Raw genomic sequence first — 144,179 nt, forward strand, 5'->3', positions numbered from 1 at the left:
AACTTAAATAATAATGTTGCTGGTATCCAGTATACATTCCAGTTCATGTGGATTTTGCCACTTTAAGCTTTTTAAAAAGATACAAATTGTTAAGTAGAACTTTAAAAAGACTGAGTGAACAGTTTTCACTTGCTCCTCAGGTGACTAATGCCCTTTTACCGGGTTTGCTGCAAGCCAGTTCTTATCTTGCAGTGTAGTGTGGGCGGGTGGGTGGCTGAGTGTTCGGCGGTGACGCTGGGAGCAGGGAACTACATTAGTCGGGAGCTCAGTAGAAGCAGCTTCACAAATTGTTGAAAGGGTTTTTTTTGCCGGAGAAAAAAAATGAAGACGTCAAATTTTAGTCTTAAGTTTCTTTTGGCCATGGGATTTCCTTTCGTCCTGTTGGTAAGTGTTGTTGAGATCATTGTATAAAATGTGGTCTTTAATCGAAAGCGATTAAACTCTAATGGGATGGGAAAGTGAAATCGCCACCTGAGCAGAGTGTAAACGGGGGAAAGTATTTAACGGTTTTGTTAAAAAAAATATATTGTTGTGTTGCCTTTATTATGAAGTTTCATTGCAAAAGGTCCGAAATTAAGAGGATTGGATTTAGTGCTGGGTTTAGTTCTGGCCCCAGAGGGTTATTCCGGAACCTATTCCTGCGGCTCCACGAGTATCGTGGAGTTAGTTCCCTTTGGTCAGTAGTTACCTGGATATTGCGATACCGATCTGGAATACACGAGAAATGTAGTTCACACGGACACATTTATTGATAGAGGCACACAGAGAGACACAGACATATAGATAGAGAGCGGCATACCGAAACAGCGAGAGACACAGACATATCGATAGAGAGCGGCATACCGAAACAGCGAGAGACACAGACATATCGATAGAGAGCGGCAGACAGGCAGGCACAGCGAGAGATAGAGACACATATAGCGAGAGAGACAGAGACACACCCATACAGATAGAGAGGCGCACACACACCGAATGCAATGAGTCCTGAGCTTAATTAGAATTAAAGACGGATGGGAAATGCTCGATTATCATCACATTGTAAATTTCTAATTCCTAGATTCCGCCTCCTTTTGTTACGACATTGTGCCATTCATAATGTTCAGAATATAACTGACAAGGAATACATCTTGCATTGATACTTTTAACTTTGATTTACTGCTGCGATATTCCGAGTTTTGCTTAGCTGTTACATATCACAGTGGGTGACCGCAGACTCTATTTTCATTAAATCATCCACCAGTGAATGTAACCTGGGCGAGACATAATTAGATGTCTCGCCTGGAGTATTAGATGTGACCCAAGTCTTATTCTGAATCGGACCCTCCTGTTGCCATAAAATGAGCTTGTAAAGGGAAGTCATACAAGTAGGATAAATTAAAGGATTAATCTTATTTTCAAAAGCAAAATACTGCGGATGCTGGAAATCTGAAACATGAACAGAAAATGCTGGTAACTCTCAGCAGGTCAGGCAGCATCTGTGGTGAGAGAGAGAGTTAACGTTTCAGGTCAATGACCTTTCGGAACGCTGTTCCTCTCTCCACAGATGCTGTCTGACCTGAATAGTCTTATTTTCATTTGTTGTTAATAAAATTCCTGAATGTTCCAGTAGCACTGGACGTTGTGTTAGAAATGAGGCAGTGATTGTATCACAGAAATATAAACTACTATTAAGTATACTCCACTTTGGCCATATCACCATTTCAAAAGCCAAATTTAATAAAGGAATCGTGTCAGTGAGCCCGAACGGTTAAGATGATGGGAATTGGCGCTACTTGCGTTCCTTAAAAAGTTAGGGATCTCTTAGTCCGAGTAACATTCATTAAAGTACTTTTTTGATTTCAAAATTTTGATGAATAATTTCCCCCTTTTAATTACTCTAGACTAACGGATCACACTACAATACTTAAAAGTTGTCACACTTGAGGACATCAAATGCAGTGATGTTTTCTGTGTGCGTGTCTTGTAAATTGAAGGGTGATTTCTTTTCATGACCTTCATGATCCTTGAAATAGAGAAAATTAATCTATATCTCTAGGTATTTTTGTCTACCTCTATCCCAAGTATCTTAATAGCTTGTTCGATGCACAATTTGTAAGACTGTTTAAAAGCTGCTGAAGAACTCTTGCATATACAGTATCTAGATTGGAAAGTTTGACTGTTTTAGATAAACAATTCTCAAAGTAGTCAGAACAGCAAGCTCAGGATGCTCTCATTCTTTTGTGGAATAATTATTATTCAAGGTGGGGAGAGAGCATCAGTCTAATTAATGCTTGTGCTGTACTGTGATTTTCACGATGGATTGTGTTGTGGTGGTGGAAACTTGGTACAAAAATGATCACTTCAAAAGTCAATCGCACGATGTTAGTTTCTCCTCCTCCTCCACAGTTAGATGGCCTGGTGCAGGAGTGATACCAGTGTAATGGTTAGAGTTGGCACACCCAGCTCCCAAGAAAGTCCAAAAGATCATTATAACTACAACAGCTACTTATAAACATGAGTCTAGCTTGTAGCCCATTGGCTTGGCACTAATGGAGGAGATATTGTGTGTGCAGGATGTGAAGTGGGCCATGCACACGAGTGCTGGTTTTCCTCAGCGTTGTGGACATTGATGTGCATGTATGGGCAATGACGGAGCTTGGTTTGGCTGACTAGGGGGTGGAGGGCGTCAAACTCAAGATTTGATGACTTGGCAGAAAGGGGACCTAGCTCGGAACTAGGGAATGCCAACATATCTGGTCTGAAGGCTGACCCTGGGGACTGAACAGACTTGAAGGCTGAACCTGGAGGCCGAAGACTGCTATGAGGAAAATGGAGGTGATTCTCCAAAGCCGCAATAGCCAGCCTCAAAGTGATTGCAGGGCTGGTGGTCATTCATCCCATTAGCTCTGCCACTGTGTATAGCTATGCCTGTGTAGCACACACTGCCATTCCCTGCTTACACATGCACAGGAGTACTGGACGTTCTGGAAGAAGCCAAAGTATTGTTTTGTGAAACCATGCAAGTGTAATGAGAGCGTACATGTCCTAACCACTCAAAAGTATACAAAGTTCAGGTGTGTCTTAATCTACAGAACGTTTTAATTTGTCTTGCAAACCTGCCAAATATTTTATTCTTGGATTATTATTTCCACTATTCTATTAAAGGAGCTATACCCCTTTTAAATTGGTATTTGGACAGTAACTATCACATTGGAGGATTGGAAGGTCCAATGGTTTAAAACACTGTCCTCCTCCCATCTCTGACTAATCCATCAAAATCTCTCTATTGCCTTATTTTCTGCTATGTGTAAGGATCATAAGCCATGAGCAACCCAAATCTAGTCGATAGGTTCAAGTATCAGTGTGAGCTAGCTATAGCTTATAATTAATTGGTACTAAATTGACAATCTATGAGAACCCAAAGATTAAACATGAGGAAAGTGGACATGAAGCAATTGGGGATGCTATTCTGTAGTTAAAGATTGTTTAAATGGATAGATGGTGTTTTACCTTTTTGTCTGACTGCAGAGTGTTCTGAAGCCTGACATCAGTTACCAAATGTAGAGAATTTTCTGTTTTTAGTTTCGATGTCCCATATCTTGGTAACCATTTTGTTTAATTGGTGGGTGGTTTAACAAACCTGCGCTGTCTGTTTATACTCAACTGGAGCCTGTTGAACAGCACATGTTGCAGTAACAATATTGTACCTTGAGGCCTGGGCATGGGGGGGGAGAAAGTGGGACTATCTGTTTTGAAGAATTGAATTCCTAGTACCTTCTACATAGGAACATATGAAAATACAGGCCCGGAAAAGACTTTGCATTCCATCTGCCCAATCCAAATTATAGTATCAGGAATATTGAGAAAATGTTAACCACCTTTTTTTCCAAGTAAATTTTGGCTTTCCTGCCCAAAGATACAATATGATTTAGTTCCCCAAATATGTCACAAATGTTTAACACTTTTTTTAATTAAAAAAAAAAGTAACTTTGCAAATAATGAGTGATTCAGAGTACACTTGCAATGCAAAGCAAAACCACTACTAACATTATAGTGTAAATTCCACCTAGGTCTGGACTCAGTTCCAGAAAGTGTGTTGCACCAACATTCAATCTGTAGTATAAATGCATACTACATCTGGTACTTAATAAACTGGGCGATATGAACTAGAAAGTTGTATGTACATCAAATTGATTGTATAAATATGGGGCAATTCCATCCCTTTTTTAAAGTTTAATGCTGTAATAAATTCATTGCCTAATACCACTGTGTCTCGGATCATAAATTTACACTATTCCCTGGGCAATGTTTGTTATTTTGTTGCTTGTTTCCATACTTTGTTTTTAAGGATGCCATTATCATTCTTGTAATATTCTGCTACTGTAGGGTTACCTTTACATGCGGTTGATTGTCATTAGCCAATTGATGTTTGTTATTGCCTGATCATTTTTCAACCACATCATTAAAACCAGTCCTATGAGGCCTGATGTCGCTGGCTGGGTGGCGGTGGGGTGGTGGGAGAATTGGCACGTGTAGCAGCTTTGAATTGGGTTGAAATTTTTTAGAGTTCAATTAGAAGTGAAGCAATAATCTGAAAGGAGGCTCTTATATGGTCTTAAGTTTGAGTACCTGTGAGAAAAAGACAAATTAATTTGTAAACCTACCACTAGGTGGCAGGCCTTTTGCTAAGGATCACATTATTGCATTATTTTCGAAGCTAGGGGTGCATGTGTGTGTGTGGAGGGAGAAGAGACCATTTTATCTCCCATTTTGGGCCTCAATACTTCCTGCTGCTTATTATTTTCAATGAAATTTGGCTTCTATCATCAAAGGAGGCTTGTGCATCAGAAAACTAAACACATCTTTTATGCAAAATTGCTCTTAATTCTCTCTCTTCCACTCCCTGGTAGATTTAATCAGTGGAGGCAGTGTAGAATAGTAGTTATAGTTAGCTGTTGCATCAAATGATGATCACAGTGTTGCACCCTCTCCTGGTGGAAAAGAAGATACATGCATAGATGAAGGGTTTAAAATTGCTGAGTCTGCTAATTCATTCAGCGTCATTAAAAAGTGAAACAATTTATGCTAACTGAATATTTATTAATGTCTGCATATGTATCAAACTGTTTCTTGTTAACGATTGCTGGAGGCAACTTCTACCCTTTCATACTTCAATCCTCTTTAAGGGTGTGGTATCTAATGTAGCGTTAAAACTCCTCTCCAATCGAATAAGTATTTATTTCATTGCTACTAGCAACATACAAGTCCAGATTAGTTGATTTAGCAAGATACCAGAATGATGAACTGAAAGGTAAATTGGATCAAAGAGAGACAAAAATGAGGCTAATCTAAGCTTGTCTCGGATCATTTAATTTTCATTAGCACGCTCCCATTCGAATGTGTCAGTATATACACTTGCCTGTTTAATACAAGTTTTATAAAAGGGATGCAATAGTTATGAATTGGAAGGTATAGAGGTATTTACCACGGTTCACCATGCAACACTGAATCCCTCTCTTACATACACTCCATGTTTTTTTCATAGTTTTTCTTAACAGTTGTAGAAAATGATGTAAAGGTGAAGTGTCTTACAATCACCAAGGTAAATTTTCCAAGTTAACACCCCTGGCACAGAGCCTTGCTTAAAAGGAGGACAGGTTTGATAATTCTCTGTTCTTCCCAATTTCCCCATACTTGACTCTAACTGGGTGTTTGGTACTTTTTGTTAAGGTTGCAAAAAATAATTAATTCCATAATGTAGGTTTTCTTTTTGATCACCCAGGTTTTTGACAATAGCCATGCACCCACGAGCCTCCAAAGCAAGCTACTGAGAAGTTCTCACGCAAGCAGATTTTCTGTTTGCCCCAATATGGAGCGTGTAGCCTCCATTTTGGGACACATCCCAATTACATGAGTCCCATGAGCTTAAGTGCAAGTTGGCAAGTGCTAAGGCTTTGGCACCCCCAAGTATGTGCAGGGGTGCTGCTGGATTTTGCCCAGTTTAAAAACTTGCTGCTTGCCAGCTCCCCACTACTTGCTCAGGACTATGCTACTGGTTATTACATTGGTTTGCAAGATTATCTAGAGCAGTGTGGGAAGGTCCTCAACTGTCTGATTCAGGACGACGCCTTACAAAGTCTTGAGCCAGGCTAGCTGGTCGACTATCCACTGTCTGGAGTTCTGTTCACTCGGCTATTTCAGGTATTTGATCACTGAATCTGCCACAGAAGATTAACTCGGTCCTAATTTTACATTGAGAAGTTTATCATCCTTGAGATACTCCACCCTCTAAGGGACCTTGCTTCTCTTTTATTTCCCCTTCCCCCAAGTCATTACATGCTGAATTGCATATTCTGAATTATGTTTCTTCACGTAGATAGAACATTAGAAATTCTTTTTAGCAAATTCTTGAGCAGTTGCATAAAACCTGCTAAGTTTAAGTAATGTTATCAGCCATGCTCATTAAAGCATAAAAGATTAAATACATTTAAGTAATCTAGTTCTTTCCACAGCCAGGATATAATTCACATTATTGTGGAGTCTATCCAATTTATTTCAAGGAGGTGAATAATTGCAGGTGAAATTCAGTGGAACTACTTCCTCCCTATGCCCACTCTTCCAAAAAAAAATCAAGCAAAATTCCAGCATATTATTAATGTGAAATTCTAAGCTATATTATTTAAACCTGACCAGATGAGATTCCCAATAGAGCAGGAACCATCAATTACCATAGGCTCTGTGGCAACTTCGGGCTTAATGGCGGAGTTGGATATTCATTAGTTTAGTCAGGGCTATTTGTATTTATAACCCACTCAGCAGTGTCTAATATTTGTGCAGCATTCAGTTCAATTTTCATACACCAACTTTTAAATTAAGTTTAGTCATATTTTTCCCCTGATGCGTCATCCCACCCCCCCCCCAACAGTACCGCTTTGGGTACTGTTGGGGTGGATGACTCAACAGGGGAGGGCAGCAGCAGCCAAGTTCATGGCACCGTGGGTGGCTCTGCTGCACAGGAGGGCAGGAAAAAGAGTGGGAGACCGATAGTGATAGGGGATTCAACTGTGAGGGGAATAAATAGACGTTTCTGTGGCCACAACCAAGATGGTATGTTCCCTCCCTGGTGCAAGGGTCAAGGATGTCTCGGAGCAGGTGCAGAACATTCTGAAAAGGGAGGATGAACAGCCAGTTGTCGTGGTGCATATAGGTACCAACGATGTAGGTAAAAAAACAGGATGGGGTCCTACGAGGCAAATTTAGGGAGCTAGGAGCTAAATTTTAAAAAGTAGGACCTTAAAAGTAGTAATCTCAGGATTTCTACCAGTGCTACTTTTGAGATCCTAGTCAGAGTATGAATCGCAGGATAGCTCAGATGAATACGTGGCTTGAGGAGTGGTGCAGAAGGGAGGGATTTAAATTCCTGGGACATTGGAACCGGTTCTGGGGGAAGTGGGACCAGTACAGACCGGACGGTCGACACCTGGGCAGGACTGGATCCAGTGTCCTAGGGGGAGTGTTTGCTAGTGCTGTTGGGGAGGAATTAAACTAATATGGCAGGGGGATGGGAACCTATGCAGGGAGGCAGAGGGAAGTAGCATGGGGGCAGAAGCAAAAGATAGAAAGAAGAAAAGTAAAAGTGGAGGGCAGAGAAACCCAAGGCAAAAAGCAAAAAGGGCTACATTACAGCAAAATTCTAAAGGGGCAAAGTGTGTTAGAAAAACAAGCCTGAAGGCTCTGTGCCTCAATGCGAGGAGCATTCACAATAAGGTGGACAAATTAATTGCGCAGATAGCAGTTAACAGTTATGATGTAATTGGCATCACGGAGACATGGCTCCAGGGTGACCAAGGCTGGGTATTCACTATTTAGGATGGATAGACAGAAAGGAAAAGGAGGGGGGTGGCATTGCTGGTTAAAGAGGAAATTAATGCAATAGTAAGAAAGGACATTAGCTTGGATGATGTGGAATCGGTATGGGTGGAGCTACGGAATACCAAAGGGCAGCAGACGCTAGTGGGAGTTGTGTACAGATCACCAAACAGTAGTAGAGAGGTTGGGGACAGCATCAAACAAGAAATTAGAGATGCATGCAATAAAGGTACAGTAGTTATCATGGGCGACTTTAATCTACATATTGATTGGGCTAACCAAACTGGTAGCAATGCGGTGGAGGAGGATTTCCTGGAGTGTATTAGGGATGGTTTTCTAGACCAATATGTCGAGGAACCAACTAGAGGGCTGGCCATCCTAGACTGGATGATGTGTAATGAGAAAGGACTAATTAGCAATCTTGTTGTGCGAGGCCCCTTGGGGAAGAGTGACCATAACATGGTAGAATTCTTTACTAAGATGGAGAGTGACACAGTTAATTCAGAAACTAGTGTCCTGAACTTAAGGAAAGGTAACTTCGATGGTTTGAGACGTGAATTGGCTAGAATAGACTGGCAAATGATACTTAAAGGATTGATGGTGGATAAGCAATGGCAAACATTTCAAGATCACATGGATGAATTTCAGCAATTATACATCCCTGTCTGGAGTAAAAATAAAATGGGAAAGGTGGCTCAACCGTGGCTAACAAGGGAAATTAAATAGTGTTAAATCCAAGGAAGAGGCATATAAATTGGCCAGAAAAAGCAGCAAACCTGAGGACTGGGAGAAATTTAGAATTCAGCAGAGGAGGACAAAGGGTTTAATTAAGAAGGGGAAAATAGAGTATGAGAAGGAGCTTGCCGGGAACATAAAAACTGACTGCAAAAGCTTATATAGATATGTGAAGAGAAAATGATTAGTGAAGACAAACGTAGGTCCCTTGCAGTCAGATTCAGGTGAACTTATAATGGGGAACAAAGAAATGGCAGACCAATTGAACAAATACTTTGGTTCTGTCTTCACGAAGGAAGACACAAATAATCTTCCGGAAGTACTAGGGGACTGAGGGTCTAGTGAGAAGGAAGAACTGAAGGATATCCTTATTAGGCAGGAAATGATGTTAGGGAAATTGAAGGCTGATAAATCCCCGGGGCCTGATATTCTGCATCCCAGAGTACTTAAGGAAGTGGCCCTAGAAGTAGTGGATGCATTGGTGGTCATTTTCCAACAGTCTATCGACTCTGGATCAGTTCCTATGGACTGGAGGGTAGCTAATGTACACCATTTTTTTAAAAAGGGAGGGAGAGGTAAAGCGGGTAATTATAGACAGTTAGCCTGACATCAGTAGTGGGAAAAATGTTGGAATCAATTATTAAAGATGAAATAGCAGTGCATTTGGAAAGCAATGACAGGATCGGTCCAAGTCAGCATGGATTTATGAAAGGGAAATCATGCTTGACAAATCTTCTGGAATTTTTTGAGGATGTAACTAGTAGAGTGGCCAAGGGCGAACCAGTGGATGTGGAGTATTTGGACTTTCAAAAGGCTTTTGACAAGGTCCCACACAAAAGATTGGTGTGCAAAATCAAAGCACATGGTATTGGGGTAATATACTGACGTGGATAGAGAATTGATTGGCAGACAGGAAGCAGTGAGTCGGGATAAACAGGTCCTTTTCAGAATGGCAGGCAGTGACTAGTGGAGTGCTTCAGGGCCCAGTGCTGTGACCCAAGCTCTTTACAATATACATCAATGATTTAGATGAAGGAATTGAGTGTAATATCTCCAAGTTTGCAGATGACACTAAATTGGGTGGCGGTGTGAGCTGTGAGGGGGATGCTAAGAGGCTGCAGGGTTATTTGGACAGGTTAGATGAGTGGACAAATGCATGGCAGATGCAGTATAATGTGGATAAATGAGGTTATCCACTTTGGGGGCAAAAACGCGAAGACAGAATATTATCTGAGTGGCGGCAGATTAGGAAACTGGGAGGTGCAATGACACCTGGGTGTCATGGTTCATCAGTCATTGAAAGTTGGCATGCAGGTACAGCAGGCGGTGAAGAAGGCAAATGGTATGTTGGCCTTCATAGCTAGGGGATTTGAGTTAGGAGCAGGGAGGACTTACTGCAGTTGTGCAGGGCCTTGGTGAGGCCTCACCTGGAATATTATGTTCAGTTTTGGTCTCCTAATCTGAGGAAGGATGTTCTTACTATTGAAGGAGTGCAGCGAAGGTTCACCAGACTGATTCCTGGGATGGCTGGACTGACATATGAGGAGAGACTGGATCAACTGGGCCTTTATACATTGGAGTTTAGAAGGATGAGAGGGGATCTCATAGAAACATATAAGATTCTGACAGCATAGGTTAGATGTGGGTAGAATGTTCCCGATGTTGGGAAAGTCTCGAACCAGGGGACACAGTCTTTGGGTAAGGGGTAGGCCATTTAGGACTAAGATGAGGAGAAAGTTCACTCGGAGAGTTATTAACCTGTGGAATTCCCTGCTGCAGAGAGTTGTTGATGCCAGTTCATTGGATATATTCAAGAGGGAGTTAGATATGGCCCTTGCGTCTAAGGGGATCAAGGAGTATGGAGAGAAAGCACGAAAAGGCTACTGAGGGAATGATCAGCCATGATCTTATTGAATGTTGGTGCAGACTTGAAGGGCTGAATGGCCTACTCCTGCACCTATTTTCTATGTTTCTATGTTTCAAGAAACAAGTAGACTTTGAGCCATTGGATCTAGGCTAATATGTGCAGCCTGCATCTGGTTCAAATACTAAACTTGAAGTGCAGATTTTATTGATAGATATCTGGAATAGTGTCTTAAATGTGTGTATAACTAAGCCAGAGAGGAAAGACAGCAAGTCCCTGTGTATTTGCTGATCTTTTGGACAACAAAGGGATATTTTCTCTGAGTGCTGACAGTAGATAGTGGAGCTGGGGCTTCTGCAATTTTAACTCTTAAGGAAAGACACTATTTCCTACATATTTCTCTTTGCTGGAGGTTGTATAATGAACTGCTGCTGGGTCGGTCTTCTGCATTTGCAAGGAAATGCACAGGTGATTAACGTGATGCCTTTTTTCAGTGATACTATGTATTCACACTGCAATGCCTACAGGGATACTATAGCACATTGGTACATGTGCAGTTATGTAAGTTTTGTGGGGTTTTGCCTGATGTAGATTTTTTTGGAAACTTCTTTTACATTAATGTTTCTAGTTCTTCATGAATATTGATTTAATAAAACCAACTGATCTAAAAGCAGCAGCATCTCATTCTGCCTCTAAGAATATCTTAATTGATTAACACTCTCCTGAATTGGTAATAATATAGTGAGACTGCAATGCAATTGAGAGCAATTTTACAAACATAATTGCTTCCAAAAGTGTAGTGTTTCTTTAAAAAGAAGCAATAGCTATAGGGGCTGCATAGTTGTCGCAGAGCACAGACAAATGCAGTTTTAAGTGTTCCTTCAGTTAGTTCCTGATCTGAATCATATTTCACCAAGTTTTGGTATCAATATATGGGTAGGGGGAATCAGAGGTGAGAGTTGTGGCTAGTTTCTTGTGCCTCCTGGGAGATGGCCAGAAAGTGCATTGGTGCCAGCCTGCCCTCTTGGTTGTAGATGAGAAAGGGATACAATTCTAATGGAGGGGAGTGGGAAACAAGAAATCGTGTACACAAATATTGCCATTTCAACAGAGCCCTGATTGTTTTAACTAATATAAAATATTAGGCCTTTGTTTCCTCGCAACTTTTCACTAAAGGATGGTTTTCCTAATCATTATTTACACTGCATGACTTAGATGCAGGTATTAGCTTTGAATCATCAACCACTGGCTCTTAAAGGATAAACTTTACACCTGCACATAAAGAAAGATTTGCAGTTATATAGCACCTTTCGCAACCACCGGATATCCCAAAGCGCTTTAAAGCCAATGAAGTGCTTTTTTGAAGTGTAGTCACTGTTGTAATGTAGGAAGCGCAGCAGATAATTTGTGCACAGCAAGCTCCCTCAAAGTCTAGAACTAGGGGGTCATAGTATTCAGATAAGAGGTCAGCCATTGAGATGAGGAATTTCTTCACTTGGAAAGTTGTGAATCTTTGGAATTCTCCCTCAAAGGGCTGTGGATGCTGATCCGTTGAGTTTATTCAAGGCTGAGATAGATAGATTTTTGGACTCTAAGGGAATCAAGGAATAGGGGATTGGGCGGGAACGTGGCGTTGAGGTTGAAGATCAGCCATGATCTTAATGAATGGCGGAGCAAACTCAAGAGGCAGAATAGCCTACTCCTGCTCCTGCTCCTAATTCTTATGTTCTTAGTACAGCACTCCCTCAGTACTGCACTGGAATGTCAACATAGATTTTTGTGCTCAAGTGACTGGAGTGGGACTTGATGCAACAACCTTTTGATCCTGAAGTGGGAGTGCCACTGAGCCACAGCTGGCATTATATAATTGATACACCCAGTCCTTCTTGACTTGCGTGAGTGGCTTTATATTAATAATTCTAAGGAACTTTTCGGGACCAATCTATACTACCAGTATATACTGACGGTGATTAAAAAATATTTTTTTATTTTGTGCCACCGAATGCATTGTGTCCTTTTTTTCAGTTTTCTCCCCTTTTTGTTTTCTGACTCTTTCTGGGCACAATTCTACCAACACTGCTCCCTGGTCTTGGTGAGTGTTAAATGTAGTGGGCATCACAACTCAGCACAAACCTGTTCCCTGCAAATGTATGCATGCACTTGCACTTCTCTGGTGGCCGGGAGCAGGAATCCTGCCTCTGTCGTGGCTGGGACACTGAGCCCAATTGTATCCCAAAATGAGGTCCAAGATCATAAACTAACTCTACACAAACCTGGAGTCAAAGCTGGGATCTTCAATGCCATGCAAGGAAGTTCATTCATCATAGAGACAATATGTATTTTTCTACTGTAAGAGAGAAGTTGATTGGACTAAATTGCCTCACAGTTCCTTAATGTTATAAAAATAGTACACTTTTATTTAAGGTCATTTTTTTAAAAATTCATTCATGGGATGTGGCCAACACCATTTAGATTCATTGAACTGTTATTTTGAGAGTTATAAAATTCCAACTAAAACTAGTTTACGTGTGTGCCACTTTTATAACAAAAGGTCATTGACCTGAAATGTTAACTCTATTTCTCTCTCCACAGATGCTGCTTGACTTGCTGAGTATTTCCAGCATTTTCTGTTTTTATTTCAGATTTCCAGCCTCTACAGTATTTTGCTTTTGTACACTTTTAGGCGCCGCTTCTTGCTGTCAAAACTGCTTAGAAGCAGTGCGAGAGTGGGCATTGTCTAAAGGACTATTTCCCTCCTCTCCTTTTCTCTTTCCCCCTGTACCAGAAACATATTTTAAAAAGAACAATTAAGATACTAGTAATAGATCCTCTTGTAGAGAAGCTACTCTCTGAACGTACAGCACAGAGACCTGCTTGTGTCTATGCCCAGTGTTATAAGACTATTGGCTAATTCATTAGAATGACCTCCTTCAAGTGGCACAGTGGGCAACATCTGGATATAAATAACTGGACAGATGTCTCCTACACTGAGAGCACATAAAGGGAGTAAGATTTGTTCTAGGATGCTAACAGCTAAGCCTAGAGCTGCCTAAACTGGTTCACTTTCTCCTTTTCCTCTCCCCGTGACTGTAGATGCATGATCCTTGTTCCACCATCCATTTAGTAGTTAGCCTCTTGGACTTTTTCTTGACACTACCCTCACTTCTGAAGATACTGAAGTATTCCCATTGAAAGTCAGTAATGCACAGTTTGTGTCGTCAAGCCATTAATCGTTCTTCTTAATCTATGAATTTCTACCAGACCAGGGAACAAAAAGCTTAGATCAACAGTGTGAATACTCAAACCACAAGTTTCTAAATTAAACTCCACCCCACGGCAAAAAAAAGTTTTAATACCAGGGCTAATAGGATTAAAATTAATATTCATAGTTCTTTGTTGCAAAAAGATACACTGCTGAGCAGCAGGCAGTTAAATTAACTGAGGAGGAATAGAAGCGCAAGAAACTTCTTACTGTGTACATGGGTATGGTAACACATCACTAGTTAAAGATATAGTCAAAACTTCTGAATATACAGGTGATAACTTGCTTTTACAAAGTAGTTTTTTTTTCTGTTGGGGGGAGGGAAGGAAAGATTATTGGGAACAGATCCCTCTGGTCAACTTTCCTTCTCTCCTAATGGGGACTGGTATTTTTGGAAAGGCAGGGAGTAATCTGTATTCTCTAATCCATTTCCACCCATTACTGAAATTGTGACACATACATAAACTAGTTTTAGTTGGAATTTTATAACTCAATATAAGACTAAAAAAGATGGAAATTACTTTCTTCTTAAATATTTTTCATTCATACTAAGGAGTCACCAGTCATTTGAACCAAAAGGCTTGATCTTGAGTGATGTAAGCATGTCACCATCCCAGTAAATGAGACAAATAAAAAAAAAAGAAAGACTTGTATTTATATACCGTCTTTCATGATCACTAGACGTCCCAAAGTACTTTTTGAAATGTAGTCACTTGTAATGTAGGAGTAAAGGCAGCCAATTTGCACACAACAAGCTCCCACAAACAGCAATGTGGTAATGACCAGATAATCTGGTTTAGTTATAATGAATGAGGAATAAATATTGGTCCGACCACTGAGGATAACACCCCTGCTCTTCTTTGAATAGTGCCATGGATCTTTTACGTCCACCTGAGAGAGCAGACGGGGTTTAACGTCTCATCCAAAAGACAGCACCTCCGACAGTGCAGCACTCCCTCAGTACTGCACTGGAGTGTCAGCCTAGATTTTTGTGCTCAAGTTTCTGTAGTGGGACTTGAACAATTATCCTTCAGTGAGATTTTAGTAGTTTAAAAGGATTTAATTAAACATTTCTTGTACTAGAAGTCATCAGAGGACCACATCTTGTATATGATGTTTGTTTAGTGTGTTTGTCGTGTGCTATTGCATTGTGATTTGTTCCACAGATTCACAGAGCAGATGCATTGTCACCTCAAAGGCTTGTAATGAAATTTTGCCTGTTGCACAATACCATTTATATTAATGTGCTGCATCAGCAGTTCTACAGGGCTGAAGTGAAACCCTGATCTTGCATATCATTTCCTAGACCAAGAAACAGACTTTTACAATCTTGCATTTACCAATCTTTGGCTGGAGCACATTGGAGCTCAAGCTGTTAACAGCCAACTGATTCATAATTCATATTGAGCTTTCTCCTTTTATCCCAACAGCAACAATTCAAAGCTACAATAAAGTACTTATGGTGTATAATATTCATATTTATCTAAACATTTGCTCATTGGTGCACATTTGAATTGTGAACCTTTAACCACTTTAACCATATTGTATACCAAAGTACTCAACTACACAAAATCTGAACCATAATGTTGAATATATATTATACTGGTCTTAACATCGTTTTAAAAAAAAAATCTCTCATTCTTCAAAATATTTTTATTTTCATAGCTATTGTTTTACTTCTAATTAAACCAAATATCATATGTTAGAAGCCAAATCCCCAGGCTTCCTTGTACACGGAGTAAGTAGAAATCGTTTCAGATTCACAATTGTACTTGTATTTATTCCCTATTGTACTGTGCAATATCTACTTGCAATCTGGATCCTAAAACAGTTAAATTACCTACATAAAATAGTATATGACACATATATAATAACATTGATGGAAAATATTTCAGTCTAGTTATGGAGGAACCTTGCAGTTTGGTTACTAATTGATACTGTCACTTATTCTGCACTATTGACTATTAATTTCTTATGTCCAGGTTCCTGAAATAGTGCCTCAGGAATGAAAGCAGGCTCCTTCACATAGTAATTAAATGACTCCGAAGAGGTAATTTCTGTCAGGGTAGTTAATGACCTAATTGAAATAACTTCTGGAAATCTGCCTACATTACTAGTTAGCACTCCTCCAATCCCCAGAGATCAGTTGCTGCAAATATCAATATGCATATAAAAAGATAATGGCCCAGAAAATTCCGATCGAGGTCTTCCCGTGGGCAAACTACTGAAAAAAGGAAAAAAAATGCGCACTTACCTGAAGGTGCTGCGCCCGCTCGAACTTCCGATCCCGAGGCCTTCACTCCCTACGCATCGGAGCGCGTGTACGTTGGTATGTCCGTATGCTGGAGTTGGAGTCACATGGCTCTGGGCAGCCAATCAAGGTACAGTATTTTCTCATTCATAATAATGGGAACTCTGTAAGTTGGAGTTCCCATTATTATGAATGAGAAACCCCCCCCCCCCCAACACACACAACACTAATTAAAAAAATAGAAAAATACACTACATATTTAAGATTCATTAAATTAAAGTTCTTATTTAAAAAAAAAATATTTACCTGACTTTTTAAAAAGTTTTTAAAATTATGCCTTAAAATAAACTTACCGGAGTGGGGAGGGTTTTTAAACAATAAAATATGTTTTCATATGTTCTTAATTGAATTTTAATGTTTATGTATGTTTTTAAACAATTGCGCCTGTAGGCTATACCGCTGTTTTTTCAGGCGCAAGATTTTTGAGGACATTTGCTGGGCAAGATATGGGTAAATATCGCAAATCTTGCCCCCCCCCCCCCCCCCCCAAGTGTCCTTGCTCCCGATATGCACGAGATCTGTCAAGCCAGAAACTTGACAGATCGGAAAAGCCGGTTTTCAGCGCATGCGTATTGCACGCTGAAAACCGGCTTTTCGGATGCCTTCCCAGATCCGTAGAAACTTCGTACGGACCCGGGACATCGGAATTTCAGGCACAATGTTCCAGTATTGATTATTGGGCCAGTCAACTCTACACGAGAAATTCAGAGAGCTGATGATGAACAAGCATTGTCAGGTACCTTCTGGAGATTGGTTTGAGTCCATTGGCAGAGAATTGGAGAAGCTCTTGAAATAGTGGCTGGCACAGTGGCATTTAGAAAGACAAGAATTTCATGTGGAAAAAAAATAGTAAATGCAGTTTGCTGCTCTGTTCTATCTTTGGCTACCCATCCATTCCAAAATCACAATTTTTTTTCTGTAAAATATAATTTTTTTTTAATTGTGTGCTGTACACCCCATAGGCATATGATGAACCAGGGCTGTCATTGACATCGCATGAGCTGCCAATACAGTTCTTGACATTAACTTTGATGTATCCCCCATGAAGTGTAACAGCTTTTGGGTAGTACAGTCGTCACTTTGTCAATACAGTGATTTTTGGAAACTTTAATCTCCACAAGAGCAGACGATGGAGCCGCCTTGAAGAAATCTTGCTCTACCCAAAATAGGATGGAGTCAGTGGAGTAATTCTGTTTCTTGAAATGGGAAAGCAGCAAGTTAGACTAAAGTTAGCTCGGCTGAACTGAATTGTTGGTTTGAATAAAAATAAAAACAGACTGTAGCCAATTATCTGATTTTCAGCGTTACTGGAAATGGGGTATATTCTTTAGGGACTAAAAATGTGACCCTGAGATGGGCCAGTTTCCTCCAGCTGAGGTAAGAACATAAGAAATAGGAGCAGGAGTAGGCTTCAATTTCGGGAGCAGGAAACTGGCGGTAGTACATTGGACGGGGTGTTTAATGGATGGCCATTCCAGTTTTTCACCCTTCTGAAATTGAAAATGACACCACACTTTTCTTTTTTGTTTAAACAGTGAATGCGTAGATGTTGTGTTCTGACTGGGCGTACCAGATTTCATTAATTGAGGAGACTCATTCCACTGATTCTTAACTTTCTTGTAATTAGTTAAAATTTCAGTTAATCCATTTAGTTACTTAGTAATTTGCATGGTGATCGTGTACTTCCATTTTAATGTATGTGCCACTCATGGAGTTCTAATATCTGCTGCCCACATGGGGGTTCAAGCCTGCTTGTCAAGTTTAGCAAAACACAATTGATTATACTGGGTTGAAGTGGTTCCAAAATGAGCTGCCTGATGATAGAAGTTGGGAACCAAGTCGTGCAGGTTTGCAGTGTTCCAGGGCATTATTAATCAGTGATCTTCCAGTCAAGTGGAACCGAGAGAGGTAGGGCCGTCACTGGATTCGCCATGCTGGCTCTTGGTTCCAGGCCAAAGACCTAATAGATGGGGTGTTTCTGTGGAAAATCTCCCCAGTAATCTGTTCTAACAAGCTCTGCAGTTTTAGCTGGCTATTGTCCAGCAGTACCCTTGTACCTTCTTGGAGATATTCAAGTCTGCTCTGCCAATCAGCAATGAGCTCTGTGGATCTGGGGAAACTGGGTTGTGTCGGTGAGGAGAGAATCTGCACTCCATATTGGACCAACAGAAACTCTGCATGTGGTGGGGCCTGGAATTTAGCGCCAAAAGATGGCATATTGCTAATTTCTGGTGCAAAAGGTTGGGGAAATTCAGGTGTAAGTCACTAGCATATATTATTGCGCTACGCCCAAATTTACTTATCTTTAATGCCAATTGTGTAGAAGCTCCACCGAAACCCTCTGCCACTCAGTGAACATAGCTTTACTCACCTCCCACACCCGATGCTAAAGTGCAGCTCACGAGAATTTCCTGAGTTTTTGACCATTCTGAAGGATTCAGAGTCATATTTCTAGTCTTTTATGATGCTTTTACTTATTTAAAAAAATCTCCTCCATGACCTAAAATGTATTTTTCTGTATCTTTTGAATGCATCCTTATGGCAATAGAATCACTTGCATTAAAAATGGAAAAACATCCACAATTGCATTTTCTGTACCTAATGTATATAACTGATGGCTTCAGACTTTAATTTTCATGAATAACGAGGGACTTGAAGAAGGAACATGGCATAAGTCTGGCGCTTTCCTCGGGCAATAATTGTTTACGCTGATTTCCACTTGATTTATGCCATTTTTTTACTAATACTAATGTCATTTTCATGATGTTTTGGCCTAACGCAGAGACTGGAATTTCGGCATGACATGCTGGTTATGTGGCTCAGGAAATTTGGAACCGTGGTTTAGGTTTCTCATTAGCTTGAATTGGAGGCTACATGCTATAAATGTGTTTCCACACGTCACCTAGCTGACCAAAAAGAAAGTGTCACAATGTCAAGAGTTCATTATACATAGGTATAATATATAGAAACCCTTTATAGAAATCTCCTTTAACCCACTTTGTCTCCATTTTTATTCAAGGAGTGAATCCTAGTACTTGAGAAATATTAAAACTACTCACAGCAGTGAATTGCCCTTCTTGAAATGATAACTTAAGTCAATTTTTGCCTCAATTTAAATTAAAGGAGAAAGACTCTGAATAGATTTTATGCTTTGTGCTTTGATATTGGAATGTGGTGCAGGCAAATGTAATGGATTTAAGGGCAGATGTATTTTTATGGAAATTAATTTTCATCTAAGGACATTAATCTTTTGAAATGACAGCACCCAAAGTTGCAGTGCTGGCAAAGCAACACTTTGATGTCATTATTTTCAGTTGAATTTTGTAATGGAGAGGGTTATTTGAATAGAATCATGAAATGTTACACAGAAACAAGCCATTTAGTCGATATGCCAGTGGTTTTCTCCTGTCTGTTAATTATCCTCTTTTTCAAGTAACTATCCAGTTGATTTTTAAAAGAATTTCTGAACTCTGCTTCCACAATGTGCAATTCTCTGCTATAAACCACTTTAACCACCCTCTGTGTAATGAATAATTTGAACAATGCGCCCCCCCACTTTTAATAGTCACCCCCAAAAAATAGGTAGCTTTGTGGTTTTAAAGATGCTGTCCATTTATAGAGTTAAGAACGCTGCTCTCTTATGACTGAAGTATGGGAGAGGAATTGGAAGAATATTGAAGCTTTTGCAAGTCAGAACATGAGTTTTCTAACGACTGGGTGGTGCCAGCTAAAGTGTTATTGTGAAACAGCATTAAGTCTTTGTGGGCTAGAAAGTGCTGTGACAACAATACACCCATCCCAATTGCATGAGTATCAGAATGTTAGTCAGAAGCGAGATTTCCATATTACTAAACTTGCCAAGCAACCTGAACAACAGAGGATATTGTAACAGGCCCTGGCTTGTGAATGTAGGTGTATTTGTGTTGTAAGGGCAGGTGCATTTAGGATACAATTGTGTTGCATTAGCAGGAGCATCAAGTAACCATTTGTAGGGCCTGACCCACTTGCAGCAGCATGCCCTGAATTTCTGTGGTAAACTGTGATTTGTACATATATGAAGTGTGGTTGTTTTTGGATTTTTGCAATATAATATACGTTTATATGACTCTTCAGCTACTGGGCTTGGCATCTTCATAAATCACCCTAGGACACTTGAAACTGTGTGTCTTGTGTGCTCTATAATTAGGCTAGCATAATGGTGCTTGGTGCAGTTCTGTTTTAGCTCTCTTATAAATATAATGTTGTTTTTACAACTGTCAGTGACAAGAGCTTCCATGTATTGTTTGTGTGTATTTTTAATTAAACTCAAATCCTGCTTGGAAACCTAGCTCACCAACTTGTAATGTGCTGCAACGAGAGAACTATTTTTGATTTTAAATGATCAAGAAATGACAATTAGCTTATACATGTACAGTCAGCTACTAAGTCAGGTTGTATTTTTTTTTTTAAAAAGTAAAATTATCCAAAAATTCCAACGAATCAATATAAATAATTTGGCAAAGCAGGAATTTGGAGCTTAAAAAATTGTATTTAAAAAAAAAAAAAAAAAATTCTCTGGATGTGGGCATCGCCGGCAATGCCAGAATTGATTGTCATCCCAAATTTCCCTTGAGAAGGTGGTGGTGAGCTGCTGTCTTGAACAGCTGCAGTCCATGTGGTGAACTTACTCCCACAGTGTTATTGGAGAGGGATTTCCAGGGTGGAATGGTCATGTATGTCCAAGTCAGGATGCTCTGTGACTTGGGAGGAGAACTTTGAAGTGGTGGTGTTCCCATGCATCTATTGTCCTTGTCCTTTTAGGTGGTGGAAGACATGGGTCTGGGAGATGCTGCTGAAGAAGCTTTGGCAAAATGCTGTAGTGCATCTTGCAGATAGTACACACTGTAGCCACGGTATGCCTCTTGAGTATTGTTAGAACTGCACTCCTCCAGGCATTAAGGAGGTGGCCTTGGAAATAGTGGATGCATTGACAGTCATTTTCCAACATTCCATTGACTCTGGATCAGTTCCTATGGAGTGGAGGGTAGCCAATGTTACCCCACTTTTTAAAAAAGGAGGGAGAGAGAAAACAGGGAATTACAGACCGGTCAGCCTGACATCGGTAGTGGGTAAAATGATGGAATCAATTATTAAGGATGTCATCGCAGTGCATTTGGAAAGAGGTAATATGATAGGTCCAAGTCAGCATGGATTTGTGAAAGGGAAATCATGCTTGACAAATCTTCTGGAATTTTTTGAGGATGTTTCCAGTAGAGTGGACAAGGGAGAACCAGTTGATGTGGTATATTTGGACTTTCAGAAGGCTTTCGACAAGGTCCCACACAAGAGATTAATGTGCAAAGTTAAAGCACATGGGATTGGGGGTAGTGTGCTGACATGGATTGAGAACTGGTTGTCAGACAGGAAGCAAAGAGTAGGAGTAAATGGGGACTTTTCAGAATGGCAGGCAGTGACTAGTGGGGTACCGCAAGGTTCTGTGCTGGGGCCCCAGCTGTTTACACTGTACATTAATGATTTAGACGAGGGGATTAAATGTAGTATCTCCAAATTTGCGGATGACACTAAGTTGGGTGGCAGTGTGAGCTGCAAGGAGGATTCTATGAGGCTGCAGAGCGACTTGGATAGGTTAGGTGAGTGGGCAAATGCATGGCAGATGAAGTATAATGTGGATAAATGTGAGGTTATCCACTTTGGTGGTAAAAACAGAGAGACAGACTATTATCTGAATGGTGACAGATTAGGAAAAGGGCAGGTGCAAAGAGATCTGGGTGTCATGGTACATCAGTCATTGAAGGTTGGCATGCAGGTACAGCAGGCGGTTAAGAAAGCAAATGGCATGTTGGCCTTCATAGCGAGGGATTTGAGTACAAGGGCAGGGAGGTGTTGCTACAATTGTACAGGGCCTTGGTGAGGCCACACCTGGAGTATTGTGTACAGTTTTGGTCTCCTAACCTGAGGAAGGACATTCTTGTTATTGAGGGAGTGCAGCGAAGGTTCACCAGACTGATTCCCGGGATGGTGGGACTGACCTATCAAGAAAGACTGGATCAACTGGGCTTGTATTCACTGGAGTTCAGAAGAATGAGAGGGGACCTCATAGAAACGTTTAAAATTCTGACGGGGTTAGACAGGTTAGATGCAGGAAGAATGTTCCCAATGTTGGGGAAGTCCAGAACCAGGGGACACAGTCTAAGGATAAGGGGGAAGCCATTTAGGACCGAGATGAGGAGGAATTTCTTCACCCAAGGAGTGGTGAACCTGTGGAATTCTCTACCACAGAAAGTTGTTGAGGCCAATTCACTAAATATATTCAAAAAGGAGTTAGATGAAGTCCTTACTACTAGGGGAATCAAGGGGTATTGTGAGAAAGCAGGAATGGGGTACTGAAGTTGCATGTTCAGCCATGAACTCATTGAATGGCGGTGCAGGCTAGAAGGGCCGAATGGCCTACTCCTGCACCTATTTTCTATGTTTCTATGTTTCTATACTCCTCACTTGTGTTTTGCAGGAGGTGGCGATGCTGTGGAGAGTCATAAGAACATAAGAAATAGGAGCAGGAGTAGGCCACCGGGCCCCTCGATCCTCCTCTGCCATTTAATAAGATCAGGGCTGATCTGATCATGGACTCAGCTCCACTTCCCTGCTCGATTCCCATAACCTTTTATTCCCTTATCGCTCAAAAATCTGTCTATCCCCGCCTTAAATATATCCAATGTCCCAGTCTCCACAGCTCTCTGGGGCAGAGAATTCCACAGATTTACAACCTTTTGAGAGAAGAAATTCCTCCTCATCTCAATTTTAAATGGGCGGCCCCTTATTCTGTTTTAGTTTCCCCTGAGTGGAAATATCCTCTCTGCATCCACCTTGTCGAGCTCCCTCATTATCTTTTATGTTTTAATATAAGATCACCTCTCATTCTTCTGAACTCCAATATGTGTAGGCTCAACCTATCTTCATAAGTCAACCCCCTCATCTCCAGAATGAACCTAGTGAACCTTTTCTGAACAGCATCCAATGCAAGTATATCCTTCCTTAAATACAGAGACCAAAACTATATGCAGTATTCTGTGTGACCTCACCAATACCCTGCACAGTTGTAGCAGGACTTCTCTGCTTTTATACTTTATCCCCCTTGCAATAAAGGCCAACATTCCATTTACCTTCCCGATTACTTGCTGCACCTGCATACGTACTTTTTGTATTTCATGCACAAGGACCCCCAGGTTCCTCTGTACTGCAGCACTTTGCAATTTTTCTCCATTTAAATTATAATTTATTCTATTTTTTTCTGCCAAAGTGGATAACCTCCCATTTCCCCACATTATACTCCGTTTGCCAAATTGTTGCCCACTCAATTATCCTGGCTATATCCCTTTGCAGATTTTTTGTGTCCTCCTCATAATTTGCTTTCCCACCCAACTTTGTATCATCAGCAAACTTGGCTACATTACACTCTGTCCCTTCATCCAAATCATTAATATAGATTGTAAATGGTTAAAGCCCCAGCACTGATCCCTGCAGCACCCCACTAGTTACTGTTTGCCAACCAGAGATTGAACCATTTATCCCTACTCTCTGTTTTCTGTTCGTTAGCCAATCCTCTATCCATGCTAATATATTACCCCCAACCCCGTGAACTTTTATCTTGTGCAGTAACCTATTATATGGCACCTTATTGAATGCCTTCTGGAAATCCAAATACACCACATCCACTGGTTCCCCCTTATCCACCCTGTTCGTTACATCCTCAAAGAACTCCAGAAAATTTGTGAAACATGATTTCTATTTCATAAAACCATGCTGACTCTGGTTAATTGAATTATGCTTTTCCAAATATCTCGCTACTGCTTCCTTAATAATGGACTCCAGCATTTTCCCAACGACAGATGTTAGGCTAACTGGTCTATAGTTTCCTGCTTTTTGTCTGTCTCCTTTTTTAAATAGGGACATTACATTTGCGGCTTTCCAATCCGCTGAGACCTCTCCAGAATCCAGGGAATTTTGGTAGTCAGGTAGTCAGGAGGTGTGCCGCTTGCTACAGAATACCCAAGCTATGGCCTGTTCTTTGATAATTTGATAATTAAGAGCAAACTAGATAAGTATATGAGAGAGAGAATATGTTGATATTGTGAGATGAAGTAAATAGAGTGGGAGGAGCCTTGTGTGGAGCATAAATACCAGCATGGACCAGTTGGGCCAAATAAACTGTTTCTGTGCTGTAAATTCTATGTAATTCAAATTACACTTTGGAGTAGACTAATGTTTTAATTAGGATGTAATATTCAGTGACAACTGCCTGCAATTATATGGTGCTTATAAAATAACGAATTGTCACAGGGCATTGCAGAGATGTGAACAATGGATACTGAGCCAGAGAGAGATAAGGAGACAAGATCAAAATGTTGGGTTTAGAGGTGGAGAGATTATGGAAGGGAATTCCAGAGATTGGAACCTCATGGCTAAAAGCACAGCTGCCAATGGTGGAGCAAAGTGCACAAGAGGCTTGAGTCAGACGATCTGAGAGTTTGGGAGGCCTGGACAATTATAAATTGGCATGGGCAAGGCCAAGAAAGTATTGATTTAGATATTAACTGGAAAAGATCTATTGAAAATGCATAATTATGTTCAAATTATTTTACATTTATTTGATTGAAGCTTTTCTATTGCTCAGATGTGTAAAATAAGTAATTTATAAAGTAATGTTTTAATTTGAACAACCTTTTTTTTGACACACAACAGACGAGTAGCTGTTAGCTCTGCTGTTCATTTTCCTCCCGATAGGGCTGATGTTTGATTCCAGCATTTGATTCTTCTGTGTAAGCAGACTGCTGGAAAAGAAGAATGCTAACATGACCAGTCCCACGCCATAGAATCTTTCTAATGTTTATCATCCTTCCAAAGAAACCTAACCATTGAGTGGCATTGGTTTAATGGTGATTGTGTGGAATTGCATGATCCATGGCCATCCTCTTCTCCTGGATGAAAAGAAAGTATGATGGTAATGAGGGGATGTGCTTTAAACCATATTTTGATTGGCGTATACAGACTTTTCATTACCCTTTTTAGCTACTTCTCAATGCAACTTACCTGAGTGTTATTCTATTGCACAATGTGTTGCACAGTCTCCTCCCTTTTGTAAATGAGCCTTAAAATTTGCAGGTCTCAAAAGAATCTGCAGGTACTCAACATGGCTGGCTTGTACTCCAGGATATGGGGGATGCCTGTCCGCTGAAAGTTCATTTACAGTATTGCTTGAATTGGATGTAGATGTGGGACTAGTGCAGTTTCTGCAACAGAACTGATTTAAATTGTTCTGAAATGTGACTTGTGCTTAAAAATTGTTCTTCGAATACAAAGCCAAAGCCCCTTTCAAGTAAAACTTGAGAATGTAGAGCAAGCTAAAGTTTTTGGGAGAGTGCTAAGTACTGCAAGCTTTGACTTCTTTTACATTTGGAAATGCTTTTAGGAATGTTGCAAGTGTGTGCTAAGTATGCTCCATCTTTAGTTGTATGAATAAATATGTTCAGGTTTTATGCAGTAAAGAAAACAATTCTGCAAATTCCTTGAATAATGCAGAAGAGTGAATTATTAATATTACACTGAGCATTTATTTTTAGTCATGGTAAATTTTGCAGACATTTAAATGAAATGTGATCAGGTATATTTATATGTCTGCTTTAAACAAATGTTTTTCTACCTTGGTGAGTAAGGTATCTTCTGTGGTCCCCGCATTTTTTGAATTCTTGGTCACGTGCTGTATTCTGTTAACAATGTTGCTGATTATTTATCCTCGCATTCAATCTGGTGACGAGTTCTTGGCAAAGGATATGAATTGCAATTAGTATTACTTTGTTTTTTTTTTAAGATGCAGGATTTATAAATGGCAAGCACCTGAAAAGCCTGTCTCTGTTTGTTCTGCCAACACATTTCAAATGCTAAGGTATTGATGTTTTCCACCATAACTCATTCATTCATTCATAGGCAGTCCCTCGAAATCGAGGAAGACTTGCTTCCACTCTAAAAGTGAGTTCTCAGGTGACTGAACAGTCCAATACAGGAATTACAGTCTCTGTCACAGGTGGGACAGACAGTGGTTGAAGGAAAGGGTGGGTGGTACTGGTTTTCCGCATGCTCCTTCCACTGCCTGCGCTTGTTTTCTGTGTGCTCTCGGTGACGAGACTCGAGGTGATCAGCGGATGTACTTCCTCCACTTAGGGCGGTCTTTGGTCAAGGACTATAGTGAAGTGTAGGGGAGTGGGCCATTAGAAGGTTGATGCATCCAGATGAGTGCATGATGAGGGGGTTGAATAACCAGATGGGGGAAATCAAATTTGGGATGGAGACTTCAGACCGAGTTTTAAATACAGTACATTTTGTTGGGTTTACCCCTACATTGCAGCAGCTGGTGAGGCAATCCCAAGGTAGTTTTTACTTTACTGTGGCCTGGAGAATCCAGCATGGTATTGAATTTCTTTGTATAGTTGGCCCCAGGAACACACAATTCAGTAACTTACATTGACAGTGCTCAGTTATGTTACAATCATTGTTTTATAATTGATTATTTATTTTTTTAAAGTGCATTGTGGGAATGGAAACAAACCCTTGCTGTGCTAAATCATAAATGAAAACTACATATGGCCTTGATACACATGGCCCATTTGCCATATTTACACTAATGGGCTATTTGTGCACACAGTATTAAAACAATCCCATCAAGTCTCAATCTTTGTGTAGACTTTGGAAACTATTAGTAAATTATTGAAATTTTTCATGTGTTTACTGTATGACACTAATTTAAAAATTATTCAGGGCTGAAGAAATCTCCATCAGCTACCAATTAGGGTGAGGTATGGTATTGTCTTTGTGTAAGTGGGTGACTTCTTGCATGCTAATTATATGATTGTAATGGCCATTTTGAAATGTTAAACTTTATAAGCCTAACATATTAAAATTTGACCACGTATTATTTTATTAGTGCATTTTATTTACAGCATATACACATGCAAGCGCTTCCTTTTCTACCATCCCATAGCCCCGTTCTGTCTGGGACAGACTTCTGGAGCCATAAGTTACCGGCTGTAACTGACCCTTGGCATTAACATGCTGCAACACACACCCGACCCTATAGGACGACGCATCGCACGTTAAAACAAGTTTCTTACGTGGGTCATATAGCGTTAACAGATTGTTAAAGCACGAAATTTGTTATGCTCCATCAAAAGCCCTTTCCTGGCTACCCCCCCCCCCCCCCCCAAGACCCATTCGCGACCTTTGCTTAGGAGCACATGTAGCGGCTCTAACAGCGTGCTCAATTTGGGAAGAAAGTTACCAAAATAGTTCAGGAGCCCCAGGAACGAACGCAGCTCCGTCGTGTTACGGGGTCTGGGTACTCTCTGGATTGCTTCTGTTTTGGACGCGGTAGGTCTGATCCCGTCTGCTGCTACCCTCATCCCCAGGAATTCTACCTCTGGAGCTAGAAAGACGCACTTTGCCTTTTTCAGTTGCAGACCTACCCGGTCCAGTCTGCGCAGCGCGTCTTCCAGGTTGTGGAGGTGTTCTTCAGTATCGTAACCCGTGATGAGGATGTCGTCTTGAAAAACCACTGTCCTTGGAATCGACTTGAGGAGGCTTTCCATGTTACGTTGAAAGATCGCGACGGCCGAACGAATCCCAAACGGACATCTGTTGTACTCAAACAACCCCTTGTGTGTCGTGATGGTGGTCAGCTTCTTCGACTCACTCGCCAGCTCCTGGGTCATGTAAGCTGAAGTTAGGTCCAATTTTGAAAAAAGTTTGCCACCGGATAGCGTCGCAAAGAGGTCCTCCGCTCTCGGTAGCGGGTACTGGTCTTGGAGTGACACCCGATTTAGGTGGCCTTGTAATCATCACATATCCTGACCGACCCATCAACCGGCACAATCGGGCTCGCCCAGACACTCAATTCGACTGGCGAGATGATGCCTTCCCTCAGCAGGCGGTCCAATTCGCCTTCTATCTTTTCCCGCATCATGTACGGCACCGCTCCGGCCTTGTGGTGTACTGGCCTGGCATCCGGGTTTATGTGAATCACTACCTTGATCCCCATGAAATTGCCAATGCCGGGCTGAAATAGTGAGTCAAATTTGTCTAGGACCTGTGAGCTCCACAGAAGAAATTGCATTGACATCGCCCCATTTCCAGTTCATGACAGCAAGCCAACTCCTCCCCAGTAGTGCGGGACCATCCCCAGGAGAATCCAGAGTGGCAACCTGTTCGCCGAATCTTTGTGGGTCACAACTACCGTGGCACTGCCTAGCACCGGAATGATCTCCTTTGTGTATGTCCATAACTGTGCGTCAATTGGCAATAATTTTGGCCTCCTGGCCTTGGATGTCCCCAACTTGTCGAACTGTTTGATACTCATCAGGGATTGGCTGGCCCCTGTGTCTAGCTCCATTGATACTGGGATGCCATTGAGGAGCACTTTCATCATTATCGGTGGCGCCCTGGTATATGAACTGTATATGTGCTCCACATGAACTCGCTGAACTTCAGCTATCAGCGTGTTCCCCCAGTGCCCATTTAGCCTCGTAGGGCTTACATCATCCCCATCCTCCTCGTACATCAACCTGGCCGCAGGCTTCCTGTACATACGCGCCAAGTGACCGCTGACGTTGCAGTTTCTGCAGGTATATTGTTGATACCTGCACACTCTGGCTGTGTGTTTGCCTCCACACCTCCAACATGAGCTGTTGTTTGAAACAAAAGGTCCATTACCAGTCGATCGTCTCTGACTGTTTATGTAACTGTTCTTAAGCGCACCATTAACAGGTTTTGATGGCCCCATTACTGGCCGCATTTTCCCTTGCGATGGCATGAATTGCCGTTCAGCTAGCCATTGTCACTGTTGAATTCTTCCTTTGGGTTCGACTACATGCTCGGGCATGTCCAATTGCCACTGTCTGCCTGGAGAACTGTGTGCCGTGTTAACAATGTTGACTCCCTGTCCATTTGCTGCATTTAAACTAAGATTTTTGTCAAACATCATTCTGGTCTCTTCCTCCCCTGAGATAAATGTCTGGGTCATCAAAGCCACCGTTTCCAGGGTCAAGTCTTTGGTCTCAATCAGTTTCCTGAAAACCCCAGCGTGCCCGATGCCCTCAATAAAAAAAGTATCGCAGCATATCCGCTCTGCATGCATCTGGGAACTTACATAGGCTCGCCAGTCGCCGGAGGTCTGCCACGAAGTCTGGAACGCTTTGCCCTTCTCACTGCCGGTGCATGTAAAACCAGTGTCTCGCCATGTGCATACTGCTCGCCCGTTTAAAGTGTTCCCCGATGAACTTACTGAGCTCTTCAAAAGTCTTGTCCACCAGCTTCTCTGGCGCTAGAAGGTCCTTCATCAGGGAGTACGTCCTGGACCCACAAGCCATCAGGAGATGAGCACTGCGTTTGTCGGCTGAATCTTCTCCCAGCCATTCCTTAGTGACGAAATTTTGCTGTAGTCTCTCAATAAAGTCGTCCCAATCATCAACACAGTACCTCTCATCTGTGCTGCTAGTGGTTTAAATCCCAGTTTCTCGTCGCCAATAATATGTCCTTACTATACAGTACAAATGCACATGAGGCCCATACTTGAGAGAAGGTCACTCTGTGACCAGTAACCTTTATTAGCCAGCACTGAAGTGAAGAAGGTGGGTGGAGCTTCCCCTTTTTTACCTGAAAGATCAGGTTAGGAGTGTCTCCCACAAGTTCACCATCTAGTGGTTAATGTACAAATTAGGTCAGTTTATACATGGGTTACAATGACAGTTAAATACATGACAGACTTGACATTAAGGCACAGTATAGGGACATTTGATCGTGTTATAGTTGATCTGCAAATACTGGATAAATGGGAAATGTGTTCATTACTCATCCTCCCCCATAATTAAAAAAACTGGAAAAACATAATGAATCCCTGTTTTAGAGAAGGAATCTCGGTCATGGGTATTGTGGAACAGTATTTACTATTTCTGCTTCCACTAAGAAGTCACACCAAATGGGCCAGAGGTCTGTTGCAGTTATGGGAAGAAAACTGCATTAAAAAAAAACATAGGCCTAGAAATTCACGTTGGGCAGTGGCTCAATGGAGTGGAATATCATGCACTGTGTATAATGGGTGGCTGATCCAATACCGCCCATTTTGCACCCAAGACGAATTTCTAGGCTAGAAGCTTTGTTCTATAAAGTATCTACAGCTGCTTCTGGGGACTGTGCACAACTGCACTCCATGACTGCACAGAGCTCTCTGGGAATAAATATCAGTGGCTACCTTTGCTGTTTGAATGTTGGATTTTAAAGCCTGATGGGTGGTTCAAGCTGGAACTGGACAAATGGCAGGAAATGTGGCCTAGGCTTTGTTTCTCTGATTTCAATGTTTTGCATTGCCTGCCCACATAGTATTGAGTATATGTTTTTGTTGCCAGGCACATCCTCCAGGAAAGTGAGATGAGGATTCAAGGAATGCATACCCGAGCAATTTTTTTATTAATTAATTAATTTATTCCCCCACCCTAGATCAACTGGAAAACCAGTGAATGGGGTCGGAAAGTCTGAGCCATTCCAAATCTCAAGTGAAGTCAAACTTTCACTAGCGGGTATAAAAAGTGATATTTATAAACGTAATCACTATGTATTGGAATCTGAGGTACTCTTGTTGCAATTATATTGGGCTTTTGCGAGACCACACCTGGACTATTGTGTACAGTGTTGGTCTCCTTACCTAAGGAAGGATGTACTTGTTTTAGAGCTGGTGCAACAAAGGTTCACTAGATTGATTCCTGGAATAAGAGAGTTGTCCTATGAGGAGCAATTAACTAGATTGGGCCTATACTCTCTGGAGTTTAGAAGAATAAGAGGTCATCTCGTTGAAACACAAGATTCTGAGAGCTTGATCGGGTAGATGCTGGGAGGCTGTTTCCCCCAGCTGGAACAAGGGGGCATAGTCTCAGGATAAGGGAACGGCCATTTAAGACCGAGAAGAGGAGAGAATTTTTCACTCGGAGCGTTGTGAATCTTTGCAATTCTCTACCCCAGAGGACTGTGGATGCTCAGTTGATGAGAATATTCAAGGCTGAGATCGATAGATTTTTGGGTACTAAGGGACTCGAAGGATAGGATGGGAAAAGCGGAGTTAATGTAAAAGTTCAGCCATGATCTTATTGAATGGCGGAGCAGGCTCGAGGGGCCATATGTTCTACTCCTCCTATTTCTTGCGTTCTTTCAGCTCCTTATATTACAAAGGAGCTGACAGTGTTAGTACAAAAGCAAATCATTCCATTTGGCTCTGAGGTAGTGCAGGTGGATAGTTCTGATTCAATAGTTGCATGCTATTGCAATTTGAACTAGTAGTGTTATGAAGTTCCAATATCGAGAGAACAAAATGCTGTTATTAAAGATGTGTGCCCATCACAGAACTGATGTGCACCTATCTTTCAGTAAGGCTGTACACCTTCTGCCATGCTGTCAATGATGCTGGCGTTTCTGCGGCTGCAAGCGAGACTCCAGGATGGTATGTTGCCTCCCTAGTGCAAGGGTCAAGGATGTCTCGGAGCGGCTGCAGCGCATTCTGGAGGGGGAGGGTGAACAGCCAGCTGTCGTGGTACATATAGGTACCAATGATATAGGTAAAAAATGGGATGAGGTCCTACAAGCTGAATTTAGGGAGCTAGGCGTTAAATTTAAAAAGTAGGACTTCAAAGGTAGTAATCTCAGGATTGCTGCCAGTGCCACGTGCTAGTCAGAGTAGAAATTGCAGGATAGCTCAGATGAATACGTGGCTTGAGGAATGGTGCAAGAGGGAGGGATTCAAATTCCTGGGATATTGGAACCGGTTCTGGGGGAGGTGGGACCAGTACAAACCGGACAGTCTGCACCTGGGCAGGACCGGAACTGATGACCCAGGCGGAGTGTTTGCTAGTGCTGTTGGGAAGGGTTTAAACTAAAATGGCAGGGGGATGGGAATTTATGCAGGGCAGCAGAAGGAAGTAAAAAGGGGGCAGAAGCAAAAGGTAGGAAGGAGAAAAGCAAGAGTGGAGGGCAGAGAAATCAAAGACAAAAATCAAAAAGGGACACATTTAAAAATTATTCTAAAAGGACAAAGAGTGTTTTTAAAAAAAAAGGAACCTGAAGGCGAGGAGCATTTGTAATAAGGAGGATGAATTGACTGCGTCAGATAGCTTTAATGGATATGATGTAATTGGGATTACGGAGACCTGGCTCCAAGGTAACCAAGGCTGGGAACTCAATTTCCAGGAGTATTCATTATTTAGGAAGGACAGACAGGCAGGAAAAGGAGGTGGGGTAGCGTTACTGGTTTAAGAGGAAAGAAAGCAATAGTAAGGAAGGACATTAGTGTGGATGATGTGGAATCTATATGGGTATGCCGAAACACCAAAGGGCAGAAAACTTTAGTGGGAGTTGTGTATAGACCACCAAACAGTTGTAGGGAGGTTCGGGATGGCATCAAACAGGAAATTATGGATGCGTGCAATAAAGGTACAGCAGTTATCACGGGTGACTTTAATCTACATATTGATTGGGCTAACAAAACTGGTAGCAATACTGTGGAGCAGGATTTCCTGGAGTGTATAAAGGATGGTTTTCTCGACCAATATGTTGAGCAGGCCATCCTAGACTGGGTCTTGTGTAATGAGCAATCTGGTCGTACGGTGCCCCTTGGGGAAGAGCGACCATAATATGGGAGAATTATTCACTGAGATGGAGAGTAACACAGTTAATTCAGAGACTAGGGTCCTGAACTTAAAGAAAGGTAACTTCGATGGTATGAGATGTGAATTGGCTAGGATAGACTGGAGAATGATACTTAAAGGGTTGACAGTGGATAGGCAATGGCAGACATTTAAATATCACATGGATGAACTATAACAATTGTACATCCCTGTGTGGCATAAGAATAAAAAAGGGAAGGTGGCTCAACCGTGGCTAACAAGGGAAATTAGGGAAAGTGTTAAATCCAAGGAAGAGGCATATAAATTGATCAGAAAAGGCAGCAAACCTGAGGACTGGGAGAAATTTAGAATTCAGCCGAGGAGGAAAAAGGGTTTAATTAGGAGGGGGAAAATAGAGTATGAGAGGAAGCATGCAGGGAACATAAGAACTGACTGCAAAGCTTCTATAGATATGTGAAGAGAAAAAGATTAGTGAAGACAAATGTAGGTCCCTTGCAGTAAGAATCAGGTGCATTCATAATGGGGAACAAGGAAATGTCAGACCAATTGAACAAATACTTTGGGTTCTGCCTTCACTAAGGAAGACACGAATAACCTCCCAAAAATACTAGGGGACCGAGGGTCTAGCGACCAAGGGGGAACTGAGGGAAAGCCTTATTAGTCAGGAAATGGTGTTAGGGAAATTGAAGGGACTGAAGGCTGAAAAATCCCCAGGGCCTGATAGTCTGCATCCCAGAGTACTTAAGGAAGTGGCCCTAGAAATAGTGGATGCATTGGTAGTTATTTTTCAACATTCCATGGACTCTGGTTCAGTTCCTATTGATTGGAGGGTAGCTAATGTAACCCTACTTTTTTAAAAAAAAAAAAAAAGGAGGGAAAGAGAAAACAGGGAATTATAGACAAGTAAGCCTGATATCGGTAGTGGGGAAAATGCTGGAATCAATTATTAAAGATGTAATAGCAGTGCATTTGGAAAGCTATGACAGGATCAGTCCAAGTCAGCATGGATTTATGAAAGGGAAATCATGCTTGACAAATCTAGAGTTTTTTGAGGATGTAGCTAGTAGAGTGGACAAGGGAGAGCCAGTGGATGTGGTGTATTTGGACTTTCAAAAGGCTTTAGACAAGGTCCCACACAAGAGATTGGTGTACAAAGTTAAGGCACATGGTATTGGGGGTAATGTATTGACGTGGATCGAGAACTGGTTGGCAGACAGGAAGCAAAGAGTGGGAATAAACAGGTCCTTTTCAGAATGGCAGGCAGTGACTAGTGGGGTGCCGCCAGGGTTCAGTGCTGGGACCCCAGCTATTTACAATATATATTAGTGATTTAGATGAAGAAATTGAATGTAATATCTCCAACTTTGCAGATGACACTAAGCTGCGTGACAGTGCGAGCTGCTAGGAGGCTGCAGGGAGACTTGGAAAGGTTAAGTGAATGAGCAAATGCATGGCAAATGCAGTATAATGTGGATAATTGTGAGGTTATCCACTTTGGTAGCAAAAACAGGAAGGCAGATTACTATCTGAATGGTGACAGATTAGTGAAAGGGGAGGTGCAACAAGACCTGGGTGTCATGGTACATCAGTCATTGAAGGTAGGCATGCAGGTACAGCAGGCAGTAAAGAAAGCAAATGGCATGCTGGCCTTCATAGTGAGGGGATTTGAATATAGAGCAGGGAGGTCTTAGTGCAGTTGTACAGAGCCTTGGTGAGACCACACCTTGAGTATTGTGCGCAGTTTTGGTCTCCTAATCTGAGGAAGGACATTCTTGTTGTTGGAGTGCAGCGAAGGTTCATCAGACTGATTCCCGGGATAGCAGGACTGACATGAAGGAAGACTGGATCGACTAGGCTTATATTCACTGGAATTTAGAAGAATGAGAGGGGATCTCATAGAAACATATAAAATTCTGACTGGATTGGACAGGTTAGATGCAGGAAGAATGTTCCCGATGTTGGGGAAGTCCAGAACCAGGGGTCACAATCTAAGAATAAGTGGTAAGCCATTTGGGACCGAAATGAGGAGAAACTTCTTCACTCAAAGTTGTGAACCTGTGGAATTCTCTACCACAGAAAGTTGTTAAGGCCAGTTCGTTAGATATATTCAAAAGGGAGTTAGATTTGGCCCTTACAGCTACAGGGATCAAGGGCTATGGAGAGACTGCAGGAATGGGGTACTGAAGTTGCATGATCATATTGAATGGTGGTGCAGGCTCAAAGGGCCGAATGTCCTACTCCTGCACCTATTTTCTATGTCTATGTCTATGGTGCCTTAGTTCTGATTATGGCGGGGAGATGGGGAAAGGTAGGGGGGGCAGAGTTGGATTTATAATGCAGTTGTTTGCTATCTAGATGTTATGTTAACTATCTTCCTCATTGGCTCTGCTTATAATTCTAATAAAGCATTTGGCTTCAAAGCTGCTGTTAGGACAGCAAGGATACAAAATATTCATTTTGGTGGCAGTGGTAACATTTTGAAGTTTGTTGCATTTCAGCAGTGTGTACGGTGAAATAATTCTTTATCCTGGGAGAATAAGTCTACTTTATGTAGGAGGAAGGGAAATCTAACATGAGATTATTTGACTAAAGGGAGCAATGTTTACACACTCTTGCCATTGGTAGTTCACTGAATATCTTTTCAATATTGAATTGCAACTTAACCATTAACCAGTTAGTGCCGTTTGCCCTGCTTTAACATGTTGCATTTAATCCCAGTATGATTCTAACTTGGCAATTGTTGGATTAGCAATATTGTTCTTGTGAAGTGCCTTGAGATATTTTACTATGTTAAAGGCACTATATACATGCAAGTTACTGTTGTAATAGTGCTAAAATATAACTTTAATGTTACCATTTTGGAAATCACATGGAAGATTTTGCGTGTACGTTGCGGAAGATTTTAGAATTTCTTAGAACAGCATGGAAGAAGGCCATTCGGCCTGTCGAGCCCATGCCGGCTCTCTGTGAGTGTCTCAGCCAGTCCCACTCCCCCGTCCTATCCTCGTAGCCTTGCAAATTTTTTTCTTTCAGATATTGTTCTGGTTTTTAACACACAATTTAATGGGTTCATTTATAGTATTTATCTAACCAGCCTGAATGAACAAGCAGGGAACTTTAACATTTTAGACAACCACCATAGCGTTATTTACCTGACTTTAGGAAATGTCTGTATGATATTGAGTTGTACTACCTGGGTACCTGTGGTACCTCAATACCAGGGAAATATCTTAAACTGAAACGCATTCTTTTACTGTTCTTAGAAGTTGATGTTTAGCATTTAAGGTGTCATTGAATCACTAATATGGGGGGGGGGGGGGTTGCGGAGAGGCAGAGGAGACATATAGGCCAGACCGTGCTACGTGTAACAAACTTGTAAACCTGTTCTTATGGGTTTACAATTTTGTTACACGTGATAAACAGAGGAAACCTACTGTTTCTATTCTCTTCTCTTCCCGAACCCATGAATAAAAGGAATAAGAAAAAACTTTTCCCCGAAAAAAAAATTCCTCGACTTCCATTCCTGTTTAACTATCAGAATGAGGTCCTATGGCATTAGCTGTACTGCAAATAACTCTCTCTAGATCTGGATAGCTTTTTAGTGGACGGATTGCAACATCGTAACCTCGGGAACAGTAGCTTAGTAGTTATGTTACTGGACTAGTAATCCAAAGGCTTGGGCTAATGATCCAGAGACGTGAGTTCAAATCTCATCATGGCAGCTGAGGAATTTAAATTCAATTGGACTGGAATAAAAAGCTAGTATCAGGACAGGTGACCATGAAACTACCGGATTGACGTAAAAACCCATCTGGTTCACTAATGTCCTTTTTTAGGGAATGAAATCTCCTGTCCTTGCCTGGTCTGGCCTATATGTGACTCCAGATCCACAGCAATGTGGTTGACTCTTAACTGCCCACTGAAATGGCCTAGCAAGCCACCACCTTGAGGATAATTAGGGATGGGCAATAAATGCTGGCCTTGCCGGTGACATCCATATCCCGTGAACAAATTAAAAAAAAAAACCTGGAATGTGATTACCCTGTTTTGAAATTGTCCTCAAAATAGACAAAGTGATTACACCGAGGAGGAGGTATGGGCCACTCATTGGTAACTCTTACTTTATGGCAAGAAACTGAATTATTACATGACTATTTTACATCCGTCTTCCTCCGCACCCCACAAGTTGCTTTCCACCCTGGTGGGTAGGCTGTATCTGAAGTCACATCAATATTTTCATCTGTTTTCTGGATACCCAACTCTACAAGTTTAAAAAAAATAATAAACCAAGTCAAATCAGTGTTCTGTGGGTACGTGTGTTAACCTCAAGCAACCATTGTTGTGGTATTTGAACTTCTGAAGCTTTTCTGTTAAATATATAAGTTAGAACAGCTAATTATCAAATTAGTCAAACAAGAACATTTAGAATGAATGTAAAAGATAATCAAATGCTATTCATTGTGGAAATCACGATATGTAGCTCCATTTACTAGGGCTAAGGTATCATTTGTCACAGCCATTTAAAAACTGAAGATTAAAAGTAAAATATTATTACAATTATGATACAAATAATACAATCAATCCTGCCAACCATTGCACTAGTTTTGCAGAATGAGCCGCAACTGGGTAGATACGTACTATTATGTATGTAACTATGTAATACTTGCCACCAGAGGGTGCGACTGTTAGAGTCCTAATGGTCACCTGCACACATGCAGGGCCAGTATAAAAGGTTGGCTGCCATGTTGTTTAGGCACTTTGGAGTTGTAATAAAAAAGACTAAGGTCACACTAAGTTTAGCTCACAGTACTCCGCCTCGTGGAGTTCTTCTATACACAACACGTACTTTTGTATTTTCACAACTTTTGAGAATCTATATTGAAATGTGCAATTTAGTTACTCTTGCCATTTTATTCTGCAACCAAGGCTTTCCCAACTCTGCATGTAGCATCATATTTTAGCAGTAGGGCATCACACTAGATTCTATTTTAAAGACTGAGTGGCACCTTTATGGTGGTATGGGTTAATCTAGTACCTAAAAGTAATTACAGAATGGAGGTTGCAGTTCATTTACGCAACAGTGTTCCCTAGATTTTAACGCAGGGATAGACACTCAAAATGTACAGTTAGAACTCGTGCATGAAAGTGATCGAAGATACAAGAACCAAAATAATCTAGGGTGTAAGAAGACCCAAAAACATAAGTTATAAAACCTGCACTCTGACTTGCTGTGAGCAAAGGCCTGGGACATCTGCTACATTTATAAACTGTTTTTGGCTTGGAGTATAACCTGATATCCAAGTACATTGTTGTGAAGTAATAATTTTTGCCAATGGGATGGCAGGTTTATTCTGAGCCTATGCCCATGAGGAACTGGGTAAGAAACTGATTTGAACCCAGGTGCCAAAAGTGAGATGATGCACTTGAATTCTGTATTAAGGCTGCCATGGTTTTGCGTGTTTGTTGCCTGGGGGTTGGAGAGATTCATAATTTCAGATAATTTTAGTTGTATTTTAACATAAAACATTTCTATTCACAGAGAATAGTTAATTTCCCTATATTTCTACTGATAAGAACTAAGAACATAAGCAATAGGAGCAGGATGATAAGAATACAAGAAATGGGCCCCTCGAGCTGCTCTGTCATTTAATAAGATCATGGCTGATCTGATCATGGACTCTGCTCCACTTCACTGCCCGCTCCCCATAACCCTTTATTCCCTGATCGCTCAAAAATCTGTCTTTCTCCACATTGAATATATTCAATGATCCAGCATCTACTGCTCTCTGGGGCAGAGAATTCCACAGATTTGCAACCCTCAGAAGAAATTTCTCCTCATCTCAGTTTTAAATGGGCGGCCCTTTATTCTGAAACTATGCCCTCTAGTTTCATTTCCCCTATGAGTGGAAATATCCACCTTGTCGAGCCCCCTCATTATCTTATATGTTTCAATAAGATCACCTCTCATTCTTCTGAACTTCAATGAGTATAGGCCAAGCCTACTCAACCTATCTTCATAAGTCAATCCCCTCCTCTCCGGAATCAACCGAGTGAACCTTCTCTGAACAGACTCCAATACAAGTATATCCTTCCTTCAATACGGAGACCAAACTGTAAGCAGTACTCCAGGTGTGGCCTCACCAATATCCTGTACGGTTGTAGTGGGACTTCTCTGCATTTATACTCCATCCCCCTTGCAATAAAGGCCAACATTCCATTTGCCTTCCTGATTACTTGCTGTACCTGCATACTAATTTTTTGTGTTTCATGCACAAGGACCCCAAGTTGCTCTGTACTGCAGCACTTTGCAATTTTTCTCCATTTAAATTATAATTTGCTTTTCTATTTTTTCTGCCAAAGTGGATAACCTCGCATTTTCCCACATTATACTCAATCTGCCAAATTTTTGCTCACTCACTTAGCCTGTCTATAACCCTTTGCAGATTTTTTGTGTCACAATTTGCTTTCCCACCCATCTTTGTATCATCAGCAAACTTGGCTACATTACACTCGGTCCATTCATCCAAGTCATTAATATATATTGTAAATAGATGAGGCTCCAGCACCAATCCCTGTGGCACCCCACTAGTTACTGTTTGCCAACTGGAAAATGACCCATTTATCCCGACTCTGATAGCGAATCCTCTATCCATGTTAATATATTACCCCCAACCCCGTGAGCTTTTATCTTGTGCAGTAACCTTTTATGTGGCATCTTATCGAAAGCCTTCTGGAAATCCAAATACACCACATCCACTGGTTCCCCCTTACCCACCCTGCTCGTTACATCCTCAAAGAACTCCAGATAATTTTCAATTTCCAAAAGATTTTTAAATCGCTTATTCAAACTCTCAAATTAGCGAAGAGAAATAGATGCATTTGAAGACATTTGTTTACATTTCTGTGCAAACATTAGTAGATGTCAATTTCCTTGGAATGAACTAAATTTTGTTTTAGAAAATAGCAATGACTTATGTAACTTGCATTCTGACACAGTATTTCCCTGATAAAATTCCCCAATGTCCTTGGCTAGCTACTTTCTATTCTGTTTTCTGTACCTGAGTATTTTGGGGAAATATCTAAAATAACGCACATCTTGCATTGAACTATATCATGTAATGTGAATTATGTTTATATTTGTTATTGGAATAGTGATCTCTGTGATTTGTTTAAAATATACTATTTGGTTTTTCATGGATTTCCTCAGATAGGATTTACATTAAAAAAAATAAAAATTGTAATGTATTTAGTTAGACTTCTCTTTAATCTAGTCTGTTAATGCAGAATTGGATGGTACTTCTTTGAATTCCAACTCGATCTTGCAGGCCTCGGCTTATAGCTGCTTTAAACCTTGGTTAGAAATTGAACTTTTAGCTGGAAATTAATTAGCTTAATTTAAACTTTCAATTACAATTTTAAATGATCATTATTTCCAAAGTTTTCGGATATCTCTTGACTCCAATTTGGAAGTGCTATAGCTATAACCTGATTGGTTCGCAAGTACCAGATTCCCCAGTGAGAAAGGACATGTGGAGAAGTTTAAAACCTATGGCCAATCAAAGGAAAAATAGATTCCACAGACTAATCCCAATGTTGGATTTGTTCCTTGCCTTGCACATGAGATTATTACACCCTCGTAGACTAATTCCAAGGAAAATTCACAATATGCATCATGGGGAAATATGCGGGGCGGGGTGGAAGGATATGGGACAGGATGGAATGGAAGAGGTGCTGAATTCAAGTCATAACGCAGACACCCGTGTTCATCTATTGGATAGCCAGGATGACTTTGGAACAGCTACTTCTGAGTTATGGTTAAACATTATCTCATTCCCTGGTAAGAATAAATCACCTGTAGCGGTAATGCTCCAGTTTCCCCATAACTCTTATTCATTGTATGTGGGTAGGTAAATGTTGTGTATGTGCTTCTATATCTTCAGTACTATCTCTTTCCATAGAAAGCCAGAGCACCCAGTGGGTCTAGCCTAATTTACCAGGCTGAGCACACTCAACAGCAACTTGTGTTTTATATACAAACATCCCAAGGCACTTCAGAGGTGTAAGGAAAACAGACAATCAGATTATGAGGGGTGAACAAAGATGGTTTTTAAGGAGGGTCTTGGAAGGGAAGAGGGAAATGGAGAGGTGAAAGGGTGTTGGGAAGGAATTGTGGGACTTAGATGGCTGATTCCACACGTGCCAAGGTTGGGCGAAGGGGCAGGAAGAGATGCACAAGACATCTTAAGAGGAATGGAGAGCATGTGAACGGGGGTTTATATTGGTGGAGGCAGTTCGAGATAGGAAGAGGTGAGGCCATGGGGGTGACCTATTTATTGACTAATTTAACCAACCTTGGAGGTGAGAATTGGAAGTAAATTGGTTTTGGTACATCAATTTAAACGTATTTCAATGTGATATCAATCAGTTTCTTTTCTGTATTGGCTACTCTGTGTCAAAGCAATTCCTAAAAACAGACAACACAGAAGGAGGCCATTTGGCCCATCGTGCCTGTGTCAGCTCTTTGAAAGGACTATCCAATTAATCCCTCTCCTCTGCGCAAATTCCCCATAGCTCTGCAAATATTTCATTTTTAAGTAATATATTAAATTCCCTTTTGAAAGTTACTGTTGAATCTGATTCCATGATCCTTTCAGGCTATGCATTCCAGGTCATCATAACTTGCAAATTAACCTTGGGCCTTGGCAACAAAATCTGCAGACATGGAGTCAGCACCGATGATCCCAAACTCTACCTTTGAACTCCTACAGCACTTCTGTACTATAAGGCTTCCTGTCTGATATTCAGCATTGGATGGATCTTAACTTTTTCCAGCTAAATATTGAGAAGCTCAAAGTCGTTGTCCTTGACCTCTTCCACTGACTGAGTCCATTCCACTGTCTTCACCATTCTCTCAAGCTGCAGCAGTCTGCTCACAACTTCATTATCCCATTCAATCCTGAGCTGAGTTTTCAACATGTATGAATATAAATGGATTATTAGTTGACACCACAAATACCAGCACCAATGTGTGAACATTACTTGTCATCATTTTTACACTCTGCAGAACTGTTGTGAAGAGAGAGAGTGGTGCACTCCCATTCAAATGATATTGAGCTTGCAGTCAGAGTATTGATGCTGTCCTAATCTACCTTGAATCTTGCTAAAACATGCTTCATTTAAATTGCCCATATTGGGACACATGAAGATTGAGTTTCCAATTGTTTCCGCTACTATTAACGATGCAATCCAGCTAGAATTGGCAGAACCAGTGCAAAAGATGAGGTGATTTTAAATATGTGAGTTACACCCAAAACCACCTGGCATGAGTTCCTGTGATGTTTTCCGCTGGTTCAAAATTCAATCCCAAGGTTGAAATTGTGAGATTCCACTGATTGCAGTGTTTCAGAAAGGCTCTTCAAATTGCACTCATATTTTCTCAGGCATGTTTCAAAAGGTTTTTAATAGCAAAAAAAATCTAATTTACTAAACATGTGACTACTGTACTACAGTGATTTTACATCTGGTTAGTCACAGGTGGAGGACTGGACATCTTTATTAAAAATGCTTATTTTTAACTGATAAACGCATTTTCAACTGTCTTATTAAGATGGCACCAGGTTACCGCTCTTTAATACATCAAGGAATATCTTTTAGTGGAAAGAAGAAAAAAGAAACAATTGCATTCTATTGCACAGGTTCATGGAAAATTTTACATTTGTGACTATGAAAATAAATTTAAGCAGAAGCCCGAACTGTAACTAACCAATTCAATTGGTGGTTTATTTATTTGTTGCACCAGTTCAAGCTTCTCATCAATGTTGAAGTGCACACCTGCATCCAAATATACAGCTCCAACTAATGCTCATTTTTGGTGCTTCCCCATTGCTGCTTCTTGCTCTTTCCTCCTGACCTGTGTGTTCATTTTTATGCCTGCCTTTCTGTGCTTGGTTGCCAACATGACATGAGCCTAAGATTTAATGTACATTATGACATTAAGTTGTTTCACAAGGAGTTTCCATCTCCATTTTAATACATGACTGATGAGGTTGAAGTTCATTGGTTTAAACATGCATATTATGGTGTATTGGTATTCGAGTTGCCAACTTTGTAATGGAACTAAATCTGAATGTAGTTGGTCAACTTGACATTAAAGCAAGTAACTGTATTCTAATGACTGGTTGGTAATTGGGCATGCTACAATTTACTGATTATGTTTTTGGTCATGCTGCAGCTTTAAAGGAGCTGATGTTAACTTGCAAAACACTTTAAAGCAATCAAATATATTAAAACAGTTAACATTTTACCTAATGTCACCTTCAATCTATATAGTTTACTAGAAAGAGAGGTTTCCAGTTCATGTTTTTTTTATATAGCAAACACAAGGTTCTTTCGTAAGGTGATCAGTTCATTACAGTCTCTCAATATCTGAACTCTAGGTAGAGTAATGGCGCAGTAAAAACTGGGGACCAAAATAAACGTTTGTTTTGGCTTGGATCATTTAATTTTTCTGTCAATGCTTTTCCTCCTTTTTAACTTCACCTGGAGTTTTACAAGTGTTTGATCACCTTCAAGGTTTCTATAATGGAATAATTTGATTACTCATGAAATGAAAGCAAAGTGATTGTAATACACAGTGGGTTAGTCAGCACATGAAAGACATGTGCTAATGTTTTGGGTACAACCTTCAAACTGATTTGTCTACTCAAAATGAACTGTTCATCTCTCAGACACTGACTAACCTATTGTGTATTTCATATTTTGGAACCATATATTTAAAGCGCTTATGATTTGTTAAAATCTTTATAGCATGATTTACTTCTGCTTTATTCTGAAATTGGGCTACTCAGTAATTTTGTGAAGGTGTTGCAGAAGCCCTTTTCTGCAATATGTCTTTCACATAAATTGTGGTTCACCAAGCATGTTGACCTTGCGAATAATTGTGGCTAATCTGTGAAGGTTAACGCATAGTACAGCCTTAGTTTAAATTTTAACCAACATTTCCCACGTGTTCGGAGCATTTTGTTTTTAATATTGGAGCCCGCATCTGCAAAATTGAAGCAGCTTCTGTGTAGGTTGATGAGAAATAATATGCAAAAAGCGAGGGGTAATTCCAACCTTTCTTCTCCTTTTGTAATAGACTTGGTTTAACTCTTTGTTGACTCAATGTCACATTTCCAGCATTGGCAGCATTGGCTGGTACACTGAGTAGGATCATTGGTCCTGAATTCCTGTTTCAGATTAGTAGTGTAGCATAACCACACCATCAATGTTTGTGAGGTGGTGCAAAGCACTTGTGTGTGTGTGTGTTCCTTTTTAAAGGTTCTATTGTACAAAGACCTCCTACAAATATCAATGTACTCCTCAGGATCCTGTCCTAACTGTTGGAAAAAGGTACCAAAAGAAAAACTGTGCTAGTCTGTGGAATATGTTTTAGTATTAGATTAACTCTTGGAACCCCGATTTGAAAGCCACTATTCTTCAACAGGAAATGAACTGTGCTCTATCATTTTCATTATCAATTTAAAAGATGGCCATGTTATCAGCCCTTCTGTTAAATGGTCACCGGAATAATTAACTTGGCAGGCCTGTGATCTCCACTGGAAATATAGTCGAGCTGAAGACCGTTTTCATTTTGGGGGTGGGTGGGGGGGAGGGGGCGCGTGGAAATGACATGGGGAATAAGGTTTAGTTTGTATCCTAATTGTACATATACTTGGACTGTTGAATGGGGACAGCATCAGTGTATAGAAATAGAATATTCATCTTTTCTGCATCTACCTATGGAAAGCCAGTTGAAAGACGCAACAATGAAAAATATTGTTATCTTGTGAAGCTTAACTGGAGTATTTTGAGACTGTTTCCTGCCTCTAGTGATAAAGCCTTACTTGAGATGCTGTTCATTTTTGGGTGCATGTCTGTTGACTGGGATTTCTAGTGGTAAGGAAACAAAAATCTGATGTTATGCTATATTCCATTTGCATACAGAATCCCCATGAGCATAATAGGAATGACATTTAAAAAATACATTTCACAGCAGTTAAATAAAACTTAATAAGCACATGGTCAAAATTAATTAAAATACAATTTAATTAAACATTTAAAACAAAAATTAAATTTTTTGAAAATGTTAATTTTTTAATGGTTTAAATCATTTAAAAATGTTTTTACCAGGCGTAAGAGTTTCATGGGCATATGCTGGGCAGTAGTTGGGCAAATATCTTAACTTTATTCCAGCCAATGTCCATTTCCTGCTGGTGGTACGATCTGCCAAGCTGAAACTTGACAGATCGTAAGTTCCGGATTTTCGCACATGCATATCGCCTGCAGAAACCTGGAACCAGTTCGGCACTTCCAACCACGTAAGCTGTGTTACCCCTCCATCAGATGCGGTCTTTGGAGTTCTGAATGAGTTGGACTTTATGTAGAAATGATTCTGTTGATCTACCTGCCTTACTGTAGTTGCAGTCTAATTTTAAATTCTTGAATTGCTTTTCACATCTTGTGCAAGTAGATTATGAATAATTTTAGTATTGTTGTAATGAAGGCTGTGGAATGATTTTGAAAAAGTGTTAAAAGAATACATGCTATCTTCTACAAATACATGTTATGGTATTTTGCATTCCCTGTGGCTGTACTTTAGATTTGAACACAAGCACATAAGATTCTAATTTAAACTGCACTGTGCCAGCTCCTTACCAAATTTCACTTGATCCTTTTTTGGTCTTTCTTGTTAGAAATGCAATTAACTTGGTGCATCGTTAAATGCTCTTAACCTCCTTAGTGTTATGCAAGTGAATCTCTACCATGGTAACATGCTTGAATAGTGTCAGCTGTCAAAGCTCATGGGTGATTTGCATTATCCAGATTAAGGATTACAACATTTTCAGTGAAACAAATTACTCCTCCGATAACAAAAGGTCAGACAGCATCTATGGAATGAGAAACACAGGTTAACCTTTCAGGTTGATGACCTTTCGTCAGAACTGGGAAAATGTTAGAGATGTAATGGGTTTTAAGCAAGTACAGAGCCAGGGAAGGGGAGGAAATACATGGATGAGGTTTAGTGGATACCTGATCAAACTCCTCTGATAAATTGAGCTACATGTATATTAGGTCAATGGCTACTGCTAGAACATTGTCCATTCGTCTCCAGAACCCAAGCTTGAACCATCCAGATTCTGCTTATTCACATTTTATACTCACTGCCAACTCGAAAAGATGTTTTGAAGGGAGGAGTTTTATATCCTAAATTCATACTGAGTGTCCTTGTTTCTGCAGATAGAATAGATTAAGTTTGCTTTCTTTAAAAAAAATTATTATATTAATGTAAGTTTACTAAAGTACTGTGCTAGGAATTACTTTGTAAGAAAATAATCCCTTGCCTTGCAATATTAAAATTAATAATTTGGAATTATTTCAAGATTAACAAGTGAGTTTTTAAACTTGTTGAGAGTTGAGTCAACATTTTGGTTTCCAAACCCATTAGTTAGCAAATCCTATAAGTCATTTTGTGTGCATATTTTGATATTCAATTAAAGGTGTTGAGTTTTACCTTTTTTGAGAGTGCTCCCTATCCGTTCACCCCAGAGGCTAAAACATGGAGCTCATTGAGAGATTTAAAGGGGTGATTCCATGCTTCCAATGGAGATTCCACAGTAGCCAGGATTGTGGTTTTCAGGTACTGCTTCAACATTGTCGCCTCAATTCTGACCTTTTTGTGTCCTGCGATTGTAGCTGCTCACTGGAAGCATGGCATTGTGGAATCACTTTTTTTTTGAGTTCTAAATCGAGGGATGAAATTTTACAGGAGCAAAATCTTTTCTCCAAAAGGGAGAGGTTGAAAATGGGACCTGTACTTCTGAATGGAGTACAATTCGACCTTGGGCCTTGTTTTTCTAGTTTTCAAGTGCCACTTTTTACTTATTTCACTTCACCTTTTGCCTGCATCCCCAACTCCAATTTTCCAAACCATGATCAAGATATGATTTAATCTTTAGTCTAAAGTCCATTGCCACTCCTTGCTTGGCACAATTACTTTCCCATTCAAGTATATTGATAGTGTTTGCAGAAGGATAGAATGTTTGGAGTACAAAGTTTGTTTATTTTTAAATGGTATCAAATATATTAACCCAGTCTCTCAGATGTATTTCAGTTGAACATTTGTAGAAGATTGTATTCCTTTACGAGGGTCATACAATTTCAGATTTCAAGGTTGTTTGTTTCTTCTTTCACAATTTTGGGGGTTTGTGTTGAGTCTTCGAAGAACCAACACCACTAAAAATACAGATTATCTGCTTATTATCTCATTGCTGTTTGTGGGACCTTACTGTGTGTAAATTAGCTGTTACATTAAAGCACAACTACATTTCCAAAGTAATTCACTGGTTATGGAGCGCTTTGGGATGTTATGAAAGATGCAAGTTCTTTCTTTATGTAATTTGAGATCGGTAGTTTACTGCGCTTGTGTTTTAATAACCTGACTGTGTTTAGAAACTGAAGTGTTTCTTTTTTCTACTGCACACATAGGTAATTTAAACTCCTGCACCAATACACAACATCCATCTCAAAATATTGAGGCACTTAAAGTTAAGCATTGCCACTCACTGACTAAATCTTGTCTGGTATTCATCTATAATGTCTTGACTTCCAAATTCAATATCTAGTGCACAAAAAGTCCTTAACGATTGATGCACCAAAGCTTCTAATGGTGTTTTATAATTGCAAGGTTATAACTGTCTATAAGTGGAAAAGATTATTTCTTTCAATAACGTCTGTTGGGTGCAACACCTGCTCTGTGCATTCATTGGCAAGTGCAGTGCAAAACACAGATGTGGCCATGAGGTAATATGCTTCAAAGTCCATGTTCATCATCATCATCGGCAGTCCCTCGGAATCGAGGAAAACTTGCTTCCACTCTTAAAATGAGTCCTTAGGTGGCTGAACAGTCCAATACGAGAACCACAGTTCCTGTCACAGGTGGGACAGATAGTAATTGAGGGAAGGGGTGGGTGGGACTGGTTTGCCGCACGCTCTTTCTGTTGCCTGCGCTTGATTTCTGCATGCTCTCGGCGATGAGACTCGAGGTGCTCAGCACCCTCCCGGATGCACTTCCTCCACTTAGGGTGGTCTTTGGCCAGGGACTCTCAGGTGTCAGTGGGGATGTTTCAGGGAACAGAACCAGCTGTTATACATGGCTGCCTTTGACCTTACAAAGGTCTTTAACACTGTCAACCGTGAGGGTCTATGGAGCGTCTTCCTCCGTTTTGGATGCTCCCAAAAGTTCGGCACCATCCTCCGCCTGCTCCAACACGACATGCAGGCCGTGATGCTTACCAATGGATCCATTACAAACCCAATCCACGTCCGGACCGGGGTCAAACAGGGCTGCGTCATCGCCCCAACCCTCTTCTCAATCTTCCTCACTGCCGTGCTCCATCTCACAGTCAACAAGCTCCCTGCTGGAATGGAACTAAACTACAGAACCAGTGGGAACCTGTTCAACCTTCATCATCTCCAGGCCAGGTCCAAGACCACTCCAACCTCTTTCATCAAGCTACAGTACGTGGACGATGCTTGCGTATGCGCACATAGAGACTGAACTCCAGGACATAAGTCGACGTATTTACTGAGGCGTACGAAAGCATGGGTCTTGTGCTAAATATCTGTAAAACAAAGGTCCTCCACCAGCCTGTCCTTGCTGCACAGCACTGCCCCCCGCCCTCCCCCCCCCCCCCCAACCAGGTCATCAAAATCCATGTTATGGTGCCTGTAATTTGATTTGAATTTGTGAAGTGACTATGCTTGAAAGCCATTTGGTTAAAACTTAGGAATAATAATTCAATCCAAACTTTTGATCACTTAATTAAAAAAAAACATCTATCCTGCTCTGTAACTTCACATCTAATGTTTTCATGCCTCCAGATGAAAGTAAATTAGTTGGTGTTTAAGTAATTAGAGCTGCTGCTCATGGACTGGCTTAGTGGATAATGTACAATCTGTTATAGAACTGGGATTCACAGATTAGAAAGCTGCCAGGCTCAATCCCTGGGTTGTGCTGTGTCAACAGTAGTAATGATGTTACAATTGACCTCTGGGCAATGGTGCAGAACGATATTTGGACTAGTGCACCACGGATGCCTGGCAGCCTCTACATGTATAAAATGCTCAGCTACAGAAAGATTGGGCAGCAGTAATCCAGTCTAAGGAATTCTGCATTTTGCAATGAATATCTTCATAAAACATTTTAATGCACAATGATGAATTGCCCAAATTAAATTTTTGTTGTAATATAACGGCATCATCCTCGATTCTCGATTTTTAAATAAGAATATAAAAAGTCAATTTGAAGTTTTGCTAGATGACATCCTGGCACAGTTTTGGGCATGCTTTAGATGAGATGAAGACAGTCAATTCCCTATCCCTACTATTAAGTAGTAAGTCCTGCAGCATAGGACATAGACAGGCTAAGTGAGTGGGCAAAAATTTGGTCGATGGAGTATAATGTTGGAAAGTGTGAGGTTATGCACTTTGACAGAAAAAATCAAAGAGCAAGTTATTATAATATATCAAAAGGAAAATACTGTGGATGCAGGAATCTGGAATAAAAACAGAAAATGCTGGAAATCTCAGCAGGCCAAGCAGCATCTGTGGAGAGAAAGCAGAATTAACGCTTCGGGTCAATGACCCTTCATCAGAACTGGAGAGTGTTTGAAAAGAACAGTTATTATTTAAATGGAGAAAAATTGCAAAGTGCTGCAGTACAATGGGGGGGGTCCTGGTGCATTAAACACAAAAGGATAGTATGCAGATACAGCAAGTGATCAGGAAGGCCAATGGAATCTTGGCCTTCCCCGGAGAATAAAAGCGGGGAAGTCTTGCTACAGTTATACAGGGTATTGGTGAGGCTACACCTAGAATACTGCGTGCAGTTTTGGTTTCCATATTTAAGAAAGGCTATCTCCTCCTATAAATACCCTTTTTGGAGGCAGTTCAAAGAAGGTTCACTAGGTTGATTCTGGAGATGAGGTTGACTTATGAGGAAAGGTTGAGTAGATTGGGCCTCTACTCATTGGAATTCAGAAGATTGAGAGGTGATCTTATCGAAACGTATAAGATTATGAGGGGACTTGACAAGGTGGATGCAGAGAGGATGTTTCCACTGATAGGGGAGACTAGAACTAGAGGGCATAATCTTAGAATAAGGGGCCACCCATTTAAAACTGAGATGAGGAAGAATTTTTTCTCAGAGGGTGTAAATCTGTGGAATTTGCTGCTTCCAAGATCTGTGGAAGCTGGGACATTGAATAAATTTAAGACCGAGATAGACAGTTTCTTAACCGATAAGGGGTTATGTGGAGCGGGCAGGGAAGTGGACTTGAGTCTATTATTGGATCAGCCATGATCGTATTAAATGGCGGAGCAGGCTCAAGGGGCTGTATGGCCTACTCCTGCTCCTGCTTCTTATGTTCTTATATGAACAGGTTACTAGTTGCAGCCAATGGCATTTCTCCAGCTGAAATGGAAACCTCTTAAACTGCCGATATATCTCCGGGTTCTAAAGAAAGGATAGAGTTGTTCTGTATTTTCGTGAACTGAGAAGATTGAGGGGATTTAAGGGACATTCAAAATGATAAAAGAATGGACAAGCTAATCTCAGTTGTAGGTAAATTGAAGACAAGAGGCCGTGATTTTTAAATAAGTACTTAGATACATAAAGGAGATTAAAAGAAGCTTTATCACAATTATTGAAATGTGAAATGTTTCACTGCAAGTACTGATTGGTGCTAAATTGATTACAGCATTCGAAACGATACTGGATAATTACTTGAGGAATGTAAAAGGATATGGGGAGAAAGCAGGAAAACAGGATTGTAAATCGAGCCCCTAGGGGTTTGGGAGCCCTGAACTAAGTGAATGGCCATCTCCTCTATAAAAAATGTCTATCCTTCTATTAAAGGAAGCTGATGGGATAGAAACATAAAAACATAGAAACATAGAAAATAGGTGCAGGAGTAGGCCATTCGGCTGTTCGAGCCTGCACCACCATTCAATATGATCATGGCTGATCATGCAACTTCAGTACCCCATTCCAACAGTCTCTCTATACCCCTTGATCCCTTTAGCCGTAAGAGCCACATCTAACTCCCTTTTGAAAATATCGAACGAACTGGCCTCAACAACTTTCTGTGGTAGAGAATTCCACAGGTTCACAATTCTGAGTGAAGACGTTTCTCCTTATCTCGGTCCTAAATGGCTTACCACTTATCCTTAAACTGTGACCCCTGATTCTGGACTTCCCCAACATCAGGGACATTCTTCCTGCATCTAACCTGTCCAATCCCATTAGAATTTTATATGTTTCTATGAGATGCCCTCTCATTCTTCTAAATTCCAGTGACTATAAGCCTCGTCGATCCAATCTTTCTTCATATGTTAGTCCTGCCATCCCGGAAATCAGTCTGGTGAACCTTCGCTGCGCGCTCTCAATAGCAAGAATGTCCTTCCTCAGATTAGGAGACCAAAACTGTATACAATATTCAAGGTGTGGCCTCACCAACTGCAGTAAGACCTCCCTGCTCCTATACTCAAATCCTCTCGCTATGAAGGGCATCATGTCATTTGCCGCATTCACTGCCTGCTGTACCTGCATGAAAACTTTCAATGACTGATGTACCATGACATCGAGGTCTCATTGCACCTCCCCTTTTCCTAATCTGTCACCATTCAGATAATAATCTGCCTTACTGTGTTTGCCACCAAAGTGACTAACCTCACATTTATTTACATTATACTGCATCTGCCATGCATTTGCCCACTCACCTAACCTGTCCAAGTCACCCTGCTCCTCCTCCTCACAGCTCACATTGCCACCCAGCTTAGTGCCATCTGCAAACTTGGAGATGTTACATTTAATTCCTTTGTCTAAATCATTCATATATATTGTAAATAGCTGGGGTCCCAGCACTGAACCTTGCGGTACCCCATTAGTCATTGCCTGCCATTCTGAAAAAGACCCGTTTGTTCCTACTCTCTGCTTCCTGTCTGCCAACCAGTTCTCTATCCATGTCAATACATTATCCCCAATACCATGTGCTTTAATTTTACACACTAATCTCTAGTGTGGGACTTTATCAAAAGCCTTTTTGAAAGGCCAAATACACCACATCCACTGGTTCTCCCTTGTCCATTCTACTACTTACATCCTCAAAAACTTCTAGAAGATTTGTTAAGCATGATTTCCATTTCATAAATCCATGCTGACTTGGACCGATCCTGTCACCGCTTTCCAAATACGCTGTTATTACATCTTTAATAATTGATTCCAACATTTTTCCCACTACCGATGTCAGGCTAACCCATCTATAATTCACTGTTTTCTCTCTCCCTCCTTTTTTAAAAAGTGGGTTTACATTAGCTACCCTCCAATCCATGGGAACTGATCCAGAGTCCATAGAATGTTGGAAAATGACCACCAATGCATCCACTATTTCTAGGGCCACTTCCTTAAGTACTCTGGGATGCAGACTATTAGGCCCTGGGGACTTATCGGCCTTCACACCCATCAATTTCCTTAACACAATTTTCTGACTAATAAGGATTTCCTTCAGTTCCTCCTTGTCGCTCAACCCTCGGTCCCCTAGTATTTCCGGAAGGTTATTTATGTATTCCTTAGTGAAGACAGAACAAAAGTATTTGTTCAATTGCTCTGCCATTTCTTTGTTCCCCATTATAAATTGGCTGATTCTGACTGCAAGGGACCTACATTTGTCTTCACTAATCTTTTTCTCTTCACATAGCTATAGAAACTTTTGCAGTCAGTTTTTATATTTCCTGCAAGCTTACTCATACTCTCTTTTCCCTCTCCTAATTAAACCCTTTGTCCTCCTCTGCTGAATTCTAAATTTCTCCCAGTCCTCAGGTTTGCTGCTTTTTCTGGCCAATTTATATGCCTCTTCCTTGGATTTAACACTATCCCTAATTTGCACGGTTGAGCCACCTTCCCCGTTTTTACTTTTATGCCAGACAGGGATGTACAATTGTTGAAGTTCATCCATGTGATCTTTAAATGTTTGCCATTGCCTTTCCTCCGTCAACCCTTTAAGTATCATTCGCCATTCTATCCTAGCCAATTCACATCTTATACCATTGAAGTTACCTTTCCTTAAGTTCAGGACCCTAGTCTCTGAATTAACTGTGTCACTCTCCATCTTAATGAAGAAGTCTACCATATTATGGTCACTCTTCCCCAAGGCGCCTCACACAACAGGATTATTAATTAATCCTCTCTCATTACACAACACCCAGTTTAGGATGGCCAGCTCTCTCGTTGGTTCCTCGACATATTGGTCTAGAAAACCATCCCTTATACACTCCAGGAAATCTTCCTCCACTATATTGCTACCAGTTTGGTAAGCCCAATCTATATATAGATTAAGGTCACCCATGATAACTGCTGCACCTTTATTGCACGTATCCCTTATTTCTTGTTTGATGCTGTCCCCAACCTCACTACTACTGTTTGGTGGTCTGTACACAACTCCCACTAGCGTTTTCTGCCCTTTGGTGTTCCGCAGCTCTACCCATACAGATTCCACATCATTCAAGCTAATGTCCTTCCTTACTATTGCATTAATCTCCTCTTTAACCAGCAACGCTACCCCACCTCCTTTTCCTTTCTGTCTATCCTTCCTGAATATTGAATACCCCTGGATGTTGTCTCCGTAATCCCAATTACATCATATCAGTTAACAGCTAGCTGCGCAGTTAATTCATCCACCTTATTGCGAATGCTCCTCGCATTGAGACATGGAGCCTTCAGGCGTGTTTTTTTTAACACTCTTTGTCCTTTTTAGAATTATGTTGTAATGTGGCCCTTTTTGATTTTTGCCTTTGATTTCTCTGCCCTCAACTTTTCCTTATCTCCTTTCTACCTTTTGCTTCTGCCCCCATTTTACTTCCCTCTGTCTCCCTGCATAGATTCCCACCCCCCTGCCATATTAGTTTAACTCCTCCCCAACAGCACTAGCAAACACTCCCCCTAGGACATCAGTTCTGGTCCTGCCCAGGTGCAGACCATTCGGTTTGTACTGGTCCCACCTCCCCCAGAACCGGTTCCAATGTCCCAGGAATTTGAATCCCTCCCTCTTGCACCATTCCTCAAGCCACATATTCATCTTAACTATCCTGCTATTTCTACTCTGACTAGCATGTGGCACTCATAGCAATCCTGAGATTACTACCTTTTGAGGTCCTGGTTTTTAATTTAACGCCTAGCTCCCTAAATTCAGCTTGTAGGACCTCATCCCATTTTTTACCTATATCGTTGGTACATATATGCACCACGACAACTGGCTGTTCACCCTCCCCCTCCAGAATGCCCTGCAGCCGCTCCGAGACATCCTTGACCTTTGCACCAGGGAGGCAATATACCATCCTGGAGTCTCGATTGCGGCCGCAGAAATGCCTATCTATTCCCCTTACAATAGAATTCCCTACCACTGTAGCTCTCCCACTCTTTTTCGTGCTCTCCTGTGCAGCAGAGCCACCCATGGTGCCATGAACTTGGCTGCTGCTGCCGCTGCCATCTCCCCCAACAGTATCCAAAGTAGTATGTCTGTTTTGGAGGGAGATGACTGCAGGGGAACCCTGCACTATCTTCCTACTCCTGCTCTGCCTGATGGTCACCCATTCCCTATCTGCCTTTGTAACCTTTACCTGCGGTGTGACCAACACACTAAATGTGCTATTCATGACATCCTCAGCATCGCGGATGCTCCAGAGTGAATCCATGTGCAGCTCCAGTGCCGCAATGCGGTCTGACAGGAGCTGTAGCTGGATACACTTCCTGCACACACAGAAGTGTCCCTGATTTCCCACATAGCGTAGGAGGAGCATGACATGGGTCTGGGCTCTCCTGCCATGACTCAACCCTTAAATTAACTTAATTTGGCAACAGTGCCAAAGGTTTCTTGCTGATAAGAAAAAGAAAAACTATTCACCATGTTCTTTAGTTGGACATGTGAAGTCATCTTCCTCATCTGGTAATTTGGAAAGATGGATGAAAATATTTGCAAATCCATACTTATAAAAGCTCAAACCGTTGTGCAATGGCAGGTGTTTCTTTGTTAACCCCGTCCATTAAATCTCACAAAACAAACTTTAACTCCTAAAGCTCTTTCATTTTGTGGCTGTTGGAGCCTACATTTTAAATTGGACAATCTGGCAAGGTAGAAAATTGCAGCACTCAAAACTATGCATCAAGAGGTATCCCAGCTGCTTCAGTGCACAGGTATAGAAAGGCATGATGATCTTTTCCAAATTGAGGGATAAAGTAAATTTCTGAACAAAGGACTCTTTTTTTTTTTTTTCCTGCCCTCCACTGCATGGAAATACCCAAGACCGGATATGTCAATGTCAACCATCTTCCTCTCTCTGGCTCTTGCCTTCCATCTCAATAGCTACCAGATCATTTTCTATCCACAATATCATCCTTGTACCAAACATCATCTTTTCTCTTTCCTCCCCCTCCACTTGCCTTCTGGAGGAAAATTTACTTCTATATAATACCCTTATTAATTCTTCCATTGCGCTTTTATTGGCTGCTGTTCCCAAGGGATTTTCTAAGTAACCTAACCAGTTCAAATTCTGTCCATTCAGGTTTTCACCAATCTGCACACTTTCAATCTATAACTTATTAAACCACTTGTTGCCTTTTTGTGAAAGTTAGCATACCTTATTTCCAGCAGTAGCTCTGCTTTGACTGCTATCATTTCATTGGGCTGTCCTTCTAATCAGACTTCATGTCTGAATAGATCTTGCCTACATTGACCTTTTTTCAAAGTGTGTGTGTGTTTGTGTGACAGTATATTCTACTTAATTATATTTTGCAGTGTTGTGCTTCTGCTTATAAAAATGAACTTATGATTTATGCCAGATTTGTTATTTTTCAACAGTTGGAAGATTAAAGTACATAGCCCTCTATCCATTGCAATGATGTACTGCATGCACCAAGTATTATAAACTTCACTACAGGTTACTCTGTGTACAAAGACCTTTTTGGGCGAGAAATTGCCCCGTTTGGGAGGTAACATTTCAGGGAGCACCAAAGTAGTGCCAGGCAAAAAAGATATTTTGCTCCTGGGAACTTCTGCTTTAGCACTCCGAGAGAAGTGGAGCGCTAAATCAAGCGCTGTCGCTTCCCTTCGAGCGTTAGTGTTCTGTGCAGCGCTGCCATCTTTGGCGAGTCCTTCCCTCACTTGCATCCAGGGCAGTAATGGGACAGGCACTAATGGGAGGCACAAACCAGGCCAATTTCTCTCCCTTTAAGTCTAAAATAATTTCATGAAAATTTTAAAACTAAAGGCTGTATTGTATAAATATATTTTAAACCATCTCAAAATATTTCTCTGAAGTTTCCTCCTGTAAGAATGACTGGGTGGTATGGTGAGCGGAGGAATAAAGTTACACAATGGTACTACAGGAGGTGCTGAGACTGGAGTAGAATAGTGACAGCTATATTCGGCATCTGGCCTGTTGTACCTGACTTGGAATTGCTTGATTCTGGTGCCAAAAGTGTAAGCTTGTTCAATTGCCAAGCAATAGTCCTCTTTACCTCCTGAAAGAGCTATCCATTTAGTCCACTTATTCTCTTTCCCAGTACCCTATTTCAAATATTTATCCATTTCCCTTTTAAAAGCTATTATGGATTCTGCTATGAAGAATCGTACATCAAACTAAGGACTAACCAATATCAGACTACATTTTTTCTCTCTCTTCCCAAAAAGTGATCACCCAATGTTGCTTCTTGTGTGTTTCGAAGGCAGAAGAAAAAATCATTCAGTAAACAGGAAGTTACTAGTTTTGAAGTGAAACCACATATATTGCAATGCCTAGTCAGTATGATTTTAATTACCAGTATTTCGTCTGAAATGGTTTATTTAATGTCTGCAGCTGAACTGTGGCAAGTACTGTGGAACAGATTAGCCCATTGTATTTCATTTATGGTTGTTCCCATGTAAAACCTCAAAGGGGATTTAACCACTTCAAGTCCCTTATCTCACTGGAATGGAGAGGATATTTACTGTAGCAAACCAATTTTTGTAGTTCAAAAATTCATAAAGCATGTTTTTCCATTGGTGTATAATGCTTTTAATACTGTGAAAAATAAGGCAAAACCAAGTTGTTTGGGCAAATGCTTATTTGTTGCATTCTTCATCTGCTTTACTCTGAGTTGGTAACAAAGATCGAGGCCTGAGTGTCAGCAGCAACGTGAGACAAAGGCCCCAAGCTTCCACATGATTTGCTCCTGATTTTTAGGAGCAACTGGTGGAGAACGGAATATCTTAGAAATCGGAATTCTCCACATTTAAGTTTTCTGCAGTTCTAGTCAGGTAGAACAGTTTCACTTTTGAACAGAATTTTTTTTTCAAAAGGGGGCGTGTCCGGCCACTGACGCCTGATTTGAAAGTTTCCACAGTGAAAACGTACTTCAAACTAACTTAGAATGGAGCAAGTGAAGATTTTTGTAGGCCTGAAAAAACCTTGTCTACACATTAAAAAATCAGGCGCAGGTTACAAATTAGGCGTCGGGAACGAGGTGGGGGGCGGGGGGAAGGGAAGTCATTACATTCTACAATAAATCCTTAGTTATACTTTTACAAATATTATACAAATAATTCCAACCTGAATAAAAATTTATAAGCAAAGAAAAGATTAAATAAACCATGTTCCTACCTGTGTGAAAGTGCTTCAGGCAGGCCTTTCAGGCAGGGAGAAGGCTGCAGGAAGCCTCACAAGTTGAGGCAGCCGTTCCCGACGGCGGGGGGGGGGGGGGAATGCAGTGAGGGCCCGACCAACGGCAGCAGGGGGGAGGCAGGGAGAAGGCTGCAGGAAGGCTCACAAGTTGAGGCAGCCATTCCCAACGGCGGGGGCGGGGGGGGAGGCCCCCCCGCCGTCGGTCGGGCCCGTCGGGAAACGGCTGCCTCAACTTGAGGCTTCCTGCAGCCTTCTCACTGCTGCAAGAAGCCTCAGTGCTGATCATGGAAGGGCAATGTGCTTTTATTAAAAAATTTTAAAAATTGAACAGCTACAAAGAACTACAAAAATGGCCGAGTGCCAATGTTTCCTTCACGCTGCTTGTGCGCGAACGCTCCAACGCGCATGCGCAGGGTTGCCGGCACGAAAAAATTCATTTAAATGGTACCCGCCACCTCCTACTTACAAAATCGGCGCGAGTGGTAGGCTCCGCTCCCTGGGCGCCGCGCCAAGCTGACATCGAGCTGCAAAGCGCTCGAGAATAGCACGTTTTTTTTCAGGCGCCGTTTTCGGCATGAAAAACGAGCGCCCAGCTCGGAGGGGCACCTGTTTTGCCGTGTGTGGAAACTTGGGGCCATAATGTCAAACTAGTCTTCAAATGAGAAAATGAAACATTCCCTTTCTTTTTATATCCACAATATTAACGTTCTCTTGTTTGAAATAGGCCATGACTACAACACAGGTGCATAACGGCTTGATTTCCGATGACCTGGAAGGGTCTGGATCAGATTCTGAAGATGATGACTTTTATTCTGGTTCCGGTTCTGGTGGTGAGTGCTTGACTTTTTTGTATCAAATAGTGATTCTAGATGTTTGAATTCAAATTCCAAATTCAGATGTAGATAAAATTCAGCGACAAACAATCCTTTTTAAAATTATTACCAAGACATGGGTGGCATAATATGATAAGAGCTCATGTGATAGGCCACAGATTGGCAGGAAATGGGTTTGTCCTGCTCTTCCCCACTCCCCCTCCCAAACAAGAAGCTTGTGTGCTACCGCAAGGAAGGAGGAAAAATTGAGTGCTGTCTGACTGGCTGTTCGCAAATGTATTGTTGTTGGTGCCAATCTGAGCAGGTCACCAGCATGTTGTGTAAGCCAAAGATAAATTGAGACTTTCTCGAAGGGACAGGAAAGAGAAAAAGCAGAAAACAAATGATTTACAAAAAAGGATTTTCCAACTTCCTGTGGGATCTTTTCATTCTGTGACCTTAACTAATTCGTTCTATGACGGAAATATCATACTTTTTCACCTTTCTCTCTCCCTTCCACCCTCTCTCGATTTTAAAATGTATAGGGAAGGAATTTTTATGTCCAACTGAGGAGTAACATTCAATATCAGAGATCAAGCATAGTCTAAATGTTTTTTTTTCAGGCCTAGGCCTAAGCTTTGATTTCTCTCCTGGAGCAAGGATGCCATAATTGGTTTAATGAGTATATGTTGTCAGATGTTTGCAGAGTTTCCATTACAACTTTCTGTGGAGTATAACCAATATTATGTGCAAAACGGAATCACGTAGTTGCAGCAGCATTTATGCCAGATAGATGCTTATTAATGCCCTGGGCACCTGACTGTTTCCTGTTCATAAAGCCTCACTAGCTGTGCAGTTAAAAATGCAAGTATTCTGCCCAAAGACAAGTCTAAACACCTGGAAACATAAGATTTCTAACCAGGCACACTGGCAGAAATTTGTGCTTGAATGATCCACCCAAATTAATTTGGCTACAAACAAGGTTCTGACTGTTGAGTCTTGTGGTGACAGAATCCATCAGAGAAAGTTGGTGTTGATTTCTACTCGGCAGTGACCACTTTTACAGCCACCATGTGATAGGAAAACTCTAAAGGGCTGATATTTGGAGTTTATCTACATCATAGTTGGGCAAGATTTCCTGACTTGATCAGGGCACCAATTTCTCATTGTCCCAGCTGCTCCCCCCACCCCCCCCCCACCCCCCTTGGAATAATAATATCCTGTCTATAGAAGCTGAAGCCCTTTCAGAGAATGGTGAAGACTATAATCTAATACCCTGCATTGCACTAATCAGTTTTAGAATATTGCATCAGAACTGGATATTGTTCTAACTCTTCCTTTTTTTTATTTGCTTTTAGATGGCTCTTGGCTGAAGAATAGGTATCCCAATGCAGAACATACAACAACATCATATGGGCTTCCTTCAACAATTTCAAGTAATCTGTATTCATCAAGCCAAGTAACCATGACTGAGTTCACAAGTGAAGTGATCACAGAAGTAGATGTGAATGCAGTACCTGTGCATCCTGATTTGGCAGTTGTTGATACCACTGTTGTTGATACCACTGTTGAAGCCATAGTGACTAGTTCCATATCTTCCACTAGTGTTTCAGAAGACACTGAGGTTATCATCATTCCCAAAAGTAAAACTGATAATTTTCTGGTTCGTGATGTTAAACCCAAACGTGATTCCTCAACTGTAGCTGTTACGCAAATGAGCAGTGCTAGCCCTAATATTCATACCACATTCCCTGCTCATGTAATTCCTGTTTTCAATGATGAATCCTTAGCTGTACCAGAGGTGATTGCAGCAACTGAAGTGACGACTGCGGTGGTTAAAAAAGCTGATCCAACTCAAGAGGTGAGTTTATAAAAAATTGAACTATAACATTTTTGCCATGAAGCTGATGCTCAGATCAAATATGTGTAAGGCTTTGTTAAACTAGCAGACAAATAAAATTACATGAACATTCATAAGTTAATCTACACACAGTGGAATTTCAAGGCCAATAATAAAAAATGAAACCTTGGTCTCACCGAAGCCTTAATCGATTTTGTCTTAAATTCCATTAAAATAGCAAATAATAATTGAATTTTTAATTTGAAAACATTTATTGTAAATCTGCTAATCTTCACACACTACTTTTAGGGCTATTGATGCATCAAAGATAGTTTTATCAGAAGGATGAAACTTTCTAGATAAAGGGTCCTAACAACTTTTTGTCTTGAAAGGTAAAATGCGAAGCGATGTTACTTTACAATTTCCCCTCTCCCCACAAGGTGCTGACTTGAGTGCTAGCAGACTTCTGGTATACCAGACAACTGATTGTTGTTCATGTGTGAGCCTAGATAGCTCGTCTCAGCAGGGATTTGAAGATATCAGACCTATGTTTGATCCTGGCCACAAATGTATTCTCCAGGAGGTGTCAATCAGGAGCACAAAGCCTGGCTTTTTTTTCCCCCCACCTCTTTCCTTACCCTACCCACAGAGGCCACTTGTAGCACCCCTGCTGTAAGATCAGGCCAGGTATCATACCTAACATCTTCCAGGTCTGCATAGATTTGTGTCACAATGGGCAGTGCATTTACTCCATTAAGTCATCCTTTTAAATTGGGAGTTGTAGAGTGAAGTCCAATTTTTTTGGTTTACATAAACACACTTTAAATACATTGGCCCTGATATGGCGGCCAGCAGCAAAGGAACAACGCTCACTGTTCACCTCGCTGACAGCTGCCCACAAAGTTTGCGTGGGTTTTAGAGCAGAGACTTGCTCTAATCCGGCATCTGTCCCAGTGCGGCACCCTCTGCAGGGGATCGGTGGTGTCTGTGAACAGGTAAATAAACAGCTAGGCTCTTGAACCAAATGATTGATGAATCCTCACTGAGTCATGAAGAGTCTAAACCAGGAAGTATAAAGCATGAATTATAAATTAAATTTCAATCATGTGCAGAAAAGCGAAATAAAGATTGGGAAAGTCAGATGGGATTAAGGGAGAGAGATAATAGACAGACAGAAAATTAAAACAAAAATTATTTTAATTTTTAAATCTCCAAAACTAATTAACTTCTGAAGGATTGAGACTCCACACTTATAAAAATAAATTTTCAGAGCCAGAGAGATTGTTTGGCAGTAATTAACAATTATCACGGCATTAAAAATTCACTTATGAATGCACCAGCCCTAACATTTTATGGTGGCTTTAGTGAGGAACTAGTGGGCAAATACCCCAAGTTTGAGCCATTGCATGTCTTTCAATGCTGAGTCCATCAGCGAGGACTGCTGCAGCATACCCTCTAGAGGAACGGGGTATCTCTGCAGCAACTTTCAATTTCCTTGTTTAAATGCGCATGTGCAGATGCCAGAAGTTGCCTCACCATTATTATTAATGCAACATCTGATCATTAGCTTTAATACTTGGGCATAAGGGGATACCTTTTTTAAAGATGCGAGGTGTTGGAACTTCAAGTTCATGCACTGAAACATGTCTAGCCTCAATTAGCTGCTCGGATCAGGAAGCCAACCATCCCAAATTAAATCTTTTTTTGAAATAAATATAAATATGAATACATGTGGTAAGTACTAAATTGCCTTTGTGGAACCTTTTTTGTTAAAGAATTGTTACATGGTGTACAAAGCTTGAGTTGAATAAAGCTTTGATCATAATCAGATTCCTAACTAATCTTGACTGGTTGATTTAGGGTACAACGATGGACACAACAGCCGATATGGATGAGCTTGAAAACGATAAGAATGATCTTTTCTTCAATGATGACATAGAAAGCAGAACTGTTCTGAATCAAAATCGCATTCTAGATTCAAGAAGTTCAACTCAACCACCAAAGGAAAGTTACTCTCATGACTTCAGTGCATCTGGGAGCTTTCTGGAAAGACGTGAATTATTGGCGGGTATGCATACTACATTTTTTGCAACCACTATTTATCATTTAATCCACAAATGCAGAAACTGCTGCAAATACAAATCTGATTCATTAGCATATGTAAAGTGGAAAAAGAGCCTTTGCTTTTTCAGGTGTAAACCCTTTATCAGGATAGATCTGCTGAAGGGTCTGCACTCCAAACGTTAACCTATTCTCCTTGTGGATGCAGATATACTTACTGTGTGTTTGAAGTTTTTTTTATTTCTGCTTTAAAAATGCATCTGAATGAGAACAAATTAATGCCTAGCATTTCTAAATAATACAAATTCATTTATGAATGATTTGCACTAAAAGGTTTCAGTCATGAACCTAAAGATTAAAGTAAATATGTTATTATCCAATCCATTTAAAAGGAGTGGTATTACTGAAATTCTGGTACGTATTTTAGATTTGAACAACTGGCAACAATGTATATTAAGGCAACTTGATTTAAAGAATTGCAATTGAAGTAGCATTTTGGCAAAACAAAAGATATAGACCAGAATTTTCCCCTTTTTAAAAAAAAAACAGGTGGTTTTGGAGTGTCTGGGTAGTTAAAGTGTTAAAAATGGGATTCCCCACCACGAGGCCTCCGATCACCTCCCCCACCCCTTCATAATTGTGACTTAACATGTTCCGAGGAGCTTAGAATTTGAAACATTTTTCATCCTTACAGAAACCACTGTGATGTGATTATTTATGTTCATTGAGACATTTGATTTTGTTTTGTTCCATTTTGTTAGCTACCGTTGCTGGAGGATTTGTGGGACTCTTGCTTGCTGTTCTGCTGGTGGTGGTGCTGGTGTATCGAATGAAGAAAAAGGATGAAGGAAGCTATACATTGGATGAATCAAAGCAGCCAAATGGGGGCTACCAAAAACCACAAAAACAAGAGGAGTTCTATGCGTAAATGTTTTTTTTAATTCTGTATCAAAGTGAACAAGTTTTTTTTTCTTTTTCTTGCTGGGTTAGAAAGTGAATCAGAAAAATGCCAGTCTAACCTCTATCTCCATGATGATTGTATTTTTGACAGTTCTGAGGCAGACAGAGGTAACTTGTTTGTATAATGGATGTCTTGCCATTTGGCTTCGTGGGCGAGGAGACTTGGTTAAATTTTCACTTCCATTTTTTATATTCTAGAGGATAACTGCCTTCTGAAATGATGGGGTAAAATAGTTGGCTTTTTTTTAAACCAAAAAACCCAGTTGGGAATGCACAGTACAATATTTTAAAGCCTCAAACTGCCTACACTTGTAAATTTCTATGTTGTAAAAATATTAACCAAATGAGAGAGGGATAAAAGAGCTGGATACTTGTACTATTGACATTTCAAATTGTATAAAAGCTGATGATGTGTGCCTAATAATATAGGTTTACATTAGAGATTCCCTTTGCACCTGGCTACATGTTTGTGTTGTACTATGGAGTGCATAGAAAAAAAAAGTACATTTCAATTATCTTTTAAAGCAGACTTACTAAGTTTAATCATTCCTTCAGTTTAATGGCAATTGAAAGATTCATTGGTAAAATGATGTTCTTGCTGAATAGTCTATTTGATCAAAGTGGAAGGACAGGAGTATTTGAATGCTGTTTTGAGTTAAATATATCTGGTCTTGAAGCTTTCAGCCTCTGTCCTGTAGTTGCTGTGCTTTTATACTGTAACCAGTCATTAAAAGGAATAGATCAGGATCTGGTGCTTCAGAGAGCTGGGCCTCTTGAGTTTTTATAAGATTAAGTAAAGTTCATTGTTTTCAGTCCCCCCACCCCCAACTTTTTGCACAGACAAGTGTTTTTTTTTGACCTTCAGTTGTGTTGCTGATCTAACTTAACTAAATAAAATACATCCTTTTTCAGATATACCTCTGTTTGCTTACTGCAAGTATACCATCATTCCTCCATCTCATATCCACAGTCATTATCTGAAACGTTAATGTTGAGACTTTGAAAGCTCCACAAATGAAATGGAGTCATTTATTAAATGTGACCTGCGTTGTCCAACTAAAACATCTTGCACCTTTCTGTATAAATGCATTGTGTAAAAGCTGAACTTCGACATGATTCACGTTGGTGCAATTTCTTTTATAGCTGTCTGCACTGTTCCTACAAACTTTCATAAACATGCTGCATTACTGATTTGTAATTTTTTTAATCTTATGTTGAAGGGGTTGTGGATTTGTAAACAACTGTGTGTACCTCTTGCTGTCTTTTTTTAAAATAGTGCCATTTTCAAGAGTTGATCTAATAAAAGTCTGTAAAGTTGAGTTGTAATCACAACTTGACATCTCTGCAGATTATGATCTGCATTCAACATATTTTCTAAGTTTAACAAAGATTAAAATGAATATAATTATTTTTATATGATCGAACTAGTGGCTAATTTGTGTTTAGAACCATTTATGACCAGCAAAATGGCTAGGTATCAAAAGATTTGGTTAAACAGGGTGTTTGTGACTTGGTGACTATTTTCATGAATGTTAAACTTTGTCCTGAACTTTCTTTTAATGCTTTCTATTTATTACCTATGCTATTTCTATCCATATCCAGCAATAAAAGAACACTGGCACTCTAATTATTGTCAATGCTTTATCAATGTGGCAGTGTCCATTTAATAGGAGCTCTGAAATTAAAATATTTGGGAGCTTGTGCAGGGTTAAGTGCATAGATTGTAGGATTTGGAGATGCACCCCCTCAATTCTGCTACAGGCGCAGGTAATTCGTGTTTACTACAGTGTCTCCCTTTATCTAGCCTTCTGCTATTAACTTGTAGCTCAAGTTTTACTCCCATTCATTTCATGGGCTTTCTGTATTTTATGAAGAATTTGAGGGAGGAGATGTCGAATAGGGAGCTTCGCATTATTAAGGTTAACTTCAATGGGTCATTCTCCATTGGATTTTTTCCCCCCCTACCAGCATGGCAGGTTTCTGGAAGTATCTGATCTAGGTAGTGACATGTATATGTTCCATATCATGTGACACAATTTATCAATTGCTAGAAGGATAGGATCTGGCCTTTGAGGAGAAACTTTCTCATCTTGGTAATGTCGTGGGATGTTCTATTACGTTAAAGGTGCTATATAAATGCAAGTTGTTATTCTAATGCAATGATTGTGAGAGGCTCTGAACATACATATGCAAATGACTTTGGAGGTTATGATGGCACCTTAATGGGATGACTGATTCATTTCACTTTCAGCTTGAAGCAGGCCTCTCTCCAAACTGCTGCTGTTAGCAACGCCATGGAGTGTTTCCAGTTTCCCAATGATCTCTGGTATTTTGTGAAAAGAAGTGTGTATAGCGGGGCTGGGAGGGTGCAGTTTGTTCCATGTCTAGCTGCAAGTAGACATTGATTCCAAGGCTCTGTCATCATGGCATATCAATCACTGGACAATATGTTAAATGCTCATCATTTCTACTGTCTGTTGCAAAAGATGGGAAATAACACATCAGGCTAATGCATGTAGGTTAACATTACTTAGCCAGATTTAATTATTGGTTAATTGCATAGAGATAAGATACAGCAAGATACTTAACCAAATAGAACCATTCCACAAGGAATTCATATACCTCTTATTCAATCTGTTTCTCATAATCTGATGAGCAGCAGTAATTTTTTTTGAAGACCTTCACAATATAATGCAATACATGAGTGAAAAATTCCAATAATCCATCAGAACTAAATCTGCCATCAGACCTGTGATTTATACTATGGAGCAATTTTCATGCCATTACCCTTTCTTTGCAGTAAACAAACTGTTGATTATTGTGCAGGGAAGCATTATATCCTAGACATTTATTCCATATATTTCCCTGAAAGGCTCACATTAAGAGATTACAATAAACTATTCCACTTTTTTTGTTGATCCATATAAACATTTAAAATAAGTTGTTCCAATTCCCAAGCAGCTATTGACTTTAATTTTTAAGCAAAGCCATTGAAACAACAAAAACTCAAATTAAAAAAAAATGTTTCCAACTGAATATGATAACCAGGTCAAGCTGCATGTAGTGAGTTGCATATTTTAGTTACCACATACCAACTCCGCAAAGAGTGGGGTCCTTTCACTAAACTCCCAGCGACACTGTTGATTTGAAGCTATTCCTTACATTTATCCTCACAAGAAGACATCTCCCTATTTGTCATCGTGTTTATCAAAATCTCAACTGTAGATAGACAACATTTTAGAGGAAGTGGTGGAGTATGGCATAGACATGATGGGCCGAATGGCCGCCTTCTGCATCATAATTTTTCTATGATTCTATACATTCTTCCTTGTAATGATGGGTGGGCCATTTCATCTGTTGAAGAATTGTGGTTTAGAGCCATTGTGCTTGGACATTTTAGGCTTGTCTTTGTCTATGCAAAGAGAGAAGCTTAGGCATTATTTATTTTGAGGTGCACTGGGCTATGGTCATGTCCTTCACTTTTGAGCAATTGAACTTTTAGCACAAGAGCAGCTCCGATCTTTTGATGGATTTGGACAATGCTCACTGGGGTGGTGTTGGAGTTGGTGACATAAAGCAAAATGTCGTCTGCTTAGAGGAATATTCTGTGCACCACTCTACCATTCTGCAAGGACTTATTTTCATGATTGTGATAAGTGATCCTATGATCCACAGGGATACAAAGGAAATCCCTGCAGTACCTTAGCGCATGGTGAATCTAGGTGATATGTAACCAGTAGAGTTTTCTGAAAAGGTGGGGTGGGACTAGAGGATTTTCATCCAATCGTTGACTACCAAAGGCAATATGTTTACCCAAAAAGTAGATACCGGTTTGATCTGAGTTGACCAGCTTAAGGGAAATTTAGTCCATTCTGGAGTCCAGGATTTTTAGTCAGGTAAATTATAACCGTAGTTGAGGAAGGATATGTAATGATAGAATGCACAAGCATTTAGGTCTTGCATTTAACAGGTTAATAATTACGTATAATTGAAGGGCGCAAGGAAGGAATCTACTAGTGTGTAGCAAAAGTGGTAAATCTGTTGGAGTAGAGCTTTATGTATTGTAAGCAGGAAATATGACCAGTTTCAGACTGTAGGTTCTTGATAAATTTTAGATCTCACCAGCTGAGACTGCGACAGGAGTACTTGAAAGTTCTTCTCATACTGGGAGGTCTGCTAAGAATCTTCCCCTTGTGTGGCTTGTACCTCCTGAAATGAAAAGGGAGACATCATAGCTGACATTCTTTGTTTTAAGTTGGATCTTGGTGGTTTTGCTGTCTGTTGGGTCAATAGTTCTACACTGAGTCATACCATGCCCTGCTTGAAAACTCGGAAAAGTTGGCACAGCCCACATAAAACTTGAGAGTGGCTCTGACTTTAAACCTATATTGTGAAAGCAAATAGTTAGAGTTTGTAGCTTGTGTGATATAGGTGTATCCAATGCTCCCTGACTTGTACTGGAGGGAAAAACCTGAATGAAATGAAATACAGAAGGCACAACATTGGTGCATTGTTTTGAAGGGTAGGAGGTGGTTGGCAAGGGAGGTCTGGGGGTCTTGCCCTGGAAAATAGTGCATTTTTACATTAAAAGAATTATGCATTCTGGTTAATTTTAAGCATTTTCATATTTCACCATTGTTCACTTTTATGATTAAAAAAAAATCTATAGTTCAATTGACCAACTAAACTATCCCTTCTCCAATAGTCACAACATGCACTGCCCCACTCTTTCACCAAGACTCACTCTTGTTCTCCAACCTTCCCAGTCCAATATGGCACCTGCACCCTTTGTTCTTCCTCTCTCAATTTAACTGGCACTGATCTCTCTCTCTTAGAAAAATATTTCAAATTGATACTGTTTCTTCTCCTCTTCCCTCTTTCCCCCCCTCTTTTTTTTTTTAATCCGCACTTCATGCTGGCTCACTCCTTCCCACTTGATCCACATAAAATACATCCAATTCATTTTCTCTATCTAGCCACTTTTTAAAAAAAAATAGTGTGTTCTGTAAAGTTGGTCAACCATGACCTACCTTTTGGAAAGCTATGCTGATGTGCCCTGATTAGTTCATTTTTCTCCCAAGTTCTTAGTGATTTAATTTGTTTGGAGACTCGTTGATTAGTGGCAACCGAAGTAAGACTAGCTGGCCTATAATTTCCCAGTTTATCCCTGATTTCTTTTTGAAGAGTGCTGGATTTTTCTCGGAGATGGACCACTTCTGGCCACATTAGAATGTTTTTCTTTTTATTGGATGGTTGAGCATCCTGCTGTTCAGGAATATTATGTTGAGGGTTAGCTGAGATAAGTATGTACAAATTAGTGTGAGCGCCCTCTGCAGAGCTATCGACGCCCTGCGGCTGTGTGCTTAGAACAGGTTTTTGTCTCTTTTTCTCCTAGAAATTTTGAGCTTCAGATTGGGTCCCTTATTGCTCTACTCAGGTGAGTATACGAGTGTAGCAGAGGTGGATGTGGGGGAAGAGGATGAGGTGGTGGTGGGAGGAGTAGGTGGACTCTGGTTATTGTGATATTCATGATGGGTTCTGTTTTTTGACTTTTCTCTTACAGATATCAAATAAGGATATTATGATATCATGTATTTTTGATATCACCTCATAGTCTCTGTCCAGTAGGTAAAACATGCATGATCTTAGCTTTCTGAGGTTTCTGTTGTCCTCATTATGACATCCCTCCAGTTACAGTGTTTTGTCTATAGTTAACTGGACCACAGTTAGAGCCTATCTACTCTGTGGGGTAAAGGTCTGAGGAGCAGAAACAGTGAAGGGAAGAGAGCTGGCTGGATTTACCTGGTCAAGTTGGGAAGAAGTGGTGTTTTCTGCTTCCCTTAAAGGTAAACACATTGAATGAGAGGAGATATTTCCAAAACTCATGATCTCAATCAGACTCTCTGACCTTGAAAATAAAACCCTGTGCTAGCTTCCTAACTATCAGGTGCTTCAGGCAAGAAGAGGCGAGGGCCCAGGGGCAGCACGGGCCAGCCCACACTGCGATATGTGTGCACACTGGGCCCATGCAGCAGAGCAAGACTCCAATCGACTTGGTTAATCCTTGCCACTGGACCAAGACCTAGCTCTGTCAAGCCCATGTGGTGGGTGGTGTGCAACGGCCACCACACATTTAAAAAAAAAAAAAAAAATCCACAAACAGGCTTCTTCCACCCTTCAACATGTAGTTCAGGACCTAGAATATTAGGTCCTTCATTGAAACACCTGTGAACTCACCCCTTTTTTGGCATGGAAGCAAGTCATCCTTGATATGAGGGACTACCTATGATGATGATGATGGCATCAAGCACATATTTGAAGAGAAAAATGCAGGGAAATGAGTTTCGAATTGACAGAACCAGTGGAGAAAAAAAGGGCAATAGCACCAAGGGCCGATTGGCTGAATGGCCACCTCTTGTGCTGGAAATTCGATGATTCTCTTTTTATTTTAGATTTCCAGCAATCCCAGTTTTTCTTTTCCATAGAATCATACAGCACAGTAGGAGACCATTCAACCTATTGAGCCTGTGAAAGAGTTATCCAATTCATTCCACTCCCCTGCTCTTTCCCCATAGCCCAATAAATATTTTCCTTTCATGTGTATATATCCAATTCACTTTTAAAAGTTATTATTGAATCTGCTTCCACCACCCTTCTCGGGCAGTGCATTCCAGATCACAATGACTCGCTGCATTAAAAAAAAATGCTCCTCCTTGCCCCTCTGGTTCTTTTGCCAATACCTTAAATCTCTGCTCTTTGGTTACCAACCCTCCTGCCAGTGTAAACAGTTGCTACGTTTGAATACCTCTATTAAATCTCCCTTAACCTTCTCTGCTCTACGGAGAGCAATCCCAGCTTCTCTAGTCTCTCCACATAAACAAAGTCACTCATCCTTGGTACCGTTCTATTAACTCTTCCCTGCACCCTCTCCAAGGCCATGAAATCCTTGCTAAAGTGCGGTGCCCAGAATGGAACACAATACTCCAGCTGAAGCCTAATCAGTGCTTTATAAAGGTTTACCATAACTTCCTTGCTTTTGTACTCTATGCCTCTATTTATAAGGCTAAGGATCTGTATGCCTTATTTTAACAGCCTTATCAACATGTCCTTCAAAAATTTGTCAATGCGAACCCCAGGTCTCTCTGTTCCAGCACCCCTTTAAAATTGTACCAGTTAGTTTATATTGCGCCTCCTCATTCTTCCTTCCAAAATGCATCACTTTTTATTTCTACCATTACTTAATTTTAAGAAAAATTTATTACAGCTTTGTGGAATTTTCTCATTAAACTGCCAGGAACAGCAAAGTGAATAAACTTACTGATGCATAATGGTGATTTTTATGGATGATTTATAGGCTCCCAATTTGCCAATGTGTGACAATTCAGAAACAGTTGCTAGAATGAAAAGCACAGAAAACTTCTCATGCAAGTGATTGGCGACAGCTCCTTTGAATTTTTAATTAAACTGTTGATGAGGAAATTATAGTCAATTATATATAAAATTGTCATATAAAATGGGCAAAATATGATGTATGATATCAAATCAGATGTAAATTTTAAAATGCTGAGGAACATTTTTCCATTTTTACTGCACACTTAGTACTTTTCACTGTACTATGTAAAATATTACAGAATGCAATAAAATCCCTCGGCACCAGAGCAGTCAAGACCAGATGCCTAATAAGTTTCTATAGATAGTTCTCTTACATAACCCATCAATCCTTTCAACTTCATAATGAAAGCCAGTAATCTGATAGATCTGCCCTACTCCTTTTTTGTTCCATTTCATTTTGGCAGTTTTCCATCAGTACCCAGCAGTAGTTCAGAAGAGACGCCGACCCTTTTCCTCCCATGGAACTAGTTATTTACTGGAAGTTCAAATATTTTTTTAAATTTCCATCATGCATGGATCACTCACATTAGTACATTCTTGCACAAGACCTAATAGTGCACTGAAGTGGGACCTTGTCTCACTCTGCCTGTTAGTCTACCTGATGCCAATTGTGAAAACGTAATTATGTTCCTTGGTACATGTTGCATATACATATGCTGGTCTGGAGTGGTTGGGCTAAATGGCCTGTTTCTAGGCCAGATATCCTAAGTAATCCATTCAGTAACTGTGTGCAGAAAAATGTGTTACTGTAATGCAATGCAAAGTGGCTTTGCAATAGTTTTCCGCAGCGTGTTTTGTCTCCTCTTCATTGAGGTAGGATGGTTCTACATGTATTAGTATAGCATGATCTCATCCTTGTGTTGTGTAAACTATACACCAGAAGTCAAAGAACAATGATGTAATGCTTGGTCTCTGTGTCTCTACAAGAAAGTAATTTCCTAACAGTGAAATAAACTTTGTTTTTGGTAACATGCCTAATCTACAGTTAAGAACATGAATACAGCCTTTGAAATATACCTTTCAGCGTCCAACAGTTCGATGCATTGGCGATTTCTCTAAAATATATCAAATTTCTACACTATGTAGTAGAGTGGCAAATTTCAGTGGTACAATTGCTGTCCTACAGACGTACAAACTGATCTAAACACACCTGCAACATTATTTTCCAAAATGATCACACTTGTTTGTAGGGGCTCTTCAACAGAGCCTTGAGGGTTTTCTTGGAATCTGAAGATAACATTATATTGAATTGTCATCTGACCCAACAGGCTGTTGTAGTGTTCATTTGCATGGAGGTTGGATTAGCTAATGAGGTATGCCTCATAGATTGAGGGCCTTAAAGAACCAGTTTAATGGGAGAAAGTGACCTTGCATCCAGCACCTAATTAATAGTAAGGAAGAGGCTTATAATATTGCCAAAAAGAGCAGTAAGCCTGAGGATTGGGAGAATTTTAGAATTCAGCAAAGGAGATCCAGGAAATTGATAAGGGAAGGGAAAATAGAATAAGAAAGTAAACTAGAGAGACATAAAAACAAACTGTAAAACTTCTGTAGGTATGTAAAAAGGAAAAGATTAGCAAAAGTAAATATGGGTCCCCTACAGCTGGAGAGAGGAGAAATTATAATAGTGAATAAAGAAATGGTAGAGAAATTAAACAAATACTTTGTATCTGTCTTCACAGAAGACCCAAAATCTCCTGGAAATAGTGGCGAGAATGAGGAACGGAAAGAAATTAGTATCAGTAAAAAAATAGTACTGGAGAAATTAATGGGACTGATAGCCGATAAATCCTTTGAACCTGATGGTCTACATGCTAGGGTTTTGAATGAGGCAATAGAGATAGTGGATGCATTAGTTGTTGTCATCCAAAATTCCATAGATTCTAGAATGATTTCCGCAGATTGGAAAGTAGTTAATGTAACCCCGCTATTTAAGAAAGGAGGGAGAGAGAAAAGAGATAACTATGGAACAGTTAGCCTGACATCAGTAGTAGAGGCATGGACTATATACAGTAGACACTTCAAAGCACTGGAGAAGTACTACCAACGTTGCCTCTGCAAAATCCTGCCAATCCATTGGTAGGATAGGCACATCAATGTTCTTGCTCAGGCCAACATCCCCAGCATCGAAGCATCGACCATGCTCAACTAGCTCCGATGGATGGGCCACATTGTCCGCATGCCTGACACTAGACTCCCAAAATATGCACTTTACTCTGAGCTCTGACATGGTAAGCGAGTCCCAGGAGGGCAGAGAAAACACTTCAAGGAGACCCTCAAATCCTTCTTGAAAAAGTGCAACATCCCCACTGACTTTTGGGAAGCCCTGGCCCAAGATCGCTCAAAGTGGAGGAGAAACATCTGAGAAGGCGCCTAACACTGTGAGTCTCTTTGTCAGGAGCACAAGGAAGCCAAGTACAAATAGCGGAAGGAGCGTATGACAAATCAAGCACCCCACCCACCTGTCTCTTCAATCACCTGCCCCACGTGTGACAGAGACTGTAGCTCCCGCATTGGTCTCATCAATCACCTTAGAAATCACTTTTAGTGTGGTAGCAAGTCATTCTCGACTCCGGGGGACTGCCTAAGAAGAAAATGCTAGAATCTATTATTAAGGATGTGGTAACAGGGCACTTAGAAAATAATAATAGGATTGGGCAGAGTCAACACGGATTTATGAAAGAGTAATCATGTTTGACAAATCTATTAGAGTTTTTTGAGGTTGTAATGTATAATAAGGGGGGGACCAGTGGATGTGGTGTATTTGGATTTCCAGAAGGCATTTGATAAGATGCAACACAAGAGGTTATTAAACAAAATTAGGGCTCATGGGATTGGGGGTAATATACTAGCATGGATTGTGGATTGGTTAACCGACAGAAAATAAAGAGTCGGAATAAACGGGTCATTTTCAGGTTGGCAGGCTGTAACTAGTGGGGTGCTGCAAGGATCAGTGCTTGGGCCCCAACTATTCACAATATATATCAGTGATTTAGATGAGGGGACCAAATGTAATATATCCAAGTTTGCTGATGATACAAAGCTAAGTGGGAATGTAAGTTGTGAGGAGGATGCAAAGAGGTTTCAAGAGGTATAGGCAGTCAAAGTGAATTGGCAAGAACATGACAAATGGAATATAATGTGGAGAAATGTGAAGTTATCCACTTTGGTAGGAAAAATAGAAAAGCAGAGTATTTATTAAATGGTGAGATTGGGAAATGTTGTGACTTGGGTGTCCTTGTACATGAATCACTGAAAGTTAACATGCAGGTACAGTAAGCAATTAAGAAAGCAAATGGTACATTGGCCTTTATTACAAGAGGATTTGAGTATAAGAGTAAAGGCATCTTACTGCAATTATATAGGGCCCTGGTGAGATTGCAACTGTACAGTTTTGGTCTTACCTAAGGAAGGATATACATCGCATAGAGGGAGTGCAACGAAGGTTCACCAAACTGATTCCTGGGATGGGGGGATTGTCCTATGAGGAGAGATTGAGTAGACTCGGCCTATATTCTCTGTAGTTTAGAAGAATGAGAGGTGATCTTATTGAAACATACAAAATTCTTACAGGGCTTGACAGATTAGATGCAGGGAGGATGTTTCCTCTGGCTGGGGAATCTAGAACCAGGGGCCACAGTCTCAGAATAAGGGGTCAGCCATTTAGGACTGAGATGAGAAGAAACTTCTTCACTCAGAGGGTAGTGAATCTTTGGAATTCTTTACTTCAGAGGGCTGTGGATGCTCAGTCTTTGAGTATATTCAAGACAAAGATCGATAGATTTTTGGATATTAAGAAAATCAAGGGATATGGGGACAGTGCAGTAAAGTGGAATTGAGGTAGAAGATCAGCCATGATCTTATTGAATGGAGGAGCAGGCTCGGGGGGCTGAATGGCTGACTCCTGCAACTAATTTTTTGTTCTTATGTAATAGTTAGGCAGCTGGTGTGGATGAGATGGCAATGGTCTTGGAAAATACTGCCAGAAATCATTGTCTTGCTTGGGGGCTATGAGTAGGATTCTATTTGAGATGTGCATATGCTCAGTGTTTCAGAGTTATCTCTATCTACAAGAAGGGGATCCTAGTCATCCTGAAATTGCAGCACCTCTTTTTGATGATTATATTGTATTGTTGGCAGACTTACCTAAGGATCTATTGTGATTTGCTCACCATTTTGAATAATGAGCTAACCATCACCAGTGGGTTATGGTGATGGGTTGCACCAAGTGCTGCTTTTAATGGTTCAAGATGGGACTCAGAGGTATTGACTGGAAAATAAAACAGGTAGCTGTCCTAATTTTTGATTTATATCAGTAGCTGTGGGTCCAAGTTGATGCCAACTTCAGGCTGGATACAGTCTTGTGGGATCACGCGGAGAACGGGCAAAGGGCATTTTGGTCTTTCACATCTTACTTCAATGACAACAAATTCCCAACACAAGCTTGTGGCATACTAAACATGCAAATAATTCTCCTTCACAGTTCAGAACTTATAGGCATGAAACCAAAGGGCTTCCTTCAGCTCGTGTGCAGGATCCAGATCCAAGGTTTGAGGTGGATATGTGGCAAAAAAAGAAAGGTGGGTGCAGTGAGGGATAGTTCTGGTCCACACTGTCACATCATTGAGTATTGTTGAGGGAAAGTCAATCTTTACTAAAGCCCCTCACATGAGGACCTGGATTAAGGAGACAATGATGAGTAAGCATGATACATGACATTGGACTCGGACATTCACAATATCAAGATGGATGGCACAACGCAAGCTGCCCTGAAAGCAGATGCCTGTAATATAGCAAATGAGGAGACTCTGAGACCTGACTTTGCAGCTGCAGGAAAGCATTACTTCGCAGCCAGATGGAATATCTTTGGTTTGAAATGGTTCCAAGATGACATGCTGACGATGATAATTATTCTCACTTGGCTCCAGATAGCCTTGCAAGGCAATGCCCCAGTGGCTAATGTGCTCCTAGCTGGACATGGAGTGTGAAGCTTGCCAATTCTCTGTACAGGTAAGCTGCATGGTCTTACCATTTTTAAACAGTACTGCCCACTTAAGGGTTCCTAAGCTTTGGTTCTGCAAGGCTAAGCTCTGTGTACTTGGTTAAGTGGAATGTGTCCATCCTTGGAGAAGGTGTGTACTCCATATTGGGCAGATACCGTACAGGTGAGTGTAGATTTCGCAGTAGCTTGAGTTAGCCACTGTTAAACATGGTGATGGTTTCTGTGCTTCTGAGACACCCAGCTGACCAAAATAACCATCTGTTTGTAAGTTGGACCACCATAGAGGAACATATTCAGAGTTTGAAATAGTTATTAATGCAAACTTGTTACAATAGATGCAACTTTAACCCTACCCATACAACGGAAGCCAGGCGGACTAGCAGTTAAAATCACCCATGGGACTTACCTGCTGAGGTCCTGCACTCTTCCCTCAGATCCCAATTTTAACCTTGTAATATGTTCCCAGGTTTGTGGAGCTGTTGCACTGTGAGTTGCTTACCCAGTCATGTGGCGTTCACAATATGCAATAAAATCCCAGTTAATTGAGTTCAGGTTCTCCACGATGAGGTGGACTATTGTGGGTCTGGTAGATAAACTGGTAGGGTTCAGTTTTATTGTTAAACCTTTGCTAATAAACCAGCTAGTTCTTTGCAGCAAAAGGATAGTATGCAGGTGCAGCAAGTGATCAGGAATGCCAATGGTGTCTTGGCCTTTGTTGCAAAGGGGATGGAGTGTAAAGAAGGGGTGGTCTTGCTGCAGCTATATAAGATATTGGTGAGGCCATACCTGGAATACTGCGTGCAGTTTTGGTTTCCATATATACAAAAGGATATTCTTGCTTTGGAGGCAGTTCAGAGAAGGTTCACTGGGTTGATTCCAGAGATGAGGGGATTGACTTATGAGGAAAGGTTGAGTAGGTTGGGCCTCGACTCATTGGATTTCAGAAGAATGAGAGGCGATCTTATCAAAACGTATGGGATTATGAGGGGGCTTGACAAGGTGGATGCAGAGAGGATGTTTCCACTGATGGGGGAGACTAGAACTAGAGGGCATGATCTTAGAGTGAGGGGCCGCCCATTTGGAACAGAGATGAGGAGAAATTTCTTCTCTCAGAGGGTTGTAAATCTGTGGAATTCGCTGCTTCAGAGAGCTGTGGAAGCTGGGACATTAAGATAGAAATAGAAAGTTCCGTAAACGATAAGGGGTTATGGGGAGTGGGTGGGGAAGTGGAGCTGAGTCCATGATCAGATCAGCCATGATCTTATTGAATAGTGGAGCAAGCTCGAGGGGCCAAATGGCCTACTGCTGTTCCTATTTCTTATGTTCTTATGTTCTTAAATGTATAGCCATGAATTCTTAAGCAAAGAACCCATGAAGCAAATACACTAAAAGCCTGTTCTTCTGAGCAGGCCGGAGGGACATCCACCCGTCGGGGTCCTTCTTGGAATAAGTAGGTTGGGCTCAGATGACATCACTGATGACATTCAGATGAAGCTGTTGTGGCTTTTCCACCAGGCCAAACCAGCAGGAAAAGGAGGCAGGACCATCATTGACCCACAAACGTTTGTTTTTAAACTTTTTTTGACTTTCCTGCATGGCCAGGAGGAGCTGGAGTGCAAGGTAGAGCCCCCCCCCCCCCCCCGGTAATTTACCTATGTGCAGAGGACCATTCCTTCGGTTCCTGGCAATGGCCTCCTACCGCCCGACATTGCACTCCCGCCAGTCGGACAGCTGCTGCATCCCGCCTGTTTTGGGTGGAAACCTGATTGGGCCTAAACAGATGAGACCTGGGAGTTTAAAATCTCACGAGCCTCACGCTGCCACGTTCGGGACGGTTTGCTGTCTGCCCGCACGGCTGCCACTGCGAGTTAGAATTGGAGCTAAAGTTTTTAATGCAGTCATTCTTCTTGCAATATTATGATCAACACAAGTATCATTTGAGGTGTGTTAAGCTCATTATCGCAGTACATCCGGCAAATAAACCCTAGCAACCACATACTTGTGATGTGCGACTTGTAGCTGCAAGTACTTAACCTTTTGATTCAATAAGACTATATTAATGACTAAAATTGTTAACGTGGAAAAGAGAGCTTTTGTTTTGCTGGAGGCAATAAGTTAACATGTTTCAATATGCCTGATTTATTTTCTGCTATGGAATTGGAGCATCCAAAATCTGAAGGTACTTCACGGTATCTGTTGCTGCGTGCTTTCTGTAACAAACTTCCATGATTCATAAAGATATCCATAATTGTATAGTTTAATAACTCAATGGTAAGCAAAGTTTAAAGCTGAAGTAAGGTGTGCACTGAAATTGCTAGGCTTTCTGCTAGGCTGAAGTCATTGTTGCAAGTATGAACAATATCCCATTCACTGTGAGCTCTGCTGAGAAATGTTTAACTAGTGGGAGAATATATTGATTAAAGCCACATAGTCGTACGATGATATAAGACCTGCTATGCACATAGTAAGCATGTTCTCTAATTAGTCAAATCTTATCTTCATTTTACTGATGTATAGGTCTTGCATTAGTAACCAATGTTCTCGCTTCCCATATTAGCAACTAGCAACAGTGAGAGTGAGGTTTTGTTGTAAGATGACACTGAGACACACTTGTATGACTGACATGAGAATTCTGTGTGAAGAATTGAGAAATACTATGATGGGGACATAGTGGTTACAATAGAATCCTTTCACTCAGCTTATGTAGATTTTCTTACAAATTTGGGGCTCAATTTTCCCCAGTGATTTGCGCCGTTTTTTTTGGAGCAGGCTGCTCTTTTTGGCCTAAGTTGAAAAACCACAGTTTCCCCAATCAATTTGCACCAGTGTAACTCAGTTAGTTACAATTTTTTTAGGTCAATTTTTTTTCAGCCAAAAGGGGCCTAACCAGCCACCTATGCCAATTCTGGCCACTTAGGGAAGTTTGGCCAGCTGAGAGTTACTCCAGTTCTGCTTAGGCCACGGTATGTGGCCTCTCCAGAAAAACCTTCTGGAAAGTTAACGAAATCAGCGCTGGTATGGAAATCAGCACAGCAGATGCCCGGACACAGTAAAAGAATTGAAAAATACATGGCAGCAACTTACCTCCAACCCTGCCCGAAGGAATTGCCGGTCCAGTCCCATTCTCGGTCTCCATTCTCCCAGCCCGGTCCCATTCTCGGTCCCTGGTTCTCAGAGAGAGAGAGAGTGTGTGTCCGGGGACCTAGAACGGGACCGGACCAGGAGAATGGAGACCGAGAATGGGACCAGACCGGCAAGCCTTTTGGGTGGGGTTGGAGGTAAGTTGCTGCTATGTGTTTTTTCAATTCTTTTAATGTGTTGGGAGCTGGCTGCATGCATCACTTTGCAGCCTCAGCTCACATTGTGTCCCTGGTTACCCTGGCAGCCCGATCTTTTTGGCACAGATCAAGGCTCCACACCCAAAACTAAAGGTCGGGTTACGCCACGCCAAAATGAAGAGATCCAATGGGGAAACTTAGAATTTTTTTTTGGCATACTTAGGCCCCAAAAGATCGGGTGTAACTCTTCAAGTCCGCCAAAAAAATGCTTTGGGGAAAATTGAGCCCATAGTTCTGTAAGTATTATCATCTTTCGGAACATTAAAGCATTTCGGCAAAATGTTTCTCACTTTAAATTGATTATGCAAAACAGCTGTACATAAATCTATCAGTGAACAGTTTTCTTATTCGCCTTCCTGTGCAATCTTAATATCAAACTGGCTGAACCCTAAAGTATATCTCCCATCACTATTGCAGACAGTTGGAATTTTTTAATAATTAGATTTAAAATATAAATAAATTGAATACAATTTCTCTAACAGGCTGTCAAATAAAAAGTACTTGTTTGTAATTGCCTACATATGTAGAAATTTCAAGCAATCCAAAAATATTTTAACACCATTCATCTTTCTGAAAATATGTTTTGTAGATTCTTTAAAATGTGCGTTGAATGTAACAACCATTCCAATATTCATAACGGTGTCATTAAATGAGCTAGATTTTCAATTCTAGCTGCCGGATTACTGCCCAGTTACCACTTGTTTATCGCCCGTTTTTGTAAGAAATGAAAATTACCGCCCGTTTACTGCCCGTTTTTGACACGAATATCGTCAGCGGTACCGTCGGCATTGCTGCCGATCACCCGCCCACGTTTCCCACCCAAAAAGTCAAAGAAATTCCCTTTCAGTGCTACATTCACTAATTTTTACCGCCTGCTATCGCTGAGGATATGTACCGCCCATTTTTTAGGTACTTACCATGCTGTATCCAAGCGTTATGCTTCCAATTTGGAAATGTTGTTTCTGAGGGGGAAAAGGCGATGTAAAGTTGCCAGCAGGCTGGCATTTATTTTTGAGTGGGAGAGCTATAGTGGGAGAACTATAGTGGTAGGGGATTCTATTATAAGGGGAATAGATAGACGTTTCTGCGGCCGCAACCGAGACTCTAGGATTGTATGTTGCCACCCTGGTGCAAGGGTCAAGGATGTCTCGGAGCGGGTACAGGACATTTTGAAGAGGGAGGATGAACAGCCAGTTGTCGTGATGCATATATGTACCAACGATATGGGTAAACAACAGGATGAGGTCCTACAAGACAAATTTAGGGAGCTAGGAGCTAAATTAAAAAGTAGGACCTCAAAAGTAGTAATCTCAGGATTGCTACCAGTGCCACGTGCTAGTCAGAGTAGGAATCGCAGGATAGCTCAGATGAATACATGGCTTGAGGAGTGGTGCAGAAGGGAGGGATTCAAATTCCTTGGGCATTGGAACCAGTTCTGGGGGAGGTGGGACCAGTACAAACCGGACAGACTACACCTGGGCAGGACTGGAACCAATGTCCTCGGGGGAGTGTTTGCTAGTGCTGTTGGGGAGGAGTTAAACTAATATGGCAGGGGGATGGGAACCTATGCAGGGAGACAGAGGAAAGTAGAATGAGGACAGAAGCAAAGATAGAAAGAAGAAAAGTAAAATTGGAGGGCAGAGAAACCCAAGGCAAAAAGCAAAAAGGGCCAAATTACAGCAAAATTCTAAAGAGGCAAAGTGTGTTAAAAAGACAAGCCTGAAAGCTCTGTGCCTCAATGCGAGGAGTATTCGGAATAAGGTGGACGAATTAACTGCGCAGATAGCAGCTAATGGAAATTATGTAATTGGCATCACGAAGACATGGCTCCAGGGTGAACAAGGCTAGGAATTCAACATCCAGGGGTATTCAACACTTAGGAAGGATAGACAGAAAGAAAAGGAGGTGGGGTGGTGTTGCTGGTTAAAGAGGAAATTAATGCAATAGTAAGGAAGGACATTAGCTATGTTGAATCGGTATGGATAGAGCTACGGAATACCAAAGGGCAGAAAACGCTAGCGGGAGTTGTGGGCAGACCACCAAACAGTAGTAGTGAGGTTGGGGACAACATCAAACAAGAAATTATGGATGCGTGCAATAAAGGTACAGCAGTTATCATGGGCGACTTTAATCTACATATTGATTGGGCTAACCAAACTGGTAGCAATGCAGTGGAGGAGGATTTCCTGGAGTGTATTAGGGATGGTTTTCTAGACCAATATGCCGAGGAACCAACTAGAGGGCTGGCCATCTTAGACTGGGTGATGTGTAATGAGAAAGGACTAATTAGCAATCTTGTTGTGTGAGGCCCCTTGGGGAAGAGTGACCATAATATGGTAGAATTCTTTATTAAGATGGGGAGTGACACAGATAATTCAGAGACTAGGGTCCTGAACTTAAGGAAAGGTAACTTCGATGGTATGAGACGTGAATTGGCTAGAATAGACTGGCGAGTGATACTTAAAGGTGGGTAGGCAATGGCAAACATTTAAAGATCACATGGATGAACTTCAACAATTATACATCCCTGTCTGGAGTAAAAACAAAATGGGCAAGGTGGCTCAACCGAGGCTAAAAAGGGAAATTAAGGATAGTGTTAAATCCAAGGAAGAGGCATATAAATTTGCCAGAAAAAGTAGCAAACCTGAGGACTGGGAGAATTTTGTAGTACAGCAGAGGAGGACACAGGGTTTACTTAGGAGGGGGAGAATAGAGTATGAGAGGAAGCTTGTTAGGGACATAAAAACTGACTGCAAAAGCTTCTATAGATATGTGAAAAGAAAAAGATTAGTGAAAACAAACATAGGTCCCTTGCAGTCAGATTCAGGTGAATTTATAATGGGGAACAAAGAAATGGCGGACCAGTTAAACAAATACTTTGGTTCTGTCTTCACGAAGGAAGACACAAATAACCTTCTGGAAATACTAGGGGACCAAGGGTCCAGTGAGAAGGAGGAACTGAATGAAATCCTTAATAGGCGGGAAATGGTGTTAGGGAAATTGATGGGATTGAAGGCCGATAAATCCCCGGAGCCTGATAGTCTGCATCCCAGAGTACTTAAGGAAGTAGCCCTAGAAATAGTGGATGCATTGGTGATCATTTTCCAACAGTCTATCGACTCTGGATCGGTTCCTATGGACTGGAGGGTAGCTAATGTAACACCACTTTTTAAGAAAGGAGGGAGAGAGAAACTGGTATTTATAGACCGGTTAGCCTGACATCAGTGGTGGGGAAAATGTTGGAATCAATTATTAAAGATGAAATAGCAGCACATTTGGAAAAAAGTGACAGGATCGGTCCAAGTCAGCATGGAGTTATGAAAGGGAAATCCTGCTTGACAAATCTTCTAGAATTTTTTGAGGATGTAACTAGTAGAGTGGACAAGGGAGAACCAGTGGATGTGACATATTTGGACTTTCAAAAGGCTTTTGACAAGGTCCCATACAAGAGATTGGTTTGGTATTGGGGGTAATGTACTGACGTGGCAGACAGGAAGCAGAGAGTCAGAATAAATGGGTCCTTTTCAGAATGACAGGCAGTGACTAGTGGGGTACCGCAGGGCTCAGTGCTGGGACCCCAGCTATTTACAATATACATTAATGATTTGGATGAGGTAATTGAGTGTAATATCTCCAAGCTTTCAGATGAAACTAAGCTGGGTGGCAGTGTGAGTTGTGAGGAGGACGCTGAAAAGCTGCAGGGTGACTTGGACAGGTTAGGTGAGTGGGCAAATGCGTGGCAGATGCAGTATAATGTGGATAAATGTAAGGTTATCCAATTTGGTGGCAAAAACACGGAGGCAGAATATTATCTGAATGGCGGCAGATTAAGAAAAGGGGAGGTGCAGCGAGACCTGGGTGTCATGGTACATCAGTCATTGAAAGTTTGCATGCAGGTTCAGCAGATGGTGAAGAAGGCAAGTGTTATCTTGGCCTTCATAGCTAGGTGATTTGAGTATAGGAGCAGGGAGGTCTTACTGCAGTTGTACAGGGCCTTAGTGAGGCCTCACCTGGAATATTGTGTTCAGTTTTGGTCTCCTAAACTGAGGAAGGACGTTCTTGCTATTGAGGGAGTGCAGCAAAGGTTCACCAGACTGATTCCCGGGATGACAGGACTGACATATAAGGAGAGACTGGATTCACTGGAGTTTAGAAGGATGAGAGAGGATCTCATAGAAACATATAAAATTCTGACAGGACTGTACAGGTTAGATGCAGGAAGAATGTTCCCGATGTTGGGGAAGTCCAGAACCAGAGGACATAGTCTAAGGATAAGGGGTAAGCCATTTAGGACTAAGATGAGGAGAAACCTCTTCACTCAGAGAGTTGCTAACCTGTGGAATTCCCTACCGTAGAGAGTTGTTGATGCCAGTTCATTGGATATATTTAAGGGAGATTTAGATATGGCCCTTATGGCTAAATGGATCAAGGAGTATGGAGAGAAAGCAGGAAAGGGGTACTGAGGTGAATGATCAGCCATGATCTTATTGAATGGTGTTGAAGGCTCGAAGGGCTGAATGGCCTACTCCTAAACCTATTTTCTATGTTTCTATGTTTCTATTTTGAGTAATTTTGAATGATTTCTGGAGTAGTTAATAAGGGATTTTGATTGTGAATATATTGTGGATAATTGACTTTAATTCTTTTGTGGACATCTGAACATTTTTGAGTACTTTAAAAAAAATGAGGCCTGTAGTTTCACTGCTAATATTGCTGACTACTTACATGATGCAGAATAGAGTTGGAAGAAGGTTCATTGAAGAGCATTATGTGCCCAATCAAATAGGACGCAGACTCTTGAGGAGGAAGAGACCTCACCCTCAACAAAATTACAGGGAGCACTGCTCGTACCTGCACCTGATCGATACACAGTGCATTAGAAGGCTGCGCTTCTGAAAAGAGGTCATCACTGAGATATGTCAGCTCATTAAAACAGATATTCAACCTACCAGCACCATCAGCACTGCACTGCCTGTCGCGGTGAAGGTGACTGCTGCACTATCTTTCTATGCATCTGGTTCATTTCAGGCATCAGCTGGTGACATATGCCGAATATCTCAATATGCCACACATTGTTGCACACAGGATGGATTTTATTAACTTTCCAATGACCAATGAGGCACAGAGTGAGAGGGCTTTGGGTTTTTCGAGAATAGTAAACTTCCCCAAGGTCCGGGGTGCAATAGACTGTACACACATTGCCCTGCGGGCACCTTTAGAGGAACCAGAGGTGTACCGAAACTGAAAAGGATTCTACTCGCTGAACGGCAACTTGTTGTCGACCACAATCAAACAATCATGGCAGTAAGTGCTAAATTTCCATGGAGCATCCATGATGCGATTATCTTGCGTGAGAGCACTGTCTCTGACCTGTTTAAGAGTCAGCCTCAAGGTCACGGTTGCATGTTGCACAACAGGAATTGCTAGATGGGACTCCAGGCCAATTCAAGAGAGAGGGGTGGAGGAAGAAGATGAGGAGGAAGACAGGGACATCAAGGAGGACGAGATCGAGGAGCCTGGCAATGAACCCGTACCATCACCCACCTCGACACCACAGGGGAAGCCTCTTGGTGCTTTAGCAACTGCAAAACTGTTACGTCAGCAACTCATAAATGAACACTTTGCTTGAATGTCGAGAGTTACGTTTCACCCTTGTATGGCCATGTATGTAACACTTACAATGATTGCTACTCCTCATTTTCCAGAAGTGAGTGAGACACTGTACAAGAATGGGTTAGTTGAATATATTTTTGTTATAAATGTAATTTGAATTTAACTTTAACAAATGTTAATAAAATAGATAAAATAATAACTAATTGTTCTCAATGAAAATTTTATAAAACATTATCAACAACAACCAGCAACAACAACAACAACAACAGTAAAAACAACTCTCCCCCCACAGCCCCACCCTCCTAGAATTCTACCTGTGGCCACCTTTCCCAACGCCTTTCCTCCCCAATCACCCCGTGATCCTTGACCCTGCCCCCTCACGTTATTAATACCCCTGGCCCTGCTCATGTCGGGACCAGTATGTCGAGCAGCAGAGCACCTCGACCGTGACTGCTGATGGGGGGGGGGGGACAACAATGGCAGTGTGATATGTGTGGGATCTGAAGAAGCTGGGGATGTTGAGGACCCGTCTTCAAAGTTGGAAGAAAGTATTTCCTCCCGACGATCAGCTGTCACCTTTGGTGGTGTGGCACCTTGGGGTGCAGTGCCATATCCCAGGACCGTCGATTGCCGCATAGCATTGGCATTGATAGCCTGGTTATTCTCCCTCACCGTCGCAATCAGCTCCGCCACGTCCTCCGATTGACGGGCTGCTAAAGTGGCGATGTTTGCGGACAACCCAGCAATGGCCTGGAGGAGCTCCCGACTCGAGTCGATGCTTATCCTAGACAGTCCCACCATGTCCAGGCTCGCATCTGCCTGTCTCGCAGCGTTTCCACCTTGCCGGATCAGCCGCTGTGGATTCAACAAGGGGGTCGGTGTGCTCAGCTACATACCGCTTGGTCCCTCTTCCTCGGACCGAAATCCAAGAATGTTGGATTTCGACGAGGAACCGGTAGCCTTCAAGTGCCGCCACCCCTCCCTCCTCCTCCACCACCACTGTCACAAAGTTTTGGGGAGTGTTCTCCGCCTTCTCATCAACCATCTCTTCCACCACCATCTCTTCCACCACCATCTCTTCCACCACCGTCTCTTCCATCCTCATTTGCTCCAATAACTCCTCTCTGGGAGTGGCAGGTGGCTCCTCCTGTGCAACTGTAAAAACATAACATTAATGGTTGGCGACAAGGGAGGTGAGGGGAGGGAGGGGAGGGGTCAGAGGTAACATGAGAGAAATTCACTTTGCACAGGCTTATGTGGAGAACAAACATATATTACGGACAATCATTACATGAAACTATCATAAGCAGAGTAGACAGAAACAAAGCTTGAGTCGCTAACAGTATGTTGCTTTCCAAGTGGCAGAGTGTGATCAACCAAAAATTCATGTCAGAACTAACAACATTTCGTGCTCCCAGCATTACATTACATTCTACATTATATTGACATAACATAACATGACCGCAGTACAGCCCAGGGATTATGCAGACTTACCCTCCACGAGAACCGATTCAGCACCAATGGCGGTGTGATCATATGCTCCAGTCAGGGCTGCAGCGTGTTCTTCCAGGTCCGTCAATTCAACCCTCTTCGGCGGACCATTTTATGCAGCGCCGTCCTATTGCTGGCTAATTTTTTTCTGCAAAGGTGACAAAAAATGTGTAAACTATATTCACAGCTACTATTACGGAACATACACATACATATATAGGTAGACATCCCCAATTAACCATCCCCAGTCCTTTCGTCAACGAGTGCACCATTTAGGTTTTGTTAGGATGCAAGTGTTGCATGATGAACACATGAAAATGCAGAGGACTAACACAATGAGATGGATGATGGGAAATAAAAAATGACACCAAGCTTTACAACATAATAAAACATGGCACTACTTAAGAGTAATTAATCAGTGCATGATAAAAGTTATTATTTACTCTCGTCGACCCAACGATGTCATTCCAATGTTTGCGACACTGGTTTCGCAATACGGGCGTGACAGACAACACCGCCTCTGCGATCTCTCTGGTACACGTTTGGTGTCAATTGCTCCCAACGAGCCTCCACTTCGTGCACCAACAATTCCTGGGCTTCTTCACAAAAACACACGGCCCTCCTCCTCCCACCTACCTCCCTCTCCGCTTCCATATCTTCTCTTTGATTCTGAATTATTTATTATTTATATTTACATTTATATTAATTAATTAATTCATTATTTTTTATTATTATTTATCTTGTATTATATTCTATTATGAAATATGATAATGCTTCAAATCCATTCAAAATACTTTTAAAATTACTCCTCTCTCTCTCTGCAGACAATGATCTCCACCTCACCACTCAGCAACCCTCTCTCACTCTGCTCTGCGCATGCACAGGATCAACTCTGACCCCGAAATCGCGGGAGAATACCCGCGCATGCGCAGAGATTTTTTAAAAAGTGCTCGTTGCTAGGGGTCTGCTTGCTTTTACAAAGGCCAGCAGATCGCCGACTCTGAGGGACTACGCCACCATCCGTTCCAGCCTGCTACCGCTGAATGCCGCCAACGTCGAAAATCAACACCCAAAAATCGGGGGAGTGCGCCTTCTAAAAACGCAACCGTCGGAATAACACTAAGAATCCGGCAGGAGTGATCTGGTAGGAAATTCTAGCCCATAATGTTTTAACATTCCAGACCATTCAAGTATTAAATAATGAAACACAAAATTAATTCAGATATATCTCCCGAAAGACATATATAGTTTTAAATTACAGCTTACCTGCCACTGGGCCTGTGGGATGGCATGTTGTTCAGAGGACAGAGGTAGCATCCAGAAAGAGACAGTAATTAGACAGATAAATCACAAATGGCATTTAATCTCCATCCCCACTACTGACAGACTCATTGGTTGATGCTGGGGAGTTCATCAAAAATATCTAGTCGGTTATGCTGGTAGGGTGGGAGAAGGCTCATAGAATCAGAGAAATTTGTGACACGGAAGGAGGCCATTTAGGCCCATTGTGTCCATGCCGGCAGACAAAGAGCTATCCAGCCTAATCCCGCTTTCCAGCTCTTGGTCCGTAGCCCTGTAGGTTGCAGCACTTCAAGTGCACATCCAAGTACTTTTTAAATGTGGCAAGGGGTTCTGCCTCTACCACCCATGTGGAGCATAAACATCAGCACAGACCTGCCAGGCTGAATGGCCTGTTTCTGTGTTATACATTCTACGTAATTTAAATGACCTCAAGTTTGTAAGATCAGACGGGTTCAGGGGTGTATCTGTATGATGGATGGAATTCCTGTTACCTCAAAGATGCACACCAGTTCTGCAAAAGCGGAAGATTTTGGCCATGTCAACAGTTAAAGTTGGTGGGCCTTGTACCCGTAGTTATTGTTAATTAAAGAGAAATTCTGTAAGTCAATGTAAAATACATATTTTGTTTTAAAAAAATCATCTTTACGTTTGAAGGCTAAGTTTTATGATAAAGAATATCACTTTTTTATGTACGTCAATGCTGTTTTTGTAGGTGAACTAAAAAGAATTCATACTCTGCAGAAATTCCAGGTGAGTCATTCTCAATTTGTTTTGTCAATGACCGTTCGACCTCTGTGTTATTTGAGTAAGGCACTTCCAGGATCTAGGATTTGCTTTGGCAACATTCAAAAGAAAAAGAAAATGAAAGCTTGTCTTATAATAAGTTAATGGTGCAAGAACTAAATGGAGCCTTCGAAAGGGATCCTGACTGGACCTGCTGATACCACAGGGCATGTAAAAAAAATCATATACACAAAGAAGAGGGTGTTGTTCACAAAACACTGGCCATGCTATGTCATGTGACAGAATGAACAAAGGTAACATAAAGTTAATGCTTTTTATTTTTCCCCTTTTTAAATGTCTTTATCCTATTCCAGGAGCTCACCCCACATATTCTTCTTCCAGCTTGTACAGTGAATACACAGCTGTTAGATCCAATTGTTCAACCTATGGATGTATTACAGGTTGAATCTCCCTTACCTGGAACCCTCAAACCTGTTCTAGATAAGGGATTTTTCCGGACGACGGATGGTCACATTAAATTACATGGTACAGGTACTGAGCAAGGGGATATCGGAGCTGGCTGGCTTGGGACTGGGAGTGAAGGACTTCAATTTGTTCATGTCAGAATTTTGCGCATGTGCCACCCAGTGGCCGAGAATGGTTCTGGACGAGGGTGGTTCTGGATAAGGAAGTTCTGGATAAGGGAGGTTCAATCTGTACGATGGAACCAAATTCCTCCCTGCTCTTGATACCCTGCTGGGATATGATTCCATGGGTTTCAGGCACCAACTGGCATCTCACTCAAGTGGTCATTATTTATGCCTGAGCCTTGAGATTGACTCAAGGATAAAATGTCATCAAATTATTTTTTAACGTTTTGAGTTCCCAAATCCAAAACCACAGAGGACATGCTGGACCCTGTCCTCACTCATGCACTGCTAGCAAGGTTGATTAAGGGACTGTGGCCAATTTCCTTCTCATTAACTCAGGTGTGCTGAGGCCAAGTGTGACACCCCTACCACCATCCTGTCTGAGGTCTGATAATTCAGCACAAGCCAGGGATCAAAACTTAGTCCTTTCTGGCCTGAGCTATTCATTGATAAAAACTCACTGAGCTTTCACGCGCTCACCAACCAATTTAAAGTGCTTTTGTACTTTCTACATGTCCTTCTACCAATTTAGAACCATAGAATATACTACAACAAGAACTTGTATTTATACAGGTACAGCATCAAAAATCCGGAATTCCGGAATCTGGAATGTTCCGGAATCCAGACTCCAGACTGACCGGTGGCAGGGTCGTCCGGAATCCATAAAATGTTTTGGGATCCGGACACGCCGACCCTGCTGACCTTGGGGCCCTGCCGCTGCCCGACCTCGGGCCTCGCTTCACTATCACTCATCTTGCCCCACTCGCCGCCGCTGCCTTACCTCAGGGCCTCCTCGCCGCCCCACCTGAACACCTCCTCCGCGATGGGGTCCCGCCCGAGCACCTCCTTGGTGGCGGGGCCTGCCTGAACAGCTTCACCATGGTGGGGCCTCGCCCGAACACCTCCTTGGTGGCGGGGCCTGCCTGAACAGCTTCACCATGGTGGGGCCTCGCCCGAGCACCTCCTTGGTGGTGGGGCCTGCCTGAACAGCTTCACCATGGTGGGGCCTCGCCCGAACACCTCCTTGGTGGCGGGGCCTGCCTGAACAGCTTCACCATGGTGGGGCCTCGCCCGAACACTCCTTGGTGGCGGGGCCTGCCTGAACAGCTTCACCATGGTGGGGCCTCGCCCGAACACTCCTTGGTGGCGGGGCCTGCCTGAACAGCTTCACCATGGTGGGGCCTCGCCCGAACACTCCTTGGTGGCGGGGCCTGCCTGAACAGCTTCACCATGGTGGGGCCTCGCCCGAACACCTCCTTGGTGGCGGGGCCTGCCTGAACAGCTTCACCATGGTGGGGCCTCGCCCGAACACCTCCTTGGTGGCGGGGCCCGCCCAAGCACCTCCTTTGCGGCGGAGCCCCGCCCGACAACCTCATCGACGGGGCCAGCCGGCCCGAACAACTCCTCGGCGGGGAACCCCCCCCCCCCCACACTTTCTGATGTTCCGAAATCCATAACTACCTGAACCTGGGCTCGTGTGTTTCCAGATTCGTGACATCAGAAAGACGATCAGAGGTCCGGAAAAACACAGAATCTGGAACGGCCTAGGTCCCGAAGGTTCCGGATTCTCGACACTGTACCTGTATAGTGCCTTTAATGTAGTGAAACGTGAAGGAGGCCATTCAGCCCATTGTCCCTGTTCTGGCTCTTTTTTTAAAAAACTATCCAATTAGTTCTATACCCCTGTACTTTCCTCATAGCCCTGCAAATGTTTCCTTTTCAAGTATATATCCAGTTCCCATGCCATGTGCAAATTTTGTGCCAGATTTCCTACATTACATCACTATAAAAGTACTTCATTGGCTGTAAAGAGCTTTGGGATGTCCTGAGCCTGTGAAAGTTGCAATATAAATGCAAATTCTTTCATTTTTGTAAGGAAGAGGAAAAAAGACATACGTATGATATCTTCTTCTATAACATTTTCAGTTATGTAGCAATTCAGTACACTATTCTTCCCCTCTTAATTATGAAAATATTGTAGACACAGACAACTCAGCAGGGAATTCTTTCAGAGTTCATGAATACAATCAACAATATTTTAACACTTCAGAATTAAAGGCAATTTTAAATTGGCAGCTCTAATTCTCTATTTTGATACAAATCCAAATTCTAATTGGTACTGCAACCAAATTGACTGTCAGTGTTTGTCTTCTGCAGAATATCCTGGCTATATTTGTAGTGATTTGTACATAATTATTACATTCCATACAAACCTTTTGCATGCTCCAACATATAGTTATACTTCACTCACCTCTGTAATAAGAAACTTGGCCCTTTGCTGGAGTTGAACATCTGAAAAGTTCATTTATAGTTTGGAAAAATCCTGTCATAAAAATAAATCCATGACAAAGAGTGGATTCATGCTGATTGCTGCCTGATGGCCCATGACATTTGTGAGTTACTTTAGAGCAGCTCAAAAGAATCAATCACAAAACCACATATAGCTTTGAATGGCATTTTTCTGTTTTTCGTGCCGGAATAAAAGCATTCTTTGCTGTGTGATTTTTATACGATGGGGCCTATCAATGTGCAACAACTTGCCCTTGTTAATAATACCCATAGAAACTTATTAGTGAAACAAACTATTCACACCGCAACATCATTTTTGAACAGGAAAAGGTGGGAACCATATCCTTCTGGGACATTCATTGTATTCACATAAGGGATAGCTTTTCACTGTCATTTTTCATTTGATGCTTGTACTAAATGCCTCGGTAATTCCAGGGTCAGCATGCCACTGATATATATTTATGCACAGAATTTATCCTTGGTATTCAATAATGAGGGGGTTTGAAAAGGTATATATTGACAAGGTGGATGCAGAGAGGATGTTTCTATTGATACGGGAGACTAGAACTAGGGGGCATAATCTTAGAATAAGTTGCTGCCCACTTAAAACTGAGATGAGGAGGAAATTCAGAGGATTGTAAATCTGTGGAATTCGCTGCCTCAGAGAGCTGTGGAAGCTAGGACATTTAATAAGTTTAAGACAGAGATAGACAGTTTCCTAACCGATCAGGGATTAAGGGTTATGGAGAGCGGGCAGGGAAGTGGACCCGCGTCTATGATCAGATCAGCCATGATCGTATTAAATGGCTTATTCCTGCTCCTATTTCTTATGTTCTTATGTTATGTTATGTTTGTTTTCTGCTGATTTGATTATCAATTCTTTACTCCCATGGTTGCCTAAAGAGTCCGACACTACACTTCAAAACTACTTCATTGGCATTGAAGCATTTTGGGATGTTCAAGTGCCCCGACCCCACTAACTTTTGCCTATGATTCTAAAATTGTTCCATGGTATAATATATTGGTGCTGCTTTGTGAAAGGATAATTAAGAAATAATTAAAAGGCAATTCTCGCTAAATCTCTTTAGGCTTGACTCTTAAAGGAAAAGGCATTTATAATACCGTTCAGAGCGGACATTACAACAGCATAGAGAATTAAAAGACATGTAAAGTGACATGAAATAGACAAGAATACTTGCTTGATTTGAACCTTTTCTGTTGCTTGCAGTGAAAGATAGTGACAAATTTACAACCATTGTGAATATGTACCTGATCTGATCAAAAATCTCAATATGATGGACTCTACATAAGAACATAAGAAATAGGAACAGGAGTAGACCATACAGCCCCTCGAGCCTGCTCTGTCATTCAATGAGATCATGGCTGATCTGATCATGGACTCAGCTCCACTTTCCTGCCTGCTCCCTATAACCCCTTATCCCCTTATCTATTTCTGTCTTAAATTTATTCAATATCCCAGCTTCCACAGCTCTCTGAGGCAGCGAATTTCACAGATTTACAATCCTCTGAGAGAAGAAATTTCTCCTCATCTCTGTTTTAAATGGGCGACCCCTTGTTCGAAGATCATGCCCTCTAGTTCTCTTCTGCCCCCATCAGTGGAAACATCCTCTCTGCATCCACCTGGTCAAGCCTCCTCATAATCTTATGTGTTTCAATAAGATCACCTCTCATTCTTCTGAATTCCAATGAATAGAGGCCCAACCTACTCAACCTTTGCTCATCAGTCAACCCCCTCATCCCCAGAATCAACCCATTCTCTGAACTGCCTCCAAAGCAAGTATATCCTTTCGTAAATATGGAAACCAAAATTGCACGCAGTATTCCAGGTGTGGCCTCACCAATACCTTATATAGCTGTAGCAAGACTTATTTGCTTTTATACTCCATTCCCTTTGCAATAAAGGCCAAGATACCATTGGCCTTCCTGATCACTTGCTGTACCTGCATACTATCCTTTTGTGTTTTATGCACAAGTACCCCCAGGTCCCGCTGTACTGCGGCACTTTGCAATCTTTCGCCATTTAAATTAAACTTGCTCTTCAATTTTTTTTCCTGCTAAAGTGCATGACCTCACACTTTTCAACATTATACTCCATCTGCCAAATGTTTGCCCACTCACTTAGCCTGTCTATGTCCTTTTGCAGATTTTGTGTGTCCTCCTCACACATTGCTTTTTCTCCCATCTTTGTATCATCAACAAACTTGGCTACGTCATATTCGGTCCCTTCTTCCAAGTCGTTAATATAGATTGTAAATAGCTGGGGTCCCAGCACTGATCCCTGCGGCACCTCACTAGTTACTGGTTGCCAACCAGAGATTGAACTATTTATCCCTACTCTCTGTTTTCTGTTCGTTAGCCAATCCTCTATCCATGCTAATATATTACCCCTAATCCCGTGAACTTTTATCTTGTGCAGTAATCTTTTATGTGGCACCTTGTCAAATGCCTTCTGGAACTCCAAATGCACCACATCCACTGGTTCTCCTTTATCCACCCTGTTCGTTACATCCTCAAAGAACTCCAGCGAATTTGTCAAACATGACTTCCCCTTCATAAATCCATGCTGACTCTGCCTGACCAAGTTTTGCTTTTCCAAATACCCTGCTACTGCTTCTTTAATAATGGACTCCAACATTTTCCCAACCACACATGTTAGGCTAACTGGTCTATAGTTTCCTGCTTTTTGTCTGCCTACTTTTTACATTTGCAGTTTTCCAATCTGCTGGGACCTCCCCAGAATCCAGGGAATTTAGGTAAATTACAACCAATGCATCCACAATCCCTGCCGCTGCTTCTCTTAAGACCCTAGGATGCAAGCCATCAGGTTTGATTGAAAATAAAAACAGAAATTGCTGGAAGTACACAGTAGGTCTGTCAGCATCTGAGAAGATAGGATACCATTATGGGTGGAGACCTTTGTTGAAACTGAAGGAAAATCTTTACTTGGAATTAATTCTCGTTTGAGAAGTAGATAGGCCCGTTGTATATTTCCAGTATTTTCTGCTTTTATTTAGTATTTATAACATTGTAGTTTTGTTCCTTTTATAATTTATTTCATGTATATGACAGGGTTAGATGTGATGCACACATCCTCGTCCAACATGTTTAATGATTTTTCTCATAGTTGTGCTCGTGTTGCAGTGTTGCCAGAATCGCTGCACCTCAGGTATGCATGTGCCTATGCCCCAATGGGCTGACCTCACACAGATAATGTGAGGTAAGCTCATTTAAAGAATCTTGTGGAACCCCTGGTGCTTGACCAACTGGGAGTGCCACCAGGTCAGCACCAGAATGTCAGCCACCAGCAACCGTTGAAGAGTTGTTGGCTGCCCATAAAGTATTACCAATTTATTTTCTGAAAAAACATTTGGGAGGCAATAACCCCTTTCATCACTTGGCCTTTGGAAGCCAAGGAAAGTTAGGTGCAAGAACAAAGGCCAGCCTTATTGCAGTAAGAGAGCAACCCAAGAGGGAAATATTGATTTTTTTCTTTCAGGCTTTCCAACAAGAGTGTGTTGTAAATGGATGCTGAGCTTTGACCTAATTTAAAATAAAACAAGGGGTTTAATGAGCTTTTTGCTGAGTTGGTGTGCAGGCTCTTTGTGGTTAAAGTACTTGCAGCCGCACTGTAGGGCACTGTGCTCGTTAGGCACTGAGTAGCTTTCAATGCCTGTCATACAGACACTATGGCACTTTGGGTACCACGTTATCAAATCCCGGAGTCAGATGCTATATGTTTGTAAGCTGGTTGTAAGCTATGTAAAAAGGACAGTAATAAGTGTGCCCACAATAATTAGTTCAATGCAGGCTTCTAAGTAGAAAAATTGGCATTTCAGGAGAGAGCTTGTGCAAGGGTTGATGCATTCAATGAATTTTCTCGTAGAAAGGCATGCACCAAAGAGGATTAGTTTTCTTTGGAATTATGGTCCCTATAGACTCTTTCCCCTGTAAATACACATGGATCCAGAGGCTGGTTCTGCAATCCAATGCAATCACTCTTGCAACTCATATGAGCCACTTAAAAGGTGTATGTTTTCCAAAGATAAAAGAAAGACTTGCATTTAAATAGCACCCTTCACACCCACTGGACATCCCAAAGCATTTTACAGCCAATGAAGTACTTTTGAAGTGCAGTCACTGTTGTAATGTGGGAAACGTGGCAGCCAATTTGCGCGCAGCAAGCTCTCACAAACAGCAATGTGATAATGACCAGATAAACTGTTTTTGTTATGTTGATTGAAGGATAAATATTTGCCAGGACACCAGGGATAACTCCCCTGCTCTTCTTCAAAATAGTGCCATGCGATCTTTTACGTTCACCTGAGAGAGCAGACGGGGCCTCGGTTTAATGTTTCATCCGAAAGACGGCACCTCCGACAGTGCAGCATTCCCTCAGCACTGCACTGGAGTGTCAGCCTAGATTTATGTGCTCAAGTCCTTGGAGTGACTTGACTTGGAAAGACAATGGTCCAGACCTTAGGGTTGCTGATGTAATGGGGGATGTCCCATGCAAGATGCTCAGCAGGAGTGGAAAATTGGGCAGGACTTGGAAATGCTGGCTCTCTGCCCTGAAAAGGCTTCCATAGAATTTGTGTTGGGACCTGGGTTGGCCAGAATCATTGTCCACCCCAAATAGGCCCCTTAATGTCAGAAAAGGCAGGATTGGCAAGAGAACTCTCCTACAGCAGAATTCCTATGGATTCCATCTCCTTTCCATGCAGCAATCGGGGCGACAGGAATAATCTAGCATCCAGGTCAGGTTAGGGACAGAAGAGGGGTGGGGGGAGGGAGGGGAGGGTGGCACTTGCGTCTCTATGCCGGTGTTTGTGGCGTATAGTAGCCTAGTGGTTATGGTACTGTCCGGCAATCCAATGAGTTCAAATCCTACTATACAAAGTTGTGAAATTAGCATCAGAAAATTTATCATGAAAGCTGCATTTCACTAATGTCTTTCAGGAGAGGGAACCTGCCGCCTCTACCCAGTCAGTCTGCCCTATGTGTGACTCCAATCTCAAAGTGGTTGACTCTTAATACTCTCTGAAATGACCTATCAACCCACTCATTTGTAAAACAACTGCTACAAAACAAAACAATAGGAAAATATTGGATGGATTCAGGCATTGGATCAGGAAAAGACTCCGACAATCCCGGCCCAGTTGAATCTGCAATGCCTCCTCAATAACTAATAGGGACTGGCACCCAAGTTGTGAGATGTCCCACATATTAGTCAAACAACAGTCTAACATAGTTGTACTCACAGTCATATATTTTAGCCAACACCTCATATTCCTCCATCACCATTATTGGGTATGTCCTGTTACATAGCAGGATAGGCCTACCAGAGATTAAGCTACAGTAGTAGTATACGGTTGGGTGGACACAACCCTGGGGTCCTCAACATTGATTCCAGACCCTATAAAGTCTTATGGATTTACGTTAAACAAGGCCAAGGAAAGCACTTATCCCTCCCCTCAACTGACAAATCACGTTGAATATAACTTGGAGGAAGCACTGAAGTAAAGCAAAATGTACTCTAGATGGGAAACTTGAATATCTACAAGCAAGAGGGACTCAATAGTACCAACACTGATCAAGCTAGCCATGTCCTGAAGGATACAATTGGCAAACTGGACCTGTATAACATGATGAACCAACAAGACTAGGGAGTAAACTACTTGACCTCATCCTCATCAACTCACCTGTTGCACACATCTGCCCACAATAGCATTGCTAGCAGTGGCCACCGCACAGTTCATGTGAAGACAGAGTTTCATCTTCATGGTGGCACCCATACTGGTGTAGGAATCTGCCAGAAAATTGCTACTGAAGTGACCCTGCCCTGACCCTGGATACTTGGCTGGAGTCAGGAGCGGAGATCAACAATGTCTGCTCTACCACATTTATGCCAGTGGAGTGGACCAAAGGATTTTCAGGCTCATTTCTCTTGATCGTTTGTATTTTCTCTCAGTTAAAAATAAGTTTCTGCCTGATTTAATGTAGAAAGGCTTTTGTAGAATGTTAATACTTTCTTTGTGGATTCTGTGCATTCTATATTCAAAGTGACTATACAAATTGTTTAGAACTGTCACACTGTAAGCTAGTTACTTCATGTTAAGCTTTTCTTCTCATAATAGATTAAGTTGATGTTCACGTATATTATTTTCTGACAAAACAGTAAGGTAGCCTGTTAGTGTATAGATCTGCCTCCTTCTGACAATCTGAAATTTAAAAAAATGCTACAAATGCACAGTATTTGTAAATCTGAAAAAGTATGTTAACATATTGGGTGGGAGCTTTTATCAGAACTTTGAAGTGTCTCTCCTGAAGCTTCAATCTGTTTTTCTCTTTGAATGTCCATTTCCAGATTGCGAGTTAAATTTATATGCATAATAAAATAGCACAATTACTACAGAATTGCAGACATTACAAGTAATATGATGTGAAGCATCAAATTTCATCGTGATATCATTAGCAATTATGAGGTTTTATGAAAAGCTTAGAAAAAGAAAGGAGAAAAAGGAGTAGAACAGATTGTGTTACAGATTTGTACTTTTGGGAATGAGTCTGATCAGGAAATTAAATAGAAGCAATTGGCAACGCTAGTCAACAAAAGGGAGGAAAAGAACAAAATGACTGCTAGATCTAAAAGATCATCTGGGTGGGGTGAGAAGCTATAAAGATATTAGAAACAGCACGTTGGTTTATAGATTTTTTTGAATAAATGCTGTTAAGCTTATATATACCTTAAAAAAAAACTTGTCTACCCAAGTACAGACGGATTTAAGTAGAAGGTATTTTAGAAGATTATAACCCCAGAAAAGGAGAGAACAGTGAGGCTTAGAACATGGATTGACAGTGGAGGAGGCTGCCATACTCCTCAATAAACAGTCATTTGCATTCCTTCTCCACCATTGATGAAGAAACAAATTTGGCTCCAGGGTTTTTGACTGAGAGAGCTTCATGTTTCTCAGCAAAGAAATGATGCAATAATTAACGGATTTTTAAACAGTGCTGTATGTTGCTGCAAGTGTTCATCTTTTAAGATTTCTGAAGCACTAATTATATTAAAATATTGTTCTGTGCATGTATTGTCCTCACACAATAGCACAGACGTACACAAGGGACAGTCATACTGAGTGGTCAACATTGGTAACATTTTGTCCAACAGTATCACTCAAAGACAATTAAAATATAACACAGAATCATTAGGATGTATATTTAATTAGAATAAAAATGCTTATTTTGAGTTATACTGCATAAAGAAAAAAAAATTAACTTTTCTGCATAGATAGAAACAGTGACTTCAATCCAAATTAGTGCTACTGTTTAGGCTCTTTCCGTCTTGTATTCCGTCAGCAATTCCGTCTTGTATTCATGGTGAAAAGACAATAACAAGACTAAGTCGCCTATGAATCAAAACTTGTGCTGTTATATGTGCTATGTGTGAGATACCATACCCAGGTTTAACAACTACCCCTAACACTGGAAATCACCTGGGACACCTGCGAAATTCTGACTCTTCTGAAAAATGGAAAGTACCGTTTTATTAGATGCATAAAGGCTAAAACTATTAGATTTATTTACAGCTTGCATAATACATAGCAGTAGTGAGATACGGCAAAATACTGGAAATACATGGGCTAGATTTTCCATTATTTTTGCATGCATACTGTAAGTGGTTTCCCTTAGGTGTTTTCGAGGCACCCCCACATTACACTAGTTCTAGAGCTGGGAGTGATTACTGTGCTGAACAGATGAATGAATCAGGGATGAATACCTTGGTCTTAACCAGCAATGCTTTAATTAAAGTTAACGCACACCTGCACCCAGTAAAAGCACACACACCCTGTTGTGTAAAACAAACAAACACAGTACAACACACAGTCTGGCCCATCTACACAGGCCCCAATCGCTAAGTACCCACGTCTAAAATCTCCCCTGAAAACCCTAAGATTTGGTTGGGAGAACACACGATACCCCCTCACACCGTGGCTGTGATCTTAAAAGATGTGTGTGTAGAGATGATGCTCACTGATTTGTTGGCTTGCTCGCTGCTTCTTCTGATGAAAACATGTCTCTTTTAGTTTCTTCTCTCTGTCCCACATGAAGGGTTCGGTTCTTGTAGAGGCGAAGCAGCGAGAGCAAGAGAGAGTGAATTGTGGCCACACAGCCTCTTTTATACCCCCAAGTTTGTTTACCTTTTCAGGCCGAATAAAGGTTGTTCTTGTTCCGAAACTTCCTGTGGGTGTGGCTTCTTTAGGCCCAATAACGTTTTTTCCTTGTTTTCGAGGCTTCCTGTTTTGAGTCCAGTGATGGGTTTTCGCTTCCGACCGGTCTGGGTTTAATGGCTTTCTATTGTTCTGGTAATTCCCGCCTCTCAGAGTTATCTCATCTAGGTAATGGCTCAATCACTGATCAGTTCATCTGGTCTACCTTTGACGAGTTCACATTGCTTAACAATGGACCCTCCATTTGTCCATCATCTGCGATGAATTGCCTTATCTTGGCCATTGTCTTTCCAGACCACACCTGCCCATCATTCCAAGTCCAAAATACCTGGGCCCCTCCCATGCAGTGAGAAAAATATGTCCAACAAATCCTTGGGGATTAAAACGCAATGTCCAGATAATGTCCAACAAATCCTTGGGGAGCCGATGCTTACAGTCCCTCCCTATGATATTTCAAGAGTCTTCTAGAACATATCAACATCCGCTGTGAGCAAGCATCGTGGTTTCCAATCAATCCTATCCCTTTTTACTTTTAAAACACCCTGAATATACGACCCTGAAATACAATCGTGCACCGTACTGTTACCACATATATACAGAAAGTTACATGCAAGGTTCGTTAACTATGGTCTCCCATCGACTCCGGAGCAGCTGACTTCTCTTTTTATAAGAAATACACAACAGGTACATCACAATCAAAAACTGTACAATGACGAGAGCATGTGAGCATATCTGGATTCACGGAGGAATTTCCACATTTATATCAAGGTCCCACCAGGGTGGGGAATTTATGCCTTTAATTCTTTCCCCAGTGTCCCAGTTTGTCTGTACTAGTGTGAAATAATGTTTTTGGGATAGCTCGACGGCTTTTAATAACATTGTTAGATGTTCCGGCAGAAAAGGAATCTGATACCCAAACTGGGTAATGTACTGTTGCAGGTTCGGGATTGTGTCGTTTATCATAATGTGTACCGTGGAAAGTGCTGTCGGTGACCGGACACCAAGTGTCCCTGTGCACTTGATACCGGTCCACACTCGTGGTTACGCAGTATGTCCCGTTGCCCTCATATGCCACCTGAGGTGGAACGTGGCTCTGGGCCCTCGCCTCCATGGTGCAATTGATGGGCTCTCAACTCTCAGATGCAAACCCACACTCAGGCCGATCGGACGCGTTCAAATGCTGGGGACACAATATGACGCGTGCACCTCTGCTCTGGCACCCCTTGAGGTCAGTGCCGGTCATGGCGTGCTCCCACCTTATAACAAATGGTGGGACTGCATGATACCGCACGTGCCGTATGACCCCAATGTTCTCCACCCTGTGCACCGACACTGGTTGTGATGTCCCGCCCATTACCGGCATACGCAACACTATCCCCATGATTGTGTGGTTGGACCAACCACAATCCAGTGGGACTGGGAAGGCTTCAGAGGCTAGGTGGAGCTGACATGAGCTCATTTACGATCTTTGCATATGTCTCCAGCTCTGCGATAACCTCTTTTAAATAGATTGCCTGGTCCTCCTCTAACTCCGACCCTACCACCGCGTTCCCTTCCCCCAGGATTTTCCACAGCTGGTCCTTTACTCCACTGATCTGCATCTGCAGCTGCACGTCGTCCATACTATTGACGAGAGATGTACCCGCGCTAAACGCCGTAGCAACATCATTGAGCACCCCTTGCCTCTGCCTCCCCGGAGTAACGTTATCCCTCACTCCCATATCGTACAATCTTTCCCAACTCTGCATCCCCGCGGAACATTTCTTTAATGAACACCTCATACAGCTGCTGAGTTTCTTTTGGACATCACTCGGGCAGATGTACCCCGGTTAGGTTTCAAATGACAGACGCGACCGCGTCATGCACCCCCTGGAATAAAACCTTTCCAGTCGGGACTAAAACTAAACCATTCCCTGGGCCTGGTGTGGTGCCTGGACCCCTAACTTCTGTCGTCTGTACCGGTGGGGCTGTGGGCAGGGGCTTCCTCTTGTGTGCTACAAGTTCAGTGGGAATTATTGTGTTGGGAGGTTTTGGGATCAGGCAGGAGTCCATACTCCCATCCCATCTGATCCCAACCCCGGCTCCTGCCATTGCCGTGAAAAGGCAATTGACACACCTGCTGGGCAGATCCACTCCGACCCCCACATACACACACAAATTCCCTGTTCCTCCTTCCACCACTTGTCCCAGCACACTTCCACTCCCCCCTTTGACTCCGTGATCTGTCGGTACATATCATTCCCCAGTCGTTCCCAGTCCGCTGTCTGGTTCCTGAGCCACCACCACCACCCCAGGGGGACGTGTCCCTTGCACTTCAAGCATACGCGCTTGCTCTCGGTCACCCCAAACCGTGTGGCTGTGACCTTCAGTCTGAGACACGGTATGGAAACTTCCCCATATGTGAACCCAGCGTGGCTGGAGTATTTTGTCGAATTTGACTCTGGCCTCCTTCCCTCGTGGAAGTAGGCTGCCATCCCGCCTGTGTCCTCTGTCCTACCCTCTTGGGTCATGGTGGGTCCGTTCCCCCCAGTACATCCGTAGAGGAAGGACAACTCGGCGTCCCCCCTTCTGCTTCCGGCCACGCTCCAAAGAATGATTAACAGGGTTGTCTCCATCTTTCTCTCGGCTTCCTGTGAAGATACAAAGAAACAACAACCTTTCTGTGATTGGTTATACCTCCACAGGCCTGGCTTCATCAAAACACACTCTGTAAAAACACGAAACTGAGAAGGAAACTATATACACTGCCACCCGTCTCTGGGTGGCCACGCTAGGTCTCTATGATCCTGGGCCTTTTAAGGCTCCTCGGCGGTGTGTAAGGAGGTGACCACGGCGTTCTCGGCCGTGGGATTCTGCTACTCCTCCTAACCACAACCACCACGGGCTCCTCACTGTCCCAAACTATGGGAGGAAGACCCGCGTCACCATGCTGTTTACAGCGCCTTGGTGCTTCTTTCTGTTTCTCGCTCTTTCCCCCGGGTTAAACAACTTGCACTGGTTCACATGGAACCACTTTGTGCGCTTCAGAAGCTTAACCGCATACATCATGGGACTATCCTTACCTACGATGCTGTAGGATTCCATGTACAAAGGCTCAAACGTGCCCACCTGAGCGTAATTGTAGACCATGACCTGATCCCCGACCAATTGAATGTAATATCTCCAAGTTTGCAGATGACACTAAGCTGGGTGGCAGTGTGAGCTGTGAGGAGGATGCTAAGAGGCTGCAGGGTGACTTGGCAGATGCAGTATAATGTGGATAAATGTGAGGTTATCCACTTTGGTGGCAAAAACAGGAAGGCAGAATATTATCTGAATGGTGACAGATTAGTAAAAGGGGAGGTGCAACGAGACCTGGGTGTCATGGTACATCAGTCATTGAAAGTTGGCATGCAGGTACAGCAGGCGGTGAAGAAGGCAAATGGCATATTGGCCTTCATAGCGAGAGGATTTGCGTATAGGAGCAGGGAGGTCTTACTACAGTTATACAGGGCCTTGGTCAGGCCACACCTTGAATATTGTGTAGAGTTTTGGTCTCCTAATCTGAGGAAGGACGTCCTTGCTATTGAGAGACTGCAGCGAAGGTTCACCAGACTGATTCCTGAGATGGCAGGACTGACAGATGAAGAAAGACTGGATCGACTAAGCTTATATTAACGGAATTTAGAAGAATGAGAGGGGATATCATAGAAACATATAAAATTCTGACGGGATTGGACAGGTTAGATGCAGGAAGAATGTTCCCGATGTTGGGGAAGTCCAGAACCAGGGGTCAAAGTCTAAGGATAAGGACCGAGCTGAGGAGAAACTTCTTCACTCAGAGTTGTTGGCATGTGGAATTCTCTACCACAGAAAGTTGTTGGGGCCAGTTTGTTACATATATTCAAAATGAAGTTAGATGTGGCCCTTACAGCTAAAGGGTTCAAGGGGTATGGAGAGAAAGCAGGAATGGGGTACTGAAGCTGCATGATCAGCCATGATCATATTGAATGGTGCTTCAGGCTCGAAGGGCCGAACAGCATACTCTTGCACCTATTTTCTATGTTTCTATGTTTCTTCCACTTGTGGGTTCTCCGGGGCTCAAGCAGCAACCGATTGCTCCATTGCTGCTTCCCCATGTTGCTGGCAGCTTGCCAATGAATCTGTTTCAAGTGTTCAAACAGAATCTTGACAAACTTGTCCTGCTTTACCTCTCTCACATACCCCGCTATGAGAACTGGCGCCATAATGAATATGATATAATTGGCATCACGGAGACATGGCTCCAGGGTGACCAAAGCTGGGAACTCAACATCCAGGGGTATTCAACATTCAGGAAGGATAGGAGGTGGGGTAGCGTTGCTGGTTAAAGAGGAAATTAACACAATAGTAAGGAAGCACATGAGCTTGGATGATGTGGAATCTGTATGGGTGAAGCTGCGGAATACCAAAGGGCATAAAACGTTAGTGGGACTTGTGTACAGACCACCAAACAGTAGTAGTGAGGTTGGGAACAGCATCAAACAAGAAATTAGAGATGCGTGCAAGAAAGGTACAGCAGTTATCATGGGCGACTAATCTGCATATAGATTGGACTAACCAAACTGATAGCAATACGATGGAGGAGGATTTTCTGGAGTGTATTAGGGATGGTTTTCTGGACCAATATGTCGAGGAACCAACTAGAGAGCTGGCCATCCTAGACTGGGTGATGTGTAATGAGAAAGGACGAATTAGCAATCTTGTTGTGCGAGACCCCTTGGGGAAAAGTGACCATAATATGGTAGAATTTGTTATTAAGACATAGAGTGACACAGTTAATTCAGCGACTAGGGTCCTGAACTTAAGGAAAGGTAACTTCGATGGTATGAGATGTGAATTGGCTAGGATAGACTGGCAAATGATACTTAGAGGGTTGACAGTGGATAGGCAATGGCAAACATTTAAAGATCTCATGGATGAACTTCAACAATTGTACATCTCTGTCCGGAGTAAAAATAAATCGGGGAAGGTGGCTCAACTGTGGCTAACAAGGGAAATTACGGATAGTGTTCAATCCAGGGAAGAGGCATATAAATTGGCCAGAAAAAACAGCAAACCTGAGGACTGGGAGAAATTTAGAATTCGGCAAAGGAGGACAAAGGGTTTAATTAAGAGGGGGAAAATAGAGAAGAAGCTTGCTGGGAACATAAAAACTGACTGCAAAAGCTTCGATAGATATGTGAAGAGAAAAAGATTAGTGAAGACAAACGTAGGCCCCTTGCAGTCAGATTCAGGTGAATTTATAATGGGGAACAAAGAAATGGCAGACCAGTTGAACAAATACTTTGGTTCTGCCCTCATGAAGGAAGACACAAATAACCTTCCAGAAGTACTAGGGGACCGAGGGTCGAGTGAGAAGGAGGAACTGAAGGCAGGAAATGGTGTTAGGGAAATTGATGGGATTGGAGGCCAATAAATCCCCGGGGCCTGATAGTCTGCATCCCAGAGTACTTAAGGAAGTGGCCCTAGAAATAGTGGATGCATTGGTGATCATTTTCCAACAGTCTATCAGCTCTGGATCCGTTCCTATAGACTGGAGGGTAGCTAATGTAACACCACTTTTTAAAAAAGGAGAGAGAGAGAAAATGGATAATTATAGACCGGTTAGCCTGACATCAGTAGTGGGGAAAATGTTGGAATCAATTATTAAAGATGAAATAACAGCGCATTTGGAAAGCAGTGATAGGATTGGTCCAAGTCAGCATGGATTTATGAAAGGGAAATCATGCTTGACAAATCTTCTAGACTGTTTTGAGGATGTAACTTAATATGTCCTTACTATACAGTATAAATGCACACGAGGCCCATACTTGAGAGAAGGTCACTCTGTGACCAGTAACCTTTATTAGCCAGCACTGAAGTGATGAAGGTGGGTGGAGCTTCATACCTGAAAGTCCAGGTTAGGAGTGTCTCCCACAAGTTCACCACCTGGTGGCCAATGTTCTCACGGTGTACAACTTAGGTCAGTTTTTCATGGGTTACAATGACAGTTGAATACATGACATCACCTCCCCCTCAAAGTCTTATTGGGATCACAGGTTAAGTCTCTCAGGTGGTTTACGCTCCCTTGTAGAGCGCCTGAGTTGGGGCTCCGGTTCTTGGGCGCTGGCCTGAGTGTCTGCTGTTTGCGGTGCCTCAAGCCTGTCCGGACTGCCCACAGTGACTGGGCTCTCCTCCACTTGGTTCCGGTGTTTGGACACCTGTGATGGAGTGAACTCTACATCGTGTTCTATCTCTGCTTCTTCTATGGGGTTGCTGAACCTCCTTTTTGTTTGATCCACGTGTTTGCGGCAGATTTGTCCATTGGTAAGTGTAACTACCAGAATCCTATTCCCCACTTTGGCAATCACAGTGCCTGCGAACCATTTGGGCCCTGCAGCATAGTTGAGGACAAAGACAGGGTCATTGACATCAATACATCGCTCCCTCGCATTCCTGTCATGGTAGTCACATTGTGACTGGCGCCTGCTCTCAACAATTTCTTTCATGGTGGGGTGTATAAGAGATAACCTGGTTTTGACCGTCCTTTTCATTAGCAGCTCTGCGGGTGGAATACCTGTGAGCGAGTGTGATCGGGATCTATTGACCAACAGGAGGCGTGATAAGCGGTTTTGTAGGGAACCCCCTTGGATTCTGAGCATCCCCTGTTTGATTATCTGCACTGCTCGTTCCGCCTGGCCGTTTGAGGCCGGCTTGAACGGTTCCGTTCTGACATGGTTGATACCATTTCCTGCTATGAAGTCCTAAAATTCAATGCTTGTAAAGCACGGGCCATTGTCGCTGACCAAGACGTCTGATAGACCATGGGCGGCGAACGTTGCCCTTAGACTTTCTACCGTGGCAGAGGATGTGCTTGAATTTAAAATGTCACACTTGATCCATTTGCAGTAGGCGTCTACTACAACCAAAAACATTTTTTCCATGAAAGGACCTGCGTAGTCCACATGGATGCATGACCATGGCTTGGCGGGCCAGGACCAGGAGCTAAGGGGGGCTTCCCTGGGCGCATTGCCCAGCTGAGCACACATGTTGCACCTGCGAACACAAAGTTTCAGGTTTGCATCTATCCCTGGCTACCAAACGTGTTACCTGGCAATTGCCTTCATCATGACAATGCCCGGGTGCTCAATGTGGAGTTCTCTGATGAACACCGCTCTGCCCATCTGGGGCATGACTACACGGTTTCCCCATAGTAGGCAATTGGCCTGAATCGAGAGTTTACCCTTGAGCCTGCGAAATGGTTTAAATTCCTCAGGGCATGCCCCATATGTGGCTGCCCAGTCCCCATTAAGGACACATTTCTTGACTAAAGACAGTAGAGGGTCTTTATTTGTCCAGACTTTAATCTGACTGGCTGTCACAGGTGAACCTTCGCTTTCGAAAACTTCCACAGCCATAACCATCTCAGCAGCATGCTCAGTTGCCCCCTCGGTGGTGGCTAGTGGGAGCCTGCTGAGTGCATCGACACAGTTTTCAGTGCCTGGTCTGTGCCGAATTGTATAGTCATAGGCGGCTAAAGTGAGTGCCCACCTCTGTATGCGGGCCGATGCATTTGCATTTATGGCCTTGCTGTCAGCCAAAAGGGACATTGGGGGTTTGTGATCTGTCTCCAGCTCAAATTTCCTGCCAAACAGGTACTGGTGCATTTTTTTTACTGCATATACACACGCAAGCGCTTCCTTTTCTACCATCCTATAGCCCCTTTCTGCCTGGGACAGACTTCTGGAGGCATAAGCTACCAGCTGTAACTGACTCTTGGCATTAACATGCTGCAACACACACCCGACCCCATAGGACGACGCGTCGCACGTTAAAACAAATTTCTTACATGGGTCATATAGCGTTAACAAATTGTTGGAGCATAACAAATGGCGTGCTCTGTCAAAAGCCCTTTCCTGGCTGTCCCCGCAGACCCAATCGCGATCTTTGCAAAGGAGCACGTGTAGCGGCTCTAACAGCGTGCTCAATTTGGGAAGAAAGTTCCCAAAATAGTTCAGGAGCCCCAGGAATAAACGCAGCTCCGTCGTGTTACGGGGTCTGAGTACTCTCTGGATTGCTTCCGTTTTCGACGCAGTAGGTCTGATCCCGTCTGCTGCTACCCTCATCCCCGGGAATTCTACCTCTGGAGCTAGGAAGACGCACTTCGCCTTTTTCAGTCGCAGCCCTACCCGGTCCAGTCTGCGTAGCACCTCCTCCAGATTGTGGAGTGTTCTTCAGTATCACAACCTGTGATGAGGATGTCGTCTTGAAAAACCACCGTCCTTGGAATCGAATTGAGGAGGCTTTGCATATTTCGTTGAAAGATCGCGGCGGCCGAGCGAATCCCGAATGAACATCTGTTGTACTCAAACAACCCATTGTGTATTGTGATGGTGGTCAGCTTCTTCGACTCACTCGCCAGCTTCTGGGTCATGTAAGCTGAGGTCAGGTCCAATTTTGAAAAAAGTTTGCCACCGGATAGCATCGCAAAGAGGTCCTCCGCTCTCGGTAGCGGGTACTGGTCTTGGATTGACACACGATTGATGGTGGCCTTGTAATCATCACATATCCTGACCGACCCATCCGCCTTGAGCACCGGCACAATCGGGCTCGCCCAGTCACTGAATTCGATTGGCGAGATGATGCCTTTCCTCAGCAGGCGGTCCAATTCGCCTTCTATCTTTTCCCGCATCTCACCGCTCTGGCCTTGTGGTGTACTGGCCTGGCGTCTGGGTTTATGCGAATCACTACCTTGGCCCCAAATGCCGGGTTGAAAAAATGAGTCAAATTTGTCCAGGACCTGTGAGCATGATACTCGCTCCACAGAAGAAATTGCATTGACATCGCCCCATTTCCAGTTCATGACAGCAAACCAACTCCTCCCCAGTAGTGCGGGACCGTCCACCAGGACAATCCAGAGTGGCAATCTGTTCTCCGAATTTTTGTGGATCATAACTACCGTGGCGCTGCCTAGCACCGGTATGATCTCCTTTGTATATGTCCATAGCTGTGCGTCAATCGGCAATAATTTTGGCCTCCTGGCCTTGGACTTCCACAACTTGTTGAACTGTTTCATACTCATCAGGGACTGGCTGGCCCCTGTGTCTAGCTCCATTGATACTGGGATACCATTGAGGAGCACTTTCATCATTATCGGTGCCGTCCTGGTGTATGAACTTTATATGTGCTCCACATGAACTCGCTGAACTTCAGCTTCCAGCGATTTCCCCCAGTATTCATTTGGCCTCGTAGGGCTTACATCGGGCCCGTCCTCTTCGTGCATCAACCTGGCTGCAGGCTTCCTGCACATACGCGCCAAGTGACCGCTGACGTTTCAGTTTCTGCAGGTATATTGCTGATACCTGCAAGCTCTGGCTGGGTGTTTGCCTCCACACCTCCAACATGAGCCATTGTTGGGAACAAAAGGTCTATTACCAGTCGATCATCTCTGACTGTCTCTGTAACTGTCCTTAAGCGCATCATTGACAGGTTTTGATGGCCCCATTACTGGCCGCATTGTCCCTTGCGATGGCATGAATCGCCATTCAGCTAGCCATTGTCTCTGTTGAATTTCCCCTTTTGGTTCGACTACATGCTCGGGCATGTCCGATTGCCCCTGCCTGCCTGGAGAACTGTGTCCTGCGTTAATAATGTTGACTCCCTGTCCATTTGCTGCATTTAAGCCAAGATTTTTGTCAAACATCATTCTGGTCTCTTTCTCCCCTGAGATAAATGTCTGGGCCATCAAAGCCGCCATTTCCAGGGTCAAGTCTTTGGTCTCAATCAGTTTCCTGAAAACCCCAGCATGCCCGATGCCCTCAATAAAAAAGTCTCGCAGCATCTCCGCTCTGCATGCATCTGGGAACTTACATAGGCTCGCCAGTTGCCAGACGTCTGCCACGAAGTCTGGAACGCTTTGCCCTTCTCGCCGCTGGTGCGTGTAAAACCGGTGTCTCACCATGTGCATGTTGCTCGCCGGTTTAAAATGATCCCCAATCAACTTACTGAGCTCTTCAAAAGTTTTGTCCGCCGGCTTCTCTGGCGCTAGAAGATCCTTCATCAGGGAGTACGTCCTGGATCCACAAACTGTCAGGAGATGAGCCCTGCGTTTGTTGGCCGAATCCTGTACCAACCATTCCTTGGTGATGAAACTTTGCTGTAGTCTCTCAATAAAATCATCCCAATCATCACCAACACAGTACCTCTCATCTGTGCTGCTCGTGGCCATGCTTGCATGGTTTAAATCCCAGTTTCTCGTCGCCAATAATATGTCCTTACTATACAGTATAAATACATACGAGGCCCATACTTGAGAGGCCACTCTGTGACCAGTAACCTTTATTAGCCAGCACTGAAGTGATGAAGGTGGGTGGAGCTTCCCCTTTTATACCTGAAAGTCCAGGTTAGGAGTGTCTCCCACAAGTTCACCACCTAATGGTCAATGTTCTCACTGTGTATATCTTAGGTCAGTTTATACATGGGTTACAATGACAGTTGAATACATGACATAACTAGTAGAGTGGACAAGGGAGAACCAGTGGATGTGGTGTATTTGGACTTTCAAAAGGCTTTTGACAAGGTCCCACACAAGAGATTGGTCTGCAAAATTAAAACACATGGTATTGGGAATAATATACTGACATGGATAGAGAACTAGTTGGCAGACAGGGAGCAGAGAGTCAGGATAAACGGGTCCTTTTCAGAATGGCAGGCAGTGACTAGTGGAGTGTCGCAGGGCTCAGTGCTGGGACCCCAGCTCCTTACAATATACATCAATGATTTGGATGAAGGAATTGAGTGTAATATCTCCAAGTTTGCAGATGACACTAAGCTGGGTGGCGGTGTGAGCTGTGGGGAGGATGCTAAGAGGCTGCAGGGTGACTTGGACAGGTTAGGTGAGTGGACAAATGCATGACAGCTGTAGTATAATGTTGATAAATGTGAGGTTATACACTTTGGGGGCAAAAATACGAAGGCAAAATATTATCTGAATGGCGGCAGATTAGAAAAAAGGGAGGTGCAGCGAGACCTGGGTTTCATGGTACATCAGTCATTGAAAGTTGGCATGCAGGTACAGCAGACGGTGAAGAAGGCAAATGGTATGTTGGCCTACATAGCTAGGGGTTTTGCGTATAGGAGCAGGGAGGTCATACTGCAGTTGTACAGGACCTTGGTGAGGCCTCACCTGGAATATTGTGTTCAGTTTTGGTCTCCTAATCTGAGGAAGGACGTTCTTGCTATTGAGGGAGTGCAGCGAAGGTTCACCAGACTGATTCCCGGGATGGCTGGACTGACATATGAGGAGAGACTGGATCGAATGGGCCTTTATTCACTGGAGTTTAAACGAATGAGAAGGGACCTCAGAGAAACATATAACATTCTGACGGGACTGTACAGGTTAGATACAGGAAGAATGTTCCCGATGTTGGGGAAGTCCAGACCCAGGAGACACAGTCTAAGGATAAGGGGTAAGCCATTTAGGACTGAGATAAGGAGAAACTTCTTCACTCAGAGAGTTGTTAACCTGTGGAATTCCCTACCGCAGAGAGTTGTTGATACCAGTTTGTTGGATATATTCAAGAGGGTGTTAGATATGGCCCTTATGGCTAATGGGATCAAGAGGTATAGAGAGAAAGCAGGAAAGGGGTACTGAGGTGAATGATCAGCCATGATCTTATTGAATGGTGGTGCAGGCTCGAAGGACTGAATGGTCTCATCCTGAACCTAGTTTCTATGTTTCTATGTTTCTATGTAGAACATGGATGGGCGTGTGCAAGACCCTACCAGTAATGAGCTCTTGCGGGGAATACCCTGTGTTTCTGGAGAGGCTGGCTCGGACCCCCATCAGGACCTCAACCCACTTTTTCGGGGCTGTCCTGTTTCCTTCCGTAGCCTTTCTTTGATGATCCGATTAAGTCGCTCCACAACTCCCGATGACTGTGGGTTGTGAGCCACATGCCATTTCCCTTCTATCCCTCGCACTTTCAAGGTAGCCTGCATGACCTGCCTGTGAAGTGGCTCCCCTGGTCGGACTCTACGATCTGCGGTAGTCCCCACCTAGAGAACACTTCCCTCACCAAGATCCTTGCCGTCACCAATGCCGTGGCTGATCGGCAAGGGAAGGCTTCAACCCACTTTGAGAAAACGTCCACTGGGACCAAACACTACTTGTAACCCCCCCTTTGCGGTGGGCAATGGCCCGATGTAATCGACCTGTACCGACTGACATGGTCCCTCTACACTTCTCGTGTGTCCCATGGGAACCTTTCTTTTCTGTGGATTGGGGTTGTTCACTGCGCACACCAGACAGTCTGTGCAAAAATCGCGGATATCCTCCCTCACTTGCGGCCACCACCCTGCCTGTTCTACCCTCTGCCAGGTAGTCTCCGGCCCTGGGTGTCCCGCTCCTGGGCTATCTGGAGGAATTCCCTTTGGTGCTGTTCTGGGACCACCCACTGATCTCCCCTGAAAATCATTCCCTCCTTTAAAGTAATGCCTGCTACCCCGAACGGTCCTTCTACCTTTTCTCCCCTAGCCAGCTGCTCCAGGACAACCTTGAGTACAGCATCCTGTGTCTGGACTTTCCTCAAGTCCGGGGCCAATGCTACCAGTACACTCCCTTGTATTCCCCCTTTGTCCCGGATCACTGCTACTGGGCTGGGACCATATGGGTCCCAAAACTCTCCTGTTTTGGCTCCCTCCTTGGTGAACTCATCAGCCTTTTGATTGCCTTCCCCTCTGGGCTCTGTCTTGAAATGGGCCTTTACTTTGTGAATATAATGGTTTCCCTGCGTTCCCGAGGCCTCTAAGATCCTTTGCAACAGTGGTTTGGTTGTTATGGGCTTCCCGTCTACAAATGTGAAACCACGATGAGACCAGATGGCCAAGTATTCGGTGCACGAATTGCATGTGAACATGGAATCCGAACAGATGGTTTATGGGGTCGGTAACTCGTTGGCCTGGATAACGACATACACAACCACCGAAAGTTCGGCGAGCTGAGCGCTCAGGGTGCTCGGGAGTTTAATGGCCCTTGCAATACCTGCCGTTGGGTCATAAATCCTGCACCCAGTGAAACGCTCCCCTGCTACCACCGAACTGGATCTGTCGACATATATTTCGCAGCCCGAAATCCTATGTCTACATCCATACTCCCTCTACCGAACACTTATGGGCCGTCCCTGCATAGATCATGTTGGCTGCCAGCTTGGGCTCACACAGGCCTTGCACTCTCAGATTCATCGCAATTGGAGTACCCCCGTTCTACACCTGTGAGGACTCTTGAGGAGTAAGCCATGGGTCTCAGCTTGCCGTGCTGCTCCTGGAGCAGCACTGCGCTCAAACTGTCCCTGCTGGCTGCTACTTCTAAAAAGAAATCCTCCCCACCATTAATCGCCGCTAGTGCAGATGCCATCTGCAGGTCTCCCTTGAGATGAGCTGCTGTGCAATCCTCATCCCATTCCCATCCGACTCCTTTGCGGAGGAGCCAAAGTAGAGGTGGCGTAATCCTCAATAAAATCCCTGCAGTACCCCGTGAGCCCCAGGAAGGATCTCACCCCCGTCACGGTCGTGGGAGTTGGTAACTCCTGTACCGCCTTCTGTTTGGCCTCCTCTATAGCCCTTTTCCCAGCCCTTATGGTCAGCCTGAGGAATTTTACTTCCCTCTGACCGATTTGAGCTTTCTTGGGATTGACCTTGAACCCGGTGTCCTTCAACAGCTCCAGCAGCTCGGCCAGCAGCGGACCATGCTCCTCCCCCTCGTCGGATAACAAAAGCAAATCGTCCACATACTGCACCAACTGCTGGGGTCTGCTGAAACCCTTTAAACTGTTGGCCATACAGTGGTGAAAAATGGAGGGGCTGTTGTGGAAACCCTGGGGAAGGCACGTCCAGGTATACTGTTGCCCTTTAAATGTGAATGCGAACTTGTACTGGTCCTCTTTTTTGAGGGGAATTGACCAGAACCCGTTCGATATATCCAGCACCATGAATGTGGTCATGGATGCTGGAATGCTCCCTATCAGGTCAGCTATGGCCGCGACAGTGGGCGCGCAAGCTGGGATGTTCTTGTTGAGCACCTGATAATCCACAGTGGCCGTCCGCGACTGGTCTGGCTTCCGAACAGGCCAAAGTGGAGAGTTCACATGTGTGACTATGGGCCTCAACATCTCCTGGGCTACCAGGGATCCCAGTGCGGTCTCTAAGTCGGCCTCTGCCTTCCTGTGGAAATTATACTGTTTCTGCGGCCGGGACATAGGTTCTCCTTGTACCCTGACTTCTACCCCCGTCATCCTACTGCAGTCGTGTTTGTGTGTGGCGAATGATGCGAGATTGTCCCGCACGTAAGCCTGGTACTCGGCCGGGGTAGTATTAACCAATTGCTCTAGGTCGTAATTACCCTTCGGCTTCATCGTACACACTGTGCCTTTACCTTCCCCTTTCCTTGGGATCACTACCACTTCTTTCTCCTTCCAAAGACAGTGGTTCCTTAAATCCACAATAAATCTGTGGGCTAACATAAAGTCGGCTCCTCGGACTCCTGACTCCGGCTGCTCCATTTCAGCAAGAAGCGCTTCTATTTTGCGTGGAGTGATCCTAAATCGATGGCTAGCGGCCTGGAGATCGATCCCGCCTGCTCGTTCTCTGTGAACCCCACCAGACTGTGAGGAACCTTGCTGGCCCAGGGTTAATCGGTCGAGTTACTCACATGGATCACCGTGCTTGAAGTCCCGGTGTCCACCAAGTACTTCCTCACTACCTTCTCCACCCCCATTCTCATGCATGGTCTACTCCACTCATCGTATGTGAGCGAACACAGGCACTCAGGCTGGGTGCGTGCTAGTCAGGATGGTGGGATTACTCTGCTCACAGCAGAATCTACCCTTCCCTGCTCGGTCCTTTCACCGCGACAGATTTTGTCTTAGGTACTGGAGGATCCCCTTTGCCTTGCCCCTTCCTCGGGGCCGGGCAGTCTCTCCTCCAGTGGCCTGGCTTCCCACACCTGAAACATGTCCTAACCCTCTCTGAGCTACCTCCTTCCTGGCGCCATTCCCTTTTACTACCCTCACTAGCCTTTATCTCGTGAACCTTCCCTTTAACTGGTTTGACCTCCTCCTCCATGCCGGCCTTGAATGCCAGACACATGTGACGGAGCACATCAGCCTCCATGTTCTGGAGATTCTCAAGGTCAAACCAATTCCTGGACTTTACCCTAATCCAGGGCAAACTCTTTGACACAAGGGTCCTGAGCCAATGATTCTTTGGCTCCCCCTGCAACTGCGCTCGGTCCAGCACTCCATGACTGACTTTATTATAGACCGGACAGAGCTGATCTGCAAAAGCTTCCCCAGCCAGTTGCAGTGTTCTTTCCACCCTGGAGAATGGACTACCTTGGGCGTGACACATGGCTCTTAGGATTTTCTCCTTTCAGCCCTCTTTGATTCTCTGCCCCCTCTTGCTTTCGACAATAGGGCCTGATACATCTTCCCCTCCAGGGAAAATAATAGCAGCTTGTGAACCTATTAATCCCTCCCACCTGTTCCACCTCCGTGAAGTGGACCGATGGGTCTCCTTCATTGGTAAGCATGGGCACCCTGGAAATCATATTTTGCAGCTGTGGTGTTGTGAATGGGACCACAAAATCGCTTTGCAGCACCCCCTGACCTTGGCCGTCTACGGTGCACCATATTTCAGCTACCGTATGGGATACATGGGTCCCGGCGCCTCTGGCGGAGGTCGTGCGTCCCTGTCCGGCTCCCAATCCTCACTGTCTTCCCCTTCCTCTTCCCAATCCACCCGGGCTCCCCCTGGGGCAATTAGGCAGACCATTCCTTTGGCCTTGGATAGAGCGTGGGTCAAGCTTTGGATTTTCTCTTGTCATAGGCCGTGATTCCCACTCTCAGAACCCTTACTGGTGGCTACCTTATACATTGTCTTAATATCCTTCAGTTGTCCCTCCAGCCCGTTTACTTTACCCACTAGACGAGCGGTCTCCTCCCTTGCAACTTGCTCATTGAGTTTGGCCTCTGTTACCTGACACTGCAGGTACTCCCTTTTGTTACGGGAGGTTTCATCCTGAGTTCGTCTCTCCTGTTTTGCTTCGCGCAACTCATCCTGTTATATATATAAACTTATATTTACTCTGTACAGCCACCAGATCCCTTGGGAACACAGGTATTTAAGGAGGCTTCACAGGTTGGAGAGGCACTCTGGAGACCTGCAACAAAAGACTACGGTCACATTTTACTTTGAGCTCACAGTGTTCATTCTGACTCTTTCTCCATACACAACAACTGGTGACGAGATACAGATAGCGAACCCAAAGATGCAGAGAACAGTGGGCATCCTGGAGAAATTCTCAGAGGGAGATAATTGGTAAATTTTTGTGGAGCGACTCGGCCAATAATTCATGGCCAACGAGCTAGATGGGGAAGAGAGCGCTGCCAAATGAAGGGTGATCCTCCTCACCGTCTGTGGGGCACCAACGTATGGCCTCAAGAAGAATCTGCTCACTCCAGCGAAACCCACGGAGAAATCATACGACGATTTGTGCACACTGGTCTGAGAGCATTTGAACCCGAAGGATAGCGTTCTGATAGCGAGGTACCGGTTCTACACCGACAAAAGGTCTGAAGGTCAGGAAGTGGTGAGTTATGTCACTGAGCTAAGACGCCTTGCAGGACATTGCGAATTTGAAGGACATTTGGAGCACATGCTCAGAGACTATTTCGTACTTGGCATTGGCCCCGAAACCATGTTTTCTCAAACTTTTGACTGTAGAGACCCCAACCTTGAGTAAGGTCATAGCAATAGCCCAGGCGTTCATTGCCACCAGTGACAATACTAAGCAAATCTCTCAGCACACAAGTGCTGCTACAAGTACTGCGAACAAAGTGATGTTGTTTTCAAATCGCAACGTACAGGGCAGGTCACACATGTCTGCAGCTGCATATCCACAGATGTCTCAGAGTCCACCATCAAGGGTGATGAATGCAAGGCCATTAACACATTGTTGGCGCTGCGGGGGTGATCATCTTTTCCATTCATGCTGATTCAAAGAGTACGTTTGCAAGGGCTGTGTAACAATGCGACACCTCCAACGAGTGTGCAGGCGAGCTGCAAAGCCTGTTAAACCTGTAAACCACCATGTTGCAGAGGAGGACAGATCCATGGAGGATCAGGACGAACCAAAGCCTCAGATTGAGGAGGCAGAGGTACATGGGGTGCACACATTCACCACGAATTGTCCCTCGATAATGCTGAATGTTGAACTAAATGGACTCCCGGTGTCAATGGAACTGCACACGGGCGTGAGCCAGTCCATCATGGGCAAAAAGACTTTCGAAAGGTTGTGGTGAAACAAGGCCTCATGGCCAGTCTTAACTCCAGTTCGCACAAAACTAAGAACTTACACAAATGAACTGATTCCTGTAATCGGCAGTACTACCGTAAAGCTCTCCTATGATGGAGCGGTGCACAAGCTACCACTCTGGGTGGTACCGGGCGATGGTCCCACACTGCTCTGCAGGAGCTGGCTGGGAAAGATACACTGGAACTGGGACGACGTCCGAGTGCTATCGCCCACTGACGACACTTCATGTGCCCAGGTCTTAAACAAATTTCCTTCACTGTTCGAACCAGGCATCGGGAAATTCCAAGGAGCAAAAGTGCAGATCCACCGAATTCCGGGGGCGCGACCCATCCATCACAAAGCGAGAGCAGTACCATACATGATGAGAGAAAGGGTAGAGATCGAGTTGACCAGCTGCAAAGACTGGGTATCATTTCACCGATCGAGTTCAACGAGTGGGCCAGTCCTATTGCCCAGTCCTCAAGGGAGACGGCACCGCCAGAATCTGCGGCGATTACAAAGTAGCTAGCAATCGTTTCTCCCTCCAGGACCAATACCCACTACCAAAGACCGATGACTTCTTTGCAATGCTGGCGGGAGGAAAGACGTTCACGAAGCTGGATCTGACTTCAGCCTACATGGTGCAGGAACTGGAAGAATCATCGAAGGCCCTCACCTGCATCAACACGCACAAAAGTTTTTTTGTTTATAACAAATGCCCATTTGGAATCCAATCAGCGGCGTTGATATTCCAGAGAAACATGGAATGTTTACTGAAGTCGGTCCCGCACACCGTGGTCTTCCAGGACGACACCTTGGTCACAGGTCGGAACACAGTGGAGCATCTGCAGAACCTGGAGGAGGTTCTTAGTCGACTCAACCGCATGGGGCTCAGGTTAAAACGCTCAAAGTGCATTTTCCTGGCACTTGAAGTGGAGTTCTTGGGAAGGAGGATTGTGGCGGACGGCCTCAGGCTCACCGATTCGAAGACGAAGGCAATCGAGAACAAACCGAGGCCACAGAACATGACGGAGCTGCGGTCGTTTCTGGGATTCTTGAACTACTTTGGTAACTTCTTACCGGATCTCAGCACATTGCTAGAACCACTACATGTCTTACTACAAAAAGGGGGCGAATGGGTTTGGGGCAAAAGCCAAGAAAATGCCTTTGTAAAAGCGAGAAAATTGTTATGCTCAAACAAATTGCTTGTGTTGTATGATCCATGTAAGCGTTTGGTACTAGCATGTGATGCGTCGTCATATGGCGTTGGGTGTGTATCGCAACAAGCTAATGATTTTGGGAAACTGCAACCGGTTGCTTATGCATCCAGGAGTCTGTCTAAGGCTGAGAGAGCCTACAGTATGATTGAGAAAGAAGCGTTAGCGTGTGCCTATGGGGTAAAGAAAATGCATCAATACCTGTTTGGGCTAAAATTCGAATTGGAAACTGACCAAAAGCCACTTATATCCCTGTTTTCCGAGAGTAAAGGGATAAATTCCAACGCATCGGCCCGCATCCAGAGATGGGCGCTCATGTTGTCCGCATACAACTACGCCATCCGCAACAGGCCAGGTACAGAAAACTGCGCCGATGCTCTCAGTAGGCTGATGGGGGTGGAAATGGCGCAGCCCGCAGATCTAGCCATGGTTATGGAAGCATTTGAGAGTGAGCAATCACCCCTCACTGCCCGGCAGATCAAAACCTGGACAAGCCAGGACCCCTTATTATCTCTAGTCAAAAGCTGTGTGCTTCACGGGAGCTGGTCCAGTGTCCCAGTGGAAATGCAAGAAGAGATAAAGCCGTTCCAGCAGCGCATAGCTGAAATGTCTATACAGGCAGACTGCCTTCTGTGGGGCAATCGTGTAATGGTTCCCAAGAAGGGCAGCGACACCTTCATCAATGACCTCCACAGCACCCAGGCAACGTAATAATGAAAGCGATAGCCAGATCCCACATGTGGTGGCCCGGTATCGATGTGGACTTAGAGTCCTGTGTTCACAGATGTAATACACGTTCGCAGTTAAGCAATGTACCCAGGGAGGCGGCACTAAGTTTATGGGCTTGGCCCTCCAAACCTTGGTCTAGGGTACACGTTGACTATGCAGGCCCGTTCTTGGGTAAAATATTCCTTGTGGTTATAGACGAAGTGGATTGAATGTGAAACAATGTTGGCTAGCACGTCCACTGCCACTACTTGAAAGCCTGTGGGCCATGTTTGCCACTCACGACTTACCCGATGCCCTGGTGAGCGACGATGGGCCACGTTTCATCAGTTCAAAGAATTCATGACCCGTAACGGGATAAAACAAGCCACATCTGCCCCGGTTAAACCAGCGTCCAATGGTCAGGCAGAGAGAGCAGTGCAATCCATCAAGCAAGGCTTGAAGAGGGTAACTGAAGGCTCACTGCAGACTCGCCTATGCCGATTCCTGCTTAGCTACCGCACAAGACACCACTCACTCACTGGGACCCCACCTGCTGAACTGCTCATGAAAAGAACACTTAAGACAAGGCTCTCATTAGTTCACCCTGAGCTACATGAACAGGTAGAGAGCAGGTGGCTTCAACAAAGTGCATACCATGATAGCGCAAATGTGTCACGCGAAATTGAAATCAATGATCCTGTATTTTTATTAAATTATGGACAAGGTCCCAAGTGGCTTCCCGGCACTGCCGTGGCCAAAGAGAGGAGCAGGGTGTTTCGGGTCAAACTTTCAAATGGACTCATTCACTGGAAACACTTGGACCAAATCAAACTCAGATTTACGGACTATCCTGAGCAACCCACCTTGGACCCTACCTTTTTTGATCCCCCAACATACACACCAGTGGCAACCGGCACCACGGTTGACCACGAAGCAGAACTCATCATCCCAGCATCCCAGCAGGGCCCAACACACCAGGCAGCCCAGCAAGGCCAGCTGCACAGCAGCCCAGTGAGGGCCCAACAAATGATTCAACAACACCAGCTTTCACACCGAGACAATCAACCAGGGCAAGAAGGGCCCCAGATCGACTCACATTGTAAATAGTTACCCTATTGACTTTGCGGGGGGAGTGTTGTTATATATGTAAACTTGTATTTACTCTGTAAAGCCACCAGAGGGCTCATTCCCTGGAGTCCCAAGGGATCCCATAATCCCTTAGGAGCACAGGTATTTAAGGAGGCTTCACAGGTTGGAGAGGCACTCTGGAGACCTGCAATAAAAGACTATGGTCACACTTTACTTTGAGCTCACAATGTTCAGTCTGACTCTTTCTCCATACACAACAGTTCCTACCACGGCCCTTGCGGCTGACTGCTCCTCGGACTCTTTGAGCTCTGCTTTAAACCTACCAACCTGCTCCGTAAGCAGTTGGACTTGCTTCTGCACAAGAGCCAGTTGGTCTTTTCTTTTGCCTTTCTATGTCCCTAACTCCCTGTCCACTCAGTGGCCTTGTCCTCCAGACTCTCAGCCCGCAAAAGGTCTAGTACCCACTGTTGTGTTACGATAACGTTCCCAAAGCTATATGAGGAAATCCTAGCCCTCATTGCCAATCTCTTGGCCTTAATATCTTCCATAACTCTCTGTTCAGTACACCCAATGTCCTGCCTGCGGTCACCAGATTCTGTAAGTGGTTTCCCTTAGGTGTTTTTGACGCACCCCCACTTTACACTAGTTCTAGAGCTGGGAGTGATTACTGTGCTGAACAGATGAATGAGTCAGGGATGAATACCTTGGTCTCATCCGGCAATGCTTTTATTAAAGTTAACGCACACATCTGCACCCAGTAAAAGCACACACACCCTGGTGTGTAATACAAACAAACACAGTACAACACACAGTCTGGTCCATCTAAACAGGCCCCTATCGCTGAGTACCCATGTCTAAAACCTCCCCTGAAAACCCTAAGATTTGGTTGGGAGAACACACGATACCCCCTCACACCATGGCTGTGATCTTAACAGATGTGTGTGTAGAGATGATGCTCACCGATTCATTGGCTTACTCGCTGCTTTTCCTGATGAAAATGTGTCTCTTCTGGTTTCTTCTCTCCATCCCACATGGAGGGTTCGGTTCTTGTAGAGGCGAAGCAGCGAGAGCAAGAGAGAGTGAGCTGTGGCCACAAAGCCTCTTTTATATCCCCAGTTTGTTTGCCTTTTCATGCCGAATAAAGTTTGTTCTTGTTCCGAAGCTTCCTGCGGTTGTGGCTTTTTCTGATCCAATAAAGTTTTTTCCTTGTTTTCAAGGCTTCTTGTTTTGAGTCCAGTGATGGGTTTTCGCTTCCGACCGGTCTGGGTTTAATAGTTTTCTATTGTTCTGGTAGTTCCCGCTCTCGGGGTTATCTCATCCAGGTAATGGCTCGATCACTGATCAGTTAATCTGGTCTACCTTTGACGAGTTCACATTGCTTAACAATGGACCCTCCATTTGTCCATCATCTGCGATGAATTGCTTTATCTTAGCCATTGTCTTTCCAGACCACACCTGCCCATCATTCCAAGTCCAATATGGAGAAATACCTGGGCCCCTCCCACAAATAGCTTCCAGCTTTTTTCTGCAGTAAGAAAAATATCTCCAACAAATCCTTGGGGCTTAAAATGCAAGGTCCAGATAATGTCCAACAAATTCTTGCAGAGCCGATGCTTACAATACCGCCCACTTAACATCCATTTTAATGCTGAAATGAGGTGTAACGCCCATATATCGCCCATTTAGGCAGAAAATGGAAATTGATGCCCATTTCTCGGTCACTTATCGGCGAGCACTACTTTCGGCATATACTTAACGCTGAGAAAAAATAATACCGCCCGCCCACTTTTTTTGGGTGGAATCAAACGCCCATAATATCGCCCAGCGTTATTTTCGGCACGTACTTAATGCCGAGTTTAAATAATACCGACCGCCTATTCTTTTTTTGTCATAAAGATCACATTTGCCGAAACTAACGCCCAGTATATCGTCCAGCGTCACTTTCAGCACCTCGCACACATATCGGTCACAATATCGCTCGCCGAAAACACCGCTGTGAAAAAGTTGAACTGATCTGAACTAATCACAGCAGTGTGGACGCCATTTTGTCAATCTCAGGTCGTTTCATTGAAAAGGCTGCTTCAACTTCGGAGGAGTTTGAATGTACTCTGCAGCTCTTTTCAGGTGATGTGACCATCTGAACAGACATCTTATCATACTGTGGATGATTGGATTTTACTTTAGGTGTCTTAGTGGGGAAATTTAGTGCTTTTGAACAATCGGCATTATACTTATAGTTATTGGAATGGAGCCAGCCATTTCTCAGCCTGCATCGATTACAATGCAGATGCTGCAGAATGCAAATGGCTCAACATCTAATCCACAGCATTATGTGCCCAATCTAAGATGTGCCAGACTGATGAGGAGGTCCAGACCATACACACCCCCGTATTTACAGGGAGAAGCGGTCTTACCTCGACTTATCCGAGAACACCTGCCTTCAGAGACTGCGCTTCCACAAAGTGGTTATCAGTGAGATATGCCAGCTCATCAGGGCAGATCTGCAGCCTGCCAGCACCTTCAGTTCATCACTGTCCGTCGAGGTCAATGGCACCGCGGCACTGTCGTTCTACGTGTCCGGTTCCTTTCAGGCCGCTGCGGTCGACATTTGCGCTATATCTCAACATGCAACACATTGCTGCATTAGACAGGTCACTGAAGCCCTCTACGCACATAGGATCGACTTTATCAGCTTCCCTATGACCATGGAGCCTCAGACTGACAGGGCTCTAGGATTCTATCGAATTGCTAACTTCCCCAAGGTGCAGGGAGCAATACACTGTACGCACATCGCCATGCTGGCACCTTCTCAGGAAGCAGAGGTTTTTTGGAACTGAAAAGGATTTCGCTCGTTGTCGACCACAACCAGATAATTATGGCAGCAAATGCCAAATTTCCGGGCAGCTTCGATGAGGCTCACATCCTGCGTGAGAGCGCTGTCTCTGACATGTTTATCAGTCAGCCACAAGGTCAAAGCTGGATGCTTGGTGACAAACGATATGGCCTAGCCACCTGGCTGATGACCCCCCTCTGCGTGACACCCACATCGAGGCCGAGAAGCGATACAATGAGAGCCACAGAGCCACACGCAATGTGGTCCAGAAAACCATTGGTGTGCTTAAGCAGCGCTTTAGATGCCTGGAGCACTCAGGAGGGGAGCTACAATACAACTCTGATCAGGTAGCTTAATTCGTGGTTGTGTGCTCCATGGTACACAACTTAGCTATCAGGAGGAGGCAAGAATTGCCAGAAGGGACTGATGGTCCACCTCAGGAGAGAGAGGAAGAGGAGGACGAGGGGCTGGATGCTGACCTAGGGCCAGACAATCAGGCTGTCTATGCAACCATGCCCACGCTCCTCTCCAGACTGCAGGAAAGGGCCCGTGGTGGCTACATAGCTGCAAGACTCTTACATCAGCAGCTCATAAATGAGCGCTTTGCATGAAAGAACGTTGCTGTTACTGACAAAGCTGACACACTGCTAGTTGTGCAGCTCAGACATCAATGGTGGGCATCACCTTGTTGCCAGTTAAAGTTTACGTTGATTGAAGTTAAGTTTTATTTAACCCTTTCATGTTAAGGAATCACCAGTGTGTAATGGTCCAGCTATCTGAGACACTGCGCAACAAGGTTATGTTAAATAAAAAACATTTAATACAATTATTGGTCTGAAATCATAAGTATAACGTTTAAAAATACCCCACCCCCACCCCACCCCACAACACTTTTTCGAACATTGACATCAATCAAATGGTCAACATTTCCAGCAACACAGAACACTAATGCAAACCAACAGGGTGGCCCCCTCCCCCCATACCTTACAACAAATTACATATATCAAGATGGAGATATAACAAAGCCATCACCTGCGGACATGCACCTCACATTCCTTTCCCCCTCCCCTTCTTCTCCTCACCTCTACCCCATCCCCTCCTTGCTCCACGCTGCCTGGCTGAGACGCTCCTCAGGTGGTGCCTCATTGGGGGAGGATGAAGGCAGAGCCGGTGGTTGCACGGATACGGGGGTGGGGGGGGGGGGGGGTACCGAGGTGGAAACATTCTCGGATCCAGAAACAGGATCTTGCTCCTGCCTCTCATGTGTCGTTGGCACTGGGGGTGTGGAATCGAGGGGTGGAGTGCCACGCTCCGGGACCACTGGGAGGCCTGTGCCACCAGTGTTCCTGGCTATCACCTCCAGGGCTTTGCCATCCGCAGAACGTATTGCATCATGGTGCTGGAGATGCTGGCCAGCTGTCGGGATACGCCCCCCAATGCCTGTAGGATCATGTGACCTATGTCAACAGTCCTCCTGGACAACTCTACCATGTCGCTCCTCTCATCTGGTGCTCATGGAGCAGACCTGCTGCGTCTATGAAACGTCCACGGGATCAGCGCCATCCTGGGGACACCTAGGGTGCCCTGTGGTGAGGTGCTTGGGCCTGATACCACCAGAGTGGAGGTAGGAATGGCCGGAGGAGCACTAGATGGCCTTGGGTTCGAATGCCTTCTGGAGCCTGGCAATGCAGGCTCCTCAAAGTCCACGCTGTCATCCGTTGAGAATGGACCCAGAAGATTGACGGGCGAGAATCGGGGCTCCTCAGCACCAGATGTCAGATTGTCCGGCGAGTCGGCCCCACGCCCCCACCTTCTGGGTTCGGTGGTCTTGCCTTGGCTGCTAGCTGAGTTTCAAAACACTAATGAGGTTATTAGAGGAGAAGTGGGTGCTAGGGTCACAAGGTGAGTCCAGCGCTACACACAGCATATGCACGCCAAAAGCACCATCGCTACCAAAATCATCAGACATCACATTTCATGATCATCAACATATTCTGCATTGCAATGATTCTCATGAGGCCAGCATTATTTAAAGGACACTTTTAGCAATCATCTATCATATATTATTGTTTGGATATGAGTGGGTGTGGCATCTATTGACTTCACATCACGCAATGGTGTATACTTTACTCACGTGGCATCACTTCAGGGTCTGCAGCTGCCTGCGCGGCCATCCGGGATGGGTCCCCACTAGTGAGAGCACTTGTTCCTCGATGTCAGTGAGGTCGCTGATGATTAGTGGCTCCCCGCCCGTTCGCCTCTGCTCGGCCCTATTCCTCGATAGCTTCTTCTGTAAAAGGTAACATGACGACATGGCATGAGATCATTGCGTGATATCATTGATAGGTGCTGTTACAGAGACTGATACAACACATAACTGACAGATGTACTCATGATTATTGTGATAATTATCATTCTTTACCTAAAGACGTACACCGTGACCGCGAGCTTTGAGTACAACATTCCGGTAAAAGTGAAAGACCTCACATTTGATTATAGTCACTCATGACTGTTACAAATCAAATTATTTAAATATATAAGTACATGTAAATTAATGTAATACTTACTCTGGCAGAACTGACAAGGTTGTTCCATCACTTGCGGCATTGGTTGCCCTCACGCATCTCGTCAGTCGCCAACGAGACCACCTTGGCCCATATCTTCTGGTAGGCCTTTGGGGTGGGCTTCCCAGGCCCTCCCTGGGCCAAATCATCCCAGCTCTTGCACGAGGGAGGCATTTGCCTCATCCGAGAACCTCCTCGCTCTCTTTTGTCCTCCCATTTGTTCCTCTCCCAGCTCACTGCTCTCGCCAGCGTCAGTCTCCACAGCGTGCTATGTCGCCTCCTCCACTCCCTCCATTATAGGCACCAAATTTGTGAAAATATCTGTCTGGTAACAACTAACTTTTTTCGCACAATTTGCTATAAAGCTCGAAACTCTCCCTCCTACCTCCCAAAGCAACCAAACAAGCACCCACACCAGACCTAAACACCCCTTCACTCCCTCTCTGCTCCCTCTCTCTCTGTCTCCTCTTATGCACATGTAATGATGACCCCTGACCTCCTGAATCGCAGGAATTAAGCGTTGCCATGCCGCTGCAAAGGGACGGCGACATTTTACGGTAGAAGGTCAGAGAGATTTAATTCTAATGCCCAATTTTTAAAATGGAAACTAGGGGCTTTGAAAATGGGCGATCTGAAAACCCATATTTACCACCCATGCCAGAAATAATGCCCAAAGAAAAGTGGAAAATCTAGCCCATGAAACAGAATCAGTTCATAGGGGTTAAAATATATTTTTTAGAATATATTCTTTACCTGGTTTGGTAAGTCACAGGACTTTTGGATAGAGCGGACGTTCATAAACCTTTTCCACATATTTGGCCCCAAGTTTCCACATGATTTGCTCCTGATTTTTAGGAGCAACTGGTGTAGAACGGAATATCTTAGAAATCGGAATGCTCCACATTTAGTTTGCTCCAGTTCTAGTCAGGTAGAACAGTTTCACTTTGGAACAGAATTTATTTTTCAAAAGGGGGCGTGTCCGGCCACTTACACCTGATTTCAAAGTTTCGTGAGTGAAAACTTACTCCAAACTAACTTAGAATGGAGTAAGTGAAGATTTTTGTACGCTCGAAAAAACCTTGTCTGCACTTTAGAAAATCAGGCGTAGGTTACAAATTAGGCGTAGGGAACGAGGTGGGGGAGGAGGGGGGGGAAGGGAAGTCATTAAATTCTACAATCAATCCTTAGTTATACTTATACAAATATTATACAAATAAATCCAACCTGAATAAAAATTTATAAGCAAAGAAAAGATTAAATAAACCATGTTCCTACCTGTGTGAAAGTCCTTCAGGCAGGCCTTTCATGTTGGAGACAGGCAGCGGTGTGGCGTCAGTGTCTCGACGGCAGCGGCAGCAAGCTTCGAGCTGAGCTGCAGTGCTTGAGGCAGGCCTTCATTCTCTTTGTGGCTGGCCACGAAGAAGCAGCACCGGACGGACCCGAGGCCATTCGGCCATGAGATATCAGCGGCGTCAGTGGCTGGCCGGCAGCCGAAGAATCAGCGGACCGATGTGAGGCCATTCGGCCATGAGATAGCAGCGGCATCAGTGGCTGGCCGGCAGCCGAAGAATCAACGCAGGACACACGCAGCTCATTAAGGTTCTTGAGGCCATTCGGCCACGCTTTAGGGGCGGCGTTAGTGGCTGGCCGGCAGCCAAAGAATCAGCAGCAGACGGACTGAGGCTATTCGGCCATAGGATATCAGCGGCGTCAGTGGCTGGCCGGCAGCTGAAGATACAGCAGCAGCCTTCGAGCTGTGAGGGGGACTGAGGCCATTTGGACAGTTTTATATTTAAATTTGCAGAATGGGTGCTGCATTGTCAACACCACATATTATTGCAAAGTTGAATTGGCACTCTTATTTCTCCAAACACACAGTCCTTAATTTGCATGCACCAATGCAGCACCGGTTCTGCAAGTTTAGCAGTGAAAAGCTGAACTCACTGATTTCAGCAGATGATTTATTCAGCAGTGCTGCTAAAAGCACTCCCTCACACACAGAAATATCAAAAAAAATTAAATTACAAGCCTTTGCAGGGGTCCAAGAAACAAATCTTCACATTTTCTGCAGTATTTTTAAAAATGGCCGAGTGCCAATGTTTGTGTGAGACTGCGCGTGCGCGCACGCTCCAACGCGCACGCGCAGGGTTGCCGGCACCACGAAGGCTAATTTAAATTGTACCCGCCCCCTGCTACTTAGAAAATCGGCGCGGGTGTTAGGCTTCGCCCCCTGCTGCGAGGAGCGCGCCGCGCCAAGCAGACGTCGAGCTCCAAGGAGCTCAAGAATACAGGACTTTTTTTTAGGTGCAGTTTTTGGCGCGAAAAACAGGCGCCCAGCTCGGAGGTGCGCCGCTTTCGCCGCGGCACGAAACTTGGGGCCAACATGTGGTAGACATGAATTTCCATTCCCCCGCAAAATTTGAACATCCAGTCAGAACTAAACTTGAGCAAATTGTGCTATGATTTATACCTAGTGGGGTTCCCATCTGAGGTTTGGACCTGAAGAAACTGGGCCATAACCTTTTTGCAAGCCATTCCACTGGACACCCCTCCAGAGTTACCGTCAGAGTCCAGCAGAAGGGCCAAGGAATTATGGCCCTATTTTTCTGTAGTGACCAGATGATGCATGTGGGGGAGATTGGATGCAGCAATTTATTAATATACTTTATGGAAACTGGCAACATATCTGTGTTTGGGGGCAGGGTCTGATGTTTGACCAGGAATGAGATTAGCAATACTCAACACCTGTGCTTCAGTAGACTCACAAAAAATATGTGGAGCAACACTAAGTCCTGATCCCTTCCCCAAGTAATCCTATTTGCAAACTGTGAATATCATACTGGGGTAGAATGCTGGATGATTCATGATGTGTGTATAAATGATCTTAAACTCTGGATTACTCTTACAAATCGATGGGATGGAAAATGCCTTATAAATAAGCAGAAGCTGTAGTGCTAGGAGCACAAGATCACGGAATTTAACCTATAATTCCCTCAGATGGAGTGTCACGCTTGTAATGGATTTTTCTAATATTTCCACCATCCCTTGCCAATCTGCTCATGTTGACATTCAATTAAACTACTCTGGCCACCAAAACATTTTTTGTGACTTTATCGATTCCTCAGTAAAGGCATAGGACAACAGAGAAAATCCCTCCAAGACAGACACTTCTCATTGAATACACTGATGGGTTTGCCCAATTATTGGTCGTCACTGAATATAGCGAGATTTTCTTAGAGATACAGCGGGCTGAAGCCATCTTTATAAACAAAAGCCATTTTAAAATTCAAATTTAGCCTATGTACCTAAAATCATAAAATATAAGATGCAGAAATATCCTTACTTTGCCACAATTGGCACCTCTCTTTAGAAATAAGATTTTGGAGCAGTTACCTATATAATCAACTTCTAAACTATTATAAGGTTAGGCTTTCTTGTTGGGACAGGCACAATTAATTAACCTTGAATAAAATGTGATCAACTTTTATTATGTTATGACCAAAAAGTCATTCTTTGAATCTGTAAAATTGCTGCATTGGTACAGCTTTATGGTCTAGATTTACCAATGACCATGAAAGAACAGGATTGTGGGACTCTATGAAGTTGAAATTTTGCTTCGTGTTATTTTAGCATGCTAGTCAAAGTGCTGGTGTAAAGTTCACGTGCGCTTCTATAACAAAGTCATTAATCTGGATATAGAGATGCATTCTGTGCAACACCAGTATTCTGGAAACAAAAATTGAAACTGGAATGAAATTAATGTTTTTTTCACAATCTGATAATCTTAGGGGAAATTTTCCCTGAGGTGAACTTGTGTTGTGAGGTGCCAAATTCTATGGGGCCAAAATAGCCCCCCGCCTGAAACGGGCGCACGCACCCCGTTTCTATGGTTTTTACCGCTGCGGTGGTTGAGGTTGCCTCTTGAGCGAAATTCCGTTCTATGTTTTTTTTTATTCGGATCCGGAAGCTGCTCTTAATGGGGGCGGATATGCGGCGGTGAAAATGCTAGAGGGGTGGAAGTTGGGGGCTGCAGAGTGGCCGCTGCGATGGCGCCATCACGGCACCGCGTCACCACATCTTCACTTAAAGGGGAGACCCTGCGCGATCCTTAAACTTCGGGCCATTGGGCCACCAGGGAGGGTTTTGGCTGTGCTAGGGGCCTGGCACCCAAGAGGGAGTGCCAGGCTGCCTGTTGGCGGCCTGGCCGAACTCAGGGGCATAATTGTCGGGCCGACATGGCAGTCTGGCGACAAAAAAAGAAATATGGCAGCAGCGGCAGTAGGTCCTCCCCTTTAAGGAGAGCCTGCACCGCCATTACAGAAGGCCCAGCTTCACTGGACTGCTGTGAAAAAGCTTGTTTTGGCACTGCCGGGTGGGCCGAAGATTTTCACGGCAGAATTTCGCCGTTGGGGGCAGGGGGTAGATCAGCGATGCGCATTGTGATGATGCACTTAGCACAAATTGGCAGCAGCGGAGCGGTGGGGGGTGGGGGGGAAAGCTGGGGGAGCGGGTCACCGCCGGGATAACACAGAGGCGCAATTTTGATAATGTAGGCCATTACACGAAAAGTCGGCGGCAACTGCACTCCACAGCATGGCCGCCGCTTTCCGGTGTTAAGAGGCCTTCAGGAAAGGAGCAATTTCGGCCCCTTTAATGTCAACTATATTTTAAACCAGGCTAACTCAATTATTTTTCTTTTAAACTGGCAGAAATTTGGTGCAATGCCTTAAAAGATGTCCTTTATTTTTATACAGCAAATCAGTGAAGTTTATAAAATCAGTCATGGTACTAGAATTTTAGGGTGAGGCCCACCACAACCTCAGTATGTGACAAATGCTTGATCATGCAAGATTGAATCACGACTCTTACTACGTCAGTCAAAGCTGCTTCAGGAGTACAGATTAAAGCATCAGAACACACCTGATTTTTGTTCTCTTCCACCATTGCATTGTTGTCTGCCTCACCCAACTCTGAACGGCTGTCAATCACAGCTGGAGGAACTAGTCCTGGCTAAGAATCTGTTGTAACTGGTAATTTAGCTGAGCCATCCAAAGGGAGTGCCCTGCTCCTGCTTACATCAGAGGAATAGCATGAGAACTGAATCAAGAGGAGTCTGCTTGCTGATGACTAACCTCTGGGGAGGGAGCAGCAAGGCGTTATCACAAATGGATAAAGGATTTGAAAATTATTTTAAAATGCTAGTACATAGGAACAGGAGTAGGCCATTTAGTACCTCAGGCCTATTCCACCATTCAATTAGATCATGGCTGATCTGTATTTTAACTCCATCCACCCACCTTGGTTCCGTAACCCTTAATACCCTTATCTAATAAAAATCTAGCAATTTCAGTTTTGAAATTTTAATTTAACCTAGCCGCAACAGCTTTTTGAGGGAGAGAGTTCCTTATTTCCACGACCATTTGTGCAAAGAAGTGTTTCCTGACATCACCACTCAACAGGCTAGCTCTAATTTTAAGGCTAAGCCCCTTATTCTAGATCAGCCCACCAGAGGAAATGGTTCTATCTATTCTATCAAATCCTTTGATCAGCTTAAATACCTCAATTAGATCATCCCTTAATCTTCTATACTCAAGGGAATACATGAATGCGTGGCTTGAGAAGTGGTGCAGGAGGGAGGGATTCAAATTCCTGGGACATTGTAACCGGTTCTTGGGAAGGTGGGACCAGTACAAGCCGGGCGGTCTGCAGCTGGGAAAGACCAGAACCAATGTCCTAGGGGGAATGTTTGCTAGTGCTGTTGAGGAGGGGTTAAACTAATATGGCAGGGGGATGGGAACCTATGCAGGGTACAGAGGGAAATAAAATGGGGGCAGAAGCAAAAGATAGAAAGAAGAAAAGTAAAAGTGGAGGGCAGAGAAACCCAAGGCAAAAATCAAAAAGGGCCACATTACAGCAAAATTCTAAAGGGAAAAAGTGTGTAAAAAGACAAGCCTGAAGGCTCTGTGCCTCAATGTGAGGAGTATTCGTAATAATGTGGATGAATTAATTGTGCAGGCAGCTATTAAAGAATATGATATAATTGGGATTAGGAAGACATGGCTCTAGGGTGACCAAGGCTGGGAACTCAACATCTAGGGGTATTCAACATTAAGGAAGGATAGACAGAAAGGAAAAGGAGGTGGGGTAGCATTGCTGGTTAAAGAGGAAATTAACGCAATAATAAGGAAGGACATTAGCTTGGATGATGTGGAATCTGTATGGGTAGAGCTGCGGAATACCAAAGGTCAGAAAACGCAAGTGGGAGTTGTGCACAGACCACCAAACAGTAGTTGTGAGGTTGGGGACAGCATCAAACAAGAAATTAGGGATCTGTGCAATAAAGATGCAGCAACTATCATAGGCGACTTTAATCTACATATAGATTGGGCTAACCAAACTGGTAGCAATACGGTGGAGGAGGATTTCCTGGAGTGTATTCGGGATGGTTTTCTAGACCAATATGTCAAGGAACCAACTCGAGGGCTGGCCATCCTAGACTGGGTGATGTGTAACGAGAAAGGACTAATTAGCAATCTTGTTGTGTGAGGCACCTTGGGGAAGAGTGACCATAATATGGTAGAATTTTTATTAAGGTGGAGAGTGACACAGTTAATTCAGAGATTAGGGTCCTGAGCTTAAGGAAAGGTAACTTCGATGGTATGAGACGTGAATTGGCTAGAATAGACTGGCAAATGATATGTAAAGAGTTGACGGTGGATAGGCAATGACAGACGTTTAAAGATCACATGGATGAACTTCAACAATTGTACATCCCTGTCTGGAGTAAAAATAAAACGGGGAAGGTAGCTCAACCGTAGCTAACAAGGGATATCAGAGATAGTGTTAAATCCAAGGAAGAGGCATATAAATTGGCCAGAAAAAGCAGCAAACCTGAGGACTGGGAGAAATTTAGAATCCAGCAGAGGAGGTCAAAGGGTTTAATTAGGAGGGGGAAAATAGAGTATGAGAGAAAGCTTGCTGGGAGCATAAAACTGACTGCAAAAGCTTCTATAGATATGTGAAGAGAAAGAGATTAGTGAAGACAAACGTAAGTCCTTTGCAGTCAGAATCAGGTGAATTTATAATGGGGAACAGAGAAATGACAGACCAATTGAACAAATACTTTGGTTCTGACTTCACGAAGGAAGACACGAATAACCTGCCTGAAATAATAGGGGACAGAGGATCTAGCGAGAAGGAGGAACTGAAGGAAATCCTTATTAGTCAGGAAATTGTGTTCGGGAAATTGATGGGATTGAAGACCGATAAATCCCCATGGCCTGATAGTCTGCATCCCAGAGTACTTAAGGAAGTGGCCCTAGAAATAGTGGATACATTGGTGATCATTTTCCAACAGTCTATCGACTCTGGATCAGTTCCTATGGACTGGAGGGTAGCTAATGTAACACCACTTTTTAAAAAAGGAGGGAGAGAGAAAACGGGGAATTAAAGACCGATTAGCCTGACATCGGTAGAGGGGAAAATGTTGGAATCAATTATTAAAGATGAAATAGCAGCGCATTTGGAAAGCAGTGACAGGATCGGTCTAAGTCAGCGTGGATTTATGAAAGGGAAATCATGCTTGACAAATCTTCTGGAATTTTTTGAGGATGTAACCAGTAGAGTGGACAAGGGAGAACCAGTGGATGTGGTGTATTTGAACATTCAAAAAGCTTTTGACAAGGTCCCACACAAGAGATTGTTGTGCAAAATCAAAGCACATGGTATTGGGGGTAATGTATTAATGTGGATAGAGAACTGGTTGACAGACAAGAAGCAGAGAGTCGGGATAAACGGGTCCTTTTCAGAATGGCAGGCAGTGGCTAGTGGGGTGCCACAGGGCTCAGTGCTGGGACCGCAGCTATTTACAATATACATCAATGATTTAGATGAAGGAATTGAGTGTAATATCTCCAAGTTTGCAGATGACACTAAGCTGGGTGGCGGTGTGAGCTGTGGGGAGGATGCTAAGAGGCTGCAGGGTGACTTGGACAGGTTATGTGAGTGGGCAAATGCATGGAAGATGCAGTATAATGTGGATAAATGTGAGGTTATCCATTTTGGTGGCAAAAACGTGAAGGCAGAACATTATCTGAATGGCAGCAGATTAGGAAAAGGGGAAGTGCAATGAGACCTGGGTGTCATGGTACATCAGTCATTGAAAGTTGGCATGCAGGTACAGCAGGCGGCGAAGAAGGCAAATGGCATGTTGGTCTTCATAGCTAGGGTATCTGAGTATAGAAGCAGGGCAATCTTACTGCAGTTGTACAGGGCCTTGGTGAGGCTTCATCTGGAATATTGTGTTCAGTTTTGGTCTCCTAATCTGAGGAAGGATGTTCTTGCTATTGAGGGAGTGTAGCGAAGGTTCACCAGACTGATTCCTGAGATGGTAAGACTGACATATGAGGAGAGACTGGATCGAATGGGCCTGTATTCACTGGAGTTTAGAAGAATGAGAGGGGATCTCATGGAAACATATAAAATTCTGACGGGACTGGACAGGTTAGATGCGGGTAGAATGTTCCTGATGTTGGGGAAGTCCAGAACCAGGGGTCACAGTCTAAGGATAAGGGGTAAGCCATTTAGGACCGAGATGAGGAGAAACTCCTTCACTCAGAGAGTTGTGAACCTGTGGAATTATCTACCGCAGAGAGTTGTTGATGCCAGTTCATTGGATATATTCAAGAGGGAGTTAGATATGGCCCTTTTGGCTAAAGGGATCAAGGGGTATGGAGAGAAAGCAGGAAAGGGGTACTGAGGTGAATGATCAGCCATGATCTTATTGAATGGTGATGCAGGCTCGAAGGGCCGAATGGCCTACTCCTGTACCTATTTTCTATGTTTCTATGTTTCTATGCCTAGTCTATGCAACCTGCCCTCATAATTTAACCCTTTAGCCACAATATAATTCTGGTGAATCTGCACTGCACCCCCTCCAAGGGCAATATCTCCTTCCTGAGGTGCGGTGCCCAGAACTGAAAGCAGTACTCTGGCTGCAGGCTAACCAGAGCTCTATACAACTGCAGCATAACTTCCACCCCATTGTACTCCAGCCACTTTGAGATAAAGGTTAACATTCTATTAGCCTTTTTAGTTATTTTTGTACTTATCCACTGTATTTTAATGATTTTGGAACATGGGGCCCAACATCTCTCTGCTCCTCTACAGTTACTATCTTCTCATCATTTAGAAAGTACTCTGATCCACCTTTCTTGCTGGCTCTCTCTGATCGGTTCATGTTTGTCGTAACTGAGCAATGAGACAATGTCTCACATGAAGTTTTATCCTGCAAAAAGTCTGGTGGATAATTGGGAAGGCAGCTAATAGGACAGTGATTTATGAAGGATCCATTATGAAGTATATATATGTGTGACCTTCCTACTCTGACAACATACACAAAGGGACATTATGGACGATATTACCTATTTTTGGTGACAAATCACAGAAGCCATAAGAAGTGAATATTATTAGAAATATAAATGGAATGTGCACATAAATCAAGCACATTAATATTTACAGAATTATGGTAGTCTGACCAAGGAGATAAATCCAAGGGTGAATAGTTCAACTGATTTCCTTTCTAAGATCTGAGATGCCATGTTCATAAATGTTTTATACACATGAACACTTCCATCATAAACAAAGAAAGTATGGTTTTAAGATCTTGGGTGTAGCCTAATATATGTACTAACAACATGTAAGTAGTGACACTGTCTAGACCGTTCCATGATTATCATCATCCAGTTTTTCCAACCACAAAACAGCGTGGGAAAAAAAATCAGATATCAGGATTGTTTATAATAGATACCAGAATTTATTATAAACTCTAGGGTTTATCATCCTGGAAACTGGCTCTTTACCATCAACCACCACTCCTTCCAAGAGTATTACTATCTCATCATGACTCAGACAGACAACTTTTTTGCCAATGTAAACTGCTCCTTGGTGCAAAGGACATTTCTATGGGCCGAAACATTTAATTTGGAGTTGGTTCGGGTGCGTGTGGGCCACGTAGCGGGTCGGGAATGCGATGTCCTGCTCAGCGCGTTGTTCAGGGCGATTTTAACTTAATGGACCCACTTAAAACAGTCATGTGTGTTTCCCGGCCCAATTAAATGGAGCAAGTCTGACGACGTCATCGATGACTGGTTTCCAGCACCAATATTTAAAGCACACAACTCATTTGAAGGTTGCTGTAAGAAAGATCAAGGTCAGTTACAAACGTCTGAGTACTGTCCCAAACATTAAAAGATGGATACACAAAGGCAGAGGGCTGCACTCAGATTTGTTGACGCATCTCTACATGTTCTGATGGAGGCAGTGAGAGCCTGCAAGGCGATCCTGTTCCCTGCAGGTAGGCGCAAGAGACATCCCAAAGACACCAAAAGGGTCTGGCTGGAGATAGCAGAGGAGGTTAGCAGCAGAGATGGTGTCAGGAGAATGTGGATCCAATGCAGGAAACGATCCAATGATCTCATGAGGTCAGGATAGGTGAGTGCAATGCCACGCTCACCTTCATCCTGATGTGCCTGTCACCACATCCCCATCACTCTGCCTTACCAAGCCTACTCTTGCACATCATTTCTCACAACAACATACCTTCCAGGTCCACTCAACCCTCTCTCTCTATCCCCATCTGACTAACAACCCCGACACTAATCCTCATCCTAATGCAATCATAGCAAATAACACCACAGAAGGAGGCCATCTGGCATTGTCACCCACTTCCTCATAGTCACCTTCTACAGATGTAACCCATCCATTCCTTACACTCATTCCATCACATACAAACTTCTCTTCTTTCCCTTTTTGCAGGAGAAAAGAACCCAGAACACGTGGGAGAGACAGTGAACCAGAGGAGGCCCTCGAGTATTCACACAACTGACTCTAGCAGAGGAGGAGGCCCTGGAAATATTGTGAGTTTCAGAGCTATTGGCAGTGGGAAACAGAGAGAGGGGGACAACCAAGCAACTTGGTGATTTCAAACCTGGCACCAAGCTCATGGTCTACAGAGCAGTAGTGCTACCCGCCCTCCTATATGCTTCAGAGATACCTCAAAGCACTGGAGAAGTATCACCAATGCTGCCTCTGCAAAATCCTGCAAATTCATTGGCAAGATAGGTGCACCAACATTAACGTTCTCTCTCAGGCCAACATCCCCAGCATCGAGGCATTGTCCACACTCGATCAGCTTCGATGGGCAGGTCACATTGTCTGCATGCCCGATACTAGACTCCCGAAGCAAGCACTCTACTCCGAACTACTTCACGGCAGGCGAGCGCCAGGAGGGCAGAGAAAATGCTTCAGGGACACCCTCAAAGCCTCCTTGAAAAAATGTAACATCCCCACTGACACTTGGGAACCCCAGGCCCAAGACAGCTCAAAGTGGAGGAGAAGCATCCGAGAAGGTGCCGAACACCTCGAGTCTCTTCGCCGGGAGTACAGGGAAGCGAAGTACAAACAGTGGAAGAAGTGCCCGACAAACCAAGCACCCCATCCACCCGTCCCTCCAACCACCATCTGCCCCACCTATGACAAAGACTGTAGATCCTGCATTGGTCTCATCAGTCACCTTAGAACTCATTTTAGTGCGGAAGCAAGTCATCCTCGACTCCGGGGGACTGCCTAAGAAGAAGAAGAAGAAGGAGACATCTCATACAGCCACATGGCATACAGCAGTCACTCATATGGTGACTGACGTCAGCAGCCAGTGAATTTTCATCATGGTAATGCTACCCATTCGTAACATAATACTTCTAAATGATCTCTTTACTCTCACACAGGTCCATCAAGTGCCCCCCCCCCCCACCCTCCCCCACTGTCTAGCCACAGGAGGATGATGACTTCTCAGAGGAAGCTCCATTCTCTGAGAGTGCACCGTCAGCAAACCCAAGCGCACCCAGCACCAGTGTAGATGCGCACACCTCGGTGGGCCCTGTGTGAGATAGAGTAGTGTTGTCACCTGGTGTCTCACACTTCATAAGTGAGCAAAAGGAGATGGTGGAGACAGAGACAGCAATGGAGACTCCTCGCCGGAGGACACAGTACGCTCCAAGCTCTGCTGAGCTGCATGCAGACACAGCCTCAGAGGCCATCGAGAAACAGGGCAATCCTGGAGGGGCAGCAACAATTGCAGGAGGCTCTGGCAGCTTTTACAGCCACGATGTCTGAAAATGTGCAGAGAATAGAGGAATCCATCTCCAACATGAGCAGCATCATATTGCAGGCGATGGCAACGATGTGCTGTTCCATAGAAAGGATGGCCAGCTGCAGGGAGCAGCAACTGCGCCAGTCACATGAGAATGTGCTAGCTGTGGATAACAGATGCCGGACGCTCATAGATCTTGTCCCTAGGAGGGATATAAACATAGACTTGGGTGATCATGGCCCCTCTGCTGTGCAGCAAGGTGCTCTCTAGCTCCTTGCTAGCAGGGAAGTGCGGGTGGCCCATGAAAGGGATGATGAGGAGAGGGGACATGGAATTGGGAGCTCTTCCCAAAGGGCTCCCACTTCTCCCCCATTGCCTTCCCATCAGTCAGAGTCCCACATACTGCCTCGGATCCCGATGGCCGAGTCGGCCCCTGCACAGTTTCAGGAGTAGCATTCTTCAGTGGGACATGCACAGGCTCCAAAACCCAGAGGATGCATGCCGAAAGTGTAAAAGCAGTCGCAGAAGGGAAGTGAGCAGCCTGCCTCTACCTCTGCTGAAGCCACAGGGGTTGCAGCTCATAGAAGCACTCAGAAAGGAAATTGACACGAAAGAAGATGGGTGTATCAAAAAATATTAGTGTTAAGCTTCAGTTATTTTGATGACACAGATAAATATATTTCTTTGCACCACTTTCCGGTCTTGTCCATTTTTGCTTCAAACCTTGGAAGTGGCTTTGTCACTTGGACTGAATGGTAAAACATTACTTCACCTCCAGCATTGGGGGTTTGGGTGAGAGGAATGGCGTGGTCATTGTAAGGTGTTGTTATGGGGGAACTTAGTACAGCATGTGGTAGCCATATGGGTGCATTGGAGCAAGTTAAGTAAATCTTTCCATGATAAGGCCATCCCGGCAGCAATGTGTGCTGCTGTTGGTGCCATCTCCACCTCAGATTCATCCACCTCCTCCTCCGCATCTTCCATCTATTCCTCCTCCACCTCCTCCTTCCCCGAAAAGGCTGAGAGCTCTGCACCTTTCTCCTCCTGCAGCTCCAATCCTCGCTGCTGCACTATGTTATGCAGTGAGTAGCAACTGACAATGATTCTGGAGACCCTGGCTGATGTGTACAGAAGGGCTCCTCCAGATCTGTCGAAGCATCTGAAGCGCATCTTCAGCATGCCTGTTGCTTGCTCTTTGACACATCTGTTGGACATGTGGCACTCATTGTAACGCTCCTCGACATCAGTACTTGGCGTCCTCAAGGGTATCATGAGTCACGTCTTCAGTGGATAGCCCTTGTCTCCAAGCAGTCAGCCGGTAAGTCTGTTTGGAGGTGTAAAGAGCAGAGGGAGGTTGGACTGGTACAGCATAAAATAGTCATAACAGCTTCCAGGGAACCTGGCGCACACATGCATGATCATCTTTTTATGGTTTCAGACGAGTTGCACATTGAGGGAGTGGAAGCCCTTGCAGTTCACAAACACTCCTGGGTGATGTGGGATTGCCTTCATGGGCACATGTGTGCAGTTGATGATGCCCTGCACCTGTGGGAAGCCAGCCAGAGCCACAAAGCCGAGTGTCCCTTCAGTAACGGGCAAAGTTGACATAATTGGCTGACTTGTCAAACATGGCATGGTCACCTGGTTGATGCATTTGAGGACAGCCGACTGTGGGATCCTGCAAATATCTGTTGCAGATCCCTGGAAGGAGCATGAGACGAAGAAGTTGAGAGCGTGTGTCCACCAGGTTCTCTGGGCAGCAGACCTCATCTTGGTCCGATTCTGAGGACCAAGGTGAGACAGTATAAGCGGCAACCATACTGATGTAGTAGATGGCAGGTAAAGTGAAAATCAGAGGAGCAATCCCGCAATGTTCTGATACTGAGTAGCAATGTGCTGAGAGTGGCCTCCGAGGTTGCTGAAATGACTTGCAAACTGCTGACACCTAATAATCTGTGGACAAAATGGAGTCAGCTTTATATATTTGTGTACATTGAATCCGTTTATATATTTGTGTATTTTGTGGAATAGACTTATATTTTATACACACCTTCATTAACATTTCAAGTTTATACAGCTTGATTGCACAGTTTAATTGATTGTCACCAAATCACATGTATTGGTTGTTGTGCATGACTTTGATCACAGACTAGCACTTGTGAATACAATTTGATAGACTAAAAATTATTATATCCTAGAGTTGAGTTTAGTTTTGAAATGTTGAATAAAGTCCATACCCATTTAGTATCTTACAATGTAAAAACTCCACAAAGATAATTCAAGGTAATCTGAAAAACAATATCAATCATCCAGAAATTTGCCATCATTTTTATTATTACTACATTATTGAACAGTTTCCAATTCTGATGAACCTTCTGCCTGGCACTATTCAGCATTGTCTATTGAGGTTTACAACCCTCCATAGAATACAATGCAACAGCTCTTCTAAACATTGAGGGAACTTTTTTCAAAATCATTATTGATGCACTTTAACTAGGGCCGCATTAAGAATTCTTGGGTAAAATAGAAACAAATATGCTGAAAACATTCAACAGGTCAGGCACCATCTGTGGAGAGACAAACAGAGTTAATGGGCTGGATATTTGCTGGGGTGGGTTGCGTAGGTGGGAGGGGGGGGGGTAGAGTTTCAGTCTCGGATTCCACGTGATACGTCCTTACTACACAGTATAAATGCACACGAGGCCCATGCTTGAGAGAAGGTCAGTCTGTGACCTGTTCTTTATTCCTTAGCACTCAAGTGATGAAGGTGAGTGGAGCTTCCCCTTTTATACCTGAAGGTCCAGGTTAGGAGTGTCTCCCACCTAGTGGTCAGTGTTCTCACGGTGTACAACTTAGGTCAGTTTATACATGGGTTACAATGCTGGTTGAATACATGACATCACCTCCCCCCCAAAGTCTTATTGGGATCACAGGTTGAGTCTCTCTGGTGGTTTACGCTCCCTTGTAGAGCGCCTGAGTTGGGGCTCCGGTTGTTGGGCGCTGGCCTGAGTGTCTGCTGTTTGCAGTGCCTCAGGCCTGTCCGGACTGCCCACAGTGACTGGGCTCTCCTCCCTTTGGTTCCGGTGTTCGGTCACCTGTGGTGGAGTGAACTCTATCTCTTGTTCTTCCTCTGCTTCTTCTATGGGGTTGCTGAACCTCCTTTTTGTTTGATCCACATGTTTGCGGCAGATTTGTCCATTGGTAAGTTTAACTACCAGAATCCTATTTCCCTCTTTGGCAACCACAGTGCCTGCGAGCCATTTGGGCCCTGCAGCGTAGTTGAGGACAAAAACAGGATCATTTACATCAATACATCGCGCCCTCGCATTCCTGTCATGGTAGTGATATTGTGACTGGCGCCTGCTCTCGACAATTTCTTTCATGGTAGGGTGTATAAGGGATAATCGGGTTTTGAGCGTCCTTTTCATTAGTAGCTCTGCGGGTGGAACCCCTGTGAGCGAGTGTGGTCGGGATCTATAGGCCAACAGGAGGCGTGATAAGCGGGTTTGTAGGGAACCCCCTTGGAATCTGAGCATCCCCTGTTTGATTATCTGCACTGCTCGTTCTGCCTGGCCGTTTGAGGCCAGCTTGAACGGTGCCGTTCTAATATGGTTAATTCCATTGCCTGCCATGAAGTCTTGGGATTCAGTGCTTGTGAAGCACGGGCCATTGTCGCTGACCAAGATGTCCGGTAGACCGTGGGCGGTGAACATTGCCCGTAGACTTTCTACCGTGGCAGAGGATGTGCTTGAATTTAAAATGTCACACTCGATCCATTTGGAGTAGGCGTCTACTACAACCAAAAACATTTTCCTCGTGAAAGGACCTGCATAGTCCACATGGATGCGTGACCAAGGCTTGGCGGGCCATGGCCAGGGGCTAAGGGGGGGCTTCCCTGGGCGCATGGCCCAGCTGGGCACACGTGTTGCACCTGCGAACACAAAGTTCCAGATCTGCGTCTATCCCTGGCCACCAAACGTGTGACCTGGCAATTTCCTTCATCGTGACAATGCCCGGGTGCCCATTGTGGAGTTCTCTGATGAACACCTCTCTGCCCATCTGGGGCATGACTACGCGGTTTCCCCACAGTAGGCAATCGGCCTGAATCGAGAGTTCATCCTTGCGCCTGTGAAATGGTTTAAATTTCTCAGGGCATGCCCTGTACATGGCTACCCAGTCCCCATTCAGGACACATTTCTTGACTAGAGACAATAGCGGGTCTCTATTTGTCCAGACTTTAATCTGACGGGCTGTCACGGGTGAGCCTTCGCTTCCAAAAGCTTCAACAGCCATGACCATCTCAGCACCATGCTCAGTAGCCCCCTCAGTGGTGGCTAGTAGGAGCCTGCTGAGTGCATCGGTGCAGTTTTCGGTGCCCGGTCTGTGCCGAATTGTGTAGTCATAGGCAGCTAACGTGAGTGCCCACCTCTGTATGCGGGCCGATGCGTTTGCATTTATGGCCTTGTTGTCGGCCAAAAGGGACGTTAGGGGTTTGTGATCTGTCTCCAGCTCAAATTTCCTGCCAAACAGGTACTGGTGCATTTTCTTTACCACATATACACATGCGAGCGCCTCCTTTTCTACCATCCCGTAGCCCCTTTCTGCCTGGGACAGACTCCTGGAGGCATAAGCTACCGGCTGTAACTGACCCTTGGCATTGACATGCTGCAACACACACCCGATACCATAGGACGATGCATCACACGTTAACACAAGTTTCTTATATGGGTCATATAGCGTTAACAGATTGTTGGAACATAACAAATTGCATGCTCTATTAAAAGCCCTTTCCTGGCTGTCCCCCCAGACCCATTCGCGACCTTTGCGTAGGAGCACGTGTAGCGGCTCTAGCAGCGTGCTCAATTTGGGAAGAAAGTTACCAAAATAGTTCAGGAGCCCCAGGAACGAACGCAGCTTCGTCGTGTTACGGGGTCTGGGTGCTCTCTGGATCGCTTACATCTTGGATGCAGTAGGGCTGATCCCGTCTGCTGCCACCCTCATCCCCAGGAATTCTACCTCTGGAGCTAGGAAGATGCACTTCGCCTTTTTCAGTCGCAGACCTACCCGGTCCAGTCTGCGTAGCACCTCCTCCAGGTTGTGGAGGTGTTCTTCAGTATCGTAAGCCGTAATGAGGATGTCGTCCTGAAAAACCACCGTCCCTGGAATCGACTTGAGGAGGCTTTCCATATTTCGTTGGAAGATCACGGCGGCCGAGCAAATCCCGAACGGACATCTGTTGTACTCAAACAACCCCTTGTGTGTCGTGATGGTGGTCAGCTTCTTCGACTCACTCGCCAGCTCCTGGGTCATGTAAGCTGAGGTCAGGTCCAATTTTGAAAAAAGTTTGCCACCGGATAGCGTCGCAAAGAGGTCCTCCGCTCTCGGTAGCGGGTACTGGTCTTGGAGTGACACCCGATTGATGGTGGTCTTGTAATCATCACATATCCTAACCGACCCATCCGCCTTGAGCACCGGCACAATTTGGCTCGCCGAGTCACTGAATTCGACTGGCAAGATGATGCCTTCCCTCAGCAGGCGGTCCAATTCGCCTTCTATCTTTTCCCGCATCACGTACGGCACCGCTTTGGCCTTGTGGTGTACTGGTCTGGCGTCCGGGTTTATGTGAATCACTACCTTGGCCCCCATGAAAGTACCAATGCCGGGTTGAAATAATGAGTCAAATTTGTCCAGGACCTGTGAGCATGATACTCGCTCCACAGAGGAAATTGCATTGACATCGCCCCATTTCCAGTTTATGACAGCAAGCCAACTCCTCCCCAGTAGTGCGGGACCGTCCCCTGGGACAATCCAGAGTGGCAACCTGTTCTCCGAATCTTTGTGGGTCATGACTACCGTGGCGCTGCCTAGCACCGGAATGATCTGCTTTGTGTAAGTCCGTAGCTGTGCGTCAATCGGCGATAATTTTGGCCTCCTGGCCTTGGATGCCCACAACCTTTCGAACTGTTTGATACCCATCACGGACTGGCTGGCACCCGTGTCTAACTCCATTGATACTGGGATGCCATTGAGGAGCACTTTCATCATTATCGGTGGCGTCCTGGTGTATGAACTGTATACGTGCTCCACACGAACTCGCTGAACTTCAGCTTCCAGCGATTTCCCCCAGTGTCCATTTCTGCAATTACTGCAGGTATTTTGCTCATCTCTGCAAACTCCGGCTGAGTGTGTACCTCCACGCCTCCAGCATGAGTTGCGGTTTGAAACAAAAGGTCCCTTGCCAGTCGATTGTCCCTGACTGCCCCTGTTATTGTCCTTGAGTGCACCATTAACAGGTGTTGATGGCCCCATTACTGGCCGCATTGTCCCTTGCAATGGCGTGAATCGCTGTTCAGCTTGCCATTGTCTCTGTCGAACTCCCCCTCTGGGTTCGACTACATGTTGGGGCATGCCTGACTGCCCTTGTCTGCCTGGAGAACTGTGTGCTGCTTTAACAATGTTGAATCTCTGTCCTAACCATTCCTTAACACAGTACCTCTCGTCTGTTCTGCTAGTGGCCATGCTCGCATGGTTTAAATCCCAGTTTCTTGTCGCCATTGATACGTCCTTACTACACAGTATAAATGCACACGAGGCCCATGCTTGAGAGAAGGTCAGTCTGTGACCTGTCCTTTATTCCTTAGCACTCAAGTGATGAAGGTGGGTGGAGCTTCCCCTTTTATACCTGAAGGTCCAGGTTAGGAGTGTCTCCCACCTAGTGGTCAGTGTTCTCACAGTGTACAACTTAGGTCAGTTTATACATGGGTTACAATGCTGGTTGAATACATGACACCACGCATGCTGTGGACTTTTAACTCCACAGTATGCGACTTTTGGCCGTGACAGGTTCCCTGGCCAGAGGTCAGCCTGATTGTCAGGCTTGACTTCCAGTTGGGTGAGGAGCACTCTGGAGGAGGCCACAGGACCATATAGGTCCGATCCTCGATCCCGGGGGTGGGGGGGCGGTGGATCCAATCACAGGGGAGATGGTCCGATTCTGGGGTCGGGGATGTTTGTATGAGTGGGAGAGCTTAAGGGGCCGTCTGAATGCACTCCTACTCCTCAT

General features: G+C 43.5%; 1 protein-coding gene across 1 annotated transcript; it reads left to right on the forward strand.

The window, feature by feature from the left end:
- The first annotated feature begins 249 nt into the window (after positions 1 to 249).
- LOC139266797 (syndecan-1-like) lies at positions 250 to 64,785 on the forward strand. Its single transcript, XM_070884390.1, has 5 exons — positions 250 to 384; positions 58,210 to 58,315; positions 59,656 to 60,158; positions 61,998 to 62,205; positions 62,960 to 64,785. The coding sequence occupies exons 1-5, from the start codon at positions 322 to 324 to the stop codon at positions 63,124 to 63,126; spliced, it is 1,047 nt and encodes a 348-aa protein (XP_070740491.1). The 5' UTR covers positions 250 to 321; the 3' UTR covers positions 63,127 to 64,785.
- Positions 64,786 to 144,179: the final 79,394 nt, after the last annotated feature.

The sequence above is a fragment of the Pristiophorus japonicus genome, chromosome 7 (assembly GCF_044704955.1).
Source record: "Pristiophorus japonicus isolate sPriJap1 chromosome 7, sPriJap1.hap1, whole genome shotgun sequence".
Classification (NCBI taxonomy): Eukaryota; Metazoa; Chordata; class Chondrichthyes; family Pristiophoridae; genus Pristiophorus; species Pristiophorus japonicus.

Coding starts and splice junctions, on each gene's coding strand:
- LOC139266797 (XM_070884390.1), top strand. CDS start 322: ATGAAGACGTCAAATTTTAGTCTTAAGTTTCTTTTGGCCATGGGATTT. Junction 385..58,209: donor GATTTCCTTTCGTCCTGTTG/GTAAGTGTTGTT, acceptor TGTTTGAAATAG/GCCATGACTACAACACAGGT. Junction 58,316..59,655: donor TTCTGGTTCCGGTTCTGGTG/GTGAGTGCTTGA, acceptor ATTTGCTTTTAG/ATGGCTCTTGGCTGAAGAAT.